Source organism: Emydura macquarii, unplaced genomic scaffold, assembly GCF_026122565.2.
Source record: "Emydura macquarii macquarii isolate MOO-44397 ecotype Brisbane River unplaced genomic scaffold, CSIRO-AGI_Emac_v2 contig_1876, whole genome shotgun sequence".
Classification (NCBI taxonomy): domain Eukaryota; kingdom Metazoa; phylum Chordata; order Testudines; family Chelidae; genus Emydura; species Emydura macquarii.
The window spans coordinates 5,803,928-5,948,106 of NW_027132013.1; the positions used below are offsets into that span (position 1 = coordinate 5,803,928).

The 144,179-nt window shown below is 41.7% G+C and overlaps 1 protein-coding gene and 1 long non-coding RNA gene across 4 annotated transcripts; one reads left to right on the forward strand and one right to left on the reverse strand.

The window, feature by feature from the left end:
• The first annotated feature begins 27,035 nt into the window (after nt 1–27,035).
• LOC137159619 (uncharacterized) lies at nt 27,036–28,119 on the forward strand. The gene is made up of 2 exons (XR_010921666.1): nt 27,036–27,116; nt 27,824–28,119. It is a non-coding gene; the product is annotated as an uncharacterized lncRNA (long non-coding RNA).
• Nucleotides 28,120–43,256: 15,137 nt separating this feature from the next.
• PAMR1 (peptidase domain containing associated with muscle regeneration 1) lies at nt 43,257–91,580 on the reverse strand. Of its 3 annotated transcripts, XM_067558102.1 has the most exons (11): nt 91,436–91,580; nt 90,524–90,652; nt 83,395–83,509; nt 79,826–80,043; nt 74,558–74,665; nt 54,039–54,209; nt 51,015–51,227; nt 49,018–49,084; nt 47,052–47,284; nt 45,664–45,956; nt 43,257–44,274 (listed from the first exon to the last, which is right to left on the reverse strand). In XM_067558102.1, exons 1-11 carry the CDS (start codon nt 91,563–91,565, stop codon nt 43,738–43,740), a joined length of 2,214 nt encoding a protein of 737 aa, XP_067414203.1. In that variant the 5' UTR covers nt 91,566–91,580; the 3' UTR covers nt 43,257–43,737. The 3 variants fall into 3 exon arrangements, with proteins under 3 accessions (XP_067414203.1, XP_067414205.1, XP_067414204.1); XM_067558104.1 differs by lacking the exon at nt 54,039–54,209; XM_067558103.1 differs by lacking the exons at nt 54,039–54,209; nt 79,826–80,043; nt 83,395–83,509.
• Between the last annotated feature and the right edge of the window lie 52,599 nt (nt 91,581–144,179).

Consider the following 144,179-nt stretch of genomic DNA (forward strand, 5'->3'; position numbering starts at 1 on the left):
AATGCCATATCATCTATCTGGCCTGAATTCCATTGTGAGGTTTATGGTTGGGAGCGAAAAAAGTCTTATCCTTAGGACCAGGCACTAAAAGCGTTCCTCCACTTATTTACTGGGGTTTACACTGTAGCCAGGAGTGAAACTTCTTTTCCAGCAATAAAGCTATACAAACCCTAGACTCCTTGTGGTTTGTATCCAGAAGCTGAGCCCAGGCAAGAGATGTTGTTGCCTGCACTGCAGAGTTAAGAGCTATTTCCTTGTGCTCTGTTGCATCTCGGTTGCATCTCTTTGAATTACTCCTATAATGTACCTCTCCTCTCACATTTGGCAGGCCATGGTTACAATAACTTTGAGAAGAGGAAAAGAAAATGAATAATGGGAGAATGGAGGCAGAACAGGGATTTCCATCCACACAATAGCTTTCTCCATGACCACAGAATGCAGACTATATTTCTGTTGATAAACTGGAATTGTTGAGAAATTTATGAGAAACCATAGAGCTCTCCTGATTTATTATGCATTTTCCTAGTGTCTTTTATCTGAAAGTTCTCAAGGCACCATTCACAGGCATGAATTAATTAAGGCTCAGTTCACCCCATATGAGATTCAGTAAATCTTGTTATTCCCATTTCACAGATGGGGAAAAATGAGGCACAGAGATGGTAAGCCCAATGTCAGACTGCACAGTACAAATGGGACTAGAACTCAACTCTCTTGTCTCCGAGTCCTGTGCTTCAACCACAAGACAATATAACAAAGTAAATGTTATTTTATTGTCTTGTGTGAAATGTTCCGTTTTCGTGACAGACTTAAGCTATGGTGCACAGACGTGGTAAGTTAAGTACCTCAGAAATAATTCTCAGACCTGTTAGAAGTGGAAAACAATCCCTGGAAGAAACAGGCTTCATCTTCCTGAATGTATTCAAATCAGATTTGAATGGGTCCAGGAGAATTACAAATTCCTTTGAAAATAAAGTATTAAAAATTAGAGAGAAGCCCAAATAAAAACCTTAGCTCCAAACATCCCTGAGCTCCTATAGAGTGCTGGAAATCTGAAGATTAGATTTTGTAAATGACCCTTGTCTCTTACAAAAGTCTGACTCAAAATCATAAATCCAAATGCTACTGAACTGAGGGATACTCAAAACTCACTGCAGCTTTTAGGCCAGCTCTGTAGAAAATGGAGTAACACAGTGGTGAATAAAATAACCTCTTATTCCATCTCAGAGAAAAAACTGAAGGAGAGAGGGAAAGCAATAAAATAAAAACCAAACCTTGCACTCCTGTTATCTCATTGCTCCAGAGGAAAAGCAGCAGAGTAAAGAAGATGGTTCACTCTCCTGCTGTATTTCATTGTCACTACACTGAAATGTTATAATCTCAGTTTGTGAAATTCTGCAGCTGTTCTATGCTATTTTATAGAACATGGATTTAACCCTCAGATGAACTTCAAAAACCATCCCGTGCAATTAGTAGGTTTAAAAACCAAACATGAAATTAAATATATATATTAATGACTTTACTAAGCTTTCCTCCAGCTTAAGTCCATGGAGCAATTTGACTATTTCTATTTAATACGAATTTCACATATGATTTCAATGGCACAAATCTATTTGTTTTACATTCAGTCATTTAAAGGCCATAGTTCAACTTCTATATTCTCTGTCTCTCTCTCACTCTCTCTCTCTCTCTCTCTCCATCTGTCTAATTAAGTACCTACATCATTGTTTCCAAACTATGACATGCCTTTCTCTGACTTTATTTAAAATTAATGTGAAGGAAAAAACTCTCAAAGAGGAATTCCATGCTCTGTTAACAATACAGGCTTGGACCACATGAACATTTATCATTTCAAGCATTTTTTTCTTCCTACCGATTGTTGTTATCCAGAGGTAGGGCCAAATTCTGTTCTTATTTGTACTGATTAAATTGACCTTAATGTGAAAATGGGAGCAGAATTTGGCCAAAGCGTCTGTCTGACTCAGAGTATGCTAGTCTCATTTGCGGGCTGCAGTGTTGTGAGTTCAAGAGCCATCACAGAATTGTGGGATGGTAGTTCAGTACTAGGAAGAGCAAGCACTTCACTGAGAGAGCTGTTGTCCCTTAGATAAGACACTGAAATGATGGTCCTACTACCCAACCCTGCCCCATTGGAAGTTAAAAGCAGCATGGTACTTTCTATGGAATACATACTGGGATAACCCTATGTCCTGGATATCATTCCCTCGCTCAGTAAAGTAGATTCTATATTCAAGATGATGAGATATGGCTGAGCACCTGATCACTGTTGTGCTGACCCACAGTTACTGTAATGGCAATATAAAGCAATGTGGGATATTTTGGGCCTGATTACATTGAAAACGTCACTACTTATTAGCAGTGCCTAACTTCCCAGGTCTCTGGCTTCCATCCTATGCTTGCAGTGATGATATTTCCACCAACCAATGGGACAAGGAGATGGTGATAGGTTTTTATCAGGTTCTTTTCTTTTGAAAATTTTCTTTGCAATTCTGATGTTTTAACCATGTCAGCACAAACTATGGCTAACACCCCTTCCATCTTTCCCAGAGCCTCGGTGATATAGGAATGACAATGCCCGTTATCAGGGTTAGTCCTGCCACTGGTGAACTTAACACCTGACAAATGGAGAGTCCCAAGTGTCTATTGGGCCTTCCAGCATGAGGACAATGCTGTATCGATATGTCAGCCAGCACTGACCCAAAACTGTGACCTGAATATTTGCCCCGAAGGACCAATACAAAAGGAATACCAAGCCCTCAGGTCCAACAGAGTGCTGCTATATTCAGCAGTAGAATCTGAGGAGAGTGCAACCGTATCTTAAAGCCACCTTTGTACTCGCCTGATCTGATGAACAGTCAGGGTTGATTCTCCCCAAAACACCAATTATACTTTGCTTAAAGTCTGTGGGCCATCTTCTATTCAGTTTCAGGTCTTCTCTAATTTATGCCAGTAGCTGCCTCTTCTGGGTCATTTTGTCAGCCCGGAAGTGCCAACAATTCTTACCTCACCCCTCTCTTGCCTTGTTGCACCCCCTACACTGAGGGCATGGGGGAGAAAGGGTAGGGAGGAGGTGCCATACAACCAGCTCTGCTAGCTCTGTGCCATCCAGGGATTCCCTGATACAAAGGGAATCGCCAGCTGCTCTGTTCAGGCAGCTTTCCATCCTCTTTGTGCCACGGGAGCAGCAGAAAACGGACAGAGCAGAGATAAAGCGTCTGCCCACACTGAATATCAAACCTGTGCAACTTACATCACTTCACCACTTCCGCTATTATTTGTAGCCGCTTCAATAACTCTCACTCAGAGGGCTGTGACTAAGGCCACAGGAAAATACCCCTTAATGTTTCATTAGGAAACTAGGGAAAAAAAATACTCAGTCAGGGGTTTCCTATCTGTTGCCCTTTTACTTGGCTGAAGTTCAGTCTTTCACCTGGCCTGACTTCTCCTGGGTGAGGTTTTGATGGGCAGCGAATGGCATCTTATCCCCAATCTCAGTCATTGGAAAGGGGCTAGGGGGGGACACAATAACATGAAAGAGTAGATAAGTAGTGATGGGCAAGGAAGAGCATGGACACTGTCACCTTGGAGAGAGGCTGTAGAGGCCCTCAAAGTACCTTTGTGCTCCATGCCTTCACAGGAGAATTCAGTGAGGTTGAGGCTCCTTGTAACACTCTTCTCTTCCACACCTCTACAGAGACAGAGCATAACAGAGAAAGAAATCCTCTCTTGAAATTAACTTACTATGACCCTGATTCTGCAGCTCTTACTGATGTTGAGCAGCACTTACTCTACATGAGTAGTCCTATTGTCTTCAATTGGATTAGTTCTTCCATTTAATAAAGCTTGCAGCATTGGCAAATGTCCTAAGGAATCAACAGAATGCACCAGACCCTGGATCCCATCTAATTCAGTACCACTTCTAAGCAGAAGGATTGTTGGCCCTTTAACACTTAATATTAGCTAGTGTAACTCATCATAAAAACTGTGTGTGGTCATTTCTTTAAACTATTTAATGTCCAGTAAACATGCCATGGCTCTGAAGCTGTCTGGGCCAAAAGGCAAGGAATACCAGATAGAGTGAAGACTCAAAATGAGGGGAGAGGTAGGGAAAATCAGAGCATAAGAAGGTAAATGGTGCTGGCAACTTAAATCAATGCCACATTCATTTATTTAGTTCATGCAAACACACACATGCAACTCTAACTTCAATTTCACAACAGCTTTCTGACGTAAAAGACACATACAAAAGAAAGGCAAGAAGTGCAGGTTCTGATGGGGTACATTTAGGTCTAAAGATTAGGACAGATTGTCAGAAAGACAGGAAGTTGAAAAGTTTGAAACTTGCATTAGTATGAAGGTAGAAGAATTGGAGCTAACAAAACACAATTTATTAGTCATATGGAGTGGTTTGGGTTTAGATCATATCCTATTGAAGATTCAAGAAGCTTTTCCATGACCTGAATGGAATGAATCTTGGCAGACAGCAAACAGCCAGCGATAACTACTATCATCGCTCTGCTAATTTGCTCTGCTTCCCACAACAGGTTTCACCTCCGATTGGTTACTTACAGGAAAACTGTGGCCAATCAGAATGAGAAATAGGTGGTGTGTGGCCCAGTGTTATGTCACATTCTGTATTAGCCGCCCATTTGTGTCCAAAACCAACCTAGGTTCACAGTTGAAAACAAAAAATCAATCCCAGTTTCAAAAGAATTGCTGGTAGCCAAGTGACCTCTAAGCTACTGCAAGTTAGGACAGATCTGGGTCAGTCCGAGTCCAGATTTTCTGATCTTTTGGACTGTAAGACTCACCTTATTTTTCCTGGCTTATGCGGGGGGAAGGAGGCTGGAGAGGATTGTTTGGGGGACAGAGAGAGGATGGGAGGCGATGGAGAGCTCTTTTTCTCTAAGGTCTATTTTTCCGTTCTTTAGTTGAAACCTGTGAGCCAAATTCTCAGCTGACTTCACTGGAGCTATGGTCATGTATACAAGCTGAGGATCTTGCCCTGTGGGTCAGATCTGCCCTACCAAGACCGGATACATATTGACGAGCTATGAGGATAGAAGTGTCCCCATTAGGAAGGCAGGTGGTGGTACCAGCTTTATTATCCCCTTTGGGTTTCACCAGGGGACAGCACATTTACATTGCACTCGTGCTCCATAGGAAACTCACTCATATCCTAGTGGGTGTGCCGTTGCCCATGCCCCTTCCCCTCTCAGTTTGTAGGTTATGTCCTGGGCTCCCCAAGGCAGCAGGGATATATATGTATATTGTCAGCTGTCATGCCACTCTTCACCCATCTTGTCAATCTTTCTGCTACTGAGGGCATGGAGTCTGAAGGTTGGGTTCCTGGGTGAACCAAAGCCCAAGTATTTAATTTTTATATTGCACCCAGGGAATTTGAGAGGCATCTTTGAAAACTAACTTGTTACCTGACAAGTCTGGATCCTCCTTATGCTGCATCATTCGCAGACTGAGCACAACAGGCTGAGGGGCCAGAGTTGGAGGAGCTGGGCAGCCTGTGCTGTACAATTTCTCTAGTGATAATGTGAGGACCCATGTTATTGTGATACTAAACCACAGCCTTGTCTGAAATGCGAACTATGAAGACATTAGGGCAGCTTGCTGCCACTCCACCTGCACAAAGTTGCCATAAAGCTGATTAAACTGGCTGTCAGAGGATCTCCCTGGCCTGCATAGCTGGCTCCTGGGGTGACCCTTTCTGCAGTCAGCCCAGGGACCATGGTCAGGGAAGTGGAGGTAGCTAAATGTGCCTTTAGGTTCCTTGAGAGTCAGCATAATTTAGAACTTCAGACTGATCCCAGAGGGGTAGCCATGTTAGTCTGCATACAGCAAAAACAACAAGAGTCCTGTAGCACTTTAAAGACTAACAAATTTAATTTCTGCAGACATAAGCTTTCGTGGGCTGCAACTTTGGCCCTTTAAATCTAGCTAGGAAAATTGATAATGCCAAGGCAGAAATGGCACCAGACAGGAGTTGAGTAGCAGACTTAATAGAAACCAATGAAAGACTGCTATGACATCTGGCAAACATTCCAAAGGTCTGATAGAAAAGAATCCCACCGCTCAGAAGCTGAGAGGAACACACAGATATTCAGTCTGGGCAAGGGAAATAATTAAATAATGGAGATATACAGAGGTCCTCTCTCTCTTGTGTGTGTGTGTATGTGTGTGTGTATGTGTATCTGTGTGTTTACTTTTATTTATTCATGCAGTTGGGCCAGGGAGGAGACTAGAAGGGTAATTAATAAGATGATTTCATATGTAGTTCTAAGGCCAAATTTTGACTGGAATATGCTGGCTCAGTGCCGTTGATTTTAATGGGGTTAAGTTTGCTTCTGCTAGTCATGAATTTGCCCACTAGCACTTATAACAGGGATTTGGAATCAGGACTCCTTAGTTCTGTTCTTGGTTCCGCCACTGGACCTACCGGGTTACTTTAGTCAAGTTGTTGAATTGCTGTGTGCCTCAGTTTAGCTGCTGTAAAATAGTATTAATACTACCTTCTATAGAGGTGTGCTGTGATGTTTAACTAAAGCATTTTTAGAAACTAGTTATAGCAGAAGTACAAAGTACTGTATTACTATCTTTAGTTTATTAGTTGTACTGCAAAAAAAAAAGATATTTTACATTAAAAAAGAAAAAGGAAATTCATCTACAGGCATGAGAAATCAGTGGAACACACTTAAATAAAGAACTCCAGAGGAGAATCATAAACACAATTACTCAGACTGTCTTATTGGCCACCTACCTGCCATGCACCTCTCATTGGGAAGCCTACAAGCTGCCTGTCATTTTCTATTCTTAGAAAGTCTGTCAGGTTGGGGAATCACACAGATATCTGTTGCAAAATAGAAATCTAGAAGAAGGCTTCAGGGACTACACAGCATTCTCTTTTATCTTGTAACAGGGACCGGGCTTGGCAGGCTGGGGTGCCTCTTCCGGTAATCCTCAGACAACCCCAGAGCTTTCCATGGACTAATTTAAAATGTAGGCAAATACTGAAAGTTTCACACATCCTGGCCTTACGTGAACTTTACATTTCTGCTCCTTTCTACCTTGATTATTATTCAAGATAACAGGAGTGTGCTATTGATGAAAAATACATAACCATATTCAGGACCTCCTTTGTCCTTTCAGGACATATTCAGAGTATCCTTTAACGTTTCCGATTTTATAGTGTCAGATCCTAATGCATTTTACATCTCCCGCCTCCCAGATTTCTCTAGGGGAGTCAATGAAATGATCTATATTTCATGTTCCTCATTACAAGCACAGTTGCAGACTTAGCAAAAAACAGACAAGTCATTTTAGTCCGTTTGTCTTTTGTCTTGAGAGTGAAAACAGGATTAAAAAATAGTATAGAAAATAGTAAGACTCTGACATACTGGAGAGCCTTTCTGAGATATTGTAAGCACAGTTGTACCCCATCATATGTCATTCTGTGTCTGATTTGTAACTATGTCATTGTTTCTGATATCTCTGTATCTTGTTTGTGTGAGTGAATCAAAAATAAATGCACTTAGACCATCATTATCCACACATTCCTACATTAGTTAAAGCTGTGTTCTCTCTATGGTAGAAAAGACAGAGGCCTGATTCTGATCTCAGTTACTCCAATGGCAATCAGTGAACTCAGTGACACAGTTGGTAAATGGGAGGCATGGGAATTGCTTTTGATTTTCCACTTATATAACTGAGATCCAAATCTATACATACATACAATTAGAAGAGTGGACAACAAGAGGAAATGTATGTGCATTTATACATTGGGTATATATATATATATATATATACACACACACATACCCTCATACACACTGACTCTAACACCAGTTTTACAGTAGTGTAATTCAAAGTCAAATTCTTATATTTACATAGTGCAGTTCCCATTGAAGTCAATGAAAGTTGCATGGCTATAACTGAAGAGAATTTGGCCTACTGATTTCAGCGTATATGCTCCTAGCAGATAGCAGTGCAAATTAGATAAGAATCAGGGCATAATTCTGCGGCACTCTTTGTACCTATTTCACCCCTGGTCTTATTCCTCTTGTTACTGTTACTTGTTACTCTATTAAATTCAATAGTTACAATAGCAAAAACCTAGGTTTTCCCTGGCAGATAAACATTTTGGTGTCTGCTCACTTAATTTATTTTCCCATGGATGGATAATTTTCTAAATATTTCACTTTCCAATTTTATGAGTGACTCAAATCTTTGAATTATTACTACCAAATTCCATGACAAATGTGTTTGAAAAGCAAGGAGTTTTAATGCAGATCATGTACTAAACTCTTCTTTTTTCTAATTACACGTCCCAAGTGACCTCTTTAGAAAGAGAAAACAAAGAGGAAGCTATTATCTCCTAATATAGTAAATCACTTTTGCATTACACAGAAGAACTACCATGAAATATTTCATTAGAGAAATATAAATAGTCTACCTAATTTTGCAAAGAGCTAATTTTGGTGCTACATTCTGATACCCTTACTCACAATGAGTAGCATCAGGTATTACTCTAATCTAAGTGTATCAGGATCTGGCCTTTTATATTTCAAGAGTGACATGTCATGTGGCAGGCTCATCTCAAAATGCAGCAAGTATTGTACACAGAAAACCCAATAAAATATGGTGCCAACTGAGTAAATCTAATACTGAGAAGCAAAGTACAAACCCCATTGGTCTGATTGCACTAAAGTAGTTTGAATCACCATTCATTCTAAATATGTGTATAATTTGATGTATGAGTAAGTGTATTTCATACTCACTGACCAGTGTGGTTGCTTTCATCTTGTAAAGCTATTAACTCCCAGTTTTCCAACACATGAATGGAAAGCCAGTGTGTTTTTGAGAGCACAGGATATTCTGCAGAAAGCAGACTAAGCCAGCTTTTCATCCATAGCCCACGTTTCAGTTTTTGCTTATTCCAAACTGCAGCTTGTGTAGTAACTATTTTTAAAATATACCCAACGGGTTGCTCCTTCTCCAGAGGTAAAGCTGTAGCAACTACAATGCTGCAGGAAGAGCTGTAGTAAGGCAAAATCTGCCACTCAGAATAATGGCAGCGTTTAATCAGTTCAAGTCCCCACTGCATCAGGCACTAGGATGCATTTTAGCAAAGCAACCCATCTGCTCACCACATCCCTAAAAGGTCACAGTCCAGGGCAAACAAATGGTAACGTATTAATGTCATTTATCCTCATTTTCCAAATGTTATGGAATGGGGTCTTTATCTTGCAAAAGGAACCATCTCCATGGACAGATCCCCATTATTAAAGTCAGGTTCAAGGCATGAGTGTACACTTCAGAGAGTGCTTTACTTTGTGTTAGTTGCTTTTCTTGCACCACCACCCCTCCATCTGCTTGGTGTGTACATCACACTCGTTTTACACACCCACTGAAAGCCGCATTGGTGCAAGTCATTTTCTGATCATCTCATACCAGACTGGGCCCCACTGTACCCTCATGCATTTTCACCCCTTGCTGCCACTAATACTTCACTTGCATCTTTGTTTACATCACCAATGAACTTGGCACAAGATGACAGATCCAAAAACAGCACAATAGACTGAAGTAAGCATGTGCACAATGATATCTTGCTGATATTCTTACATTTAAACAAACAAACAAACAAACCCTACAATGTGGGAGATTAGCAGAACTTTCTGAACTAATGAACAAAAAGCCACGGCTTTTTCCATAGAACTATATGCTCTAATGTATCTAATCCAATTTTTAGAAGATACACTCTGTCTTCATTTCATCTGTGGATGGCAATAACAGCAACTTTTGGCATATATAGACTATGGAATTCACTCATACTTAACAGTATAATCCACCATTCAAAACTAAATTTAGAATATCATCAGAAACAAAACAGCTAATGTTTTTCTGTGGCAGGTGCAAATGGAATATTCACTGTGCAAGTACTACTGTAGAAATATGGGTGTTCCAAATAACTAATGCATATGTTTTAAGGACTAGAAAATGTGTGTTTGTACAGTGCCTATCATAATGGGGTGTTGGCCCATGACTGGGGCTTCTAGGTGTTATAATGCAAATAATAATTTAGACTTAATGGATTGCTTGCTTTTTTTAACTGTCTCCACTGAAATGATCTAATTTCAAGTAAAACCTGTAATAAACTTTACTAAAAACAAACAGTAAAGGCCTTGATTACTTGATTGCCTTCAGTCTTGCTAATTATCATTCTGCAGATGGGCTATTTGAGCCTTGTTTTAAGGCAGTGCTTGTTTTCCCTCTTTGTGCTGACTTGAGGAGGAGTCAGATTGTTTACTTTTCAAACTCATCTGGCAGACTCATTCCCTCTCCTATCCATCCCTTTTCTTTCATTAAGGGGTCCCCTTAAATCACAAATAAATTTATGGATTTGTCAGATTTATGGATTTGTCAAATAGATTCATAGTTCCAAGGTCAGGAGGTCATCTAGCCCGAGCTCCTGTATAACACAGGCCATAGAACTTCTCCAACATAATTTCTGTTTGAAACCTGATTTAAAGAAAGCTATTGTGACACCCAATATATTTTAGTGTCTTGTCTTTTTAATTGAACAGTTCCATTATATGCTCGCTTGTTGGTTGGTTGCTTGGTTTGTTTCATGACAGAGCATCATTTAACTTTTGGAAATAGTCTTTAGAGCTTGTAATATGTCATTTGAATATCATGGGTACCAAGATTGCCCATATACAAAGCTATTACAGCACAGTACATGCATTCACATTAAGATTTCACTCATTTCAAAACAAATCAATTGTGCTCTTTCTTTGAATGTGAGTCTGTGGTGTCTTAAGCACTAACCTTCTTTTGTAGTCCTTGTACCTCTGCCTGGATAAAAGTGTGACAGTTTATTTTTAGTGAATGTTTTTAAAAGAGTTTTATTTTAAAGCCTGGCTAATCTTTGCTGCTCTATGGACAAGGCTGATCTCTTGATAAATCTTAGCTCAGATTTGTGGTGAGCTGCAAGAAGATACCAAATGCCTTTTAAATTAATCCTCCCTTATGTCTACCCCATTGAAACGAAGACCTGTTGTAAGTGAACTACAGAAAAGCAGCGAGAATGAATGTGAGGCTTCCCTGTTTCAGATTCTAGTGCAATCTGAACAGTGTCAGTGAGGGGGGCGGGGTGCACAGACACCTGCATTTTGCTTAGTTGGTTTCTCTTTCTTCTAGAGGTATTTTTAGAATCACTAGGGAGAAACAAATTCACACAGCTCTGCTATAATTACTCACTGTATTTTAAGGAGCCAGGACTCACACCTGTCTCTAGTTTTCTTGCATAAGGCAAGAGATTTTGTCACCATAATCTTAGCCTATATAGCTACCAAAGGTTTCTTTTCTCAGTTATTGAAGAGGAGATGGACTTGTGCATGGGCAGCCCTTGATATTATATTGTGTTATAATGTTATAATGTAAAGGCAAATTCTGGGCCCCTCTAGATTCTTTCATAAATTGGAAGAAGAATACTAAACTCATTCATATTTTTAAAGCGTCTCTATTTGACTCTATGATCCCTTGAATCAGCAATTCCACAGGCTGAGAATATGCTGTATTGGGACACAATTCCTTTTACTTTTCTGTTCTCAGGCTTCCTGACATTAATTCTGAGTGCTCCCAACTGAGTGCACAACAAGAAAGCCTGATTACTATTCACCACACGCACAAGGGAGCTGCTTCCTTGCCCCAATCCACTTCCTTTGTGATGATTGGATGGCGCAAAGGGAATGGATGCTAGCCACATCCCCCGAGCTAGCTGGGATTCTTCCATCATGAGGGAGACCCCAGCAGGCAGAGAGCCATCATAGGTACTCTCCCTGCAGTTCTCAGTGCAGTGGGCATGCTGGAAGCAGAGAAGGGCATGTTAAGGTCAGAGAGAGGTGAGGAAGATGAATAGCCAGAGTGGGCAGCGCTCTTCTAGCCTCAGCTGGCAGACAGCCCTCAGGGATTATTGCTAGTGCACCTTAGAGAAGCCTATGGGCTGCTCTAACCTGAACTGGGGCCAGGGATGGCAGAGACTCAGTCAAGGAGCTAGAACAGGCTCCCTCGCAGCCCCTCCCTGCTTCAGCATCAGCTCAGTAAAGCAGAGACCCTGGCCATACAACCTCAATTCTAAAGAGCTCAGTTCTGCAACTCTTATACAGGAAGTCTTTATTTATGCAGGAATGGGGCAGTTTATGAGTGTCAGAGATCAGGGCCTGCAGCAGAGCTAGTCTCCAGAAAGCCTCATCGGTACAGCTGTCCTGCAGCAGGCTGGCTGACCGGCCACGCCACCCGATTGGCGGTAGGAGCCAGCAGGCCGGCCCGTAAGCCAGCAGCAGCCGCTTGCCGGCATTTCAAAGCTCATGCCCACCTCTGTGCCTGGGTTATCTTGTTCCTCCTCCTTCTCTTGTCTTGCAACCGGCTTTGCCTCTGTTCTGCCCTTGCCTTGAACCCCTCCTTGCCTGCTACCCTGCTCGCTCCAGTTCCTGCCCTCCAGTTTGACCCTTGGCTCTGGCTCCTGACTATGGACTCCAGCTCAACTCTGAGCTCTGGTACCTAGTTTATGCCTTCTGGTTTTACCCTCTGCTTTGGCTCCTGCAGCCTGCTCTGGCCACTAGGCTAGACTGCCCTCATACCAGTCGGCTGACAGAGAGCAAGCTTTGCAAAATTGGGCTTTAAGTCTTCTCTTCTATGCTAAATAAGCCTAGCATTTTCCTCTCCATGTCAGAGACAGAAATACACATACCTACAAGAAAAGACTGGAGACTTTGCAATTTTTCCTAAAATGACACACCAATCTGCTGCTAAGCATGGGATGTTTGTTGAATCCCTGGGCAGCTGAGTGCCTTGTAAATCCATGCAAATACCTCAGGGAGACTTGCCTAGATCTCATAAATGAGACTGCAGCCTTAGTGTTTTGTCCTATTTTGGGCATGAATTTCAGGTCTTAGATCCCTGGCAGCTCTTCATACCATCTCTGAAGGGGAAGTCTGCTTGCTGATTGTGGTAGGGTTTAACTCCTGCCAGCCTGTGCAAAGAGCACCCTGAATACCGGCTGTTGGAATAACTGATGACTTGGCTGCCTCCAAACTGGAGGAAAAAGATCTGAACGTTATTAATAGGGATGGATGGAAAATACCAGCAAAAAGAGTCATTGTTTTTGCTAGAAAGAAAACCCCTAGAGCTTGCAATAATTCACTATTTTATCTTATTCATGAAGCAAAGAATGTGTGCACAAAAAATTGTATTAATCACATTAGCTGAGAGACCTGGTCTGTTCCCATTCACCTACATATTGTTGCATTAGAAGTATTTCTGGAGCATTATCTCTCCTTAAGAAGATCCATTACATCAGGCCCACAGGGCTTTGCATGGTAATAATGATAGAAGAGTTGAGAAAAAATTCCGTGCTCCAAAACCCCAGAGGCATTTCCTGAGTATTTTACTGCACTTCTTGCTATTTGATTGGTAATGTTTCCTTTTACAGTGATGAGGAAGAGGGAGTTGTCTGTTATTTCTGAATCATGTTCCTCTTTAAGAACAAATGTTCAGCATTTTCTTCAATAATCCAGAAATATGACTGTGTCAGGAAATATCAACGAAACAGTTCAGATGGTATAAGAAAAGACTCAGTGCCAAGACCAATTCACTAATCAGAGAAACCCATTGTCTACACCTCTGAGAACTCAGTAAAAGAAGGATCAGGCTTCCTAATGTTTCTATGTTGTTATATAGACACCTAAAATGTTCAGTCACTCACATCCTTTGAAAAGCTGAACATTCTGAAATTCAGTTTTGTAGGAATATTTTGAACCTTCCAGGATAGCTAGTGTGTCTGCGACAACTGAACAAACATACTGTGGATTTTAAAGGCAAGGATAAGGCCTGCCCTCATAACCATGCGGGTGGCTCTCTTTGATTCTATTCTGTGATGTGCATCAATCCGTATGACAATTTCAGTTTTAAGCCTCTTAAAAGAGTTTTGGGAAATTTTGCAAAACAAAATGTTAGGAGAATCTTTCTGGGGAGAATAAAGATGAGAAATGCATTAATGAACTGAAACTTTGAACCTGAACACTCTATTTGCCCTAACTTAGATAATCCAAACCTCACAGTTTATCCCTACCTATATACTGGCCTGGAATGAGCCCCTGGATCTGAGCATCAGTGAACATCTGGAATGTTTTAGTCCACAGCTAGATCCAAACTCAGAGGCTTTCAGGCCCATCTCTACAACCATCCCATCTCTGCCAGAAAGCTGTACAAAAAACCAGCAACATTATTTCTTGAATCGTGATTTCTAGAATTACTGCTTAGATTCTAATCTAAAACATTAATTTATTAAGGGGCAAAAAGTACTTTAGACATAAAAAATACCTTGATTTTTTTTAATGAAATTGGGGATTAGATTTTTGTAACTTGAGGGAAAAATATGAAAGAAATTATCCTTAAAACATAGCCACTCTGTATTAATTAGATGATATAATAAACTGCCGCAACTGCTTAAAGCCTCTGAAAAATGGATCATATAGTCTATGGATAAAATATATAAATAAAAGAAAAAGACTTATGGCTTACATAGTGCATTGTGACCTTCTGCTGCTACAAAAGTCTCCTAGCACTTTCACAATGAGGCACCCAACATCACAGTATGCAGCTACAATGAATGTAGTATTGAATTTTCTGTTGCTGAAAACCCATTAATAATTCATTCTTGAATAATCAACATCACAATGTTAGGTTGCCATAGTAAGAGCCCTATTCATAAAAATGTATTTGGGTCATTAGAGCATGAATGCTCCATACTTTTCAAAGTGTGTGTGTGTGTGTGTTTACAGAAGGTTGCAGGTGGGGTTGCCTCAAAATACACCATCTGCAACTCATTAAATACTGTATTGTACTTTTTTATACAAACACCTAAACAGGCTGGTGTAAATCAGCAGAACTCCATTGAAGTCAATGGAGCTGGGACAATTTACACCAATAGAAAATTTATCCCATAAACTGTAAAACAGCTCAATCACCAGTTTGAAGGGGGTGAAGTGAAGGATTGTATTTTGCATTTGTCTTCTATTTGTATTCATTTGAAGATATTTGTGGGTTTCATTTCATATTGTAATAGAGTCTAGACCAATGAGAGAAAGAGTGGGTGTGGTATACCACTGCCCTCTACTGTATAGAATCAGAAATGCTGAACTGTCATCGGGCCATGAATTTAATATATGCTAACATGTGCTGCTGTAAAAAAGTCCATGGCATATTTTTGTGTGAGCTGAAGATAATGTGACTGTTGCTCCTTCATGGGTTCTGAAACATGCAAGTCAGCCAGGAAAAGGGGTGGTGGATGTACTGGATGGTTTCTGGTGTTGTACATGATTTCGGAAGGAGGGGCATGGGAAAGCCTTGTAGCTCAAGCAGTTATTACTAACATGATGTAATTATTATTATTATTATTATTAACAAAAATGGAATTTTTGGAATTTACTGCTTCATTAGCTGTTCATATTTATTGTCTTGGTTTCCTCACAGGGCCACTCCTCTGTAATCACTGTGTTAATAAGAGTATGTAATGATATGGGGAACTTAATGTTGGGATAAAGGCTTTGAGAATGCTATATAGTTCTGTGTGTGTGTGTGTGTGTGTGTGTGTGTGTAAAATGTACGTTTTCTATCTCCCAAATGTGTGGGAATGGATGACTAAGGGATGGGAATAGAACACAGCCCAATTCAACTCTAGGCCTCTAGTTCTAGTGCAGCTCATTAGTGACCTAAACACATAACCACCTGATGGCAGTTTGATGACTTCCATGCAGTTAATCATTTCCATTTCCTGGGGAGCAGGTATCCAAGTAACCACAAATCACCATTCTAATCAATAAGCACATTGGCAGTCTCAGCAGAGAGAGACCAAGGGGCTGATTAAGCTATGGAGACTGAATTTCCCTCCTAAACAGGAAGAGGGGCGATTTTTCAAAAAGCATGCTTGGAATTAGGCACCCAGCTCCCATGTGTGCCTTTAAAAATCTTCACTGAAGCAGACACACTGCTGAATCAGCATTCAGACACTGGCATTGTTCCCTTTTTGTGGATAAATACAGAGTGAATTTCATTCTCCCGGGCCATCCATTCAGTAGCAGTCAAGAGCACCAAATTCACTTTAATGGTCAACAATCATTTTAACCTGAGCTCAATTACAGCTACTGCTGTAGCTGATGGAAGAAAATCTGGGAAAAGAAAAGAGTGTAGGGGAGAGAAGAGGGAAATAGGCAGCAACAAAAGAAGGTGATATGATATAGGTTGGGGGTCCTACATAAACATCATAGTTGAAAGCACTTGGGGCCAAATTCAGAAGCAATGATGGAAGCAAGGTGAAGCTAACAGGGGTGCTCAAACTGGGGGTCGTGACTCTTCAGGAGGTTGCGAGGTTATTATGGGGGGGTTGTGAGCTGTCATTCCCCTGTGCATGCCAGTAAGGATGGCATGGCATGAGTGGGGTTATCACTTTTGTGGGGGGGTTGTCACAGCCTGAAATATTTTAAAGGGGGGTCCCAGCAAAAAAAAATTTGAGAATCCCTGAGCTAATGGAATAGCCTCTTGTGCCATGCCTGATTGTCAACCTAAAATAATACCTTAAAGAGAAGTAGTTATCCACTTCAGTTCTAGTTTTTGAAAAAGGGAGTATGGGGGAGCAGCATTAACTATGAGATGTAGGATGTTCCAGTGATTAGGGCACTAGCCTAGGGAACATGTGAGACATGGGTTAAATTCCCTGTGTTGACACAAACTTTCTGCATGACCTTGGGCAAGTCACTTAGGCCTCATCTACACTTAAAGGTTAGGTTGACAGTTTCAGTGCTTAGAGGGAGTGAAAAATTCACACCCATTAGAGCCATAGCTATGCCAAACTACCCCCCAGCATAGAAACGGCGAGGTTGACAGAAAAATTATTCTAGTTACCACTGCTTGGAGAGGTGGATTACCTACAGCAATGGAAAAACCCCTTCCATCACTGTAGAGAAACATCTACCCTATGGCACTTCAGCCCCACAGCTGTACACCTGTAGTGTAGATATGGCCTTAGTCTCTCTCTGCTTCATCTGTACTTCCTTACCTCACAGGGGTGTTGTGTAGATTAATACATAAAAGATTGTGAGACACTGAGCTCTGTTGGTGATGAAAACTGTATAAGTACCTTAGACAGAACCAAATATAGAATAGAATAGAAGTATGTTTAATGCTTTCTATTTTCATTCGGAATTTTATTGGAAACAGATGTATTTAACTCTCCCCCGCAGTGCTCTGAGTTCATCACAGACATAACAGCACTGGGCTAATGCCCACTGAAGAGCAGAAAATGCATCTGACTAGGAACTAAAGAAAAACTGACCGATCAGGTTATATTGTCCAAACTGGGTGAAGGGCAAAAAGTGAAGAACCAGCATAACTGGTGACAGAAAATTAATTTTGAAAAAATGATTGATTAATTTCAATAATATAATGTATTCTTATTAATACAGAGAAAGCTACATTTTAAATACATTGGATCCAATTCTACCCTTTTATAAATCTGCAGGCAGAGTGAGCTCGGGATTTTATTTTGAGAGTGTCACTTTAAATACTGGGAAAGCAATACTCTATAATCATTACTTGGAAATGGTAGTGTCTTTATTATTTCCTTAATTGGGTTTTATTATCCTACTTTATGGCATTTTGTAAACAAAACGTCCACTTGCCATCTGTGAACAATCTCCTCACAACCTCATAAAGAAAGTTTCTACTTGGCTTGCTTTAATTTTCTCAATCCATCATTTTTAGCGTTAGTTACACCCTTTCATATAGCCCCCATACGTCATTGCAATTATATTCTATTCATATGGCTGTATTCATTTCTATCAGAGGTCCATGCAATGGCAGAACTGGGAATACTGTAGTTTTTAGCATCAATTCCTATACACAACAAATAGCCAAAAGCACCTGTGTGCTTCTGCTTTCTCATATTTTGATGTATCAATAAGGTGTTCCCATGAATGGGGAGGTTCAGTTCTGAGATCTCTTTTCTGTTCCCTATACACCCACTGTAAGGTGTGTCGTAACCACACCATAGACTGAACAAGCAAAGGCTTGTTGTTCTGACACAGAGTTGAATGACCGTTGTATGATAAGTAGGCATGAGTCAAATTCATTTTGGGTAGCGGAGGTTTCATTCACCAGGCTCAAACTTGCAGACTGTTGTGTGTGGCAGCTGATAGCCAGATGCTAGAGTGGATTTGAGCACTAGTGTAACCCCCCCTCTCCTAGCTGGATTCTAGAGATCAAGTTCAAAGCAAGTGCAGGTTGGTGAAAGTTCCACCAAGCTGGAAAAAGGTGTAAAAGTAACTTCTGCCAATTCCTTAGCTTGTAAGTTCCACCACCTTTGATTCCCTTAGACAGTGGCGGAATGTGCGTGAGTAGCTCTGAAAGAGTCTCACTGAGTGTATGGAAATCTAAGTAAATAAAAGAGGTCCCAACTTACACAGTACCTCAGAATTTGTGGTGTGGTGTGTTCATGTCTTGTGCGTTATAACAGCCAACACTCGAACGGGGACCAGCACAGTCCACTGAAAGCAACTTTTCCACATGAATCAAACAGGAGCCTCTCTCACTGAGCCAGAAAGAGCAGAAGTGCGAGTAAAAGTGCCCTCTGTGAACTTGACAGAGGTTTGTGGTTCAGATGTGCATTCTAGAGAGTCTATAATGACGAACCCAATTAAACAGTATGTAGCTGGTCGTTGAAACAGGGGTTAGACATGTACCACAGCCCTCACATTCCTTTCTGTCATTCTTGTGAGGAATAAATATAACAAAAAATGCAACATACTGGCAGAATACATAAACTACAGTGATAACAATAGTATATGGGATGCACTGTAGAAAATCCTATTATGCCTTAATTCAGTTTATGTTAAAATAAAACCCTGAATTATTAGCTATAACCCTGATATAGTTTTAGCACTAATCCACAGCTATGCGTGATTCAGATATATATATATTTTTTAACTACAATGCATGAACAGAGAAGATAAGAGAAAGAACCACTCTCTGAAGCACAAATATGATTAGCAAGTCTGAGATGATTATATACTGTACATTAGCAGAGGCTTGTGGTGTAAATTGTCTATGGGACTGGTAGCCAGGATTCCTGAGTTCTATTCCCAGCTTTGGAGATGACTCACTGCGTAACCTTGGTCAAATCAGTGAGGGATACAGTTTCAAAAGTAAGTGTGCTAAACTGCACATGGACTTTTGCACAGACAAATTTCCAGTGCATGTATGTGATCCTGATTTGTGTATGCATGTAAATATTTGTACCTACAAGCCCCTTTGTACATACGCACAAATACCAGCTTGCGTTTAATGACTCCACCATGGATCCTCAGTGAGAATTAAACCTAGGATCTTCAGCACTGAAAATACAAGCCACTTCCACACGAGCTATAAAGGTAATTACATTAAGCTGAAGCAGTAGGAGCCTCTAATCCTTTATGTGCACCAGCTATTGCAGTAAAACTCTTAGCCAATGAGCTATGTTTGCATGCTCACACATTGCAAACAACACTTATCTATTACACAAGGACCTTGTGAGTCTTAGACAAGATTTGTAAAATACTTTAAGATCCTCACATGAAATGCACAGTTGAGGCCCAATCCAAAGCCCATTGAAATTAACAGGAACCCTTCCGTTGACTTTTACAGGCTCTGGATAAGGCCCTAGAAGAGGAAAATATTGTTATTGTTGTTAATTCCCAAAAGTAAATCAGAGTGCTTCTCTTCCACCGTGGAGACTGTTTGATCAACAGTCCTTTGTTTGATTTTTTGGTTTTGTTTGTTTTGGGATTTTTTTTGAGGATGGTAGGGGTACTCAATACATTATTTCAGATCAAATATTTATGCATCAAAATAACTAGACTTGCTCATTGTGTTTGCTTTTACGATGGAGAATTATACTAACTTCCATAATTATATATCTAAATCCCTCATATAACATAAAGATCCTTCTTGCCTGCCTTATTACTGCTTTCTGACCTGTTTTCAGATAATCTTATTAAGCTCTCTTGTGCCTTGTGGCACTTAATAAAAACAAACACACGTCCATCTAGCGAAGTATAAGTGCTGGTAACTTGGAAACATCTATAATCATAGACAATGGAATAATTTGTCAAAGAATAACTTATGGCCACTGGCATTAAAAGGTTTTAAAAGCAGACTAGATTAAGGTCCAGATTTTCTGGCATGCTCCACTCCATTTTCATCACCTGAGCAATGCTAAGAGAATTGAGAGTGCCTTAAATTCCCCTGCTAAGAGAGCTCCCAGTGGGCATAGAGATGGCATAGACCCTGGGCTCTTTAATGCCCCTCTCTGCCTGTGCCAGCATTACTCTTCAAAGGAATATTTCTTCATCATGTACAGTAAGCAATGTCAGGTCTAGTCATGATCCCTTTAAAGTCAGTGGGAGTAACACGAATCCTTTCTTGCAAAGGTGTAGAGCTGGCCTAACTATAAATCTTTCCTCTAGGGTTCAGTAGAAATATGGGTGCCCTCTCCAAACAGGGAGTACTGTTTAATGCATAGAGCCAATAATTAATTCTTTCCTGTTTCACAGACACACACCATTAAATTCTCTCTTACTCACATTTTTCCACAAGAAATTGGACATCTCCTGAACTGCTGGTTGGCTTTCATAATTGATTATTCAACAGATTGGGTAACTTTTCTTTGCCTCTTGCTGTTCTGTTCTGCTGGACAGGATCTGATATAACATCATAGAGCATAAGTAATGAGAGAAAATCTACTTGTTGCAACATGACACGCTGAACCTTAGGTTTTAGGGTGGGTTTCGACTGCATTTCCTGAATATTTTTCTGTTAACCCACAAAGCAAACGCCAAACCAACTTTTTGTGGAATGCAATAAGCTAGCTATCTGCCAGTGTGGACATTTCCATTCTGCCTTTCTCCGTATGTTTCACAATGGTACATTTTCAGTCACAGGGAAATTTCCAATCTATCCTTCAAATACATATTTCTGGATGCCTTCAAGTTGGTTTCCTTTCTTCCACCACCTTTAATAAGCACTTCAATTGCAGCACAGTGTTAGAAACTGCAGTTCTGCGAAATGGAATCTGTCACTGCAAATAAAATGTTGTCAGGTTTTTCAGACATATTAAGCTGCAGGAAAAATGATCTGGAAAAAAGAGAACCTCATTATTCCATAGCAATTGAAATCTGATCTTTTCTTCTTGGAAAAGCAAGGAAAGAAAAGGAAGCCACTGCAGTTCTGCACATCAGAAAATGGCTTCATTTTCTCAGTTTTGTCTCCTTCACCTCTGGACAGGCAGCAGATAAGCAATCTACCTTTTGAGGGTTGAGATGAATGAAAGGAAGTGATGGTCTTGTGTTTAAGGTCCCTGTGGAATGAAGATAGTAGGGTTCAATTCCCAGCTACAGACTTGCTGTGTGACTTTGGGTAAATCACTTAATGTATCCTATGCTTCAGTTTCCAATCTGTAAAATGAGGATGATAGTCTTTAATTTCTCCCACCTTTTGTGAGATTTGTTTGTGTTGACCATGTAAACTGTTTGGGGAAAAGATTATCTTTTAGTGTGTGCAAAAGTAGCTAGGCTACAATCCCATTTGGGCTTCTAGGCACTATGGTAATAAAAATAATTACTAAGAATGGATAATATGAAAGGAACACCTTGCATTGCTCCACAATGGCCCATCTAGCTAAGATGCTGATGAGAAGAAAGGTTAAAAAAACACAGGTCCTTGAAGGGGGGAAGAGGAAGGAAAAGAAAAACTGGATGTGGTAATGGGATGCTGTATTCATTTCTCCTTTCTCCCTCCTCCCAACCCCATGAAAAAGACAAGAAAACCATATGTGGGGGTTTTTGTGTAAAATGACTACAGTTGCAGAAAAAAATTGTGTCATAGAAATTAGATCATTATCCACTCATACCTAATGTGGAGGGATCACCTCTAGGTATCAGAGGGGGGTTAATTTACCCTTCAGTCCTTGGCCTCTACATTGAGACAACCCACATGGGTGTCAGTTGTTGCCTTTGTTTGGTTTGATGTTATGAAGATGCCTATTTGATGGAGCATAGAGTGTTGAAGGTTACCAGGCTTATTCATAGGCCTCTGACCAGCCTTCAAATGATGGAGACTTTTAGTCACTACTATGTCACTACTGACATAGGATGAATTAGAAGGGCTGAACCCAAGGCGAAATGTTCTATATCTCATTACCAGTCACTTGGAGCCATCCATAAGAACAGCCATTCTGTGTCAGACCAATGGTCCATCTAGCCCAGTATCCCGTCTTCTGACAGTGGCCAATACCAGGTGCTTCAGAGGGAATGAACAGAACAGATAATCACCAAGTGATCTATCCCCTGTCGCCCATTCCTGGCTTCTGGCAAACAGAGACTAAGGACACTTCAGAGCATGGTGTTGCATCCCTGCCCATCCTAGCTAATAGCCATTGATTGACCTATCCTCCATGAATGTATCTAGTTCTATTTTGAACCTTGTTATAATCTTGGCCTTCACAGCATCCTCTGGCAAAGAATTGCACAGATTGACTGTGAATTGTGTGAAGAAATACTTCCTTTTGTTCGTTTTAAACCTGCTGCCTATTAATTTCATTTGGTGACCCCTAGTTCTTGTGTTATGAGGAGTAAATAACACTTCCTTATTTACTTTCTCCACACCAGTCATGATCTTATAGAACTCTATCATATCCCCACTTCATTTTCTCTTTTCCAAGATGAAAATTCCCAGTTTTATTAATCTCTCCTCATATGGAAGCTGTTCCATACCCCTAATCATTTTAGTTGCTCTTTTCTGTACCTTTTCCAATTCCAATACATCTTTTTTTAGATGGGGTGACCAGATCTGCATACTCAGTATTCAAGATGTGGGCATACCATGGGTTTATAAACAGAGAATACAATATTTTCTGTCTTATTATCTAACCCTTTCCTAATGATTCCCTACATTCTGTTAGCTTTTTTGACTACTGATACGCATTGAGTGGATGTTTTCAGAGAACTATCCATGATGACGCCAACATCTCTTTCTTGAGTGGTAACAGCTAATTTAGACCCCATCATTTTATATGTATAGTCGGGATTATGTTTTCCAACGAGCATTACTTTGCATTTATCAACATGGAATTTCATTTGCCATTTTGTTGTCTAGTCACCCAGTTTTGGGAGGTCCCTTTGTAACTCTTCACAGTCTGCTTTGGACTTAACTTCTTGAGTAGTTCTGTAGCATCTGCAAATTTTGTCACCTCACTGTTTACCCCTTTTTCCAGATCATTTATGAATATGTTGAACAGTACTGGCCACAGTACAGACTTCTGGAGGACACTACTATTTACCTCTCTCCATTCTGGAAACTACCATTTATTCCTACTCTTTCCTATTTCCTATCTTTTAACCAGTTACGGATCCAGGAGAGGACCTTTCCTCTTATCCCATGACCACTTACTTTGCTTAAGAGCCTTTGGTGAGGGATTTTGTCAAAGGTTTTCTGAAAATCTAAATACACTATATCCACTGGATTATCCTTGTACACATGCTTGTTGATCTCGCAAAGAACTCTAGTAGATTGGTGAGGCATGATTTCCCTTTACAAAAGCCATTTTTACTCTTCCCCAACAAATCATGTTCATCTATGTATTTGATAATTCTGTTCTTTATTATGGTTTCAACAAATTTGCATGGTACTGAAGTTAGGCTTTCCAGCCAGTAAATGCCAGGAGTGCCTCTGGAGCCCTCTTAAAAAATTGGCATCACATTAGCTATCATCCAGTCATCTGGTACAGAAGCTGATTTAAATGATAGATTACATACCACAGTTAGTAGTTCTGCATCCAGTATCCCATGTTCTTTGTTAGGAATATTTTGGCAACGTTTGATTTGTGATGGTTGGTGTAATCCCCTCAGATTTGCCCAAGGAAGAGTGATACAATGGTTGTTGTATTGATTCAGAAAGCACAGGGTTTTTCCACAGGCAATGTGAATCTTGAATAGAGCAGGCATATTATGAATTCTTACTACCAAGTAGGATTAAATTGTCAGTTAACACTTTTTAAAATCAATTACATCAAATTAAATATTGCATTTGTGTCAACTTTCCAAGATCTCTGTGTAATGAATCTGTTTCATATACAACACGTTGTGGTGAATGGGGTGCAATATTTGGTGCTGGACTTTCAAAAATCAATTTTATTTATTAGAGCAGAAAAAAAATCCATAGGAAATGATGGGGTGGGGGGGGAATAGGATAAAATATTATTGTTCAGTTCTATAGTGTCACGGAAATGCTGCACACACTGGCCTACTAAGATGCCTCAGTGGGATCTTGCAAGTCAAAAAGGCTAATAATAATAATTAATAATAACAATGCTGGAATTTGATCTTTTTCATTATTACACCTTAACTTGTTCTCCCATGATACAGAAATTTACCTTCTCTTATGCAGTCAATGTGCCTGGACCATTAAATATAACAAACAATGTAGCTATTTTGAAGGTGACTTGCTGTCCATTTTGTACACTACCAATTCAATTTGTCATAGCCCACCTGAGCCATGTTTGTACTGGGATATCAAAGCGTTATGATATCAACTACTGGCAATATTTTAATCTAGAAAAAGATTTTCAGAACAGGGACAACATCTGTTAATAGATGTTGGCATGTTGTCTCTTTATGGCTTTGATGGAATCTTGATATTCATAGAGATTGTAAATTGTTTGGGGGCAGGGTCTATCTCTTTATTATATGTGTGAATGGTTCCTAGCACACAATGAGGCCCTGGTCCCCAACCCGAGCCTCTAGGCACCGCCATAATAATAATATCATATTTTAAATGTATAGACCTTCTTCTATGATCCCAAAACATTTTACAAGATTAAATTGATATATAACTCACCAGTTTAATTCATCTACTGATGGGGCAAAATTCAGCAACTATTTAAAGGACATAGTAACACAATACCACAGTTTAGGACAGGAAGTGGAGGATACAATTTAAAATATGGGTACTATTCAGGTATGCAGAATGTTATTATCCATGTCTGAATTTGGCCAAGACATTGGAGTTAAAATTCTTCTTCTAACAAAATGTGTCATGAACTCCTTAACTGCACAGGACCTTTGTATTGTCTCTTTGAAAAATAGCCTTTTCAGAAGTATAGTGCCTCAAAAAAAATAGCATTGATCAACATATCAGTAGCATCTTATTCATATAGAGCTTTTTCTTTCTTTCTTTTTTAAAGGTAATTATCATATATGAGTATGAATCAACCTAGTTAAAGTTTATAACCCTCTTGTATTGTTTTACCTTTGATCATAACTTAATATTTACAAGCAACATAAATCAATAAACTTGCAAGGAAATGAATGCAAATTAACCATGAGTCTTAGCTTAAATTGATAAGAACACTGCCAAATTTTAGAAACATGCAGTAAAGACAATAGGTACTCATAACATATTGACAAGTATTCCATTAGAATTTGAGGGATTGTCCGAAACTGTTGTATAAATTGTCAAATCAGTAACCATAAGGAAATTCCCATATTTTAGCAGAGTTCCTACTAACATTCAGAAACTCAGAAAACAATATATGCTAATATGTGGTTTTAAACAGTTGCAGTTATAAATGTCATAAAGGCATCATGGATTTGATGAGCTAACTGATTAAGAAGAAAGTTTTTTTTTATTTCTAAGTACAAAGCCTGATAGCTTTTCATAGTGGAGAAAGTATTGACATTTACTGCCACCTGTTGGGAAATATATAAAATGTCTCTCTCCCATAAGTATGCAGCAGTGATATCAATACATAGTGATCCCAGCATGCATCCAATATATCTCTGTGTTATCACTTATTAGTGTGTGAGAGGATTGAAACATCCAGTTTTTCTATACAAAAGTCTAATTTACTTCCATTTGAGGGCAAATGAACAAAATGAAACCCCATGACTTAGCTTACAAATCAACAGTTAATTTCAGAGCACAATTCGGTTTTTTTAAATACTTCAAAAACATAAATGTTTGCATGTAATAATATACACATGAAACTTAGCTGTTTGCAGGAACCTTTCTGACATTACTGTATATGATTTTAAGTATAGTATATAAAGTATATTCAGAGGATCTTTGAGATTTCCCTTGGGAAAGCTTCTATTATCACCCCAACTCAATAGATCATCAAATAATTTATTCCTATGATCTTCAAAAAGAAAAACATATAGGTAGCAAATGTTAATACTGGGAACAGCATAGATGTGCTTTCATAATACAATAAGCAGGAATTTACAATGCTTCTAAGTGGTGTGCCTGCTAATTGCATTTTTTATAAGAACAAGGGCATTACCCCAGGACACATTGCTACATGGAACAATCTGCTCATTTTAAATTCCCTCTGCAATATCAGTTGGATGCTGTCTGCTTATTCACTTCCTATCCTAAATTGTTTTGTAGTTGTATGCTATAAACAGCTGCCACATTCCACATTGCAGTAGTGCATTAATTGATTCCTATATACAAAAGGCCAAATCTTTTCTAAGCCAACATAGCGGGGGTAGCCGTTCTTAGTCACATAAAGCGCCAGATGAATTCAGCAAATGATGCCATCACAAAGGAGGATGTCAGAATCAGGGCACGGCTATTTGCTGGGAAGATTGTATATTTAGTAGCCAGATTTTGCTTGCAACCACGCCCCTGTTGCATTTGTCCATGCCCTCTGCTGTGAGTTGTCTGGGTCTCATTCATTAGCAGCATGGGCCCATTAATGTACCATGGCAAGAGTCTCATCTTCACTCCCACCCCTGTTGCAATGCAGCTTGCATGCATACTTGGATCAAATGAGTCTAAATGAATCCAAGGGCTCAGCTGTGGAACCCTTATATAGGTGAGCATTTACCTGTGTAGCCCCAGGTGCTTGCATGGAGCTACTCTTGGGTGCGCTCGCCAGCATGAACAAGGGTTCCACAGCTGGGCCTTAAGTGAGACTAATTGGACTGTATGCTAAGGTGAGGTGTAAGTTAGATTCCCTAGCACCTTCTGGTTTTATACCGGTGGAACTCACTGAGCTACTTTTGATTTTTACACCAGCATACTGAAGAGGTGAATCAGTCCTATTTAAACTCACTTAGAAATACTTACTTTCAAATGTGTAATTTACACTCTCTCTCCATCTAAATTTGGCCCATTTAACCCAAGGGAATCTAAGGTGGCATAACTCACATGCTGAGGCCCCAAAAGAAAACAGAGTAGCAAGACATGCTATTAACAAGAGGGTATAAGAAGCTGCAAGTTAAACCAGGTGAGACTTATTCTAATTTACATGTTCTTCCTTCAGAACCTCATTGTGTAAGCTACCCCAACTTAAGTTCCCTACACATCACTGAGTGTAAATTAGTTTAAGGGACTCTATCTGTAGTTAGGGAACATGATAACCTCTGAATTTGGCCTCTAGTCTTCTCTGTGCACAGTGCATGGTGTACAGTCAGAAATTAGCTTTAAAGTACTTTGAGATCCTTTGGAATGAATATAAATGCATACATAAAAATAGAAATGCATATATGCAGCTTTTTAAACTAGATGTCCAGATTTTAATGATTGTATGCAGTGTTGTTGTAGCTGTGTGTTGGTCCCAGCATATTAGTGAGACAAGGTGAGTCTCTCAGATGTTAATGATTTAGATGTTATATTGACAAACAAGTGTTTTCATCAGCAGATGGCCAATCCAGAGATGCTAGAGTTGAAAGATTTGTCCAATATTTTGAAGCACTCGTGTAATTAATTCACTCCAGCCAGCCAACACTGCAGGACACCAGGGAAAAATGAAGAGATATTCAAGAAGGCTGGATCAAGAATTGAAGCATTCTTCTTAGCATAAGGCCTTCACTCCATCGGTTTACTAATAGGATGCCACATTGTGTGAAGAGGGTTCTGTGCAGCCATCAGCCTAAGGCCTGAAGTTTGGATTGCAATATGAATTCAACATTCTCTTGCATTTAAGGGTGTTTAGATTCAGTGTTCTGGTTTGGTCAGATACATAGAAATGGGACCAAGCTGTGAAGTACAGGTCTGGATTTGTATCCTGACCTCCCCAAAGTCTCTGTGGGTTCACATTCAAACCTCTGGTTTGGGCCCATCTCTAGGTCTGCACTATGTTACATTCATGTTACATTGTGTTAGTGCTCTCCAGAATGAACTGGAAGTAAACTTGGAAACCCTAAACTTGACCCTGAAATCTAGTTTTTGCTTGCCAGTGTCCCAGACAATTTCAAATTCCCTGAGAACACAACAAGAAAAAAATAAGGGAACTTAATTTAGATTTTTCTTTTTAAGCTTTATTTTTGGGCCAGAACTTCAGCCATGAAATGTCCTGTTTGCACTGCTATGGCTGTGCAAAACCATTAAGCCCCCTAAGATGACAGATAAGGATTCTCATACCATTGGAGTCAGCCCTACACCACTTTCTCCTGACTCAAGTGGCATGGCAAGGGTAGGAATGGGCTGGCACTCTTGCAGCCCCCCTCCAAATTAACAGCATCGAGCAGCCTAATGCAAACCAATGTAATTTAAAGCATCCTTGAGGCTTTATGTTACACTTGAGATCAGACTGGCCTCCAGCTAACCTGGGGATGAGGGAATGCCAGGCCACACTACCATCATCCACACCTGTAACCTACACCAGTGAAGCCTGGCTGAATTCAAGGATTGAGACCCCCATATAAATAGATATGGATACAGGGAGAGATTGATATATGTACACAGTGAGGGATGCTGGTTTGTTTCATTTGCACTTGTCTGGGATGGCCATGTGAGCCATTGAGTGCCAATGTCATGAGTGAATGTGTTCTGGAGGACATCTCAGACTCAAGCCAATCAAATCTTTGTGCCACACCAGACCATCATATATTTCGTCCGTGCCATCCTCTTACAGAAAAGCTCTTTATGAAATGTTTGAGAATTTAATTCTCGTTTCCTTCTGCTTCTAAAACTAGAGAGGCCCCATTTCATACCAAGAGTCCAAGCGCCTGCATGAAGGGAGAGACAGAGACAAAAATAGCCAACTATTTTTAAGGCCTCTAAAAATGCTGTAAATTATATATTCTATAAATCAGGGTGTATGCGGTAAAGTCTGATATTTTACAACTAACCAGGGCTTGCAAAGAATGCTGCATATTAGGACCAGTCCTGTAAATGGGAATTCTGTCAAAATATGGATTGCAGTACTAGGGTTATTACCGAGAACCTGGAATCTGTTCTTCAGGCATAATAAAGCCAGTATTTCTAACCAGGACATGTCATCAGACATTAGAAGTGATGCAGGTCAAGAAATGGATACAGGTCATCCCAGACTTCAAGCCAGTGATCTTCTGCCACATATACACCAGAACCCCAATTTTATGAACATTTAGCTTATGAACAATGAGTATTAGGAACCATTTTTATGCCATATAGTTTTATTTTTGCCACTGAGTGTAACTTCAATCCTTCACCCAAAATTTAAGTGGCTGTACAGGCTTGAACAGACAGAAATCTGGGAGCAAGTAGAAATGCACTTCTCCCAAACAAAGAAAAATCAGACACATTTGTTACTATTCATTACTGAACAATTAATAAATTAATTTGTTCACATCCTTTGTATAATTTTGAGATGTTAAATTTTATAATTTTTTTAATTTTTATGAACTCGATCCCCAATTAGTTCATTAAATGAGGGTTCTATTGTAATAAAATGTTGTTGTAGCAGTTTTTCTTGCTGAAAAACGATGACTGTTTGAAAGCTGCTCTGAGATTTGCAATGTTAAAAGCAGTCTTGGTGGAGGTGGATTAGTGGGTTAAAGCAGAGAGAGGAGGTGATAGTAGTTGCAGCTAATAGTAGATATATAGTAGATGAAGCTAATTCTATGGTTCTGCCATGGCTTGAAAAACAAAGTACTTTGCTCTATGGCTATCAGAACATATGTAGTGTATCGTTGTGTGTTTGTGCATATGTCCATGTGTGTTTGTATAGTATATCATATGTACTTTGGGGGGAGCAAAGTTACACCGACATCAAGTGCTTTTGAAAATCTCACACAATATATCTAGTTTGTAAGAAAAGTTTGCCTAACTTTGGGCTTTGAAGTTCATATTTAGGTGCCTAAATAAGTAACTTGACTTTCAAAACTGCCAAGAATTCAGAAGTTCCCACTGATTTCTCTAGGATCTGCAGGATATTCAGTGTACTTGAAAGTCATATTTAGGTGCCTAGATATAGATTTTAGCTACCTACGGCACCCAAGTTTGAAATTTTTGGCCTAAGAGTATATGATAGCCTCTCTTTGAAATTGTTACTCGAGGTTGCACTGAAACCTGGTGTCTCATGAGCTGTAGTGTCATGAGCAGTTAGTTTTAAGAAACATGTTTTATATTGCATAGGACCTAATCCTGCCCCATTGAATTTAGTAGGAGTTTTGCTAATGACATCAGTGAGATCAGGGCCATAGTCCATGTCTCTCATTTATGTCCTTCATCTGTACCATCTGCTCCCCAAATGTGGATACTGAACACAAATTAAATGGTCTGTTTGGTGTTGTGTCAATAATAAATAAAGTTAATAATGAAGCATATCTGGGGGGATTTTATAATCCAATGAATTTAATCATATTTGCCTACACATTTCAACTAATATCTGGGTATTCATGAGTAGAGTTGTATGAGTAAATTACTAAATGAAAAATCAAGTGAAGCAAAATGTGAACAGATTCTAGGATCCTGCGTGAGGATGAAGAGTTCCTCTGTGGAATCACTCCGGTGTTAGCTGCTTGAACCCTGCAGACAGATGCAGAGAGAGTTTTGCTGATCCGCTCCGAGGTTAAAATCAGATGTGTCCAATTAACTTCACTCTAGGAGTATAAAAAAGGCTGGCACATCTCAGAGATGGTGAAACTAGGGGCTTGAGGAGAAAGCTTAGGCTGCCATTCATGTTGTATGATTGTTAATTGAGCCAATCAAGCCAAACTCCAAGAATGCTATATAATACATTTACAACAGGGTGAGAATTCTGCTGGCATACAGTCTATACAATCTATGTATATAAAGTACCTGAGATGATTTTACTAATAAGCTCACAAGACTGGATAAATACCTTGATACATCTGTATTGTTGAATGTAATGAGAATTCTAGTGGGCTGATCCATTTTCACTGGTTTTTATTTTTCAGTTGAATTTATATATATATTTATAAATATATATATTAAAATCCTACTATTTCTTTTTTACGTATCTATATTACTGCTTCTCTGCCTGTGTCTTACTTATATGACAAAGTACTTTCTTTTACTACTTGCATCATCCCACTTCACATTCTTGTCTCTGGATCATTCATAAGAATGTTTTTTAATGCCAAGAAGAGAGTTTAATTGGGGAGCTTTAATGAGTTATGGAAATGATATGCGGACAGCTGTTCTGGTTTTGATTTGTTTGGATATTGATTGTTTAGCAAGTATTGTATATGACACTAGAAGTCTCACTATGGTTACGTTTTCATTATGGGTAAGCCCAAAACGAAACTCCAGATCTGAAATCCCCAAACTTCAGAGATACGGTGTTTAAAATTCAAGCCCAGACCCATTTGCTAATTTTGTAAATATCCCTATTGCAAGAATAGCCCAAAACAAAAACTCTTGAGCTTTGTGGGTCTTCAAAACTTAGATCCAAATTTAACAGCTTCAGCCCATCTCTAGGCTGCAAAAGTAAGAATTAAAGCAACACTTATGTAGTAGACCAGCTCTCTTCAAAAAGAGTAAAAGTACTAAGAGATATCGGGCTTGATCCTGCTCCCATTGAAGTCAATGGGAAAACAGACATTGACTTCAATGGGAATAAAATTAGCCCCATAAGTAGATACTATGGAGCTTGATCCAGCAATGTGCTGAGCACTCTGGCTCTGATCCAACAATCGCAAAGGCACATGCTTAACTTTAGTGGTCTGAACAATCCTCTGTAACTAAAGTAAAGCGCGTGCTCAAGCGCTTTGCTGGATCAGGATTGGAGTGCTCAGCACCTTGCAGGATCACACCTGTAGAAATTAAGTGCTACACTAGATACTACGGTGATGGGTTTTTTAGGAAAATGCAACAACGTGAATGACTCTGAATTATGACAGTACAACTGTGGATGTCAGTGGCAGGCTCTAAACTTTCCTCCTTGAATTACTTGTTAGCTGTTTCCAATTTGAGACAGCAGCCTAAAAGCTTGCTAATGCTATCAATGTCAGGGGACTCTGTGAAAGGAAGACTCAGCAATCAAGATACCAGTTAGTGTATGCAGTATTAAGAAAACCAGCAGTGGCTGGCATTAACAGAACATTGACTCTCAGCCTACACATGGTTTGATTTTATTATTTCCTGGGACATGTCAATCTACATTTTCAGTTTAGTTAAGTTTCTTTGCTGGCAACACACCCATTAGAACAGATTTTTCTGGACAGTAGATTGCCACAAGGTCAAAAGTCTGAAAAGGCGACTGATGAAGAAGCTGAAGAGAGAAAGCAATCACTATTGAGAAGGGGAGGCAAGGAAATCTCCCTCCCCTGTGAACCCTGGCTATAAATAGTCAATATCATCCTGGGAATGGAATGCATATTTGCCCTCTTCTATGTATATTTTCGGTGCTTTATTTGCTAAATAAATGGTGACTTTTTTGATTCATCCTCAACTTTGAGACTTTTGTGCAACTTCCCCTTTTGGGGATAAATTGTTAAATAACTCTTGATGAAAACAGTCCATCACAAATACATTAATTTTAAATACAGGCAGGGCACACACCTCTGTAGGTGTATTTATCTGAATATCAGCACTGCCACCAGATATCAAATTCAGGAGCAAAATTCCAATTTCTCCAATCTCTCTCTATCTTTTCACCATTTAGAAACACATACCAGAGACACGGTCTGACCCTATGTACTTCTATACCGTGGAGGTCATCAGTGGCCTTTCAACTAACAGCCCCTATTGTTACATGTTCAGGGATTGGTGGACAGCCATTAATTGAGGAGGTCCCATGACTCCAGAATTCACTTTTCCCTGCTGGTCCAAGAGAGCCTGAGTTTGTTGACCTTTGGACCATAGGTTTAACTCTGTCCTCAGATATTACCTTATTGGGTTGGGGGATGATTGGGGTTTTGTTATCATTTTAGAGAAAGTTGATTTGGGAGAAAACCTCTTTGACCCAAGCAGAAGAGATTGAATTCATGTTTATATTTGAAGGATCCTAAAACATGTTTATGCACCAAATAAATAGAGATGACTCATAAAGTCACTGATGCTCCAGTTTGAAGACAATGCTTAAACTTCCTCCTTCTTTTCCTCACAATGTGCTCCCAATTTAGATTATGTCCTCCAACAAGGAAAGAGAAAAAGTTCCGTTATTGAAACCCTCTTCTCTCTCTTTTGTCCATTGGTAGAATAATTTTATTTAAAAAAGCACTACTATATTTGCTTATATTTTTAAAATATATTTGCTTCATCTCAAATTGACAAATCTATCTATCAGCCTGTCTCTCTGTTTATAGTTGATCTCTCTGTTGTGTTATCTTTCCCGTATAAACAATTTCACAGTAGCTAATACATTAGTCTATCAGTCTCTGAAATAAACATAAACCTAGGGGATACTTCATAGTTTAAAATAAAAACATCGTCTGGCTGCATGGTGCACAGAGGTGAGTGGAAGCTGGGACATGATAACAACGTAATATGTGGACAACTACACTCACTTGGACATGCTCAGATACTATCAACAGATAAATGGAGTGGCAAAGGATCACTCAGAAGCTAAGAAAACAAAGTCATGTCATTGTTAAGTGGCAATGCTAAACTGCTGTGCAGTTTACTAGAACAGTGATGTGTATTTATCTGATCTATAAATTCTCTCCAGAGGTAGCATGGTACCCAAGGCTAAGCTATTACTGGCAGACAAGGAAGTTTCTGTTGCTCTACTGTGCCAGAGTTCTGCTGTGAATACACATGGAATTAATTTTTTCTAGAAGTATTAGAATGCCAAGGTAAAAGAGGGCCTGTAATTTCTACACAACTTCCCCAAGTCAGCTGGGCTAATGCCCATCTGCCTGGGAGAAGGCACAGTCCTTTGCCCAGGTAGAGTAACACTGAGGAGCAGCCCTTTGACAGTAATGTGCCCCGTTGCACCATGTTACTTAAATCAGCTCATCAAGTCTTTCATCCCAGGAGGAGACACAAAACCAATATATAAACAGAGCCTCCTTTTGCACTCTGTCCTCAGAGGGTCCTGTCTAGAGCAGATCATGCTGATCCAACCTGACAACGTCCAGGGATAAAGAGGGAGGCTCACACGAGACGCATTATAATGCTAGACAATATCACAGGAAGGTAACCAGCGAGCAAAGAAACCTTTTGCAAGCAGACTTTGCTTTTTAAAACACACACACACACACACACAGAGAAACCCTAGAAAAGCCAATAAATAAGTGTCTTGTGCTGGCAGATTTCACAGGAGCTGGAGATGGATTGCCTTAGGAGGGGGTATCATGAACACATTGTGTTTACTGTTCCATAATGCCTCTTGTGTAACAGGCAACAGGCTCCAGCATTTCTTGTCCTCTCTTGCAACATTTCACTCCATGTGGCACCCATCTTAAAGAGTTTTCCAATATATAATTTTTTGGGGCTGGTTCTTAGGTTCCCTTCGATAGTTAGAGCTGCATAATATAAACTGTATATGTCTATACATACAGAGAGAGAGAGAGAGAGAGAGATTATTTATTCATTTTAACCATTGATCGGGGACACCTTTCCAGCTCTGACGCAGGTGGTTTGATCACACTTGCGAATGGTCGGACCAGGAATTCATCCCAGCGGCTCGTTTTTGCAATTCCCTTCTCTCCCTCTCTCCTCGCTGGCTTGGGAGCGCTTGCCTCCTCGCGCCCTGGTGGCTTACTTCAGAGGGTGACACGGAAAACAGATGAAAAGAAACTGTTCCCCACAGCACAGCACAACACAACACACTCACACTCTCTCTCTCTCTTTCCCGTCCCACCCTCCAACACTGACAGTCCCCCTCACCCTTCTGTCGATGCCATGGTCCTGAAAGCCCCCCTGTCTTCTCCAGAATCCAAGGGATTATTGTCTAGAGTAGGATGCAAAGGAAGCTCTTTCTTTTGGAGAACCCCTTTTAGCGTCTAAGCAGCAGCGTAAAATTCCTCGGATAATCCTCCAGGCTCCAAAAGGCGAGGATCCAGAAGCCCTGCTCTTCAGATCCCCCCACCCTTCTCCACTACCACCACCACCACCTCCTGCTGCTTGAAGGAGATCCTCCACGGCTTTGGGCTTTAATGTCTGGGCGGAAAAGCCCTGCCACCCCGCGTGGAAACTGAGCAGTGGGCGGCAGGGGTGAGGCTGTGGGCACCTGGGCTTTGATCCCTGCCTGTCTCCTCTTGGCGCGGCGGGAGCGTGTGCGGCGCGGGGACTTCACATTGCCCCGGTGCTGGCTGAGGCTGGATTGGAAGGTGTTAGCCGTCTAGCTGTGGATTTGCAGTCTATCCTTCTCTATTTTAGGCCAGGGCTGACATCACTAGCCGCTGTTACCCCTATAAATCCCCCAGCCTCTTATTTAAAGCAGCCAACAAAAAACCCCCACCGAGGGAACGCCTGGCTTCCTAGGAATGCCCGCGAGCGCAGCTGCTGAGCGAGCGCGGAGACTCAGCCTCGCTCGCTTTGCAGTACCTGGCAGGGCCCCTCTTCGCCCGGGCGTTGGGCATGCACAGCGGCGAGGTTAGGCGCCGGGGGTTAGAGGAGAGACATAAAGGACGCGTCCGCCCAGTCCCCCACATGCACCCTCCTTCCCTTTGTGCTGCTCCTCCCGCCGGGCGATCTCCTCCGCCGGTCCCTGGCGAGGCAATCAATATGTCCTACCCACTCTCCGCGCTCGCTCCTGCTCTTTGTTCCCCTGGCTTTGCCGTTTGGGTGTCGCTGGGTTTGATTTTTCGGTGAGGGAGCGGGGGGAGGTTGGCTGCCGTGGACCCCCTCGGCAGCTTTTGAAGCATAGCTGGAAGTGTGGCTAATTAGTGCACGTGTCAGCCTTTTAGCTGCCGGGTGAGTGGGAGACACATTTCTGCAGCGCGTAATTCCCAGCGACTGATCAGGAGCGGGAGAGAGAGAGAGCTCATACTGGGGAACAGGAAGGAAAGGGCCGGGGGTAAAGGGTTAATTCCCCCCCTCGTAGACAGCCTGCTGTCACGTTCGTGTCCTTTCAACCTGATTAGCAATCCGATTGGGACTCCAAGGGAGGGGCGGGGACGGGTCACACTGAGTAGTCACGGTCGAGAGAGAGAAAAGGAGAGGAAAACACACACACACACACACACCAGAGAAATAGGAAGCGAATAAGAAGGCAAAGTTAATGCTGGAGAAGCCTTTTCTTGCATTTCGTCTTTTGATGCCGGAAATAATGACCTGACTGTAAATATTAATTTGCATTATTAGTCACGAAGGTGCTTGCAGAGTATAAACAAGAAGGCTAGGGGGGAAATTCCTCATGCGGGAGGGAGATCTACATGTGTAGATCTCTCCCTGAGCCTCCAGTAATAACGTGTCAGTTTCTTCTACCTCTCTTCAAAGTCTGTAATGGTCTGGTGAAGTAACGGGAATGAGGTCCTTGATTGTCTACTGATTCTGGACTTTATTTTGCAACTCTTTACTCCTTACTCGCAGTACTCTTTACTCGCAAGAGAAGATCCATAGAAATTAAGGGAAATATTCACTTGAGTAACGATAGCACAACCTACCTTTTTGTTCATTCACGATTTGCCTCTCAAGCTGCCAGAACTGGAACAAGGGAAAGGTGGAGCATGACAATAACGGGACAGGTCAGGTCAATATAGATAAGCATGGATCAAATCTTGCCTTCAGAATGTGAGGCGCGACAAAACTCATTAAAAAACTGCTTAGCTGGAGAGAGGGGGAGGAACATATTTCCAGAAACCAGTAATCAGAGGCGATTGTGTCCTTTGCTGGTGGCCTTTTTCTGTGATGTGCTCTCAGTTGCATAGGAACTGAAATCTTTGCAATAATAAAGAATATAGTAATTGAGTAAATCTCTCCTATGGAGCTCTGCTGACCCCTATTGGAGATGTGGGTAAATCAGTACTTCTGGAAGGAGACAGTGAAGCTAGCAGACAGGTGAATTGGTGGTTATTTGTCAGTTTCAAGTGGTTAGTTTCATTTAGTTAAATTAAAAATAAATAACTTTAAATATGCAGACACTTCTTGATTTATTCTGGAGCCTAATTCATGGGTTAGAACTCCTAGAAATAATTAGATAGGGAGAAATGGATACTCACCCAAGCAAGGACACAGATTGCAACTCTCCAGCGGCTAATTCTGCCAGTGACTATAAAGCCTCCTCTAACTCTACCTTCCTTGCTGGAATTAAAAAAAATAAATAAACAAACAAGCCCCTGATCATGATAAGTACTAACAAAAACCATAAGAATGGCCATACTGGGTCAGACCAATGGTCTGGGTCCATCTAGCCAGGTATCCCCTCTTCCAACAGAGGCAGATGTCAGATGCTTCAGAGGGAGTGAACAGAATAGGGCAATGCATATCTAAATATGTCTCCAGGAGGTTAGAAAGAAAGCTGTACACATATGAAAGAGTGCCATTGAATCAGAAGCTGGTGTTATTTGTTACTACAATACGACATCACTGGTAGCATAACTGCCAGTACAGCATAACCATAACTGTAACTGGTAGCAATGGTAGGCTGTTACCCTTTGTGTGGACCAGGCCTCACAGGGGGCTAGTGTGTTTTGCCATTATTTGCTGTCAGCAGATGAATGTAAAGGTTCTGGACTCCTACATTCAATTCCAGGTTCTGGAGGGGAGTATGCTCTAGTTGTTATAGACACTTCTGTCTTATCCTCCTCAAGCTTCTGTCTCCTCCTTTTCTCCTGTCTGCCTCCCATCCAGTTCCTGCCCCCGTCCCTTCTCTTCCTATCCACCTTCTCCACTCCTATTCTACCCCTTACCTCCTGGCTCCTGTCCCCTGTCCTCCTACCCATTCACTGGTTCTTTCCCCCCGCTCCTATCCACGCCATCACCCCCAGTTCCTGCACCCCTCCCCCTATCTACCCCCATCATGCCCCAACTCCTGTCCCTTTCCTCATCCCTCTTCTCTTCTACCCAGCCCCTACCCCATGGCTTCTGCCCCAGTCCAACCTTATCCAACCCCTGCCCTCCCCAAGCTCTTGGTCCCCTCCCCTTCTGCTTCTATCCACTACCCCCAGCTTAGTTTCTGCCCCCTTCGCCTTTGCTCCCATCCAACTCCTCCAACCCCTGGTTCCTGCCCTTCTCACCATTCTCCATATCAGTCAGTCATCTTACTCCTCCTCTTCCATGTTGCCCAGGCAGTAGGAGGGAGGAACACTGGAAACACAAGAGAGACGGTCTGCCTATTCTCAGTTCCTGTGCCCGGCATGGCAGCAGCAGCAGCTGTGAGCAGCGACTGCAAAGAAAGTCCTGCTCAGTCCTGGGCTGGCACATGCTCAATGCAGATGGAATCTCTGGTGTTTTTAGCAGGGAAGCTGTAGCAAGTCTCTACTGAGCTTGTGCAAACTGAGATTTTTTTCCAGAGATTTATAACTTGGCCAACTTAAAGCAAATTAGCATGGGGACAGCAAATGGCACATCCTTGACATGAGGGTGACCCCCTCCCTCCCGGCTAAATTTTAAATCCCTGATCCGAAGCATGGAGATGTTAGAGCTTCTCAACCAAACAGGTGAATGAATTTTAAAAAATAAGCAACATAATGTATTTTTCCCTACTCTCATTCTTGGAAATGGCTGACCGGTTTTGCTGAAACTTCCCCAAAACATTCAGCTTGAGGCAGACTCTTCTAAACGGTTATATTTTGGCAAAGCTGTAAGCAACTGAAAATAGGGTTTTATAATGGAAAGCGCTGGGCAACCTTAACTATAGACAGGGCTGCTAGCTCCTCCTAGTATATATTGTGGCAGATGCTAAACTGATGTAAATCAGAGTAGGTTCAGCTGAGGCTGCTGATCTTGGCCTTGGCGTCTTAATTCAGGTGTGTCTAATCTTTTTACCCTGAAGGCCCAACATAGTATTTCACTAAGGTTAAGGAGCCACAATTTCACACTATGGGTAGATTTTCTGGTTCATTTGCACTAATTAGGCAGTACAAAGGGGCAGAAGCCACCCACAGGTACTCTTCTGGGGGTTCCCCCCAAGTAGAGGAGCCCCCAGAAGTCACAGTCAGTGTAACTGGCTCTTGTGCCTCCCACTCCATAGTCCATGGTGCAGAGGTTAAGGCAATAGTGAGGGAGTGGCTGGAGTGTGCAGTGCTTCAGTTATCCCCAGCTGGTGTATGTTGCCATGGGGACCATTGGCAGCTGGCACAAGTTAGAGCAACCCCCAAGCCTGGTGGGGAATCAGGGAGGTGTATATGGCAATTGGTTCTCAGATTTTGCTTTTTTTCCACCTTTCCTGTGTGAAGGAGAGGCGCTATGCTTTGCTAGGTGTTTGCTATTTTTATCAGATTCCTGTCTTGCTCTTCCTCCCTAGATAGGACTGGTTTCCACACTTCTATATAAAAATTGAAGGGTGCATCTCAGAGGACACATTATCCATGCAGATTCATATGCAAATTTCCTTCTTACCACAGTCACCCTGGAATATCCTGATTTAGAGCCGTGAGTGCCACAAATGCAACACTGCCTCACATGGTATTCAAATATAAGCAAGTGACTAATCTGCCTGTACGTGTCTAAAGTGAACATTCGGGTGTCTAAGATGGATATAGCCACTAAATACAGATTTAAGGGCCCAAGGAGTCAACGAAGTTACATTAGGAATGAATTTGGCTCCTTTCCCTGAATCCTATAGTTAATGTTCACTATGCACAATACCATTTTCTACCATGAAAACCCACTCCTTTTATAGGAATTCTAAAATGCTAGGCATATGCCAAGCTTTAGATCACATTTTGCCCAACAGACTGAGGAATAGAAGACAGATCAATGAACCAGTCACTCCAGCGGAGTGAGAGAGAGAGATTTAGAGGGTAGGGATGGGTAGAGGCTAGCTTTTAATAAGGATCTCTTTATGTCCCTTCTAAAATGCATAGCTACTTTCTCCCTTGTGAAAATGTGTTCCTTCCATGTTGTGCTATTTCACAGCCATCCTTTAACAGATGGCATAGATTCTCACCTGCTTAAAGAGGGACGTTTGAGCCAGTTTGATATTTTAAAAATAGGTCCTGGTGAAAAAAAAAGGAGTTGTGATACTGACTTGTTCATCAGAATTTTCATCCCTTATTTTTGTTAATTATCTGAGCTCTGTGTTTAATTAACATTTTGCTCAGGCCACGCCCTCTGTTTTGAGTGTACATGAGGCCAGAATGCCGGAGCTGTGACAGCTTGATCATTTCAACTACTAACATCCTGTGACATCACAACCACAGGATCAAGTAGAAGTTGAAGTCTTGTTGGAAAAGTCTCTCACGGGAACTCACAGTAGCCCCCTCCCTCAAGATATTTAAAACTAGGCTCAGAAAACACTGGAAAATGCTGAAGGGAACAGCCCTTCACTGGCCTTCTAGAATAGCTGACCTAACAGGGTTTTTTTATATTGCTATGAATATAAATCAGGATGTGTATGTATATGTACACATATCTATGTGCGGGATTGTACATGCACACGCACACACACACACACACACAAACATGTGTTCGTATGAATAGGACTGTGTTGCTATGTGATGAATGTGTGTGTGTGTGCAGACCAAAATGGATCAAAACTCTAGACCTGGACTCTGACAAACTCTCAGCCTGGGTTGGAGTTTCATGTCCCTCTCTTCTCAGAATAGATTCGGGGTCTTTGCAAAATGAAGGGAAATTGAGTTTTGATGTATGTGAACAGGTGTAATTATTTTTACTGCAAGGAGCTATATAATTCAGCCTGACGTTCATTTCCTAAATTCCTTCAGCTGAATCTCTCTCTAACATCTCCTTGTATGATGGATTATGCTATTCCCCATCTGGCTCTTGGGAAGCAAGTGGGCAGCTGGGTTGGGGCCACTTATATAGCCAAAGCCCAACCTTTCTGTTTTTCCTATGAGGTCTGTGAGGGACTGGAACTAGACAGGGAGAATATAAGTGGCTAAGGAGCAGACATGGTTGGGGATCATTACGCTACTAGGCCCAGCTAAAAGGTATAAAAGGGAGGAGATGAGAAGTAGAGACCAGACTTAACTCATGAAGAGATTTTGCTGTCCTGCTTGGACTCCAGAGCACTGAGGACGTTTTATTTGGACATTGTTTATATCCAGAAAAAAGCAGAACTTGGGTTCTGATTCTCCTCTCACCCACACTGGTTGAAGTCAGCAGTAACTCTGCTGAAGGCAATGCAGTTACATTGGTGTCACAGTGGTATCAGTGAGAGGAAAAATCAGGCCTGGGACCTTCTTTGTTTCTGCTTTGGGAGTGAGCTACTTTTACTATTAAGGAGAGAGAGATTCATCTTCCCCTGTTTTTCAGCCATGAAAGAGCTCTCACTGGATAGAACATGCTCCAATATACAAGTATCTTCCTTTGTCATGCTCTTATTTCACTCTGTGTTACTAGCCTCACGAAGAAACTCACAATGATACTGTTGGCCTACTGCAAGACTGTCCTCTCCAGTAAACTGTAACACCTAATCACATCTAATCTCCACAGTAAGAGTAGGAAATCCCATATATTCACTGGCAAACAGTTCCTCCAAGAGAGAGAATGAAATAGACCTGATTTTTCAAATTTAATTAAGACTTTTTTTCTTGATATGCACCCTGTCAGCAAAACATAGTCTGCTGGCAGATGGCTGAATGGGAAGTGAACTGGAACAGAAAAATGCAACATGAGACGAGAAGTCAATCGGTGTGGCCATATCCCTTAAACTTTTGGACTTTGGCGACGCATTTGTCTAGGCATATTGCCAATCAAAATAACACTACTCAAAAGCATAACACATTGAGTCCCTCTGCCAATGAATGCACAATAAACTACACATTGCTATCTGCAGCACAAATTGCCTTCATTTTAATAACTTCAAATCCGTAAATGCAGAGAAACCATTAGTGCTAAACCTTTCTAAACAAGGTTTTCATGGAATCCTAGAAATCAGAGCTGGAAATAGACTAGTTAGTTTATCATGGCCACCCCATTGCCTCTGCAGCATTCAGTGAAGGGCTTCACTGATCGTAAATTAAATCAGAATGTGTTAGAGAGGTCCACTCCCTAGGACTTACTAGGTCTGGGATACACCCCAAACAGAGAGAGCTTCTTAAAAATATAGTTCAGATTTTTCATCTGTGAAGAGGACTTTACCAGTGTGTCTAGGCATAGTACTTCTGTATAGACCAATAACAAAGCTGGCTGGATTAAAAAAAGATGTCCATTTTTTACATCTTAAATCTAAGGTTTTGTGCCAATTTTGCCTTTCAGTGCACATGAACAACCCCCAGTGAGAGCAATGCCCATGCATCTGAGTGCAGAAGATATCCTCTTAGGTAGGAGTGGTGTGGTGGATAAACCCCCCACTGAAGAGTTATGGGTGCAGGAACAACTCTGGGCTTAGGAAGTCCCACTGCCCATGGACCTGCTGGGCACACTCCTGTTGGAGGAGGACCTGAAAGGGAGTTCTTCAGCACAGCAGGATGGTATGTGGTGCGAGGCAGACCTGCACTTGCTGCTGCAGAGGCATTATGCCAGGAGGGCTTTCCTGGGGGAGGTCTGCTGCATAGAGCTGAGATTCCCTACTCTGCTAAGAGCCACAGACCCGACCTTAAGGGACAGCAGCCAGGCACAACATGTTCCAAAGGGGGGGCAGAGCAGAAGGAAGAGGCCTGGGGGAGCAACGGGTGGACTACCATTAGGGGACACCTGCCTTATGATGCTCAAGATTACTTCTGGGTTGGACCCCAGTGGAGTGGAAAGGACCGGGTTCCCCTAACCCCGTAATCGCTAAGCCAGGAGGCCCATCATACTGACAGAAGGACATAAAAGAGGAGACAGGGACTCTGAACAAAAGTGATATCAGACACAGGTATATAGGTTAAAAACAAACCTTTGTTTGTTTAATGTATACAGTACTCAGAGGGGAAAAGAATACATTGTACTATGGCAATACAGAGAATACACCATAACAAGCTCATCCATAGTAATTACTTCAGGCTACGCTTTCCAACCTCCTAATTCTCTCAAACCTAAGCTCCTTTGTGAAATGCACACAGATCCATCTATCCAGCTGACTATAAACCACAGACTGAATTCAGCCATTACCGGTTGTCCTGATTTTGGGTGTCCGACTCGGGCCCTGAACACCATCTCCTGCCCAGGGAGACAGGAAGGCTGAGATATGTCAAACCCCCTTACACAGGGAGAGCCTGTATTGTAAGTACAGTGGCTTCACTGAACAGCGGAGCATCTGACAAACAGTCAGGGCATCAGCCTTAACTGTATCCAAATGTGGCTCATCGGTGGGAAGAGAAGCCTAAAGCAGTAGAGATTGTGAGAGAAACTATGAATCTTATACAAGACCATGTCCAGAAACACTTTTTATTTCATGTTCTTCTCAATCCAGTCTTTGAATGGAATTGCTTTTGTGTAGCCAGTGTAGAGTTCTAGGCTGCAAGTTTTATCATAGCCCCAGCTCACTAATCCCATCAGGTGCCATTTTAGCTCAGGAGATGCTTTTCCTGGCAAAGTTATGGCTGCAATCCCTCCAGTCTCAGCAGGGCAGATATTAGAAAAGGCAGTGGGGTGCTGCCTGGCGCAGAACATGCTGTCAGTGATGATGACCTGGATTCCATTATCCTCATACTGCTGCTCACACAACAGCGAGTCCACCATCTGAACAGCTCCCATGCGGATTGTATCATTCTTGTAGCTAGGATCCTTAATGTCAACCAGTATCTTCCAGCCAGTAATCACTATTTTTAAATCCTCTGTTGATGGGTCCAAATCCTGAGCAGATGCCAGGCAAATGGGTTGAACATGGCTGCTGATTTTGGCTTTGTCAAGGAGTTTTACAATGGCCATGTCAGAATCAAGCAATATGGGGTCATAATTTGGATGCACTAAGATGGCAGAAATCTAGGAAGGAACCAGAGAGGGGAAATTTACTGAATTAATAGTGATAGACAATTGAACAGTGAAATCAGTCACAATTTTTCCATGATATTTTCACATTTCATTTTAGATGATTTTACACCCTTCAAAGATTCCTTGTCCATGCAGATCAGTCAAATGGCTCTTTTCAAGTAAAAAAACCTGCGAACAACTCAAGTGCGGTGTTTCAAAGACAGCTTTTGCATGAGACCAAATCAATTTTTACTGACAGCAAAACAAGAAAAAATGAAAGGCAATCACTGTTTCAGCAAAATGGGCCCATTTTAAAATTGCAATGAGATTGGAGGGGGGAGGGGAAATGATATGTCAAATAGCTTCACCTTTTATTGAGAAAACTTTGCCGTCTTTTTAGTGGGCAATGACTTACTGCATGTCACCTTCAGTCTGCAGAAATATAACTGCGTCCTACAGCTAAACTAAAATATATCTTATTGAGTTTCTTCCAATAACTCACCCCAAAAGAAAGAGTTAATGCATTGTAAAATCATATATAACTTTAGAACCTAATCCTTTATCCCTTATTGGACTGATAAGATGCTGTCAGAAGAAAAGTCCAAGCAGCAGAAGATGAATAGGGAGAGACATTCTCATCAAGAGAAGTAAAATAGTCTGGAGGATCAGAGATGGGGGGGTTAGGTAACAAAATGAAGCAGAAAGTTGAATATAAAATAAGAAACAAAATAACTGTATCCTACTGAAGAGAACGTATTAATGAACTCAAAAATCAAAAAGAAAAGCACAGTCAAAACCGCTGAGTTTCTCCGGACCTTGATATGAAACCATTAGTCTGCCCAGATTAGCTTGGAAAATCAATTATCTCATCAAATTACTTTGATGAGAACTGGGCATGAACTATTATCTTTGGATCTGGAGTCAGATCCAAAGTTCTTCAAAGTTTGGAGTTGTTCGGAGCTGGTGCTGAAATGTAAAAGGAGTTCCTGATCACAGATCAAGCTCAGTGGACATGTGACTCCCTCACCAAAAGCACAATCACCAGTTGCCATTGGCTGGCATGCCTTTTTTTGGCAATCTCAATCAAGCCAATGATTTAATGGGCTAGAGAGGCTGAACTATTCTATTCATCCCCATATGTCAGGAGTGATGGACATTAGTGGGATGATGTGCGGGGAAGTTTGCAGTATTACCGTTGCCCCTACTCATATCATAACAGATCTATCAATGAACATGTGACTTCAAGTTCCAGGAATATCAAAACAAAAGTATGTAAAAATATATAATATATATATTCCTAAGAATGGGCTTTTTTCTCTTCATGTAAGATGGACCCCAGGGGATAGTCAGGGTCTGTATGTCTGTCAGCACATTCCACTCCCATCTGAGTACCTTACTCACCCGTAAGTTCTGAATGGTCTTTTCGTTTCGGTCGTCATCCCTGTAGAATTTCCCCAGGACCACTTTGAGTTCCGCTGCCTTGAGGACAGTGATCTTCCCCAAGTCAGTGACACAGTGAGCTGCCACCACCACAGTGCGTTCATTCACCAGGGCTCCGCTGCAGATCAGGATCCATGTCCCCTTCCGGAGGCTGACCTCCTTTACCCCATTGGCTTTCCGATAGATGGCTGCTTGCCAGGACCATCTGATAGATGAAGTCTTTTGAAGAGTGATGTTTTCCGTTTTTCCACAGACTGTGAAAATATGAACCTAGGATGAGGTGATTCTTTTTCCCCAAAAATCTGAATGTTTCCACTTCCTAATCCCCGACTATGGAGTGCCTTAGGGTACCAAACTTTATTGGTTGGCATCAGGAAAAAATTTTACCAGTTAAACCCTAGATCAGCCTTGCAAAAACTCCTTGAAAATTTTTATTTTAAAGGGTGAATAAAATATTCCGAGTTTTTTCATTCTTATTGGAATTTCTGGTAAAAGGTGGGAAGGCTAGTTTTGCATCTGGGCTAGGAATTTTCCATAACAATTTTTTAAGACTGCCTTATAACAATATAACTATATGAAATATGAAAGAATCAGGACTACACCACAGCTGTGCAAAAATTTCATTAAAGCCAACAATACCCTAAAGCCCATCTTAAGCAAACACACAAGAATTGACCAGAAGTGGGTCATCTCGTAGAAATGGGCTTTATGTAACTAAAGACTGAAAAATTGTTTTCTAGATATTCGAGATGAGCCCAAACCAAAAACCTAGATCCAAAGCCCTCTGAACTTTTGTTAGGGCCAACTGTAAAGTTCAGATCCAATGTCAATAGTGGGCTGTCCCAAATCCCTAGATCGGCATAGCCCCAAACTCTGGACTAAGAACTTTGCAAAATAGGCCCACCCGCAGCAGGATCAAGTAATGAGAGTAGCCTCTTAAAAGTTCACTACTTCCCGCTTTATTGCTTTTGGTCTGATGCATTTGTAAGTTATCTGCCAAAGCGTAGAGACAAGTGAAAAACTGCATTTGCTGTAAGTGGTGCAGGAAAATGTGAATAATAGGAAAATGTTTCCAAATCATAGGCAAAGTTGGATATGTCTATTGCTCAACTAGATGATTAAAAAGTCTGCTGGCAAATTACAAAACTGAAAGCTTGACTCCTCATTTGGTGCCATCTACAGAAGTTCGGCTGATGGGTAGAAAAAGTCATCTATCTTCCCAGTGTCATTGCTCCTCTCGCATTTGGGAGCACAGGCTGACAGCTTACACTGTTAGGAATCTCCAATTATCTAAGTTGAATACATGCCCCCCAAAGAGATGTGTATTTCTTTTCTCCTTAACAACTCACTTGGAACGCATGAGGGAGCCCGCCCACTCCATTTTCCTGTCTTCAGACAGGTCCTCCTGCTGCTTCCCAGGCGGCGATAGAAGGGAGAAATGCAGTCATATTGAAGCTGAGTGTGCAAATGCTGGTACCCTGGAGGCAGGTCTCCAAAGGGCAGCATTGGCTTCTTGGTTGGATATATTTCGAGCTTCTGTTTGCTGAATGCAGAAGAGTAGAGTTGATGCAAAGGCGTCTCCCTGTTTCACCACACAAAAAACATGGGGAAATAATAATATGACAAAAAACTATCATGATCATTGCTTTATCACCAGCTGTGTTAAGCACCATTTAAAAACATAAGGGCTTTGCTCATTTGCTGAAAGCATAAGGCAAAAAGCTCTCCAACATATTTTAGCAGTATTCCCATTTGCAGCTCAGCCTTTATATAGATGGGGGGTGGTTTTTATGTTTACTTTTTCTGGAGTGTCTCCAGTTACATAGGAATACTTCGGGAATGGACAATAGTGCATGTTATCATCATCATGATGCTGCATTTTTTAAATGGAAAAATTATACTAGAACTAGGTGTCACTATAATTAATTTTCACTGGAGAGGAGTTGTCTCATTCTTTTCTCCAGTGACCATTATAATATGCAGTATTGGGAACAGATTCAGACTAAACCATGTTGATAAAGTAGCTTGATTTAGCAATTAACAGACATAATTACCATGCCAGAGAGAATATATAATTGCACAATCACTAAAATTTAGTTTAGGAATTGCACTGATTTGATTAAATATGGGACCTATTTTTAAAAAGTTTAAATGTGCCCTAAAATGAAATTAACCATTCTGAATGTATACAATGAACTTCACAAGGCTAATATTTTAAATCCTTCATTCATGAGGACTACATGTTCTTTGTAAGAAAAGCATGTGTAAGTACATGAAGGTCTGGTTCCTTGTGGGGAAACCTATTGAAATCTGCAAAAATGGACAGGAAATGAGTTTCCAGTGAGATTTCTTCTACCTCTTGCAGCCAGTCAGACCAGAAATGCCTGGGGAATAGATTTTTCTCATGGTACTTTAGTATATATCCCTTATGGTCTCAGAGAGACAGATTGTCCTATGTATGTGGAAACTGTGAGACTACATGTGACACTTCTCAAGGCCAAGGTCCTAGAGCTGAGAGCAGTGGCAGTAAAGTCAATTTCTTTTCTTTAAGCAAGAAGCAGGCCAGATAAGAAGGATGGTCCAGTTGATAGGGCACTAGGTTAGGACTTTTGAGGCCTTTGTTGAGTTTCCTCTTCAGCTGCCAACTTTCTGTGTAACAGTGGATAAATCACTTTCTCTTCTCTCTGCCTCTTTCGTACTACACAATGATTGGGAGGAGGTCATGCTCAATTAATGAGTGTGAGATACCCAGATACTATGGTGATGAGGGCCAAATAGGTTTCTTAGTAGCGTGTGTGTTAAGCAATGTGAATCTTTCAGAGGTGGGAGGGAAGATTGAAGACACTGGTGATTTTTGCACTGCCTCTAAAAATATACCAGATTAGCATGCAGAGGGGCACAAAACCAAAAAGTAATAATTATTATAAAAACATTCATCTGAACATTGTAGAATCCCCTGACAGATTTGGGTTGGGTTCTTTCTGAGAAATGAGCAAAAGTCCAGGGCAGCCTCTGATTCTTTGCTGACTAAGCTTTCCCCATCCCTATTGCACCTATCTTCTTACACATCATGTCGCATCTCTTTGGGTGATGGAGCTTACTGCAACAACCACACTAGGATGCCTTCTCCCCTCGCCACCAGTTTCTTCAGTAAGACCCCACAGACCCAAGTTGTAGAACACTACACCATCACTAGCCCCAAGGAATCCCTGAGCAACTCTTGCTGTCTGTTACAGCTCACAACCCTGATTCTGACTGCATCCCAGAGGGGGGATAAACAACAATTTTCTTTAAATTGAGGCATTACAATCTCACCTTGACTGAACCTGCATTGGAAGCACTTTCTGTCTCACCAGGTCAGAGATCTTTGGCTCTCTGCAGGCTAGAAAAAATACAATGTTGCACAATCCTTTTCCATGTTCAGAGCTCAAATGTTATGGTTCAGAGACCTGTCCACCTTTCCTGTCACTAGCAACAATGGAGTGGATTAAGAGAAGAGGCAATAAGTAGACACAGTTATATTCATTAAGATATATTCAGTAACACCCCTGTTACTCCTGTTAGAGAGAGATCTGATGATTATATTACTGTATGTTTCTCTAAACGAATGCTCACTGTTGGAATGATTATTGTTTTGTCTCTGATATTTATATGACAAGGATTTGTAAACCTGTTAAAAATGTCTAAATAAATGAATAGTTTTAAATATTTAAATAGATAGATAGATAGATCTGCTATATCACATTCTTGGTAGACATTGAAAAGAGTTAGAGAGAGAGAGAAACTCTTTTCAATGTCTACCAAGAATGTGATATACCATAAAAGGCTAGCTGGGGATCCCAGCTCTTTTTCTGCCCCTAAAAAAACTTTTTTCTGTTACTCATCTATCTATCCCATTTGTAATGTACATGTCCTTGTAATATCTGGGTTCTTCTGTCTTAGGCAGGTGTACAGTTTTAACCATAGAGAGAGAAATGCTTTTGCAGAGCAATAATTAAAACACCACACCTTATTATCTGCAATCTGAGTGAACTTTTGCTAAAACTGAATTATACACCTAAACTTTCCAATCACCATCTGCCTAGGCACACATGGATAATCCAGATGATTGGACACATGGCATGAAAGCAACAGAATGTTACAGACAGCTGCCAACCTGTTAGCTTGTACACCCTTCTGAGAGGGGCTTAATTCAAATGAGCATAACAAATTGGCTCGAATTTGCCTAAAATAACAGAAGGGGGAATCCCAGGACTTTAAATTATGTATATCATAATTATTTTGGGGTAAAATAGATATTTGGTGGGGCCTTAATAATTCAGCTGGTTGTGCCAAGATCTCTTTCCCTTTAGTAAAGTGGATGGACTGAAGGATTCCTGTTGGATGTGGTTCATCTGTATGTTTGAGAAGTCATACACTGTGGCATTCTACAATACTTAGTTGCATTTGTGATTAATATCATATGTTAAACCTTGGGTAATTGTTAAAGTTAACATCAGTCAAAAGGGTTAGAGGGAAAAGGTACTTTTTACCAATGAAGTACTTGACACAATGTGTAGGGAGTGTGTTTAAACCTTAAAATACAGAACAAGCCCCCAAATGGATAAATAATTTCATTTTGGTTAACAAAAATCTGTTAATATGTATTACAAAATTCTCTCTCTTTGGGAAATCTTTAGACAGTTCCCAAAACAAGTTGCTTCCTCTTGTCATGGGTTCCCATCACACTTTTATTAGACCCTGATTCAATGGAGCACTTAAACACATGCTTTGCTGAATACAGATGGATTAAGAACATGCGTAAGTGCTTGCTGAACCAAGTCTTGAAAGGCTGCAAACTGCAAGCTTCATCTTGCAAACCCTTACTATTGGGATGAGTCCTGTTGACTTATCCTGATTGCAAAGTGGACCCTGTGACAGCAAGTCTAATAATTCCTTATACAGAATAATCCTTTCTTCATTTTCCAGTTCCTCGGGGGTCTTCTTTGAGTCACTGACCCTACCCAGCTCTGATTCCAATCTGAGAGTAGGGAGAACAAAGATGTCGGGGAAAATGAGATAATTTCCTATTGTTTTTTTAAGGAAGAAACATTTGCTGGAATCACTAGCATCTTCCCTGGCTGAGTTCAGCAGCCAGAGAGGTGGCAGACTATCAACTTCAGTATCAGGTGCCAAACTGATTGTGCCATTTCACAAACTTTTACTGAAGGTATTTAGAAAGTAGATAGTTTAGCCAGAAAATAATATATACAACAAACTCCAGGTAAAACCTATCAGTTTCTATGAGCTGTAGCAAAGAGACTGAAAACTACCTTTTATGCAGATTGGCTGTTTCCCTGACCACTGTCCATTGTCTTGGCAGGTCCTCCGCTCATTACCAGTAAGAACATAGGAGTTGTTACAAAAGAAAGCAATGACTGTGCCGATTTTTGCATAGAATCCATTCATTAGCCCAGTATCTTCCACCACTCTTCTGTAGCCATTGAATGGGCCACCAGGGTCTGAGCAGTTTTTTTCTTGTAGCACTAACAATGGCAAAAAATAGTAAACATTTTTCACAAAGCATTAACTTTGAGCAGCAGATCATTTGACATTTCATGCAGACAGTGCTACACAAACTATACCTAATTTAAACCTGCTTTTTAAAACTCAATGTGATGCCAGGATCAGTCAGAAACAAATATTAAAGAGACAATGTCGATGTAGAAGTCTTATACTAGAAATAATAACCATACTGCTACCAGCACCTTAGGTTTTTTAAAAGCTGAAAGCCTTTGAATCGAAAACTATTCTAAAAATCTAATTTAGGCCTCGGTTCTGTAAAACGTTAGGCGTAAGCTTAACTTTACATGCAGTGAGTTGTTCCATTGACTTCTACGGGACTGCTTACAGCGCATAAAATTAAATATTTACATAAATCTTTGCAGGATCAGGGTCTTTTGCATCATTTTTCCTGTTTTATTTACTTTCTGCATTTCACTGGGTTTGGATAATGAAACTAGATTACTTAGGTTCACTTTTGTTTATATTCAGTTTCTTTTCTTTTCTCTCTAACAGAGATTTTAACAATGCAGGGAAATACTGAAATGTAAAGAAAAGAGATATTCACTGAAATAAAGAACAAACATGAAAACATTCTTATTCACATTAGCTTCTGTCTGTATTTAAAAAACAAAACAAAACAAAAATTTATTTTCTTCTTCAATCCCTCTTTCCCCTCCCCATTTTTCTTTTCCCTTTATTTGTTTTCTCCCTGCCCCCTCCCCTTTACTACCATTTATTGTTTTTTTGTGGCTTAAAACTAGTTGAAAATATTCCTTAATGTGACACTGATAATTTTCCCTACCCTAAACTTTTTCAGCTCTCTGCTGTTTGTGTTACCTGTTTAGAAGCTCTAAAATAAAAGGAGTATTTCCCATCAATGTTATCCTTTTCCCATTGGCAATCATTGACTTTTTCCCCCTGCTTTTCTCATGAGACTAAAATTAACATGGTCTTTTTCATCACAGATGAGGACAATGCAACTTCCATCTGTTTTCCTGAACTGGGGCCTGAGTCTTCATTTTGCCAGACAGGTCGTGACTCAACAAAGCACTTCATCATGTGACTAACCTTAAACACATGCTTAAATCCATCCCTATTCTGCACAGCGCTTAAGTACATTCTTTTTACATTGATTTAAATGAGATTAAGGCATCTGATTAAAGTTAAGCATGTGCATGAGTGCTCTGCTGAATAGAGATGGACTTGAGCACTTGCTTAAAATTAGGCATGTGCATATGTGCTTTGCTGAATCAGAACCATATTGAAGAGGCAGGAGAAGGAGGAGCTGAGCTTCCTCAGGCCCAGGAGAGAGAGAAAGGAAGGAAGCTGTATGTCTGCTTTTAGTTTAGTTCCATGGTTCTCCCCCTTGCTTTACTTCTGTTCACATATCACAGATTAATTTCATTGCCTTCACAGGAGCTTGTGGCAAGCACATTGCAGATGGTCATGTCTTAAAATACCCCTCCCATCACCATGTGATCTCACAGAAAGTCACCAAAATGGAGATGGAGAATTAAGATAACTGAAGTGTCTGTCTGTAGTTACTCAATGATTACTTGACCTGCCTACAGGCACTCTGGGTCCCCAAGGCTGCCATCTGGTCTGTCATCCCTATAGGAAAGAAAGGTAGGGCTGGCAGAAACCGCATTACCTCAGTCTATCCTTGTTGAGCAATGCCAGGAAATCATTCCAAGGAGCCTTTTTTTGTATACTATTTTCCATTGTACCATCCAGTACGGTTGCATCGAGTGGTTAGTAGACCCCTCGTATTTTCAGAAGTACCTGAACTTCTCTGAACCAAGTAAGCTAACTGTCTCCACTTGGAAAAGGACCTCCTCCTCCTCCTCCTATCTGATCCTGCATAGCACTGACTTTGTGACAGCACTATAATTTCTATGGTGTCAGACAGTGGCATATGCTAAGTACAGGGCTATGATTTATCTGAAGGATCAAACAGAACGAGAAGCCACCTGGGAAGAACACACTTCTTACAACGTAGATAGATTCAATAATAGTCAAGGCTAGGGGCAGACCAAGTTATAGGCTAAAGAGCTGCAGCAAATATCATCATATTGTAAGGATACTGAAGTTACTCACAAACCCAACTCCAAAACATGTAGTTTAATTGGAGAATTTCTATCCATCCAAAAGGATGTCCTTAATTGTGCTCGCTGACCTCCAAGAGCTCTTATAAAGAAGTTCCCAAACATTCCCCCAGAATATTTTGCATTTTTTGCCTCGGCACCTTTTTAAAAGCCCTGCTGCAACCAGTGCAAAGGATTCTGGAACCTGGGAATAAAAGATGCCCGGTGGAAAACAAATGAAACAGAAGCATCCTTCTGGAAGAAGAAATATATATGAGACTGTTTGGCTAGGTGGGTGGAAAGGAAGGATTCGGATCTTCAATGGCAGATTGAAGATTTGCCCTCATTCTAGCAAGGCAACGTTAGCCAAGAGCGTTTCTGATTGTGCTCCAGCATGACTGTCCTGTCACCACATTACTCTGACCTCCACCCAATAAGGCACTTAATCACTGCCACAGAGCGCAACAAACCTCTTCAGAAGAAACATTAGATGCACAGTAGTGCTGGAAATGGCCATTCATTGATGCACAAATATGGGCCTCTTTTGCCATTCATTGATGCACAAGATGAAAGAACAGTGTGTTAAGTCACAGCTGTGCCAAATTCCAAGTGAGATTTGGACAGTCCAATTTTTAAATCCCAGTAGCTTGCTTAATGACAATATAATGGCTTAGGCATGATAAAAATCAAAACTTAAAGCAACCTTACCACATTCGGGATGACGTGTTGACCAACTCCCATCAAGCTGACAGTAGGTAACACGGCTGCCTTTTAAGCTGTAACCTGCGTTGCACTTGAAGTAAACCTGGGCCCCGTATTTAAAGTCATCTCCTTCCACAATACCATGAGCAGGAGCACCTGGAGTCCTACACATCACCACTGACAGTTCAGATATTTCAAAAAAATCCACTTTATTACAAAAACAGGACTGTGTTAGGATGATTCTTTATGTAGAACGTTAAAAAAAAAGATTAAAAATGGGCACAGGAGTCAAAATTACAAGACCAGCTACCTGCAGTTCTTCGAAAAATCAGTTAGGGCCTGATCCTACAAACACTTATGCACATTCTTAACTTTCATGGTGTGAGTGGTACCATTCAGTTCAATGTGATGACTTGTGTGCTAAATTAAGCACATACCTTAATGTTTGCAGGACTGAGGCCTTGTTAAAACTGTCCCTATTCAAAGCTCCCTCCATCTTAATAGGGGTCTTGAATGAAGTACCAGGTCTGGTCGACAGAGCAATGCTAAATATAATTTAAAGCCTTGAAACCCCTGTTTTTAAATTCTTTAAAATTATTGTTTCAATTCTCACATCCTCCTTCATATTTCTCACTCATGTACAAAAGCATGCTCAGCTGTGTTTTGCGAGGCCTATCAATGACCATTAAAAACGGATCGTGTCATTTACCATCATGTAATATTTACCATTTCCACAGTATTTTCTATATTGGGATATACTGAAAAATCCATGGTAAATGTAACTATTGCAGATAGTAAATATTCAGGACATGGCACCCTCTGTATGCTGGTTGGCTGGTAGCTTAATCACATTAAGGAAGAATGTCTCTAAGAGCATAATAGAGAACACAAAATTCTCTCTCTTTCATAGGCCCTATTCTACAATTCACTATGGTTCCTATTTGATGGCTTTATATATGTAAAGGGAAGAGAGAAGAGGGGAACTATATTCATCATACTGTTCAAACATTTTTTTCTAGCTATTTTAAAATCTCTAAACATATTTTGTTGGCCCAGGTATGGTCTCTTTATTCTCAGTTGCTCTTCATGTCTTTCTCTGAATGCTAATTTATTCCATCATGCTCCTAATTTTCCTCTCTAAATATAAAGTAACAGACTTGTCAACTGCCATATATTAAAAAAAGGGAAAAAGCACTATAAATATCTGTGAAACACTCTCAAAATCACTCTTACTCTCCTACATATGGCTTTCTGCATCTCTGGTAGTCCTAACCAATATCCCATATCAGCTTTGCAGTTTATTTCATCATCTTAAATTGTGCTTCCCAAACTTCAGGGTCCATTCTGAGAGAATCTTTGTCCAGCTGTTATACCTTTTTCTGGGAGAATATCCACAGACTCCATGTATCTTTCTTGCTTGATATTGTAAATGATGAAGATCTTTAGTTTCTAGACCTGTACATTGGTTTCCAGTCTGGTGATCGTCTTAGCTTTGTTCATCTCTTTAACAGTTCAGTTCCACTCTCTTGGTCCAACACCCAACATCATAATTATGAGCTAAATTCCACCTGTGCACTGGGTTAATTTAATAAAGACACTGTGGCCTAGAGGAATGAGCACAGGGTTGGAAGTCCTGAGTACTAATCTTAGTTTGACAGCTGACTCATGGTTGGCTCTTGGTAAATTACTTTGCTTTCTATATCTCTCAGATGAGAATAATAAAATTGCCTTCTGCACAGAAATAGCGTGAGGATTAGCTAATGTCTCTACAGGGCTCTCATCAGATAATGGCTGAGTATTATTAATAAAGATATGCCTTTTGTTACCTATACTTTTATCTGCTATGTGTCTGTTCCTTCCTGACACAACATTCTTTCAAACATTTATCTCACTGTCCTGTTCTTTGACCTATGCCACTGTAAGAACAGAATTAGTCAATCCTTTTGTTTTCTCCTTGGATCATTTTGGAAATTAATTTTTGTTCTCATCAAACTAATCAGATTTTGTTTCTCGGTGCATTCATCGGATTGCTCTATTGTAGTTGAGTCCTGCATTGTCTTCTATACTATCTGGACTGGCAGTTGTAATAAAGTTACCCTTATAACATCCTTTACCCTTTTGAGTTTCTGTGTTGTTTTGTTCCTTTCAGCTTGTCTTCCCTTTCATCCTTATTTCCTAGTGTATTTTAAACAGCTCCATTGCACCCTTATCCTTTTCACCTCTTGGCCACTTTTTGCAATGAAATCTCCATTGATGATCCTGAAAGAAATCGTATCACCTTGTGTGCTTCATATGTTTCTTTCCTTTCATTATCTGGATGGCTGCCTGTCAGGTTCATGAACCTGATTGATTCTCATCTCCCTCAGATTGTACAGTAAGTGCAGTTGAGTTTTAGGACAGTCTCCCTTGTCTGCGGTATTTTGTTAAAGCCTTTCAACATTCTCAGTTCCTTTCAGGATACATCCAGCCTCTCCAGTGGTCTGTGCAGCTATTTCTCAAAAGTTTTGAAAAAGAATAGTGGAATACTTTGTGAAAGGAGATGTCATTCATGCCTAACCCCATGCCATGCAATCCAGCAAAATGTCCAGCCATCTGCACCTCATTCTGTTTATAATTCTTCTTTGCTACCGATCTCTGTTGGAGAGCTGATTTTAAATCAGACTCTCACACTGAAGCAAGATGGGCCCGAACCTGCCAGCTGCTGAGGATCAGGTCCTCTCTCTGAAACAAGTGATTATAAATTGAACTGTGATTCCAGCTTCACAGCTTTGGGGATTTTTAAGTAGTTACGGCTTTCATGTAGTGCTCAGATGTAGCATTATATGGCTACAGGGGACCAGAAGAAGGAAAAAACTGTCTTGGAAAGCTATGGGTGTAGGACTTTCTCCCTGAGTCAAGCACAGGCATCAACAGTTCTTATCCTACTCCTAAGTCTAAGGGAGCAACTTGGGATCAATGCAATGTCCCCTATTCAGCCATATACCCTGGCAATCACTGCCAAGCTTTTCGGACTATAACATCTCCTTGCCTTTCCTCCCAAAGCACTTTTGCAAGCTATGTAGATGCAGCACCAGTTGGTGGCAACACTAGTGTAGGGGGTAGGAGAAACTTTTACCAGACACAAGCAGAATCTCTCTGTAAAGTACCCTGGGAGCTTTAATGCCCACCCAGACCCAATAGGACCTTGCTTTTTAAGGACTCAGTCAGAAGAATATCTATAAACCACTGCCGTTTATTTACCTCGAAAGGATGACAGATTGAGACAACTCTGCAAGCAACTGAAGCAATAGCCCTAAGGTGCCTAGGACTTTCAGACTCTTCTGAGTAGGCCAATGCCTTCTCCTCTGAGAATAGAGGAGAACACCCACCTGTAACCCAGCAGATGGACTAATTGAACCTTAGAGATTCTGGGAGGCAATTATTAATGCAAGATGGTAATGGGCAGCAAATTAAACACTAGTTTTCAATGCAACCATACCACAAAAGTCAATGCTATCTACAGCTATATAAACACTGAGGCATCATGTCTTGAAGCTGAAAATAATCCCTCTCCACGTGGCACTAGTGTGAACATGCCTTGGATAACTACATTTGTTCTGGGCACCTCATTGCTAGATAGAAATCAAGAAACTGGAGGGAGCTCAGAGACATAAATGGTGTGGGATTTGCTCGTGAGAAAGGTTAAGAGCTGAGCATATATACCTTGGCTTAGCAATGGCTAATAGCCTACAAGAATCTGAAGTCTGAAAAGACCAAGGATGGCTAGTAATTACTTAGGGCAAATGGACTAGACTAGCTAATAGATCTTTCCCATCTTTAATTTCTCTTTGTTTTGCAACATCTCTTCCTTGGACATTTCACAGCCAATCTATCCTAGATACTTGCATGATCCTCATTACTGCAGTATCCAAGGCAAGCATGGACCCAGTCTGACTTATATAGCTTATGAGAGTTGAAAAGGTAAAAGCAAAAGGTAGGAAGGCTGCAGGCCTCTCTAGCAGAAATGCGGACACAGTTGTTAAAGAGATGTTCTAACAAAAAAGCAGATGTCACAATTGTTTGTGTAACACATCCATGGACTGTGTAATAAAACTTAATATCACCCTCCTTTGTCTCCTACTGATACATCCTGGAAAAGGAAAAAGATTTCTTTCTCATGTGAAATATATTAAAACTGTTCCCTGTTGGACTGATTTTTTTTTCATTCAAAGGAAAACTAAAATAAATGAACAAATGTTTTTAAAGTCAGATGTTCCATCATAAATAATACAGTGCAGATTCCTCCTCCTTCTTCAATTGCTTTTGGGAGACATTCCTCAGTTCTGAATTACCTGTCATTTAGAAATGGTTTTCATGCTCATAAGCTGCAATGGGAGAAACTGGATCAGCTGCACTTTTTCTCCCTTCAGTATCTTTCAGCTATTGCTGGAGGTGTATAATATACATGCAATATGTTATATCTAAATAATGCATCTCCTATTCAATAATAGATTGCATGCCCAGATAATATCTGATTTATCATCACTGGTCCTAATGCAAGGCTCGCACTTCCAGTCCATCCTCCTAAAATCTGGCACATTAGGGCCTATACATATTTTTTGTTTATATGTTTTTAAATTGCTTGTGTTCGGCTTTTTAATGATGCTGCTGCTAAAGAAGTTGATCTGGCCACACAGTCCCAAGTCAGAGTTTGGTTTCTAGTCTGACTTCGTTCTAACATGGATAGCATATTGCATCTATCCAACTGCCTTCAGGGAAGGTTGTTCTATTAACTTGCAGTATTGCTTTTGCATAACGTGTGTCAGCAATGTCAGCTGGGAAGTCAAGAAATGAACTGAATGGGCCATGGAGACTGAGCTCTCTTCTCACCCCTGCTAGGTGCAGCCCCTGAGGTTAAGACTGAGATTTATTGGCAGTGGGCAGTATGGGGAGAAATTGCTGTTGCTCCTCTTGTACTTGTTCTGCATCTGAAGAGAGGCCTACAGACTCCACCTGGAACATCATTTGTTAGTGGCCCATTCAACGAAGTTCATATACAGGAGCTAGCAAAGATGTGCCCTTAGATTCAGCAGGAAACCAGAATTCCCATTCCGCAAGAAATTCCAAATTAAAAAAAAAAAAAAGTCATTCTGAAACGCAATGAAACATTAGGGGATTTTTTTAAATTTTCCACCAAATGGGAATTCTGACATTTCATTTGGATCCTTTCGAAATGTTGCTGAAGCTTCCTGAACTGCGCAGAGCCCCCAGCAGACCCTGGGGTGGAGAGGCAGGCTGGGGAACTAGAAAGGGCTGGGTCGGGGCAATCCACCTGACAGACTGCTCCAGGAGCCAGGGAGGCCAAGCTAACAAGTGGCCTTCCAGGCAGGCTACTGAGGAGTGAGGGAGCCATGGAGCTGGGAACCATTTTCCAACAGAAAATGAAACATTTTCTGCAAAATTGGGCAAATTTCATGTTTGCTGAAAGTGTATTTTCTGTCAGAAAATCACTCCAATTGAAAATTCCCGACCAGCTCTGCCTGCATGTACTTAATGTAGCTCAATGCCATTTACAGAGATAGAGCCCCTGCATATGTACAACTCCATTGAAATAAATAATGTGAAATCAAAATAGACTGGATTTGGCCCCTGAGGCTCTGAGTTGATCACCTTTTACTTTTTCTGTTTCAACTTTTGTTTTGAGGGCAAGATTATTAAACTACTGACTGAATAGAGTTAGTTAGAATAATAATATTTGGCATTAATCATCCATACATCTCAAAGATCTTTACAAAAATGGGTAGCTATCATCACCCCCATTTTGTTGTTGGGGAAACTCAGGCACGAAGTGATTAGATGACTTGCCCAAAAGTCAACCAGTGAGTCGGTGGCAGAGCAAGGAACCAAAATCAGGTTTCCTCGTACCTCTATCCACCAGACCACGCTGCTTCCTCTGACACTGCCTCTCTCAGAAAAATGAGGAACTTAATTCAATGTAAAATAAATGTACCTTCAGCTCAATGTATGAGCTAGTCCCAACTGCTACTGTAGCAGACTTGCTCTCCTGGGTGGATGGTGCATGGAGATGCAGACACATGGTTCAAGAGTGACTCCACTGAGCTGCTTAGCAGTTATCATAGAGCACTGAGATGCACTTCACAAAGCCCCATAATTATCTACCTTTTCATACCATTACAGTATTCATTGTCAATTGCATTTTTCATGGTATTTGTTCTCTGCTCTTGCTCCTTGAGTTCTGAAACTCCATGTGAAACAAAAAATGTATTCCTTCTCTCTCTAATCTGCATTCACAGGGATCAGAAAGTTTCTGGCTCCCGCAGAGGTGTGTTGGTGGGGAGGACTTAAGTGGCCTTCCTGAGTGATGATCATTGTGTGACTGGGGAAAACAGCCAGGAAAGGGTTGAGGGCTACTTGCTTGTCATATGATCCAGTAGGGGATTTAAGAAAGGGTGTGTGTGTGATCTTTCTGCAGCTGAGACAGGGAAGGGGAAAGGTTTCTGTGGACTGTAGCACACACTGATCAAGAGAATTGCTTTGTTTGGTTCTACTCATGAGGGTTTGTATTTGATCAATGCATTGTGTCTTGAAATAAGGGCTGAAATGGCCTGGGGCTGGTTGGAAATGACACCGGTTCCCTCCAAGGGTGAGAGAGAGCCCACCAACTTTCCATCTTTCCTGGCGCACTGTGGCTCTGCACTTTTCCCTACACATGGCAATGTCTATGTAACACTAACTGGCCCACAATCTGAGAGAATGTGTAAACTGTAGAAGGAGGGAAAACATCTGTCCACACATACACATGGATGACGCTGCTGACATAGGGCCTGATCTTGTAAGGACTGCAGCATAACAGGCTCCTTCTCCCCCCTGGTGCTCACTGCCTGGAGAATATACAACATCCTGCACTGCTGCTCTCAGAGGAAGCATATGTGGATAGATGATTAAAGTCACTGTCGAGTATGTCATTGTAAGGAAGCTAATCTCTCCTTCCCCCTCTCCCTGAATCGCACAACCATCATACATTAGCTACAGTGGCTGGTTAGAAAGTTTCATGCTGGCAACACAAGCCAGGATTTGTTCCCACAGTCTGACTCCCATCGATAGCAGGAGATGGATGTAAATGACTGATTGCAGTCAGGGCGGCAACTTTAATAACAACAACAGATAACAACTTTTAATATGTGGAATCGATTCTCCTACTGCAAGAATGGCCTGCTGAAAGCCAATTTGCTTTGGAGGATATAATCCCTCTTAATCAGAGAAGATTTGAAGGAAAAACCTCTATATGGGTGTTTGTGTGTGAGCATATGCTATATGTTTATGTGTTCGGTGCTGGACAAGGTCCCTGAGAATCATCTTTGATGCCCCTTGAATATTTAACCTATTGGATTTTGTTGGCTTTAGGTTTTGGATAGAGAAAAAAAGAGTTTTATTTTTAAATAAAGCAACTGGTCTTTGTGCTGCTAAGGAGAAGGTGATTTAGCAAGGAAGACATTTCTATACAGTGCATCAAGGGGGCTGCACATGGAAGGCTAGAAATGATTTCCCTAAAACAAGTGCCCCCAAATAGAAAAAAAATACAGACAAATAAATCATCTTGGAAAGATTAGCTTTTTATTGATAAATGTCTATTTCACCATAGAGACAAGGTGAGTGAGGTACTCTCTTCTATTGGAAAGTTGGTCCAATAAAAGATACCACCTCTCCCATATTGTCTCTCTAATATCCTGGGACCCACATGGCTACAATTACGCTGCATACAACAATGGAAGATTTCAGTGTATGCACACAAACCAATGAAAAAATATTTCCATCAATCTAAATTTACAGATAGGCAAAGTAAGAAAAATGATTTTTGAGAAATTATTAGCAATTGATGTAAGACTATTTACTTTGCATATTTTGACATAGGCTGTTGACAATTTTGTGTTTCATTGGTTATAAAAAGCTTTAGCTTTTTTAATTTCAAGTTCTACCATCATTAAATTATTGTTGTATGAAACACCACCACCCCCATAATAGCCCACAATTGTGAAAATTTCAATTGATAAAAATAAAAGAAATGTTTAAAAATAGACATCCATATTGTTCAGCAAAATTATAAAAAAAATAGAAACTGAATTCCACCAAACCTAAGTATAAATACTGCAGCAGACCTCCTGCCATTCTGTACAGAAGCTGCAGGGCAGGGAGGATCTATTCTTAGAAAAAATATTCATGTTAACTGTGGCACTTTTTATAATAAGCAGTATGACTGAATCTCCAAGAACTGGGCAACTCTCTTACTGAACTATTATTGCCGCATGAATATCAGCCTATATCTATATAATGCCTGTCACCATAGTACATTAGATTCCACTTATTAGTAACTCCTTGGTTGCCAGCAAAATGTTGCTGTTATCTGGCAGTTGCTAACAAACAGAAGGCAGGTTTGTGAGGCTCCAGGCAGAGAAGGAAGTGCTGGGATGTGCCTTCCTCGGCTGCAGCCTGGCAAACCAGCCTCTGACAAGGCAGCAGTGGGGAAAGATGCTGCAGCCTGGATGCTGGGGCTTTTTATGGGGAGCAGGGATGCTAGGGGCCTGTGGGATTGCACTGTATCTCTCTTATGCTCTGTGGGGTTGGGACTCAGCACATCTCATGGCTTCCGTTCCTGCCTGCAATCTGGGACTTTCCTTCAAAAAAATGTTGTAAATAAGTAGCATGCCATTGCCAGTATCCAGATCCCACTAACATTAGCATCAATGGGACAGGATTGATTCCCTGCTAAATGCTGCCAGTATCCGGGTCGCTATCAAGCGGAATCTACTGTATCTACATGTATGGTGAGAGAGGCCTGATCTAGTGGCTCAAGCACAAGACTGGAAGATGTTGATTCCTGAATTCTGATCTCGGCTCCAGCACAGTCACTTTCAGAGGCCTTGGCCAAGTAATTCAGGGTATGTCTACCCTGCAGCTGGAAATGTGCTTCCCAAAGTGAGTAGACAGACATGTGCTAGCGCACTAAAAATAGCAGCGTAGCTGGGGGTTGAATGGACAGTGGCTTGGGCTAGCCAGCTTATTACATACCCAAGGGGTCCTTGAGCTGGCATGTGTCTGTCTATCCACACTGGGAAGCGTATTCCTAGGTGCATAGTAGACATCCCCTACGTGGAAAATCCTGTCCTCCACTCCAAGACTGAGCACAGGGAAACTCCCCAGAAGACTTCTTTCCTACAAGGCTGCAGAGAACCTCTGCAGATGACCATGTGGTCACCAGGTTTCCATAGCTTCTGCTTTTGGTTGTGCTGGAGAAATGCCAATCAATAACGGTTATGGATCAACTGTCTCTACCCTCATTTCTCTTCTACCTCAGCCCCAGCGCCTCAGATCAGACAAAGGCCCAACAGAGGTAGGCTCTCAGCATCCATTGGTACACACCCACTTGCAACCTCCCAGTGTCCAACTCCACCCTGAGTGGCCAGCACTCCCATTATCTGTCAAAGTGGGGGAGGGAGGGCGCAGGGCACTAGATTAGCCCCTTAACCCTTTCAGTCTCAGTTTGCCCGTCTATAAAATGTCTTTGAAGCTAAAAAGCTCTGTATGAACGTTAAGAATGATCATTCCTCCTATTAATCCCAAAGGAACTCACCAAAGGAAAACAACAGTTGATCCAAATATTATAGCCAGTGGATTTCCACTACTGCTGTCTGTGCCTGTTCACAAATTAAATGATCTTTTCTACAACAATGCCACCATTTAGGAATAATTAGACATAACTATGATGTAATCCCTGCTGAAACCAAAATCTTTTCATTCCCTACCAGCCAACTGGAACTCACCCCTGATGTTTTCCATCTCCCTGCTTCTGTGAATGAGACAGTATCCATGTGAAAATATGCTTGGGTCACCCACTGTGATTTATTCATCTGAAGGCAATTTGGAGGCTGTTGCTTACAATTAGCCACTTGATCTTTATCAGCATTGTTCTTAGTCCTTAGAAAACTGTGTCTCTGGTTACAACCTTTCCGATATTTGGATGGTCTATTTAATTATACAAATGGACCTATTTATTCATAAGATGCTTGAGCTAGCTGTAATCCTAATGATGCCCATGATTTGCCTGCTCTATGCACGTTGCGAATTAATATTTAGAACAAATTCCAAAATATGTCCCTTCGTAAATGTTACATTGTCACACTGCAAAGAACACAGCCATCTGTTGAAAAGGAAAACTGCAAGGTAGTATAAAAGATTATATTCTTATCACTACATCCAATTATGAAGGAGAGTAAATGGCCCAAAGGCATTCTCCTTTGGGATATTATTGTGTCAGATCTTAAACTAAGAAGAGACAAGTCTGCCCAGTATTTGGATGGGTGACCTGTAAGGAAAAACCAAGTGCTTCAAGAAAATATTTGTATATGTGACTTAAACGTAACAAAAATAATGATCAAATAAGAAAACACCATCTTAATGATCTATTCTAGAGGCTAATTTGGGCTACAGAAAGGCCTGTTTAACCCTTGAATGCATGAGAGAAACAAGAGACTCTGTGCTGGATTTAAAGAAGAAAGGAAGAATTGGCATTGCCTTTTTAAGAAAATGAGATCAAAGCTACCAAGTGATGCTATAAGGGTACTGGAAGGAAAAGAACTGAGTGAAATAAAATACAGAGACAGCACCATGCGGGAGAATGCTCAGCAGCTAAGCAAGGTATAGTACTTTGATTTGCTGAAAAAAACAGTTGCTGAGCATGTCAACAAAACAAGGAAGAGAGCATGGGGGCAGCCAGAAAGAAACCAAAGAGTGAGTGTGAATCCCCACTGCCTTGTAGCTTATGCACACTTCTGCAAAGTGGGTATACAATGCTATCATTCTGATCTGGCATTGTTTTATATCCACGTTGCACAGGTGTAAGTGGTTCCATAAGGTGCCAGGCAGAGAAGGATTGGGCTCACAGTGTGTAGCAGAGAGGAGCACGTAGGACAGTCAGCTTCATAGATGGTTGAGTCCTAGAGTAGCAGAATCTATGAGAAGAACAAAACCTTTGAAGAAACTCTGGAAGAAAGGTAGAGGGAAACACTTAGTACTTGGGCCAACCAGGGAAGTGTTCAATCTGATTCTCAGACTATCACAAACTTCAGTTTGTGCATTTGTACCCAAAAAGCTATGAAATTGCATTAATCAGCAGCTATACTGGCAGTCTCCAAAGAGAGCAGGAGTAAATGGCTGTAGAGTCCCAAATTCCCAGCTACATTCTGGCCCTTTGCACTCTTCCTACGGCATAAAGGAGCCAAAAACAACCAGTACACCCTAGCTAGGTATTCTCCTAAGGGTTTCCCTATCACCGTGGAGCCATTGTAACAACTTTATGCCAACCCTCCTCCTAGGCACCAGCATAGGGACATGATAGTGGTAGGCCCAGCTGTATTGGAGATGAGAGTGTGTGTGGCCAGAGGTTTCTGTGCTTTAACTAGTCTATGCTGAAGACATGTGTGAAAAATTTCCATAAATTAGCTTTGTAATGGGGACTGTGTCGGCCCAGAATTCGGAAAGTGCAAAGATGGTGAAACTACCTTTACTCACCCTCCTTGAGCTGCAAAAATGCAGGAGAGAATCTGGGCCAGAGATTGAACTGCTCTCACACCAAGGACTTGTCTTCACTAGGAAAAAGGTGTGTGCTTACCATGTGTTAGCTAACACACAGTAACACAAGGTCAAATCCTAGTGAAGACAAGAAAGTTGTAGTTTTAACCTGGGTTAGCAGGTTGAAGTAAACCCTAGGCCCCCCCTACTGTTTTACCACAAGGTACATTAAAATCGGTTTAAAATATACATCTTTTCCTACCGAAGAAAACTAAGAGAACTGAGACCTCTAATTATCCACTGATGGTAGCACTGCTGGAGTCTATACTATAGACAGAGCTCAGACATTTTTACTTCCATGTTATCTAATCCTGCTGAGAGCAAAACTGGTTTTCAAACCCCATTTGACACCCAATCAGTGATGGGACCAGGAGAAACAATTAAAAAGTGATGCTGCTTCCTTCAGGCTTGCTCTAAACATAACCCATTTCCTAGTAACAATACTTAGTCCATTACAATTTCAAAGCACTGCAAACATACTAATTGATTAATCCTCCCAACAGTGCCACAAGGCACACAAAGGTTATCAACCTCTTTTCACAGATGGAAAAACTGTTGCATTGACTTGTCCTAGGCCATACCTGAGTCAGTGGCAGAGCTGGGACTCAAACTGTAGTTCTGTCCTCTGCCCCAGGCTGCCTCTCCAACCCCAAAACCAAATTTCTCTCCTCATGTCCATTACTACCAAGGAAAACAGGGTTTGCATAATAATAATTCCAGGCGCAGATTTCTGTAGTCTAAGCAACTCTATGCCTGCCTCTTAAACATATGTTTCACCTCGACAGTAGCAGAGTGTAGTAAGCAGTGGCCTTTATGGTAGAATACACAAGAATGTAGGGAAAAAATCAGAAAGTCTAAGGCACACAAAATGAGATATCTAACAAGGGGCCTAAAAGCCAATAAGAGGTTCGAGCAAGAGAAAGATGATGGAAAGAGTAGGTTCAATACTTGATGGAGAAAGAGAACTACCAATGAACACCACCAATTGTGTTTAATGCCTTTTTGCTTCAGTCTTCACTAAAAGTGTTAACTATGACCAGATGTTTAACATAATTGACACTAACAGCAAAGGAGAAGGCGCACAAGCCAGAATAGGGAAAGAACAAGTTTAAAAATATTTAGAGAAAAGTTAGGTGTATTCAAGTCAGCAAAGCCTGATGAAATTCACTGTTGAGTACTTAAGGAACTGGCTGAAGCAACCTCAGAACCATTAGCAATTATCTTCAAGAACGCGTGGAGCACAGGTGGGATCTGAGAAGACGAGAAGGGCAAACATAGTACCTATCTTTTAAAAAGGGGAACCAAAAAGACCTGGGTGATTATAGACCAGTCAGCCTAACTTGGATACTTAGGGAGATATTGGAACAAACTATTAAACAATCAAATTGTAAGTACCTAAAGAATAATAGGGTTATAAAGAATAGACTTGCTAAGAACAACGAATGCCAATCAATCTAGTTTCCTTCTTTGACAGGGTTACTGGTGTAGTGGATGGGGGGAAGCCACAGACATGCTATATCTTGATTTTAGTGAGACATTTGACATAGTCCCACATGACATTCACATAAACAAACTAGGAAAATAGGGTCTAGATGAAATTACTATCAGGTTTATTAACAGTTGGTTGAAAGACCATACTCAAAAAGCAGTTATCAATGGTTCGTTCTCAAACTGGGAGGGCATTTCTAGTGGGGTCCCACAGGGGTCAGTTCTGGGTTGGTACTATTCAATATTTTCCTTAATGTCATGAATAACACAGCGGTGAGTATGCTAATAAAATTTGCAGATGACACCAAGCTAGGAGGGGTTGCAAGTGCTTTGAAAGACAGGATTAGAATTCAAAATGACCTTGATAAGTTCAAGAACTGGTCTGAAATCAACAAAATGAAATTCAATGAAGACATGGGTCATGTACTAAACTTCAGAAGGAAAAATCAATGCACAACTACAAAATTGGAAATAATAGCTAGGCAGTAGTACTCTGGAAAAGGATCTAGACTCATAGATTGCAATGCCATAATGCCATTGTGATCATGTATTCTGACCTTCTGTATAACACAGCCCATACAACTTCCCCAAAATAATTCCTAGAGCATATTTTTAGAAATACATCCAATCTTGATTCAAAAAATTGCCAGTGAAGGAGAATCCATCATGATTCTCCATAAATTGTTCCAATGGTTAATTACTCTCACTGTTAAAAATTTACACCTTATTTCCAGTCTGAATTTGTCTAGCTTCAACTTGCAGTGACCATTGGTCATGTTACATCTTTCTCTGCTAGACTGAAGAGTCCATTATTAAATAGTTTTCCCCATATAGGTACTTATAGACCTTGATCAAGTCATCCCTTAACCTTCTCTTTGTTAAGATAAATAGACTGATCTCTTTGAGTCTGTCATTATAAGGAATGTTTTCCAATCCTTTGATCATTCTCTTGGATTTTCTCTGAACACTCTCCAATTTATCAACATCTTTCTAGAACTGTGGACACCAGACCTGGACACAGTATTCCAGCAGTGGTCACACAAGTGCCAAACACAGAGGTAAAATAATCTCTCTGCTTCTACTCAAGACTCCCCTGTGTGTGCATCACATTAGCCTTTTTGGCCACAGTATTGCACTGGGAGCTCATGTTCAGCTGATTATCCATCATAGTAGATGTAATGGATCACAAATTGAATATGAGTCAACCATGTGATGCAGTTGCAAAATAGGCAGATATCCATTCTGGGGTGTATTAACGGGAGTATTGTATGTAAGATATAGGAGGTAATTGTTTCACTCTACTTGGCACTGCTGAGGCCTCAGTTGGAGTACTGTGTCTAGTTCTGGATGCCACACTTTAAGAAAGTTATGGACAAACTTGAGAGAGTCCAGAGGAGAGCAACAAAAATGATAAAAGGTTTAGAAAATCTGACCTATGAGGAAAGGTTAAAAAAAAACCTGAGCATTTTTAGTTTTGAGAGAAGACTGTTATCGGGTCCATCTTCAGTCTTCAGATATGTTAATGGCTGTTAAAAAGTGGGCCATAATCAATAGTTCTTCATGTCTACAGAAGGCAGACATCTGACATTAATCTGCAACAAGGGATATTTAAGTTAGATATTAGGAAAAACTTTATAATTATAATGTTTGTTCAGTAGTTGACTAGGTTACCAAGGAAGGTTGTGGAACCTCCATCACTGAAGGTTTTAAAGAACAAGTTAGACAAACATCTGTCAGAGATGGTGTAGGTATACAGTGGTAGGCGAAGCGGAGGTGGTGAGGGGAGGAGGGTATGACTAGATAACTTCTTGAGGTCCCTTCCAGCCTTACATTTCTATGATTTTATGATTATGCAATGCCCAGCAGTCATTATATCATTCTGATTGGCTCAGAGGATGAGAGAGGGGCCTTATCCCATCATAACTGAATCCTGGTGATGGCCTTCTTCCAAAATACTAGCCAAATCACTAAGGCCTATGATATTATCATAGAATTGGATTTATACCCCATCCTAAATAGCTATGAAGAGAAGTACAGAGCAGTAAGACCTGCTGTGTAGTCACATTGGGTATGTCTTCATTGTAGAGTTAACTCGAGTTATCCACTCTTGTGTTACCCTTTTCGAGTTAGCCTAGCTCAAGTGAGACACCTCAGACTATGCAATAACACTTGAGTTCCTGTGTCCACACTGTCACTGCACTTGTGTGGCACAAAGACTTTTTGGAGCACATCCCCTGGTTCTTTGTGAGGCAGTAAACTGAGATGTTCTATGAAGTGTTTCCCAGTGAATTGTGGGAGAACTTATCTATCCTTCTGGGCACATGAGAAGGAACTGGAGGACTACTGGCTCTCCAGTGGACTAGCCTGTGTCCACACTACGGAGAGATCATATTAAAAGCCCACGGGTTGTGCTAATTCAAGTTAACTCTGCAGTGAAGACAAGCCCATTAGCACTCACTTCATTGCACCTCCACATCTGTCTGTGTGGGAGGGAGCAGGGCTTATATTCTTGCTAGTCCTCATCCCAAACAGGTGAGCAAGGAGAGAGGTTGGGCTGTGGGTGGAGTCTTAGTTTCACCTCCCCAACGCACCAGCCAGCAGAGTTAAACTGATGCAAGGGAAGAAAAAGCTGCACCCATTCAAAAGCTGCAGTAAATTATTTCCTACTTGGAGACATGGATGTGGGGAGCAGAGAAGTAATTGTGACTGAAGAATCACATTCTTTTTCAGGGCTCCTCCTTCTAGTGTGGCACTCCTGCGTACTTGCCCCTGGCTGCCACAGAGCTGAGCCTAAGAGTTTATAGCAGCCTCCCATGAATCAAAGGCATTTGATTATAACTGAGCTACCAAAATACAACACGAGGCATGTACCTGGCTCTGTGATGCACATACAGTAGGATAATGCACCTTCTAATTGAAAAAACAGCTGTGGCTCCCTTTGGAGGTACTGAGTCACAATGACGATTTGCATTGATCATACAAGGAGCCCAGTTTGCAAATGTGGACACTTACATTCTATCAGTAAAAAGCCCTCAATCCTGGATTTCTCTGGAGATTTGTCCCTTGAAACACAGGATTAAAATACTGACTTGTATAACCTCTGCTCAGAACCCAGCACAGACAGCTTGGCTCCACTTCTCCTACAGCAGGAGGCCGGAGGAGGGAGGATAAAGTTTCCTCCCCTTTTTATAGAAAAACGAGTCAGTTAATTACGAGGGAATCTCAATTCACCTTACTGACTCTCTCCAGATCTTCAAGCCAGCCCTGTGTTTGTATGATGACAGTGGAAGGGGGTCAATTAAATGTGCAGTGGGGAGAGGCCTGAAACAATTTGTCACGGGCCCACACAGAACTGCCAAGGACAGCTCTGGCAGTATCGGAGGCAGCAGTGAGCGGGACAGCGTGCTACAGCTGCTATGCCCTTCATTAGGATGCTGAACAAATCTTTTGCTCCTGGCAAATAGGAGTGAGAAACGGAAGAAAAATGGAAATCGGGTCAGAGCAATGAATTCCCCATTCAGTATAAGATCCCTGCATCTGCTCAAGAACTCAACTTTGTTTTGTTTTAAACAAAGGTAACAGGAAATTTCAGAGCAAAATGAGGTCAGAGTCCCTTGCTTTTGGGGACAGCAGGCCCTGGGAGTGTTTCTGAATCAGAACACTCAGTCCCGGGGGTGGGGGAGGGAAGGTCTGTGGGGGGAGTACTGCACTAGCTGCTCTCATATAGAGTTGCCATCTTTCTACAGTTTGTCCTCGGACAAACTCAACTTTGTGATGTTAGAAAAGACTCCGCCAACTCGTTCTGCAATTGCACAAAAAGCCAGCACCTTGTAAAGCATCATCAACAACAGGAGGACACTGAGTGGCAGTTCTGTGCATGAAGCAACAGAATCACACCCCTATCCAGTTTATTCCTGTCACTCCAATTTGTGTATCTCAAGGATTTATTCCTAGTCTGTCCCTGGTTATTGCAGGGAACAACCCAGTATTGACAAGAGCAATGAACAAGATGATCAGATCTCTGCTGTCTCTAATGTCTGTGACTGCATGATTACTGAGAGAGAAACACACACACACAAAAGTTTGATTCTGATCTCACCTACGCCAGTGTAAATCACAGCTAACTCAGCAGAGGGCAATGGAATTGCAATGTGGTAAACTCAGTGTGAAATCAAAATGAGGCTAAAAGTATTGTTAATGTAACGTTAGGCCTCTCTAGTTACTTGATATCACCACAACATTCTTAAAGGTAGGCCGACATTTGGTCTCTGGGAGTTGTGAGTATTGTATTTAAAGGAAGAAAGGAATGAAACCCTCATCTAAACTCCTCTGCTAGTTGGCCTTTTGTTGTTCAAGGTCATATGATAGGTGCCATTTAACAGGGTCATCACAGTGGAATCAGAGTTGTCCCAATTAAGCAACTGTCCCATACATGTTCTATGCAGTGATGTTGTAGCTGTGTTGGTCCCAGGATATTAGAGAGACCTGAAGATGAGCACTGTGTAAGCTCAAAAGCTTGTCTCTCTAACCAACAGAAGCAGTGCAATAAAAGACATTGCCTCACCCACCTTGTCCATTTAAACATGCTTGACTGAAACATGCATTGCCAGATGTTTTAACTACATGTGTCCTCAGCTCAGTTCCCTCAGCTGAAGCTTTTAAACCACTGTATTAACACCTTTAATTGTAAATGATAAGGCAATTTCCTGGCTGACACTGTATGAGACAGAAAAGCGCATGAGCTGTGGTCCTTAATAACTCAAATTGTAACTGACAGAATAATTATTGATTATTATCTGGTTAATTTTACTAGTATATGATATTTATGATTAATTATAGTTATTGATTAACTAATAATTCAATATTGTTCCAGTGAAGCAGCTTGAACAATGGTGACCATCCCATTGCAGTGACAGAATTTAAGTTACAGGAAAAAATTGGTTCAATGAAATTTGTCCTATTAAAGCAGCTCCTCTTATTGGAATGGCCTCATAGCTTAGCACATTTAAAACTAGACTTGACAATGGACAATAGGGAATAATTCTGCACTGGCATGGAGAGAGACTAGATGACTCAATATACACCTTTTCCAATTCTAACTTCTGGTGATTCTGTCTCAGTCCCATTTAAATGGCTTTGGCTGGGCCTCAGTAAGATGCTGCCTCCATCTCTATTTCACCCGAGCGTGCAGGTCCAGTTTCTCTAACTGTTCCTCATTAAAATCTTTGTATTGCTCTGGCTGTCTTCTCTTGCAAATTTTGCTACCTCAATTTAATATTAAAAGGCACTAATCTTCCTCTCACTTATACCCATTTTACACTGAGGTAAATGCACTGACTTCAGTGGGATTACTGCCTGTTTACTCCAATAAAACTGGGTGGAGAATCAGACCCAAGGTTTCCAGAGCTTCTCATTCAATACTGCACAGTGATCTCACTATAAATGCCTTATGCAGAACTAAAACTGTCCCACTCTTCCCCCCAGCTCATAGGAAATAGCTTCATATCCACAAGATCCGGTTGGTGAAAAGCTACATTACATGATTCGGTCTCCATGTAACTCATAGAATTACAACGCCATTAGGAAACTGCTTGACTCCATTTTTAAAGTATCACTGCCATGGATACTTTTTCAGTTTGTCCCTTTGCACTGAAAAATATAATCAAACTTAAATGTTCTGCTTTTTTCCTCTTTAGTTTCTTGGCAAATGTTTAGGATGCATTTTGGCACCAATAAAGGCAAGATCTTTTAAAATGTTCCTTTGAAGCCAGTTTGAACAGAGACTTTGTCATGATGCTTTCCCAGTAAGATGTTTGGAATCCATGCATGGGAAAAAATATCAAGCCTTCTGTATATGGAGGAAAGAGAGTGAGGTGTATGCTGTAAAAATGCTCATCCACAAAAGCGAAAGGACCACATCATAAAATCCCCAGTATTTGATCCAATGGCACTGTTTCCTCTTAAATCAAATTAAAGGAATCAAGTCACGTTAAAAATCATTCTGTAAAAGTATTTTAAATTACTTCTTCCCTTAAGTCTATTACTAAGCACCACTTGGATGGCTAAAACCAAAATAGATGTTTGAATCTCTGTTTAAGGCATCATTTTTTCTGTGTGCTTGCTCTGTGTATTGCCATGGTTCAGCTTGTACTGTGAAACTAGACAGCTTGATCCCATGTTTATGTATAGTCTGTTTCACTTTCTTGCCTCTGACTCTGTGAGAGGAAGCTAATCATATGAATGAAATAGTTATGGAACTGTAAAAACCTTGCTGTCCTTCATCTCCACATACAGTCTAGGACAGAGGGGGCCAATGTCATTGCAGTGATGCAATTCCACTCAAGTTGCTACACCAGGGCAGGAACTTGGTCCTGAGGAATTTTATGAAATCTACATCATGAGCAAAGATGTGAAATCATGTAAAGACAGGCTTGTAATGGCTTACGCAGACATAAAACGAAAAGCTTGATGGGCAAACATGGCATTGTGTGACTTTCATGCTGAGTAGTTCTCAGCATTGCCATTGTAAGCTGTTTCAGTCAAGAGCCAGATACCCCCAAAGATCAATCATGAGTCAAATACCTGGAGTTCCACCTGGCCCCGTGTCTTGAGATATTGCTGATGCAGTTGATACAGCAGTTATCTCAACATATATTGTACAATTCTATTCCTTCTCAGCCTTAAATTCTTCATTAGGCAGAATAATTTACTCAGGCATAAAAGATAAAAATGGCAAGAACAGATATTTGACTTGATCTCACCTGAAACCAGTTATTTTACGTCATGCTTGGCATGGAAGATTAACAAACGCTCCTCCATATGAATGAAGAGCTAGAACTGGGACCATCCATCTGTACAGGGTCAGGAGCTACCATTTGTTTGATCTCCCCTGGACCTAATCCCTGTTTCAGTGATGACTGCTATTGCTTCACCTGATTGTTGCCTGTAAGGGCAGGCAGACCTTCTCTGCCCAAAAGGTTGCCATTTTCTAAACCAATAGCATCAAACCTGGGGCACAACTGAAATAGGTGGTGGTAGAAGAGAGGAACCCTGCCCATAGGATGAAAAATGGCTGCTTGGGTACATGTCTCTTATAATAAGGATGCACCTTTCTTTCTAAGTCTCCCTGTGTACTGTTTTTTCCAACACAAAATAATTTCTAAATACTCTCTTTATATGATGCACATAAAATCCTTGCAATCTTCAATGGTAATCCTAATAGAAAGTAGGCACTATTCCTTTAAAGGAGCCCTGGGGAACTCACTGTATCCTCCATTACTACAATCAACCTACTCATACTAAATATATAAACAGTTACCAATTGGCTGAGTTCATAACAGCATAGGAGTTTTTGATCTGTCTCTGTCTCTCTCTCACACTCACTCACACACACACAAAATGCCTGTACTCACAGCTTTCACAGTGATTCCCGGTATATCCAGCCAGACAGGCACATTTGTAGGCACCACCTTTATCAAGTATACATGTTCCATCATGAAAACACGGAGATGAAGAACAAGCTGCAAAAAAAGAGGTAAGAATATTCAGTCTTTATAGGGTTCTTATCTAGCTAACTGTGATTTTCTATAGAACTCCTCATGGTAGTTTCTAAAGACCTCCCAGGTAAATTAGAAATGCAGGGTAAAGTCCTCAATGGATTCAAGGAGCCCTCCAATCTTCTTCCTTCCCAAGGAAGATGTTCTTGGGATGTGCAACTTTTTATGTATGGTTGTTTTTCCTTTTTCTTCTTCCTCCTTGGCCCCCATCCTCCTATCACTTCATTCTAGTTACAGTGGATTCACCGGCAGGGTCACTTTATCTTACATATTTCATCCTGGGCTTTGAGAGCTGTCCTAAACGAACATAGTGGTCTTCTTGGGTCATGGGTGCAAATGCAATGATTTATGTTCCTGCGTCCTCCTGACCCCTATAATGAGCTATCAGGCAAAGGACGCAGGCTAGGAACCAGAAGACTGGAATGCCCCCTTCGTTGTCCAACTACCCAGCTGCAATTACAGAAGAGGCATACACAGATCAGAAATTTTAAGCATAAATGAAAAAACAACGAGAGTTCTGTAGCACTTTAAAGACTAACAAATTTAATTTCAGCAAAAACAACAGGAGTTCTGTAGCACTTTAAAGACTAACAAATGAGCATAAATGAGTATCTCGGTGCATAGCTAATTATTTGCACATGCAACAGCCTTATTAACATGGGCAAATGCCACTGTGCTTCACACACTTTTGAGCACCACGCCTGCTCTCCCTTTTTTTTAAATGCACCCTTAAAGCTACAAATAAATACATTTTAAAACAAATTGCTTAAAGTCAGTTCCTTCTCCACTTATCTGCAGAGATCTGAGTTTAGGCCCTCAGGGCTCTGTATTTCCTCTGTTATAGTAGAAGAAAATCACTAGCTTCTAATGGGATGTAACACAAGCACTACTTCAAGTGTTAGTGATGTTTTTAACTGCTTAAGAAGAAAATCAACCTGAACTCAGGTCTTACCAGGCAGAAACTAGGGCCCAAATCATAAAATATAGATCTAGATTCAAATAGGAACACCTCCGAAGTCTGAGAAGTTTTGGATCTGATGTTCTGGTTCGGATCAATCATAACAAGTTAGGCCAGAGCTGTAAAGTTCACATCTGGATCCAAAATGAACAGTTGGCCCCAAATTGCCATAAAAATGTTCTTGCCACTTTTAGGGGACTTTCTAAGAATTTGTCATAACTTATTTGTTGAACTTCTAGTCCATCATCGTTACAAAAGTGTAAAAAGAGTACATTCTAATTCACTTACAGATCACAGTAGTCTATCAACAATACACAGACTATCACTTAACATAAGTACGAGCCCTACCATTAAACATCGCTGATGAAGCAAAGCAGGGGTGGTGGTGCTCTAGCTTCCCCCCCTTAGATCACAATCTCAACCAGAACAATCAGTTCCAGAGATGGCACTAATTTATTGAAACTCTCTCTTCCATGAAACTCAGAATGGCACACATCAAATCAGCTGATTCTTTTGCAAAGTTTTTACTGAAAAAGGTTTTTCAAGTCTCTTTGACCCAGCTGCTGAAAGAGAAACGGAACTCTACTCATAACATCAAAACCAGATTTCTGACAGAGATTTCATGTGGAGATGTAAAGCTATTCGTATTTAGGTTGGGCAGTGAAAGCCACAGCTAAAACCTTGCACAATCCCTTTGAAGACTTTGGATATCAGGATGGGGGTATTCAAAGTGACTGAAGAATATAACAAATTTCTGAAAAGCTTTAAAATGACAATTTTGTTGTTTCCTGCTGTTCTAAAATGACATTAAAGAGAGAGAGAGGATGCTGAAGAGTGAGGGAAGCACTGATATTTTGCAACCAATAGGCCAAATCCTCCTGTCAGTTGAAGTCAATGCAGTAGGACCAATGATATGTTTATTTATAGCTTCTGTCTTGATAGCACAAACCACAGTTTATTCTGTGGTGACAATGGTGTCTAATGAATGAGCATGGATGCTGATTATTATGATAAGGGTGTGACACACCAAAGAGCCGATAAAAATGAATCTTTATTGCTTGACTTCAGTCACATGACATGGAACAAGGTTACGAAAGCTTCCTCCCCGTGTCACGTGGCAGGGGTCACTATCCACTGACTCCATTGGCTAGGGTGACTGTTGTGGTTCTCATTAAGCCAGACCCAGCATGTTTCTAATCTCTCATAGTTCACTGGGCCTCTTAAAAATCTAAAACTCAGAACTCACCCAAGCACTCACACAGTGACTTAGACATCCAATCTTGCTCAAAATTGTCAACTTTTGTGTTCTGGTTTCACCTGAGGAATTGTAACTCCTTCATGACTTCATATGAAAGCCATTAAGGCAGCATGTACTAGTCCTGTAGTACAAACAGACCTATAGATCAAATTCACGTCTCACAGGAGTCAATGGGAGTTCTTCTATGGTGGACTAGAATTTGGCCCTATCTCTCCAATGTGATGGGTAACATGTAAGTATCTATAGCTAGCTAGGAGAGATGGTTGGAAAACATTTTTTTTCGCAATAATTTTTGCAAAAATGTCTTCCTCTTTTCAGCTACATTTTGTTTCAACAGAAATTATCCAACCAACTCACGTAACTAGGATAGTCCCAATACCTTTCTATTTCCAGGGACCCACATTCTATCAAGCCCACCCAGCTTGTCTCTACTATAAATATGAAGAGAAGCCAGTCCTCTCCCTACCTCTAAGATTTTGTATTTACATTCATAATGTTTCATGAGTAATAGTCACCAGCAAATCAGCTGGGAATTCCCTCACCTTCCACAAGGGGATTATTAAAGAAGGACAACCCCACACCGGAGGGGGGAAATTATCCCACTCATTTTATTTCAATATTCCTCTGTCCCTCTGTCTTTCACATCTGAAGTCAGCTTAGTCACTTTTGGCCACTGTCACCAAGGACTGGATTACCTTTTATCCCTGACACAGTGTCTGTTGCTGCACATGGGTGGTTAACACCTGCTTCCATTACAGGCAGTTCAGTTGGTTAAGGTGCTTCTTTTATTAACTAGCTGTCCACTGGTCTTTCCTGTAGGGACATACCTTTTGCAGATTATTTTGCGTTTACCTAAGTGCCTCTGACCATTTGGTCTGGATATTTGCCCATGTTCGATCAGTATCATCATTTCAACAAGAAAGTGACTTCTGAGCCAACTTCTGCAAAATCTATCCCATATAGGGTCCAATAAATAAAAGTGACCATGTACAAAGTGACACATGTAAATGGAAAAACTCGGCTCTCACAGCATGAAACACTTTTCCTATCTTCTTTACTCCATTGCTAAGATACGATGAACACCATAGCATCCCTTTGGGCCATTGTACAGTCTTGGAGTGTGTTTACCTGACCCAGTAATGCAGGTGATTGACCTAGTGAGCCCTGTTCGGCCTATTACACAGATCTCAGCTACCCCCTGGGGCTTTGCATTGAGAGAGATTTCAGAAGACTGAATGCTGAAGCTTGCTGTAATGTTGCCAGAGCTTTCAGTCCCTCAGCTCTCCTCATGTACATTGTATTCTTCCTCATAAACAGTGCTGCTGGCCAGGTTAACACCACATAAAGAGACACTGTGAGCACTTCAAAAGCTTTTCACTTCAGCTACCCATCAGGCCAGGACAGACTCACAATAACATTCACAGTGATGCCTCCTGACAAGCACTCACCCTTTGCATCATGCTCTGCATGGATTACCATGCTAGCGACAACACGGTCTCAAATAAATACCACTAAAAATGGGGTGGAAATAAAGTGCAGAACAGTGCTAGAATAGTAAGAGGGGCATGTTGAGCAGAGAAAATGGAATCAATTCGTCCTACTCCATATAACAATTGTTAGGCATAGAAGAGTAGGTAGCCTTATGCAACATACCCCACACGAGGTTTAATTTGGTGGAGACAACTTTTGTTTTCCATCAGCCCTTTCATTAGCGCAATGAGAGTGCTAGCTCTCATTGTCTCATTGTTCCTGCTGTGTTCATGATTGTATTATAAGGAACAGCAAGTGGACAAGTTGGTTCACTAAATGAAGGAGTGGAGCAGCAGATCAGCCCATATGGGTGCACATTTCAGATTGTTAGCTGCACTCCTGGTTATTAGTTTGGGGCTCAGGTGTGGTTTGGATGCAAAGCTTACATGAATTAACTGAACTTCTTGAACCAAATTTACAGGCCATGTGATCTCATTAAATCTGGGCCACTGATGTGTGTCTGGGGCCCCATATGTATTCATGTAAGGTTTGGGAAATCCTAATGTTAGCCGTTATAGATCCTATATAGGGTTTTCCTATAGCAAATCAGCACCTGCTAGTCGGCCTTCTCTGCTAAGAGCTCTGTGGACAAGTTGCCCCATATAAGAAAGGCACGCGGCATGTATCACACTTCAGATCAGAAGGCAAAACAGGTGTTACCAGAATTTGCAGGAGGCAGAAGGGACAGGGAGTAACGCAGAGGGGAAGTCACTACCCCTGTGTAAATGAGATCAGACTCAAGCCTAACACTTTTAATAAATAGACTGGAATTTTGGAACCCACCTTCTTTCATTCAAAACATTTTGCGCCTCATATTATTCACTGAAGGAGAAAGAAAAATGTTTTTGTTTGCTTTTTATAAGGGAAGAACCTTCTGTATCTGCCCTGTACAAACAATTAAAAAAAAAAAAAAGAGCCCTACTGATCTGAAATGTGAAGCAGAAGAAATAATTTATTGGACTATCAGAGCACTTTCACATGGGCAATGCATCTGGTTTCCACCATTTTAAACTGTGTACTCTGCTTACTTTACTGCTTCAAGCAACTCCATGACTACAAGAAGCTGGGCACAAAAATTCCATTTCATCACTCATCCCCAGTTCTGTGGTGCAAAAAGAAACATCACAACCCCATGAAACTGCAGCTCTAAACAGTTGCAATCATTTAGGTCTTAGCATAAATAATGGGACTGGGGTCTACTTCAGAAGAACTTCATTTTCGCAAACCATATGGTGACTTTGTACTTTCACAGCACCTACCTGTATAAGCTGCTGTTGGCAACACAGCATGAACATTTTTAATGAAGCAGAACAGGGAGAAAGATTAGTGAGACTGAATTAATGAGAAAAAATGCAGTGTGCTTTTTGGATTCCTTTACCTGTGATTTCTTCAAATACAGCATGAAACCCATCGAAGTTCTTGGATCCATCGGACTGGAAGAGAACATGGAGTGAGGTCCCAGTGCTTCGGATTGGAGGTGGCCTGCCATTGCCGCAGAAACGCTTAATTATCCTGCTATCTATATTGTCCCCATCACGGACCTCTACATAATCATACTGGCACATGTAGTCAAACTCCAGGCTCAACATGGAAAACCTTGGGCAGAAAGACATCAAAATCAGACTTCACATTCTCACCTGGCTGGATTGTATTTCTAATACAGTTCAGAGTCTGCTTCCCCTGGTTCCTTTAGTCAGCAAGTTCCTGCCTTCCTAAGACCCTGCTCCATTCATCTTGATTTTCACTTCACGGTCCTGGGAAACTAGCCCACAAGACTCTCAAATGTTCTCAACAACCTTCAAATCCAGCTCAGTTTCATCATGTCACTCCAAGGGTCAGTTCTGTAGTGTTGTGATGAAGTATGCATCACAAGGTGATGGAGTTTATATGAAAGTATTGTGACACATTATTATGTTAACATTTTTTGTCCCCGAGGGTTAAATTCTAAAGATAGCATCCCCACGTCCTTGGCCATATGGAAAAATGGTCTATTTTTCACTCAGGAAAGCCCTAAGCGTTGAAAGTAGCAGCATTAAGCTCTGAGGATAAAAGCTCTCTGAAAGCAACTAGAAGTGGACTCTTATGTTAGTTTTTCCAAGCATCCGTCTAAAGAAGAGGACAACAGCTGGATATACTAGAGGGGCAGGGGGCTAAACTCCATTTTGGACATTATTGTTGCTACTTAAATTGTGTTCCGCCTGTAGACACTATGGTGATGGTTCCCTTAGAAATAAGATAAAAAGAGACAGAATGGGAACAAAAAGAAAACACAATTCATTTCAGATCAGAATACAAAACAGGAACTGATTGTCAATAGCCAGCACTTATACCAGTTGTGGTTCGGGAGAAGGGTCAGAGGTTAAGGCAGAAAGGAGAAAGCACTAGGGACTATCTGGAGGCCTTCATGGTAAACACTAATTATCCTCTTGCATCAGCCATGGAGGAAGGTTCTCACAAGTTAACAGCATAATATACTGCTGCTGCTAGCAGAGCACAGAGCCAAAATATTCAACCTGAATATGAATGAAAAACAGACAGAGAGAGCTAACAAAAAAACCCCTTGAGAGAATAAGCAATTGCCTGCGGTGCTGTGTTCCACTCTGCTATCTAGGAAGGATTCAAAGCCCTGTGGCTGAGGGAGCAGCGTGCCACTAACCACGCAGCAGAACACTTTTGAAATCCTAAGGTCTAGTGTTGGCTAAATCACAGTTTCAGGCAATTTCCTCACCTGTAAAACTGGGGTTAAGTGTCCTGGATGGTATAACACTGAATTCACTGACGTTCCTGAAATGCTTGGAGATTCTCAGACAGAAAGGGGTGTGCAAAGTACTGTTACGATGTTAGTGAGTGCACTGAGACTATGCCTCTGTGGGGAGAGCGTCTCTCCAAAGAAGAAGAACAAGTCAAAGATTTCTCTCCGTTGGAGCATTAAAGAAAACGAGTGTGAGTTGCGTGTTACCTATCGTGCTGTATCTCATCCCCTGATGTGACGTGGGCTGAGGTAGCGTGATAAATCACAAATTAAAGAAAAATGAGGCTAGAAAACAGACACAGAAAACAAACTACTACAGCAACCTGGACCCCATTTATCAAAGCAGGCCGGTTCAGCCAAATCTCCTAGGACACTGTGGCACAGCTCAAGTCAGTAGATGATTTATTTGTATTTTGAACAGCTTCACTTTTTCTACCCTGTAAGATGAGGAGTTTATAAAACCAACATGGTGAACTGCCCTTTTAAACCCAGGCAGACAGGGAGCAGCTGACCCTACCCCAGACAGCAACCCAGCAGACAGGTGCTGGACATCAGCTGACACAGCTGATCAGCACTTGCTGATTGGCCCATACTCTCAGCTAGACTATACTTTCTGGTAAGGAAAGCAGGCAAAGTGGTCTACAGCTGCAAGTTTAATTCCCAGCGGGCTTCCCATGCAGCACACTTTACAATGCTCTTGCAGACGACACCTTAAAAACAAATGCCCTGTCTACTCTGCCTAAAGATCCCATTGCACTCTTGGCAAGTGTAGAGGTTTGCACTAATATCCTTCGTTACAATTTCTTCTCCTTCCTCTCTTGTACATTGCTGGTCTGTGCCAGTTAGCTGCCATCTCCCACCCCAGAGATGGCTGCATTCCACTGGTGCTGAAGTATATAGGACCCAATCCTGCCCCCACTGATATGACTGAAAGCAGGGTCAAGCCCACCATTCGTGAAGCAATTTGGCCTCCTTAGGAATGAAATACCCTTGTACATAAATGTAGACCAATATCATTTATAATCTTATTGCTTTTGCACAGACAGAGCTACAGCCCAATCCAACAATGCATTTGTAAAAGCAAAGGAAATGTGTCTGATCCCCATTAACAGTAACACAAAGCAGCCTCGGTAGTCTCCCTGTGTGTTATTCTGAACAGCAAACTCCCTGTACCACATTATAGGCACTGCTATATCTTGCCACCCCTGCAGGTAGCTACAGAATCCTGCACTTGCTCTCAGGAGGTTGCACCACTCTTAGAGTGTTTGTAACTATTATTGCCTATAACCACACAATAGTGAGCATGATAAAGAGCCTGGCGCTAACATCAGAGGAACCCCCAAGTTTCTTTTCTCTTTGAGTGATTTTCCTTCCTCTTATTCAATATTAAAGCTATCTTTAAATGTATAGTTAGAAATATGTTTGTGTACCTACATAGCTCCTTTGTCTGGTCTCCAAAGCTGATTAAATATTGATGTGAAGCCTTTAACTCATGTTCTTATTGTAGTCACTTGTGTGGGCTGAATCTGATCCCCTCCCAAAACTTCCTGCTGAATGTGTGAACTCTCTGCTATACGCATGCAAAAACAAGATGAATTATACCAGCACTGGAAAAGAAACCCTCACGATGGGCTGAGGAGACTGATCCATCAGGGAAAATTAAAAGGGCTAGTTACGTATAGATTGGCTGAGCATCTAACAATACAAACATTAAAAAAAAGCGAGAGTCCTGTAGCACTTTAAAGACTAACAAATTTCTGCAGGCATAAGCTTTCATGGGCTGCAACCCACTTCGTCAGATGCACGAAATAGAAATCAGATTAGGAGAGTTTTGTCTTCAGTGAATCCATTCTACACTGGTGCATCCCTGATGGACCATTCGATGCTCAGGGCATAATGGCACCTAAGGATATATATATTGCCCTGGATGTCACCAGAAACTCTCGCTGATATCACCTGGTGTTCTAAGCAGGAACTGAAGGCAGAATGTGGCCAGTAGTCCAGAATTCCCAGATCTCCTGCTAGGTCAGGTGCCAAATATGAAGTCTCTTCCTCAGATGGGGTCAGCACTTTCTTTGCCACAAAGCCACCAGAGTCTGACCCACGTTGAGATCAAAATATGATTCCCCTCTGTAACATGTGCCACCTTGTTTCATATAGAAAACAGAGTTTGCCAAAATTCACTTCCCACCTACCTTAATTCAATGATAAATCCAGGTTTAACATGAATGGTCCATTCACAATGTGCATTCAGTGGGTAGCTCTCCAGCAAAATCTGACCCTTGGAAGCCCGAAGAACCTGCCCACATCCTGAGGAGGAAAAGTAAAGACAGCAACTCCATTAGAGACCTTCAGGCAGCAGCTAAGGGAGAAGGGGCCAGAATAGATGAGCTTGACAAACTAAGGTCTGAGGCAACTTCTTGAATGACTAAAAGCTGCTACAATATCATTTCAGCATTATCTAGAAAGTCAGCTCCCTTCCTTTAAGCTTATACAGTATCACCTCTCCCCATCAGCACCAGATTAATGATAGCTAAGGTCTGGACTCACCAGTATGTGACCTCCCCAAGCCCTACCTCCAGATGTGGGGCACTCAAAATTCCAGCTCCTTCCCACCCCTCCTCAGAAAGACTCCTCCCCTTCATCCCCGTTTTTCACATGCCAACATGTGGATGTGGCTAAGAGGGTGAACTTGAACCTTCGCAGAGTCTCCCACTCAGCAGCTAGTCAGAGTGAAGCCAGCACTGCTGTTGGTTATGGGAAAGTTTTGAGAAGGACTGCTGCCTCTAGATCTCCACTGGAGCCCTTCCCAATCCTGGACCTAAATTCCAATAATCCATAATTGATCTGCTCCTCTTCCCCGCAGCCTAGAATTACAGGAACACTTTTAAAGCAGAGGACTGGGAGTCAGGAATCCTGCGTTCTATTTTCAGCTCTGCCACCAAACACCCTGAGCATGTCACTTAACTGCACCATGTCTCAGTTACCCCAGTTGTAGAATGGGAATAATAATATCGACCTCAATGAGGGAATGCTTGTCAAGGATCTCAAAGGACTTTATAAACCTTACTTAAGTGAAGGTGCAGAGTTATAGCATCACGTACCACATAGATCACATCTCTTGATGTCTCATTTCTTGGCTACACCATTCCTGATGGAGTCCTATAGCTTCTGAGGATTTTCATTCTGATAATGCACTGCTGGATGATTCTGACTGCATCTACTGTTCTAGGGATGTGGGTAATAACATGTCTGCACTGGGGGATTATGGGTAGGCTGCAGACCTGTGTAATAATAGAGCAATAACTGTTGGAAGAGGCCAATAGACGATAGTTAAGCTGTGGTGGAGGGGTCAATATAATTCCCAGAAGCTTTTCAGCCTCCTTAGTCCATTCACTAAGTCCTCCTTTCCCCATTCACTGCTCCTTGTCTGAGAATCAATAAGCTTGATCCATTCCCAAACAGAGAATCTGAGCTGTTCAGTGCACTCCCTTCTTGACTGACAGGACTGTAACTGTAAGTGGCATTTGCTGTAAGCCACTCTTCTCTTTGGAGGACAAGAGAGTGTGGAAGTGATCTGATTTTCACAAGTACTGAGCAGCCATAGCTTCCATTGAAGTCAGCCTCTGAAAATCAGGCCTTATATGTCTGAACTATGGTGAGAGCATGGGAAAATTGAGGGTCAGTTACTCCTATTTCCTGTTAAGAATTGTCTGTCCAATAAAACACCCTTTGTCGGTTTACCCTCAGTTACCCCCAATGAAGTGGAACCTAATGAAACAACAATCCAGCTCAGGGGAGATCATCACAAGTGTTTCAACCTACACTGGCGCTTGGTTGGTTTCTCATGGAAAAGGCGAAAATTAATTACTGTGCTCCCGTAGCACCATTAGGATGTAGCTGGGATGCCAGAATCTGCCACAGTGCACATGATAATGTGCCTTTGCACAGCAAAGAGAGGGACCTTGCATTGTTACTGGCTCCTGCCTCAAAAACAACTTGAGACAAAGCAGCGGGAAATCTTCAGATGGCTTGACAAGGTTCTTGGATCACCTCAAAGAAAGCTTCCCTTTTGTAACAAGGGGTTTTTGAGCTTCCTTTGCACTCCTGCCTTTAACAAAGGGAAGCAAAAGAACTGGTGCAAAAGAATGCGTGTGTGCGAGGCATACTAAATGCACTTTTCTGTTTGGAACAGTACAGTCTGAACTTCTGAACATCCATGCCAAGGAAGTAGGTTAGGCCAACAAAGCAGGTGGTCTGAAGGCTAAAGAGGAGCCATTCAGAGACTTCCTCCAAAAGAATATTCTCAGATTGCTTCTCTGCGTGAAGCACACCCGAGATCATATCAGATCTTCACCCTGGTTTCTCCAGCTCACCTAGCAAAAATTGCGCTGACTCCCCAAGACAAACAGCAGGCAAACAAAATCTCCATCACCTTCTGATCAAATGGGATCTTTTTTCTTCCCCTTCTAAAGCTGTGGGAGACCTGGAAAGTTCTCAAAAATAATTTGTACCCCAAACACTACTGCCGGCAAATCCGGCTTTTTTCAGAAAAAAATAATCCACTTTGGAAAAGTGTCAGCATCAGGGTTCCTTTTCCTGTTTGTAAAAAAAAGCTGCTTTCAGGGGCACATAAACATTCTTCTCTAAGGCCTGGAACTGAAAGAAAAAAACTATGCAAGAGAACTTTGAGTTCTATCCTATTCTGAGAGTTCATACTGCTGGAGGGGACATCTGGTCATAGTTCAACACCGATTGTTTGGGTCCCCAGAATCAGTGTGGAGTTTCATCAGGAGCCCAAAGAGGAGACAAAGCAACAATGATAGCAATGTGACACCCACCGGCATTCAGAGATTGGCTAGGAGATGGAGGGAGAAAGGGAGACAGAACCTGGGTGGCTCATGTGGGACTGTAATGGTAGAGTCAGTGGCCTTCATTTTTTGATCTCACCATTAAGTCTAGATAAAGAGTGACCCAAAAATGTTCTCTCCCCACTTTGGCACACTGCACAGGGTTGGGTTTAATTTAGCCCTATATATATAGCAATCCAACTTTTGATGTAAAAGCTGGGACGATCAGCCATCATTTTTACTGTAATGGGAGTAGGTGTGTGTATGTGTGTGTGTGTGCACACTTGCCTTCTCAAGACTATTTAAGGGTCAAGGTTCAGAGAGAAATTCATGTCACTGTCCTTTATTTTCACCGGATAAAGACTTTCTAAATCCTCATCAAAACAGCCTGGGGTTAAATGCAGACCCCAGAGGCTGAAGTGCAGCAGTGTACTCTTATGCACCATTTGCAGCGCATTTTGTCCTCATTTGTCTTATTCTTACTTAATATTGTGACTTCCCAGCAAACTATGACATTGGAAAGAGAAAAATTAGTTTGCCTCATTCAGCTCATAACCCATTGCAATGTCGCTTGTCTTTAGACATCAAAAGGAGCCATTTCAGAGCTTCAGGGCACCATCTGGTGAGTGGATTAAGGTACTGCAATGTATTTTACACCACAGAAAAGGGCAAAGGTAGCTCTCTCTCCCTTTAATCTCTCTTGTCCACATGTGTTCACATACACACACAAGTACCCTGAAGCCAAATGGGCCTCTACTCCATAGTGAAGAACTCTAGACCGTGTGACAGAGTTGCAGATGGGAAATGCTGTGGTAGCTGCCATTTAAAGATGGAGGGTTTTTACTGCATTAAATATGAAAAGGAATAATACACTCAGCACAGTCTCCCCTATGTTATTTATTTTGCTACTGAATTTGATTTGCTAGTGCCACCCCCATTGTCAGGCGTAATGTGCTCCAGATGTTTGTATTCACAATGCTGATCTGCATTGCAGAACTGGCCTGGGCAGAGCTGCATTGGAGACAGTTGGCTGGTGGTACCTGGGCAGGCATGGAAGGTAATTTAGACCGGTGAGATGGGCACTTCAGCTGAACATTTCTGCTAACGTGATCAGCAGTGAAACCGTTCCAACTGTTGCCATTTCTGCTTATCTGGGGCTTGTGTATTGACACCCACCACTGCAGTATCTGGTATGTTTAGCCAGTCAACAGCTCATTGAGATGAATGGGGCACTTCATGCCTCTCAAAGCTGTAGTGTCAAGATGGCTGCAGACTCAGCAGGACAACGCTGAGTCTGCTTTGGTTGTGCTTATTCCCTTCTCTTTATTAGTGTCTCTGAACAGTCAGATAGTTAAACGTCGTCTGGCTAGTCAGTTATACGGCCTCTGTATAGTATCTGAGCACTTCCCAAGTATTTAAAAGCAGACATAGCGATAACTCACACAAAGGTTTGTGCATACCGTGTGTTCAATTTGCACCTGAAACCTGATTACAAGAGTTACACTTATCTAGTCGGGAAGTCTCTATGTGACTTACATGACCAATCACAACTACCTAACAAAGCTCAGATTTCCAAACCTACGTGTCAAACAGCAAGGCAATTTGCAAAAAATATCAAAATAATGACTAATTTGAGATCAGCTCTCAGCCATTCTGGCACCAGAAAAAGAGGAGAAAGTCCATTAAACAAGTAAATGATTCTATAAGTGATTATTTGCTCAACTCTCATGGGAAATTACAGACTGCAAACTGAAGAGATGGACATTCTCCCTCCCCAAAAAGGACAAATGTAGCGTTAGAATTTTTTATTATTATTATTTTTTGCCAACTACAAGAAAGTTTTTCTTTTCACATAGCAATCCCCTCTCAATATTTTTCAGACAGTGATTCAGGACCTGATTCTGCTCAGGCCATCAGTAAGATTTGACCATGGTGCCTTTTGATCTAAAAGCAAGAAACTTACCAGTTCAACTAAGAGAAGCAGAAGCAGACTCACAAACTTCATATTTGGACCACCACTAGAGGGAGACAAAGGACCACACTCTCATAATGTAGGCTGCATTGCTTTTTGAAGACAATGCTTTTGTCCACTGACCAACAGAAATTGTTCTGGTTTTAAGTAACTACAGGGTCTTTTCTTGCCAGGATGCAAATTCTAAAGCATCATGTTTGAGGTGTGTATTTTTTTAGTACAGCATACAGTTTAGACACACCAGCTACCTGTGCATTTTAATTGTTCAATAATAGAATAAAATTAAGGTCATATGGAAAAAAAGTAAGAGGTGTCTTACAAACAGAGGGCCGGCTCTCCCAGCTGAAAGGAAAATTGAGATGTGAGTAGTGAATTTCAGCTGAGAAAACCTGGCAGCTCCTGCCAGTTCAGCCACAAAGGCCCCTCTTTTTTGGCTCACTTAGCAAGGCTATTCCCCACAGTGATGATCCTCGTTCAAGGCTAAGCCATGTAAATGTGCAGAACATGAATAAACAGCCAGGCATGGTGCTGGGAAAAGGAGTGTGCTCACTAGAGAAGTGCACTCCAGCGTTTAGACACGGCATGGGGCAGACAGGCCATTATTAGCAGATTATTTTTGTTGCTCTTCTTTGAATTGCCTCAGTTGATTGATATCCTTCTGCTAGTGAGGTGCCCAGAATGAATGTAATATTCCAGATGTGAACATACCAGGGCCTTAATGAGAGGAACTACTGCCACCCTGCTCCTGCATATACATAACCCAAAATCACATTGACTTCATTTGGCCATCACATCTGGACATGTAAGCTATAGCAAATCCACTGAGAAGAAACACACAAGAACAGATTGTTATGACCACACTTCCAGAGGCCCACACTGAAGGTCTCAAACAATGTGAGATGTGCTGGAAGCTGCTGGCGATGGAAGTATTAGCAGAGGAGAATGAGGAATTGGCATACAGGTATTTGCTGTGTTGTTGTTGTACAGTTAGCAATTCTTCACTAACAGATTGTCCATATCACCAGCATTGAGACATTCTTCACAAGACCATAGGGACTTTGAATGGAGAAGTTCCCCAGGCTGATGGCTATACTAACAGTTTAACAATTATATCCATTCTGCTGTTTAGGCAATGCTTGCCACCCATACTATGTTAATGTCCTGCTCAGTTCTAGACCAGTATCTCCACGGCTGAGACGACTGTTATAGTGCACCCTGATGTTTGTTTCTTACATTCTGAAACCTGCTTCCTGCTTCAGGCTACATGCTAGATCAGATTTATCTACAGAGATGACGTAGCTCTTTGTAAACTGGGGTCACTATTCAGGAGGCTATAAAACTGCTTACATTCTTATGGGCCTGCATTGTCATATGGTATGGTAAGGCTGGTGGATTGGGTGGCAGTGTATGTCTGCCTTGACCAGCCAAATTTTAGTCTAAGGAACCCATCCCCTACTCAGGATGGCTATCCCCTCCTGCCACTTGAGCCACAATGGCTACACTTTATTTTTAGCACAATGGCTTGATCAGAGCTAGCATGGGTATGTCTCCTCGAGCTGGGAATAACACCCCCAGCTCAAAGTGTAGCCATTCCTCTGTCTGCCAGTACAGGATAAGACTTGATGGACCCAGTGGTCCTTTCCTATCTATTCTCTTATGGAAAATGTGATGGGATCTTAAGTGTCACCACAGAACAGACTGGTCTTTAAAGTGTCATCAGAAAGCACCCACGCTGCAAACTGCGAGAAACTCAGTTTATCAGCCTCAGAGGAAAGGAGCAGATTTAAAACTGAGAAAAGGAAATACTTGTTTTACACCATTAGCCTTTGGAACTCCCTACCAGAAGATAACATTGAGGCCAAGAGCTTATCAGGACTCAAGAAAAAAGTCCATCATTTTATATACTCTGGAACAAGACCTGAAATAGCCCCAGTCTTTTGACCTTCAGAGTAGGTTACAAGACTGTGCATTTACGTGGTCTGCTGTGGAAGGGAGGGGTTTGTGCTTTGTTGGGGCCTGAGTTTTGCTGGCTGTGGGGATAAGTTGCTATTTAATAATATTGTTCCTGTAAATCTTTGTGCTTCCTCAAGAGCCTCTGTAAGGTTTGGTTACGTGCCCCTTTTATTTTTGTTTACATCCAAAGAAATAATGTGGATATAACTAGAACATCCAGAGTTACAATAGTTAGCGATTGAAGAACTAAATCAGGAGTTTGGAAGGCTTATAAACACTCATGCTCCAGGGCCAAAGCCCACCTCGAACTGATGAGGCCTAGCCGGTAGCTATCCCTCTTGAGCACTGCATTTTATTACATAGCTACTCACTGCATGATTGCATACACCGCCTCTGAAGCATCAAGTGCTGGCCATTATCAGAATCAGGATGCTGGACCACTGGTTTGATATAGCATGGCAATTCCTATGTTCTGATTAAGTCACCCCCTCCACTATATCTCCAGTGCCACCCTGCCCAGTTATAGGATATGTCACTGAGAGCACTTACTCATGCAGTCCCCTCCATACCAGCCTGCTCTGCAGTCCGCACAGTAGATCCCTTTGATGTAGAAGTCATCTAGCGTTCCACCCCAGGAGCCGTTGCGGCAGGACTTGCAGTTCTCAAAAATGGTGCAGCCTGAAAGCAGAGCCACTTTGTTGAATGCCATCTAAACAGCTGGTAATTGGGCGTGGGGGGAGAAAGGTGGGAGAGGGGGAAGAATCTCTTTGTTTGCGTTTCACAATGCAAAAGAAGCTTGTGATCTTCATGGGGCTAACTGGTCTCCTGTCCTGGATCTGATCCATCCTCCGCTTTGGCTAGTTCAAGTGCTGGAATCTGGATCTGATCTTTGTAGCTGACCTGTATGTCTACATCCCATCCCCCAACCCTTTAGGGAAGTGTGAGTTTGGATGTCAATTGGTTGTAAGTAAATCTAACTTGTTCTAAGCTGGTTCTCCCTCTTCCTATTTTTCACTTTGCTTTTCTGTTTCCTTCTGAAGAATCTGAACTCCCCAGCCTCTTTCCTCTCTCATTTAATAAGGCAATATACAAACAACTCTGGAGGCTGAGGACATAAAATCCCAGTCCAGAAATGACCTGTGTGAAGCTAGCTATGACTTTACCTTGTGGAGAACGTCCAGGCTTGCACAGAGAACCCTGGGAACTCTCAGCTCCTAGTGTGAAGTTTTGTTACCAGCAGTGGGGCTACCTGAGGCCATCTGCTGAATGCATTCGCTCACACTGGCACAGATGGATTCCTGATGAGACCAAAAGTAATCCCGGAAGTCAGGCAGCCAAAATGGGCTGCGGGCCCTTGTTTGGTTCCATGCACAGTGACCTGCTGCACTTGCTGACCCTTCACCACAAATCCCTGCATGACTTCACAAGGGACACAAGGGACAGTGTTACAAACCAACACACCTGGATGGATTAAACAGGAGTCACACTCATTTTCCTCATTCCTGCAGCAGGGAATGGTGTAGCCCACTTTTTCTTTCCCGCCTGGACAGACACACTGTATCTGGTCATATTCACAGCACTCCCGGCACATGATATTCCATTCAGCTCCAGGGCAGTTTTCATTGATCACCATGTATTCTGAAAACGAGTAAGGTGGGGGTGAAATAATGCATAAAATGCAGAGAATTACCCAATTCACTGATTGTTATTCAGTTAATAGTCAGATCATATATGGCGTGAGGTTGTCCCAGGCCTGCAACATGGCAAATGCCAGCCCACATCCGTAACGTGTCTGATCCTGCCAAAACATAAACTGAGTTTGGGTGGCTAAAGCACAAATGGGCAGATTTGCATTGCCAACCAAAGAGGCAACCAGCCCAGAATTAAGGGGATATGTTCGTTCCTTTCTCTGTCAGACTTCCCTGCTTCTGCATTCAGACAGGGGTGGGGGAGGAAACAATTTGAAGGGCCACTTTCACTTTAAAACTCTTTTTTTTAAATCCCACGCCTTGTTTACTACCTCAGCTACAATGTAGATGATTTATCCCAAAAGAATTTAAAATAGCTGCTGGAGTGTTTAATATTCCTGCCATTTTTTGTATTATTTTGCTTGGAGAATGGGGAGTCCAAATGGAGATGTCATTTTAACTTCTGGCTTCTAATCAAGTTTATTTCCTACTTTCACTTCAGTAGCACAATGCTACTTTCCTTGCAGGAGAAAACAAGTATTTCCATTGATGCATGTTTGTTTGTTTGTTTGAAGTGTCATTTCATGAAAACATTTCTAATCAGATAAGGATTTTAACATTTTTAATTACCTCCCCTCTTTTACATTTTGAAATTTAATCTATCCTGACAGTGCCCTTTTAAGAAACCACAGCTTGAAATACCTGGGCTAGCAACTACAGATTAATACAGTAACTCTACAGATCCCTTCTCCCTTCCACCCGCATGCTGTCTAAACTCCACAAATTGAAATCTAATGAGCTCATGATGCTGTCAGCGTGTCTCTTAACCAGTTGACAGACCTGATGGCTGTTTTCATGCAGCCTGATGATAAGAAGTGAGAGAGCAGACTGGAGAGATGAGATGTGAAAGAAACATAATGAGACCCTCTTTTTTTCTTTTTTGGCCACAGAATAGTCTTTCCCTTTTGTTTTATATTTTGAGTGATAGAGTTGCTTTGTTATTGCAACAACTCAGACATTGCTATTAAGGAGCAGAACTCCCACCCAGCTGTACCTAGCTTCCTTTTCACACAGTTCCTTTTTGATCCACCATGTCTCATAATTTAATTATCAGATCAGAATTAACTAGTTCAGTGGTAGCTCTGCCTCACTCAGTTCTCCATGGCCCCATGAAGCCTGATTCTCAGAAGCTTGCCTTTCTTCTTAATGATAGTTAGTTAGCCCAGCAAAAAGGGACCACCTACAGCTACTTACTTGTTGTATTTAGCTGGAGAGTGAAAGCACTGTAGTCTAAATTCATCCCTAGTATAATTCTATAGCCCTTTCTTTTTGCCTGACACACAAACAACTGGCAATTGCATCATATTTCAGACTTCATAGTTAAAGTTGAAACTCAGTTTGCATTCTAAGCCTGATTGTAGCCCACCTCTTTCCCATCTACCTCAAAAAAGCAACTTCCGGCATTTGGTGAGATTGTAAATTTGTTTGGTAATTTTCTAGTCCAATAGTATATTCTTGCATTAAATCATAATAATACTTAACTCTTATATAGCACATTTCATCTATAGATCTCGAAGAGCTTTACAAAGATGGGTATCATTACCCCCATTTTACGAGTGGGCAATTGAAGCACAGGGAGGTGAAATGACTTTGCCCATGGTCCCAGAGCAAGAATTAAACTCAAGTCTTCTAACTTCCTGAACAGCAGACTAGCAACCGGACCATATTGGGTCCACTTAACATATATCTATACCTCCTTCTTATGGGCTGTTTGTCTGTGAACTGTATTGTATGCAGATTCCTAAGCAAATTGATTACAAAGCTATAAACTGATTTCAGCTGTCCCACTCACCACTGTTCACCCTAACCCAAGACCTTCCTCATGAGGAAAACTGCCCAACTTTTGACATTTCAATTCAACACCTCTTGCCATCCATCATTTAAAAATAGCAATGTAATTAGCTGCCTTAGAAAGCAGCTCATTCCTAGTGAAAGCTGAACTCCAAAAAGTTTGGAGGCAGCAGATGGCCAAAACCGTGAAATTTGGAAGTTTTAACAGATTTTATCCAAACCTTTTTGTTTTCCAAAATCAAGCTGGAAATCTCATTTCCTTATGATTTCCAGTACTTGGTGATAAATCAGTTTAGATTGTGCTGATAAATTTACCAATGCAACTGATAAAAGCCAGGTTTAAATCAATGAGTATCCACATACAAAATTGGTAGTGTTTTTAACTAAACTGATATCAGATCACACCTTTAGTTATATTGATACACTTGGACCACGCCAACAGGCCAGATTCTTCCCCTTTTACACATGTTGAAATCAATGGGCCTATTTGCAGAGTAAAGTGTAGCATAGGTAAGAGCTAGCAGACTTGGCCCTCAAATAATTGTAAAAATCGGATTTCCTTTTCGCTGCGTCTAACGTTTGTTCGCTTCTTGCACTTTGCTGAGACAACAAAATGAGCTTTTCACTGATTTATAGTCAATTTAATTCACTTTCAGGTTCTGATGCGCTAACACAGTGCTGCAAAGTTTGCACATGGAAGGGAAATTTGTGTGTGTGGCATTTTTTTAAACCATTTCCTCTGGATTTTTTTTTCTTTTTTTTTAAATAATGGAATCTATTGTTCTTAGGTTTCACATGAGTTTTTTTTTTTTAATCTGCATAAAGACTTGACAGTGTGTCTTTAATAACTCTGGAATCCAGCTTGCTTTACACAGATGTCTCCTCACCCTGTGTAATAAAAGGCGAAAGGGATATTTTGCTTGGACACTTTGACATAAAAAGAGCAATTAAAGTATATTAAAGAACATTTTTGTCTTGATGAAGGCTAGATGGAGCATTTAGAACAGCACTTGGATACTTTGCCCCAGAAGGAGTTCCAGGAAGGAAGTGTGACTCAGAGAGGCATAATTGCTCCCCACTGCTATCCTCTTGCTTTTGGGGAAGAGTATGTCATTTCATCCCTTTTTGGGACACACTTTGCTCCTCCCCTCACCTTGACCATTACTTTAATAATTGAGGGGAGAGGATGGAAGAGGGAAGGTGAGATTTATTGGTGGAATTAAATGCAATAAATTAGAAACTGGACCATTCTGAATCATGGCTAAAATATTTGTGGGGCAGTGAGTGGCTTGACTTTGCTAATAGAAGCATCCTTGAAAGAAGCAAGTCTGACGTGTAGGCAGCAGCTGTATTTCCGGAGAGTGTGAAACATGTCCAGGCAGAGACTTGAAGTGACTCTAAAAGAGGCTGGGTTGCCTGACAACCAATGCAAAATATTTTTCTGAAACATGAAAACAAGGGTTAGAACAAGCAATAAACAATTGGCTCATTTAAAAAGTTTTAATGATGGAAGAAAAGGTCATTAGAGCCAGGCACAAACAGCACATAAGAAACCAGTGCCAGGTCATGGAAAACGTGAGCAAGAACTAGCGATGTTATTAAGGCGTGCAAATGGCAGCGGAAAAGGTGTTGGAGGGTTGGTGGGAGTAATGACTCAGGAGCATGTCAGCGTAGTGTAGAACTTTTCACCTCTCAGCCATTGGTTCGAGTCCAGTCCTATTTGGTAGTAGAGCTGGGACCTGATTTTTAAGAGATCTTCAACCTAACCTCTGATATTGTGGGTACATTTCCAGATCTAGCCACCGAATTTGCAGGTTTGATAAGGTACTTAGACCTATGCATGCTTTTTATTTGCACTCGCCATTATTAGGAAGCACATAATTGCATCTGTAATGTCAGGGGCCATGGTGGTTCATAAGGCCACTACCATCTGATGGTTGTTCAGAACCCAGCAGGAATGGATGGATCCAGTCCGGCATCCACAGCCCAATGGGTACTAATGACCCCTTTGTGAGCAGTCTCATCAGAGACCCCAAAGACTCACTTGATGGCCTCACCCCTTGGGCGGTTAGCCCAAACTTCCACTGGTGCCACAGCAGCCACACAGCTATTTTTAGCGCACCAACGCGAGCCCCACTAACACAAGTCTGACTAAACGGACTGGGGGGCTCGCTCCTGCTTACACTGTAGACGTACCTGCCAAGGCTATTGCAGGGTGGAGTTCAGTTTAGCTTGTCCTGGGAGCTGAATTGCTAAATAGGAGAGTCACCGGCACTGCACTGACCCTAGGACGGTCACTGTGGAAAATGAAGGCCTTTGTTCTTAACCTCTCTCTTTGCCTCCGTAAAAATGATGCTCATATTCCCACCTAGATACCATATATCACTCACAGGGCTGGCACAGGAATGAATCTGAGTGAGGCAGTACAGATACGCTGCCACTCTTTACACGGTAGCAGCTCCGTGGCTAACCACAGACTTTTAATCTCCAGGGCCTTTCATTAGCACCCCCAATGCCCTCTGCAAAAGGAATCCAAAGCAAGTCAAGTCCTGAGGAATGCCCCCTGGCCGTCAGCCTCCGACATCATTTCTCTTTCTTTCCTGCCTAGAATTCTTTCCTTACTTGTTGCAAATAGACTTATTTCATCTTCACCTTTCCAAAAAGGCAGCTGCCCCCTCCAGCTGAGTGACATGCTTGTGCTGCCCAGAATGGCGTGTGGCAGAGGAATTCAAACAGTTTGTAATTTATTAATCCCATCGCCAGGACAGAAGAGTGTCTGTTTTTCCCATCACCGGGATGGTCGGGGCATATGCATGACTCACCATCTGCCTCCTTGCCAAACCTCAAATGCAATCCTATCCCAAACTGCAGAACCTCAGAGAATGAGATGATAAAGTCCCACGCAAAATTCTTTTATTACTACTCGGGAAGGTTCACGTCAGAGGGGTTGACAGAACTCTTCTTTGCAGTTAAATGGAAACACGAGCACCCCAAAGTTTAGCTTTCACTGCACCCTTCTGAAGAGCAGGCATGCAGCCTCTCTTTACACTCTCCCTCCTCTCCCCCTGCCCCCCCCCCCTCCACCCCGAAGAGTTCCATGGTATTTCTTTAAATTTTTTTAAAAATAAGCTAAAAGGGGTGTGCACAGACAATGCGGACTTACCCAAATAAAGGAGAGGTGGATGGAGAGAGGCACTCTAAATCACCAGCTCTATTCAGTACTAGAGCTGGGAGAGTGTGTAGCTCATGGGGACTGGAATACGGGACCTGATTCCACTCTCTCTGACTTCAGTGACAACTTGAGTGGGCCAAAAAGCGTCAGCATTTCTCCTCTGGATCACTGGTTCCAACCTGGTCATAGGTCAGGGGCAACAAGACTAGATAACTCAGTTTCAGGTTGTAGGGGGATGCGTCTAGGGCATGGGGAGTGAAATACAAAACCTTCCACATAGACTTTTCAAAAGTGACTAAGTGACTTAGGCATTGAAAATCAATGGGATTTAGGCTCCTAAGGGTCCAAGGGCTTGTCTACGTGGAAAGTGATATGGGTATAAGCTAATGTAAGAATTTAAACCAATCTAGTTATACCAATACAACTCCTCACGTGGACACTCTTATTCCTATATAAGAGTGTGTTTTTTCGGTAATAGCACTACACTATATCTGCAAAACGCTCTTAGGTTGGCTGCATCTTATGCCAGCAAAGCTGTGATTTTGCTCGCATAGCTTATTTGACACACACACACATCCCCCTCCGAACAAAATAAACTATTCATTTGGAGGTATAATTGCATCTACGTCAGGGGATATTTCCAGCACACCTCTGACTGATATAGCCATGCCAATGGAAGACTGTAGGAAAGACCTAGCCATAAGCATTTTTTTAAATGTTACCCTTCACCTTTAAATTACTGGCTGCACCCAAATCCAGGTTATCATGGACTGGATGAAAAAAGAGAATGGAAAACTGGGATACTGAGACTTTCCCTTATAGGTAAATGGCTCCATACTAGCCATGGTTTGTCAGGGATTGGATGACTCAGGGGGATTAGGAATGAGATATATAGGTTTTCATTTCTATGTAATTTAGTTCATTTAATCCTGGTTTTCAAATACACATTCACACTTTTCTCCCAGCAATTAGAGAGAAAAGGGGACAGTGCCCTACTTCCCATACTCTTTATACAAGAAAAACAAAATAAAAAACCATTAATGAGATGCATTAATGCAGTTCAAAACCCACAAAAAGAGAGCAAATTTTCTAACACTGCTGGATCCAACAGCCAGATGGTCCCCAAGAGAAAGGAAGAGAATATAAAGACATTGTTATTATTGCTTGAATTACTAAGATTTCAAATCCTACAAGCTACTTATGCTCTCTTGTGCCTCAATTTCCACACCTGTAAAATGTGGATAATAATACTTACCCTCCTTGTCTATGATTTGAGATCTAGGGGTGAAATTTGCTAGATAACAGTTAATGTCTAGATCCTATAAATCAGTGGAGGTTAGGAGACAAAATATATTTGTGGATCCAGGTTTAAATTGTTAAAATAATAATAATAAAAAGAAATACTCCTGCAAATACCTTGATGTCAGCTTTTCAGGTAGATACATCCTCAAATATGCTGGACATAAGGCAAAGTTGTCAAGATAAAATAGTTAATTTATAAAAACCTAATCCCATGTTTTAAAAAAACTAAAACACATGTTACTAATCACAGTTTGGGCACTACCAGTCTTAATAATTAAGAATTAATTATTAATGCTTCCACAGAAATAACTTCTTTTGACTTTTTTTTTTTATGCTGCAACTTTTTGACCCGCCTTTATTTTTGCCAATGATCAAAGACTGGTCAAGATCATTTTTGCTTACATTCAGTTTTATTCGTGCACTGTTGCGATATTATGCTGCAAACACTCCATAAGACTATGGAAATCCATTTAAAAAAATTGTTCATTAATGTTAAAAAGAATCACAAGATATTTCTATTTTAATAATGGATTGCACTTAATCTGGAGGTCTAAATTACTTGACAGTTTTCCCTTAAGTGACCATGTCCATAATTCTGACCATTGTGCTGTGAAAAATAAAAGTGTTTTATAATTAAGAGTAAGCTTGAACAAATATATTTCCTTTACATGCCCTTTGGATGCTCATTTAACCAATTCATGTGAGACAGGAATATGACGCTTTTAATTTTATTTTCTTCTTACTCTATGATAATCATTAACAATCGTTCTCCTGTATAAAGAAAGTTAGTGTCAGAATTTCAAGGAGCAATTCTGAAAAGTTTTTCATATTAGGCAATGTTCCCTGGTATAATAGCTTTGAAATGAGTTTTTCTCATTAAAAATAATAGCACTGACAGAGATGAAACCCAACAAGTGATGATTCATTTTCTTTCCCTTTTAGGTCTGTGCTCATTGGTTTTGGCTTTGCTTTTTTTTTTTTTTTTTTAGTGCCATTGTACTAAAGTTTTGATAATGTGCAATCAGTCTCTGGGCCCCGTCCTGTAGGCACTGTGGACTGAACTGACAATAAAGTCTATGAGAGCTCCGAGCACACAGCGGCTGTATAATTTGTCAGCTGTAAACGAGAGAGAGTTCTGGCTCCACTGAAGTGAATAAAAAAACCTCTTCCACTGACTGTAACAGGCCCAGGATTTCAGTCATTGTCTAGCGGTCTGAACACAAGCCTGGGAGTCAGGAGCTACAGCATTCTAACCTCAGCCCTAATACCAATTCTTATTGATTTTGGGTAAATCACTATAGAAACTGTTCTGGGACCCTGGGTACGTACTCCAGTGCCTTGCCCATGCTGCTGTAGCTTCACTGTTATTGTTATTCAATATGCTAGATCAAAGCTTGATTGGGTATGTCTACGTGTATTGCAGTCACACTTCTGAATGGAATGTCAGCATAGTCAGTGATCACTAATTTTGGATGCCTTCGATTCTGGGCTCCCCATTTGAGACACCTGGGGACCTGATTTTAAAGGTGCTGCATACCAGCAGCTCTGGTGGATTGCAGCTGGAGTAGTGGTGCTCAGAAACTCAGGCCCCTTCAACGTATCTCAAGTTGAACAAAATCACAAATCACTGAAGAATATGAAGGCCTTTGTTTTAGCCTCTTTTTGCCTCAGTTTCCTCATTGTACAAATAATGCATATAATACCCATCTTCCCACAGATGTTGTGAGGATGAAGGCCATAATGTCATCTTAAAACTCACACTTCTCCATGAAATGTTTGTTACGATTCTTGCAAACAACGTAAGGCTGAAGGAGGAGAGGGAAAAATATTTCCCTGTTCTATTCAGTTTATTTACTTTGTGCGTTGGACAGCAACTTTGTGAGGAGTCAGAGTCATTGTTTCCACTGCATAGTCAATTAGTTAGTATGTTTTCCCTGCTATTTGTGTGAGATTTCACACAGTGATAAGGAAGGGGAAGAAAACAAAGGGGAAGTGCTTGTATATAAAGCACAAAAATTGGCAGGTAAATTCAGGGGGCAAAGGCTGACACTGACACTGCTTTTATTTTTTATTTTTTATTTATTTATTGACATTGCTTAGATTCCTGATTAACATTGTCCCCTTAATTAGTGAATATTTGTAGAGACAAAAAGCACTGTAAGTGTTATTAAACTATATCATTTTTTAAACCCTGAGGCTATTTCTAGTTCCAGATGCAAAGGTATATTTGAAGTAGACTAAACAACCTACAGAAATACTTTCCATTTAAGTACTGTTTGTTTTTTTAAACAAACTTCCCATCAGCTTTTCCTCTGTAGAAAGGAAAAGAAAGATTGTTAGTGGGGGAACAAATGACTTTTCAGGTCTTTGTCCAGTCATAAACAGGAATTTCAATATGTTTTTGAAGTTTGTATCTCTACATGAATTGCCTTGCCTGGCCCATCATAAAAAGCAACTCTGAAAATGCCTCCATGTAATTAAAAACAAGGCCAAGTAAATGTCTGGCAATAGTGATTGCTTTTTGAAAAAGTATAAGAGTAGCTTCCTATGTGGTGAGGCTGGAAACTGGCCATCTGGGTGGTATAATGGTAGGAACAGCACATAACAAGAATACCACTAGGGTTTTCTGGTGCTCAGTCTTCACTGCTGATGTAACACCACATGAGTGGTCAGCAGAACTTCCAGCACAGTATTCCTACACAAGAAAGCCAATGTTGTACCAGTTCTAATCCCAGCATGGCACCACCAGCCCTACAATTCCCCCTTGTATGATGAATACTGCAGTGTTCTATAGGCCACCTCATCCTGGCAGGTCTTTCTACTGCCCTGTTGGGGACTCTAATTTATAGACAGCCATGACAGGCATTAGGGGGCTGATATTTGCCCCTGCAGTAGCTCTCCGTTCCTTGTGCCCCATATTTCAACAGTACCTTTTCTCCCCCAAAGGCAATTTTTATCACACGCACCATTGCCCCATATCGGGAACCTTCTCCCTTCTTCATTTCCTTATCCTGAGCCCATCCAAATGATCTCTTCCCCTTCGGGTCACTGGCCAGAATGTTATGCTACAAGTACGGGCCGCAGCAAACATACCTTCATCCCAGTTCAGATCCTGACCCATCTCCTCTTCAATGCACATCCTCCCCTCGCCCTGGAAACCTCAAACCCCCACCTCCTCAGGGTGGGCTTTTGACCACTCAGGCCAAAATACAGGCCATAAACCTGAAATGAGCAGGATGTTTTCAGCATCTAAAGCACTCCGGGCCAGTCTGACCCAACTCTTGCTTCCTCTCAGCTTCTTCTGTGTAGTTTTGTATGGGATGGCATTATCATCTTGCTGTCGTCAGTTTACTATCATGTGTTTGTTTGCGATAGGCCTGTGACCGGGTAAAACAGCCAGGCAAGGGCTATGGGCTACCTGCCTCCCATGAGCTAACAAGGGATTTAAGGGAAAGGTGTGGCATCCTTCCACAGCTGAGAGACAAGATGAAAGGCCTCTGGGCACTACAGACTAACCCTGGGCAGGGGAATTGCTTTGTTTGGTGTTACAACTCCTGAGTTTTTGGGTTTGATCAGTGAACTGTGCTGTGAGGCAAGGGCCTGAGAATGGACTTGGGCAGGATACTGGTTCCTTCTTGGGCTGGAGGCAGAGCCTACCAGCACAGATAGCCTAGCCCACAAAGTTCAGATCCTTATTAGGATACTGAGCTGAACTTTCCCAAAGTGTGGAGGGCCTTGGTCCTTTCCATTCTACAGAGAAGGATGAGCTCCAGAGTTCAGATTCATCTTCAAATAGCCCCAGTATCTGTGGGTGTTTGGAGAAAGGGTTTTGTACTGAGCTTGTCTCTAGTTTTTATTATGAATTGGTGTCTGTCATCCTGACCACCTCGGCAGTATTGCTTACAAATAATATTCCTTGCATGGGAATTACACACACAGATACCAGGAAAATCCATGAAGCTCCCATCCCAGACTTTCCTCTGAATCGTTCCCACAGGGATGTGAGCTTTACCCCGTTCTACACAATGGACATGGGGGTTCTCTCCCTAAGCTAGAGCCTCTGCATTGCTTCTATGGCCCCTGACACCATCCTCCTCAAAGTAGCTATATATAGCGCCAATAGATCCATATGGCAAGACCTCCCCTAGTGGCCGCTGCCCCTGGAAACTCCTTCTTCATCCCCTTGGAGAGAATGTTGGGGTTCCACCTCACAGAGCCGACAGCAACCCCACTAATACTGACACTGAGAGTGCTAAGGTGGGGGTCCTCCTGGGTTTGGTGGATGGACAACGTCCAGAGCACTAAAAGGCTGGCAGGGGATCCTGCAAGGCCATTGCTACCTGGGCTGGCCTTTGGGTCCTATAAAAGATAATCCCAGTTTTCATTGCGAATGAAAGACTCTAGCCTTTTGTCCTTGTGAAGAGCCTAAAAAATGTAAACAGATGTAACCCAGTCGCTAAGCCCGAATGCATCTAGATGTAGCTTGAATGCATTTGGGATCCACTTCTGCAGCAGGAGGCTGGGGGACTCCAACATACACACACACTTTTTAGGAAATACAAATCAGCTGCGCTTCCGGTTTATTCCAAAAATCAACTCCCTAATTTCTCCCCACTCCTGCCCCCAAATTCCGAGGCAAGCACCGTGCGTCAGGGTGTGATAATCATGAATAGATATTGGTTACTTCTGTAAGGAGGTGGCAACACGTCGTTTCTGAGGCTGCCCCAAAATGCTAAGGCTGTCCTGCTCTTTAAAATGTTCCATTTTTTCTGAGTGACCCTGCTGCATGGGTAGCTCCATTCTTCCGTCCCCCACCTGTGCATCTAGGCATATGTGGGGAAGTACCACATAGTCCCTGCACTCCTCCCCACCAGCCACAACAGTGCAAAAGGAGGAGCCAGGAGAGGACATAGGGCAACGGTGCTGCTGTACTGAAAAGGAATCGTACAACCACTGTAGCCCACCTCTTGCCCGGCTGTTGTCTACCTTCTCAGAATCTGCAGAGCTAGTGGTGGGGGAGGGGGAGGACCTGGAGTCCCATTCCTCCAATCACCACTCAAAAAAAAATCCCCTTCCAACTCCATTAGCAGCCTGGGAAAGACTTGCTCCTCTCACCTCTGAGGCCTTCAGCAGTCAGGAGGGACCTGCCCACCTTCAGTTCCAAAAAGCACTCCTTCACCACTGACCACCCAGCCCAACACCGGAGAAGATTTACTCCCCATTAGAACAACCACCCCATAGCCAGAGACTGTAGGATTATTCTTTTGCTGCCAGCAGAGGTTGCAGGATGGAGGATCTACCCGCCACTGCTCCTGGGGTAAGACACAGCTGCCAGGTAGGATAGCCACTTAGAGGAGCCTGAGTCGGGCAGAGGGGAGAGTGAAGCATGATAGGTTGTGGGCTGAGAGTTAGAGACAAAGGGCTGGTGCATTTGGGAGGGAAAGCAATGGAAAGAATGAATGGGCTTTGTGGGATAGGAGGGAGAGTATTCTATGCAGGAAACGTTCACTGGTATCACTGAGGCAGAACATTTTGGAGGGAGCCCATTGTTAGCATTTTGGAAGCACATGACCTGCATAGAAAATGCCCATTCTCCACCCAGGGCCTACCTACAACAGGACCTGGAAGAGGAGAATAAAGCTGCCACACAGGGAAACCACTCTATTTGTGTCCCCTCTCCCCACCCAGATGGGGGAGGATGCTGAGTCATTATCATGAATACTGTGTTATTTATAGCTATTGAAAGCTGCATTGTCTGGGTCACTGTTGTGTTTACTTGACACTTCCCATTTACCATCATTATTTTGTAAAGAGATGTGTACCTTACTGGGAATTCCAATATCACTGGTCTCTCACAACTGAAATGTGAGTGATTTAGAGGCATCTGACCTCTGAGTCCTCTGCTGGTTTCTAAGGAGTAACACTCCTCACAGAGCAGCAGGAAGAGCTGACGTTAGGACCTAATGTTTATAACTAGCTAGAGCTACATTAAAGTGTAAACAATGCACATTCTTAGGAATTATCATAGTAAAACGTGTGCTGATATCGAAATGTTCATTGCTAACCTTATCAACAGGGAACTGTGTATGCTGGTTCAGCAGACAGTGGAATAAGAATTTACTATAAAAAGATCCCTCAGCTTTAACAAGGTTTCCCCTTTGAAATATTGGCAGAACTAAACCTCAGGTCGGAAACAATGTATGGCTTTTGTTTTCCTTCTTTCTCTCTTGTTTTTTGTTTGGTTTTTTGTTTTTGCTTTTCTTTTCTTGGTGTTGGAGCTGGAGAGGAAAGTCTCTCTGCTTCCAAGACAAACAAATTACACTTTACAAATCCTAGGCTTAAATGCCGCTTTTATCATTATTTTCTTAGCACAGGGGGGTTAAGAAAATAAAGCAATGAGTAGGTGAAATTACTGCAGACCCTTCTCTTGATGGCCAGTTGTTTCCCTATAAGTCTGTTAAATGTCTGTGGAAATTATCCTGGATGTTTCTCCCTGCTGCCAGCCAAAAATAAATAAATAAATAAATAAGCCCCTTCTATTATTAACATCCCTTCAGATCTTTAAGCCACTTCTCAGACACAGTAACAGATCAAAGCCCCCTCTCCACAGTAAAGGGAAGGGAAACATTCAGCCATGGATAGAATGCATTCGCTTACTTACAGTACCTCTTGGCAAGCAGGAGATGAAAAGGATCTGGAGGAGTGCAAGCCCTATGTGAGTCCAGGGGGCTAGCTCCATGCTGTCCAGGCCAATGCAACCGAGTGACTGCTCAGGGACGATAGCAGGCGAGCTGCTTTTACTGGGACTACACCAAGTCCAGGCTGCGAGGGATCTCGGATTTCAGACCTCTGCTCACTCCCATCATCACCAGAGGGGAACTACCTTCAAGAGATTTCTCAGGCGTCCAGAAGTGCGACGTCACCCCAAACCTCTCCACTGTTGCCTTAACCCTTTCTGGGTTCCAGTAGGCAATCCACTTAATGGAGGGTGTATTGAGGGGGGATCAATAAAGGGGAATAATGCTCAGCATTTAGACAGCACTTTTCACCTTCAAAGGGAAGAAATTATAAAGGGAAAAAAAATCCTTTGTATGTCTTACCAGCTAGTGTAAATGAGCTGAAGGTGCCTGTGGGTCCCTTTAGTTGTGCAGGAGGCTGTGTGCTGGTGGAATGATACACATTAGTGAAAGGCTGGGCATGCTCTGTGCATGGGGAGACCATTCCTACCACCCACACCAGTGGCCAGGAAACCTAGCTATGTGACGTGCTGCTCGAGGATGCATGTGTTATAACATTATCTGAAGAAGAGCTCTGTGTAAGCTTGAAAGTTTCTTTCTTTCATCAAAAGAACTTGGTCCAATTAAAGATATTGGACCCACGCACCTTGTCTCTCTAACTTCTTGGGACCAACATGGCTACCACAACGCTACTGTAACACACATTTGTATGCAGGGATCAAATAATGAACAAGGTTAATTAAAGGTTTGTTCCACTATGGCTGTAAAATGCAAAGTGCAAAAGGAATGGCTTGGAACACTTACATGAGGGATGGCTAAAAAACTTTTGACAGAACAGCTTGCCACTGGGAAATGTAGTTTTGTTGAAATCTGAATATTTCAAGAGAACACGTCAATTTCAACTCCATTTTCGATGGAAGAAAGTCAAAACAATTCATTTTGACGTTATTGGTTCATTTCATTTTGGGTCAACTTTTATATTTTAATATTAGATTATGTTTAATATGTGTAATACTTTGTATTATAATATAATGTTTCAGCATTATCAAATGAAACGGTCTGATGGTTCCAATCTGGAAATTTCAAAATGTCCACTTTTTGTTCCCATTTAGAACAAAAGCTAATTTAACGTTGGAATTTCCTGCTGCATGGACATTCTGTTTTCTGACCAGCTGTACCATGAACCTACATCTCTCTAGATAGGCGAGGCAACTTCAAGAACCTCAGAGCAGTAGCCAATGGACTGAACAACCTGCCTCCATGACCCACCCTTCCCAGCTATTTTCCTTACTATCACGGAATCCGCATCTATCGGTGTCTCCTCATCTCACCCCGGCCTCGGGCAGGAGGAAGAGTAGCTGCAGACTTGTGATAAAATCTTAGGAGTTGGCAGCACAGTTTTTTATTTCACTTTGCAAGAGCTCATGCAAATATTGTTTTCTCAGTTTCGATCCTTGTGGGTTTAGAACCCGCAACACCTTGGTTTCACTTTGAATCCAAAAAGCTCCAAGAGCAGTCTGGTTGAAAACACTAAGCTTTACCTGCTCTCACAACAAATGAGTAGGAAATCAGAAATCTGACACAGATTGGATGCAAAACTCTAAAAAGGCGCAGGTTCATGAGCCTGAGGGACCATGTCACGGACCAGACCGGATTCCTGACTGCCAGCCCTGCCACTTTAGCCAATAAACTAGTCATTCTTCTCTCTGTGTAAGAAAAAAGACAAAAGTCATTCAAAATAGCTGAAGGAGCTTGAAAATAATAGAAGCTAGGGGGGTTTATCGGTTTGCAAAATAAAACAAAACAGTTATAGTATCCGTGGAAACATGAATAGCTTCTTTTATGCTCCTAGTTTAGAGGGTACGTAATGAAAGAATGTAACATAGGCAGTCCTGGTAAGAGGGAAACTGCAAGTTAATTTACAGATACCTGAGGGGGTGAATAGAAACCTGCTCAGGCTACAGGGCAAGGGAATACTCCAGAGCATTAAAAGAGGCTGGATACTGGGAAGTGTAGAGTTAGATAATGGACAAGGACCAATAATAAATGGAAGAAATGTAGAGGGGGGGCCACTAGTGTATGTGTATTTGAGCCAGTTCCTGTGACCCAAGTAAGAGGCATGGAACTCCTTGAACACAGCAGACCAGGGTGACTCCATTTTAAGGGGCCTGGTATGTGGAGAGCAACTCTGCAGGGGCTCCTTGTGTCCTAGCATGGAGGGCAATTTTCTGGGTGAGGTGGGCCAGAGCAGAGCAAGGCCAGTGGATCTGACCCTGGGCTCCATCCAGCAAAGTGCTGAGTACTGACCTGAGGTGCTGAGAACCCTCTACTCCCACTGATTTTAGTGGGGGGTGAGGACGCTCAACACTACTCAAGAGTGCTTAGCACCTTGCAGGAGGGATCCTCCATGTGGATCCACCACCATAACAGCTCTCCCCAACCCCCAAAGTGTGGGTAGCTCAGCAGCTAAAGAGTCAAATGCAGTCAGGGACCCCCCAGAGAACTCCCAGCACATGACCCATTAACATGGGCCATATGTAAGATGAACCCTTGGCCCTGGCAATGGCTCTAGGCTGCTTACATAGAGTTCTTGAATACACTTCTTATGTCTCTATTGAGAGGCAGGGGAATGAACTGGCAGTTCACGCCAGCCAAATATTTCAGGCTCTACGTAACTCTTGATGACAGAAAGCAAATAGCTGAAAGCTCTGAGCCGCGCACGCTGTGCGGCTCAGGAATCTCACTGTAGCACTTGGCTGCAGACTTTATGTCTATCCTGGTGCTGAACATGCAGTGTACAGGTTTGAAAATTACATGCCACTCTGCAGCTGAATTGTAAAACAGAGAGAGTTCAGGCACAGCGATGTGAAAACTGCAGGTGATGTGTTACAAGAGGAATTAGAGAGTAGCTACCCATCATCAAGCCATTCATTTTGTTCTGTGTTTGTACAGCACCTAGCACAATGGTCCATGGCAAGGGTGCCTAGGTGCTTCAGTACTACGGATAATAATAATTAATAAGTGACTCTTTAATTAATGATTAATGGATAGTTAACAAATAATTTGCATTTCCATCGTGCTCTCCATCCAAAAGTGTTTTACAAACATTGTGTGTCCCAAGCTCTGAGGTGGGTAAGGATTATCACTGTTTTACAGATGGGGAAACAGAGTGGTGAAGTAACATCTTCAAAATAACACAGTGAGTGAGTGAGTGACAGAGCCAGGAAGAGAACCCAGGAATCCGGATTCTTCATCCTAGTCTAACTACTAGACACTCATTCTTAAGGGGGTTCAGAAGGGGACTAGTTGGGTATGGGTGAACTGTAGTGCTGAAATACCACAAGAGAGCCTGGTTTTTGTGACTTACACCCCAGTCTTGCAGTCCAAAGCAATTCAGATGATCAAGATTTGAATACTTGCCAAGTATGTCAGTCTGAGATATGCTCATCCCCAATACCATTGACCCAATGTCCTATCTCTTTCAGCAGAGTTTGATCCTGATTCTGCAGTTTTCTCACAGGCAAGATGCCCATCAAAATCACTGAGAGTGTTTTCTGCTAAAGAAAGCATCTGAAGACTTGCAGCCAGTAAAGTTTTGTTATGGCCTCCAGTGACAGCATGACTGAGCCCACCTTGCCCTGGTCAATGCTGAAGAAACCATTCAAGGAAGAATGTAAAAGGAAATGAACTAGTCGAGAGGCTGGAGCAGGTTTATATCTCAGAGGGGAAATCACATTCAAATGAAAATCAAACCTGAAGCTTTAGGAGTAGCAGAAGCAGCAGTTTAATGAAAGATTAGCATTAGTGTTTTATTCCTCCCCTCAACATTTTATTGCTGGATGAGGGAATCCTTTCAGTGGAGAGGTTACAAAGTTTGTGCCTTTAAAATACAGCCTTTAAAAGAAATCCCAGACCTTGCTGTAACATCTGAGGACCGTTTTATAAGTTACTCAGCGTATTAAACTAAGACCATGCTTTGCCCTTTGAGCTTCAGGTTCTACCACGTGTGCACATAATGCAATATCCAGCATTTATGAACCGCAATAGAATTTTATCAGCATTCCTCCAGAGGCAGCAAAAGGCGAGAGCTGTTTGCAGAGCTTTGTCTGGACTCAGCTGTACAGTTTATTCCCATCTCTGAGCAGCACCCTAATCCTCAGCAACAGAAATATTCCTCTTCACAAGCCAAGAGAGCCCATGGGCCAAAATGGAAGTAACCAAAAGAAGTGGAGACCATAAAATTGGCCTTAATTATTGACTTCAACCTGATGGGACTTATACCAATAATAATCGTGTTTTTATTTGTTAAAATATTTCATCGGACAATGGAGTCAGTTTAAAGTTTATGATTGTAATTATATTTCTGGGAAGATGACCAGCAAAACAGGGCCAGACAAATGTAAATGCTTCATGGAATATAACAAGCCATATGTTTCTTTCAATGTTATTTCATGCCTTGATTTGATTTTACTCTTAGTGATTCCTTCTGTGTTCTTCCTTTGTATACAGTATATGATGATCTTCACTATAGCAACATGCAGTGAGAGAAGCAGGTGGGAGAAGTGATAGGCAATTATAAGACTAACTAATATCCAAGCCCAACTATCAATCAGCCGGCCAATGACAGCACAAAGAGTTGAGCAGGCAAAGGCGAACTAGGCAGCTGCCTACAGCAACAGGTTTCTGGGCAGCTGCCTAAGCCAACAGATTTGGCCCGGCCACCCCTCTGTCCTGACTGGTGGTGTGACCCAGTACAGCAAGTTGCAACACCCAAATTTGGCCTGGCTGCCCCTCCATCATGATCGAAATTTCACCCCAGTCAATGGGAGTCTTTCAATTGGCTTCTATGGGCTATGGTTCAAATCCACAAATAAAATTATCCCCCTATATATTTACCCTATACTTATCACTGTGATATTTTAGACTTGAGCATGTGCTTATCTTTCAGCATGTGAATAGAACCACTGATTTCTTACAGTTAGTAGTAGGCATCCTTCGGTCTTCAGAGACCATGGGTATGCATGCCTGAGAGGTAAAAAATGTGTTCAGTTGGTTTTATGGCAGTCCTGTTGAGACCCAATCTCTGCTGCATTTGTCACATTTACACGTGGTGTTTTGACCCCTTGGGCTCTGCCTTCTGAGAGCTCTTTTCTCCTCTACTCAGCTGGACTGCTTCTTCTCATAGCTTTGGAGACCTTTACTGAGCTCTTTTTTCCAAAGGCTGCAGTCCTGAGCGTGATCTTCTGAGTTATCCATATCCATGTCCATTTCCTTGAGGTCCCACTTGCACACATCCTTGAAACGCAATTTTGGGCATCCTTTAGAACTTTTTCCAGATGCCAGTTCGCCATAGAGGATGTCCTTTGGGATGCACCCATCATTCATCTGGCACACATGCCCACACCAGCAGAGGCATCTCTGTTTAAGGAGTGTTTGCATGCTGGGTATTCTGGCCCACTTCTGCATCGCAGTGTTGGTGACTCTGTCCTTGCAGGAGACTCCAAAAATTCCACAAGGACAACACATATGAAAGCTGCTGAGTCTTTTTTCCTGATGAGAGCATGGGGTCCATGTCTCACTCCTGTACAAAAGTATATTAATAACAGATGCACGATACACACAGATCTTTAGGTGTTCTGTTTTACAGTTAGGCATGTGAGTAAGTCTTTGAAGATTTAGAGCCTTAGCACCTAACTAAAATTCAGACAAATAACAGAACTCATCTTGTGATCCAGTTGAAAGTTTCCTGCTTGTTACATGCTTTCATGGGCTGAACCACGTTTCTTGAGTTTCAGGTGGTAATGGTGATCATTAAGGTGCTTGTTATTTCCTGGGCAGTAGCACCCAGTGTCAGCAAACAGGGATCACGCTCCCATTTTGGAAGGTACTATAAACATCAAGTAAAAAAAAAAAAAGATATTTCATCAGACTGGACTTCCAGCTGGGAAATAGCAGTAAAATGGCAACAGCATCACTCACTGCTGTGCAGCATGACAGGAATTTCTAAACAAGACAGCTGTGAACAGTCACTGTAAATAGATATATGTATATCTTCTTTTTTAGTAAATATTTATGTAGCTGTCTAAAGGATCAGAAGTCATCACTGCAACTTCCCTTTAAAGGTCTGAAAACCCATGTGAATCAAAGTGAAAGACTTTGTCACTGAGGTGCAGCTCCCCCCAGCTAGTTCGCATCCAGTGGTGTGCAACTTAACAGAGGGATTATTGATTTTTATTATTTTCAAAATAGCTTTCCAGAAATAAGCATACAAAGAAAATCCGAGATCCCTGTTTTGTCCACTGGGACTTCAATTTAACAAGCAGAGGGAGTACAATGAAAGGGATAGTCTATTTCCTGCCATTCCATCTTGCCAAAGATCCCACTTCTTTAATGTCTTCTTTAAACCAGTTCCTCAGTGGTGGCACAGTGAGAAACTTCTGTTGTGCTATATTATCGCATTCCTTCATGCGATTCACAGTTAAGACTGAGACAGCACTTCCTTTTAAAACCTCTCCTTCCAAACTTTGATAAACCAGCTGTAAAAAGCAAGCAAAAAGAATTGGCTCTAGTTACTGGATTAGGCTCCAAATAAATTGGTGGAGGGTTCCCATTAGATGGGTGTAAAGCAAACAGGTTTATCAGTTTAAGATTCTTTTATAAGGTCACCAAGCTCAATATGCGTGAAAACATTAAATTTGGCAGGCAATAAGTTCATAACATGATCTAACCATGCTTGGTATTTGGGGGGGGGGGGGAGAGGAGGAGGAAGGGGGAAGGAAACTGGCTGAGAGATGATGGTTTCCAAATTGACGACCATGCAAGCACTCTAACTTTCTCTATGGAAATCTCATTAGAAGAACAATTTTTCAGAACCCTTCCAGATTTTCTCCTTTCAAAATATATTTGAATTAATGAGATTGAGTGACTGGTAATGCTGGCTAGATCTCCCAGTGCGCCTCAGTCCTGACCTGCTGTTCCAGCACTGGATTCCCACACAGTTCTGCCAATGAGGCTCACGCCTGACTTGTAATTTCCCCTTCTCTTCTGAACCTCGGGCTCATAGTTCTGATGATACACTTGGGAACACAAGAACAGTTGACTGGACCAGACTGCGGGTCCATCTACTCCAGTATCCTATCTCCGACAGTGGCCAGCACCAGATGCTTCAGAGGAAACACCCATGCCACCTCAGCCGCAGTGCTATTTTTAGTGAGCTAGCACGTGTCTGTCTGCTCGAACTGTGAAGCAGCCTCCCAGCTGCTGTGTAGCCATACCCTAACAGTTAAGAGATTGGTATAAGTCCTGAAGTGTGAGGGTTAATATCCCTTCCAAAATTGGTTAGCATTAACTGTTGTAACTATGGATATAAATGTCCAATCGCTTTTTGATACTTGCTGAATTCTAGACCTCAGTGACAGCACTGGCGAGGCTTCCTCCAACAATCAATCCCACAGTTTGATAACATATTGTGTGGAAAAGTATTTACTTTGATTAGGTTTGAATTTTACACCTTTATTAATGCCACCTTGTTCTTATGTTTCAAGAGAGGGAGAACAGAAGCTCCCGATCTACCTTCTCTAGACTGCTCATTATTTGATATTCTTGTATTATGTCCTCCGTAAGCCATCTCCTTTCTAAGGTATGTAATTTTAATCTTTTCAATCTATTTCATATGAGAGGGTTTGATGCTCTTAATCATTCTCGCTGCTCGTTTTTGAAACCCTTCTTGTTCTGCATTAGCCTTCTGAGATGGAATGTCTAGTACCGTACACAGTATTCCAAATGAGCAACTGACTTATATAAAGGCATTATAATATTTTCCATATTGTTCTCCATCTCATTCCTTATGCATCCTAACATCGTCTTTGCTTTTTTTGATCACAGCTGCACATTAAGCAGAGTTCTTCATTGACCTGTGCACGACACCCACATCCCTTTCCAGAGTTGATAGAATTAATTCAGAGTACTAGTAGTTTAATTTTTTCCCTCCAGTGTTAACATTGAATTTTATCTGCCTTGTAATGATCATTCACCTAGTTTGGTTAGGTCTCTCTGAAGTTCCTCCTGGTCCTTTCTGGACTCGACTAACCAAAATAACTTTGTGTCATCTGCATGTTTTGCTACCTCACAGCTCACTCCTCTTTCCAGATCATTAACAAATATATTAAACTACACTGGGCCTTGTATATGACTTTCAGGCGCCTTACTATGCCCAAGGCATCACCTGTGAGGAAAATTGGCATTTAGTCCTATTCTTTCTTTTCTGTCTCATAGCCAGTTTTTGATCCATGACAATACTTTGCCTTTTACCCTGTGGCTACTTAGATTCCTTAATAGCTTCTTTTGAGGAACTTTGTCAAAGGCCTTATCAAAGTCTAAACAAATCATATCAGCCAGCTCTCCTTAACCCACTGCTTTAATGATATGTTCACTTCAGTTCTGACCTGTGATAGCCACTACAATTCTAAACCTAGGACTTCTCACAACTTTCCTAATGTACTTCAATTCTGACCAGCAACAAGCCCTGCTATTCTAATTATGCATACTCCCCCAAACACCCACACATGCACGGCTCTGCCACTGTACCTCAGTCTTGACCTGTATTATTGCCTGCTATTCCAGTACTGGGCTCATTTATTCAGACTGTGAACCCTTCAGGGAGGAATCATCTTTTATCCTAAGTTTGTACAGTGCTACCACAATGGACCCCCATGTTTCCATAATACAAATAAGAATATAACACACAGCCCTATTAATGTACCTCAATCCTGACTCCTCTTAGTCCCTGCTATTCTAATCCTGGGTTCCCTTGCAGCTCTCCTAATGCACTTAAAACTCGACCTGCTGCACCTTCTATTCCACTTCTGATCCCACTGCAAAAATATATCCAAACAACTCTGCCAATGTGTGCTGTGACACACATGTCACTGCAAAGGCTTTCCAGCCACACTTTGCCTCACAACTCTTTTCTGATACATTCATGCAATCCTTTTGTAAATGTCCAAGCACCTGTGCATGGATCCCAATTCAAGATCATTATGAAATGGCAGCATTTTTATATAGAAAAATAATTCACATAACAAACACAAATTAGCAGTTTCACTGTCATTTGATAGTGACTCATCTTCTCAAAAAAGCTTTGGCAACCTGACAAAGGGCAAATGTTCAGGAAAAGGAATATTTTTCCAGTATGAGTAAAATGCTCAACAACATAAATATGAACTCCCTACAGGCCACTAATTTCATCCTCCAAGGAAATACATTGTTGTTTCTTTTATTACTCTGCAGCTCCTCGGGAGAAAGAATGTACTGTGGAAATTTAGTTTCTAGACAATGGATTTCTCTTGTATAGCACTCACCTCTCCTATATTTTCTCTTTAACCCTTATGCAACTTACTAATTCTTAGGTGTTCAAAGTTTTCTGGTTTGGGGCTGGGTCATGGGGCTGTATGAAATGGGCAGCTTTCCTTTGCTTTTATAAAGTAGCTTTCTTCTACCCCTCTTATCTGCAGTGAGACCTTGTAGGAGTTCCTTGTGATAGTAGAACTAAATAACTACAGATACCATGAGATAACTAGCCCCACAGAACATTCTGACAAATATTTCTTCTCTAGACTACCATCCAGTGAAGCATATTTAGAAAGCATATATACCTATGCTTCATTTCAATTGGACTTAAATACATGCTTTCCTGAATAGAGATGAGGCAATATCATTATCTCCATTTACAGATGGGGAGTTTAGGCACAGAGACATTAAGGGGGAAAGTGTCCACTAATTTTGGATACCCAACATGAGGCTTTGAGGGACTCATTTTTTTCCCCTAGAATATTTTGACATTGTATAGCACTTTGCACCCTTTATATGTTCAAAGTACAGCTCCCATTGACTTCAGTTGCAGTATTTCAGCAAATCAAGACCACAGGGTCTCAAATCAGGCACCCAGAAACTGAGGAACACAATTAATGATCACCTGTGAAGTTTGGTTTAATGACTTGCTTGGTGATACAGAGGAACTCTGTGGCAGAGGGAGGGATAGAACCCCATTCTTCAGGGCAGCATTCAATTGCCTTAATCACAAGACCGTCCTTACTCTTCCTGCAATCCTGTGTTTAATTCACTACATACTTCCTATCTTCTTCAAAAAATGAAGCCAGGAGCCTCCAGACAACAGCCTCCTTCACTACATAACCCTAACTCATCCCAAGAAAAGGTCCATTCCGTGCACTGAGTGAGGCACAGGGGGCCAGTAGAAAATATACAGAAAATAAGGGATCATGTAATTAAAGACCTTATCATGATACCTATGCACAAAGGGGGCAAATTAAGGTTGGACAGGCAACCTTAATTCTGGTATTCCGTAACTTTTGAGTGCTTGGCTTTGCAACCTTAACTTTCTTTTTACATAGCTTTTTGAGTGTGGCGTGTATATACATATGCACACACACACACTTCTGTGTAGACATCATTTGAGTCATTTGGTGCCCTGCATTGGCCTTCTTAATGAGCTACATCCAGTAAAAGCTTTTCCTTATTGGAAATGCAAAGCTTTTGATAGGAAATTGTTGTTTTAATGGGTTGTTTTGGTGTTGATTTAATTCTGATATGACCTTTCAGTCCTCCCTGAATCACGTCTACAAATCACTGCTTCTGCATAATTTGTTTATTTTGTTTTGTTACATTAAACAATGTATGATATGTTAAAAACTGCAATCATTAAAAAGGCAGCCACGAAGAGTCAAGGCTGAGAGGGAAAACACAGCTGGCCTGTGTGACCTGGTGAATCTCTAATGGTGTCTCACTTACCCCAGAACTGACTTTGGCCCAGCCTGTTCTCCAACAATGACTGAACTTAAAAGTGACCTGCAAAGGAAAAAGCAAAATAAATTTGTGTCTTTTTTGATACATAAAGGGTGACCTGAAATGTTGACATTTTGATTCCCCAAAATCTACTTTTTCTGCTTGATTCTTAACCTTTGAAGTATCAGGAATATCATAAGACTCTGTGGATGAGTGAAATGAGCTGAATTTTTAACACACTCATCTTTTCTTCCAAATGTTTACAAGGTTTCTGAGTTTTACAGTTGGAATAAAAATTATTTCCCTTTTAAATAAATCCAGTTATACCTTCATAGTTGTGATATTATAATCCTATTCATTTACTAGTTTTCCACAGAGTCTACGAGGAAAAACAGGGGAGATAAGATCTAAATTTCTAATATAAAAAGTATGCAGGGAAAAAACTTTTTAAAAAATCTATACAACGGAAGCTCTTTCAGACCTCCTTTATACATAGTGCAAAAGAAAAGAAAAGAAATGTTCCCCCTTTTCAGATCACCTCCAGAAGATGTGCTCAGCTAAGAGAAGCTCAGCACAACGCCTACCAGACTGTCTTGGAGAAGATTCCCTTTTGGCTCACCTTGCACAACTGCTGCCTGAAGTCCACAATAATCATAGTCCAGACATTATTGTCACAGTTCTGGGCTGCTGCACTTGTATTTCCCTTCCATGGTTCATTGAGGGCACCCACGCTGGACTCCTGACTCCTCAGCCATCATCTATCCTGTGAGGAAACTCATGTCTCTCTCCCTCCTGAATGGGTTTTTTCAGGCTTTACAGTTCCCTGCCTACACTGTGATATTTTCAGCAAGCCATACTGCCTAAACAGGCCAGCCTATGCAATTGGCTTTCTCTTCAAAGGCCACAAACAGTGTAGTTGCCCAGAGTTATAAGGCATCACAAAGCTCTTTCTGTGCAAGCACATTCATTCTTAAGGTAAAAGCATTGCAGATAATCCATATTAAAAACAATGGAAGAACCTATACACATGTTAATAAACTTACAAGCGATCACACCACAACGGCTCTGGTAGGAGTCAGTTCTTCAAACCTCACAAAGGGTTTTTTCTGTTGTCACAAATTCATAATGGCCTTCGCTCAGAACTAGCACATCCATGAATTGGTTGTCTTTCCTTTATACAACTTGGGCCTTTGATCCTGAGACTCTGGGAACAGGGAATCAGTAGACAACGGTGCCCTCCTCAGGGCTTAGCTTCAGCAGGTTGGGTTTTTACATAACAGGAGGTGGGGAATTTGCAGCATTCACATCCCCCTAGAGATTCCCCAGGCAAACCACTTGACACTGTCCCAAAAATCTATTTTTGTCTAGCCCGTTGTTCAGTAGAATCCTTTGAAATTCATAACATGTCCCAGGGTTCACATAACATCACTCCCCTGGAGAGGTCACTGTGACCCTAAGCACCCCTCAAGGCCAACTAGCAAAGGGGTCACTGTTCTGTAACAGCAACTCCTGACAGGCCTAACAAATTCACTACCCCCAACACATTACTTTCAAAATATTTAAGCTTATGTCTTACTGATCTTCATAATCATTGTGAGATGTATGTGTGTTGACGATATTTAAGGAGTTGTGTATATGTACTGAAAACATGTTTTTAAAAATCATAACAAGACAGAGTTGACAAACAGGTTTCCTGCCAGACCAAAGATGTTTATCCATCTGTCTGTCAAATGTAAATTTAGCATTGTAACCTGACACAATGGGTGCGCATCTACATATGAAGTCAACAGGAAAAGGGTACACAGGAAAAACAAGCAATGAGGGAGAAGAGTCTTATTTGGGGATGCATTTCAACGGTTTACTGGACTATAACTGGCAGCAAGTAAGGCACCCTGCTATCCATTCACTGAGGCAGGGTGTGGTGAGGTGCCTCACAAACCTGGGTACCCCTGAGGAGCACCACGATTGCATACAGTCTTGGCCCACAATAATACACACCCTTTGCATTTAATACCATGGATCCCAAAGATACTTAAACTTAATTTAGTAAGGTTCTTCAGGGATACTGCAGGAAATTGCTGTATCAGTCACAGCTATTATGTGAGTTTTTGCTGATTTCATCTGTTCTGTGTCTGGCTACTGATTGTCGGATACAACAGAGCCAAACAGTCATCACAATGAGAAAAAGGAAGCCTTTCAATCCTCAAAAGAAGAAATTTCTTTGAAGGACAAAGACTCCCGGCCCCGGCTCCTATCAAACGTAACATTTCCTAGTTCCAAGGCAATAGCCCTCTGCATTGTCAATGGGACAGTATGTTCAGTTCATGCTGTATTTCAGTATCAAGCTTTTCATCACTGTGATATAGAGATTGCATATATGCCCTTACTGAACAAGATTACAGCAGCGTGAGGTTTACTGTACTGGCTGTGGACATGTACCACTGCCCTCTAGTGGTTGGCATAGAAAAGACATAAGACCTACTACTAGTCCCAGCCAGAGCTGTGCAAAATGTTTTCAGTCAAATGATGAAACCTCATGAAACTTAAGTGCTCTGGTGGCCAAGATGGAGTCTGCTCTACTGGCAGCTCTGGCCAAGAAAAGGTACATGCAGAAAGGCAGCAGGGAAAGTCCCTTCCACCCCAGGAGCACCTGTTCCAAACCCCCTCTACCCTCCAGAGTGAACACACACACGAGAAGAATACAATTAATATAGGAAAGGGAAATATTTATTTACAGAGGAGAAAAACAACAGGGGGAAAGATGGGGGAGTGGTAAGAAATGGTTACATTCAACACCAGGCCCCACAGGCCCAGTGGTACCACAGTCTGAAAAGGCAGACACCGAGCAATGTTTCTACACTCAGATTTCAGGAATCCTGGGCAAAGTTCCAGTCCAGTGGTGAGTCTTGGATGCTCCTGGTCATCGTTGGCACCAGTGAACTTTCCCCAGCAAACCCCTCCAGTGCCCTCTTCTGCTGCTCTCTGCAAACCCACACAGAGTGACACTCTCCCAACTTAACTAGCTATATTCTCCCTCTTTATTCCCAGTGCAAAGTCACAAGCCCCAGCACTCATGGGCCCATACAGCTATGGGCAACAGTGATACTGGGTCCAGTTCCGGTTTGTCATTCCTCCCTGGCACAGTGCTCCTCCTGGCTCTTGTCCCGGGGCATCCCCGATCAGCCTAGGCTTCGGCAGGTAATCAGCTGCTTCACTCTGTGAGGGCCTGCTTGCTGTAGCTCTTCTGTCTGCAGCTCCAGACACACACAAACCCTGCAGCTCTCCCTCTCTCTGCTCTTCCCCCACACAACAGCACTTCCTCCTTCTGAAACAATCAGCACAACCCACCTTCCCCACAGGGCAAAGATTTAAAGGGGGCCTAAAGGGGCTACACACATAAAAACAATGTCATACATTTGAAGCTCAACCTAGGTTGGTCAGAAAGGATCCCCTGGTTTGGAGTCTGCTGGGCCTCGTTCTGAGGAAACCTGGGTGAATTTGTGAGAACCATAAACTCTCCATTTTTTGTTTTATTATTACTATTATTATTTATGTGTATTTTCATAGCATTCAGGAACCCTAGTTATGGACCAAGACCTCACTATACAAACACAGGACCATGAATTTCAGGGAGTGCTGATCTGCTGAGAATAAAGTGGAAGAAAAAAGTTGTCACTATATCTTTATTACTATGATTTATTATTATACCCATTTCTAAGGCAAGCACCCCTCCACAATATCAGGTTGCTAGGACACAAACATAGAAGTTAAGCAAATCCTTGAAGAAAGAGGAACAAAGCTCTCATTCCTTCTCTACAGATGAAAGCTAGATCAAAGGTAGGTGGTTTATTTCCTAGAGATAACAGGGTTATTCCTGAACTAAGCTCTGAGAAATCTTGCCTGACAAGACTAAGTAATAATTAATACTTAGCTGTTATGATGCTTTTTATCCTCAGATCTCAAAACACTTTTACAAAGAAAGATAAGTAGCAGCATCCCCATTTTACAGACATGGAAACTGAGGCCTATAGCCATGAGGTGATTGTCCAAGGTCATGTTGTAGGTCAGTGGCATAGTCAGCAATGAAAAATGACTTCTACTCCAGGGCTTGATCCACTGGATCGCACAGTAAAGTCAGGTTATGCTCCTCAGCCTGGTTTCCAATGGTAGTGAATTTTATGGCCTGAATTTCATCATATCACTCTATCTTATTATCTCAAGTGCTAGCACAATGGGGCCTTGGTGCGTGGATAGGGCTCCTAGGTGGTGGATTTTATCCAAGGACACCAGGAAAATGGAAGGAGAGGAGTTGTCAACATCCTTGTTTCTGCCTCCCCCTAAGGCTGCAGCTGATCATAGGGGATTTAGTGGGCCAATCCCAACCTGGAAGTTGGTGGGTAGATGGCAAGCCACTCCTATTCCGGGAAGTAAGGGAGAGCATCAGGCTGGGAGAAGAAGAGGTGTCTCACCAATGGCTGTCCCAGGGCAGGGATCAGGGCCCAGCTCTCTCCGTGCTCTGCTCCAACGCAGGCCATCACTGCGGCTTCCTGTCCAGTCAGCCAGAAAAGGAGGGCAGTGCTGACAATGTGACTGTTAGGAGCCATGGCCTGCCCTAAAGCAGCCCCCACGGGCCTGGGGAGACACCACAGCAAAGGCTGGTGAGGAGCTATGAAAAGTCAAGGGGGAAACTGCCCTCACCCTTGGCAAATGATATCCCTGATTTTATCTCTCAGAAACACGAGCAGTTGGACATAATGATAGCATCCTGAAGAGAGAAGGCAGATTTGCTGTGGCTTTTCTTGCCCCGTAGCTGCCCTGGTCAGTCCTCTGAGCAGTGTGTTGTGTGCACCTTTCTTTTTCCTTTTTCTTATAATTTTCTGAAGAAGATTTACAGTGTGTGCACTGAAATCTGAAGCGAAATCTGCGTATTCCGGTGGCCCATTAAGTCCCTGGAGCAGCAGACATTCCAATCCACATACCTCATGCGTGCTGCTCTTTCTAATTCCTCGCAGCCTGGGTAAAAAGTAAGGGCAACAGCACTGGAAAAATGTCCCCTTAAGATCAGACAGTCCCAGGAATGGTCTTTCAAAGGCTTAAGGAAGGCAGTAGAGAAAGAGACATGTAGTGCTATGTTGAAAAGAACTGTCTTAAATGCAAATGACCCAGATGTTAATCCTGGTGGGTTTCAAGGTGTAGAATCTTGTAGTGGAGTTTGAAAAAGAAGAAAAAAACAGGAAAACAACCATAGAAGCCTATTCCTTTTCTTTTTTCCTAAGGGAGCATGAGACCCACAAGATTACTGCACCTTCCTTTCTTTACACAACTCTCTAGCAGTTCAAGGTAGCTGTTCCAGATGCTCAGAAACACAGTGAGAGGCATAATATAAGAACCTGCATGTAATTTAGTAAGAAATCTGGGATCTCCTGTCAATCTATTCAGATGTGTATTAAAGTAGCACAGACCTTACAGACCTTAGCTGAGATTAACGTCCCATTGTGATTAGTGCTATATATACAAATAGTAAGAAAGAGTCCCTGCACCAAAAAGCTTATGATCTAAATTAGGTGGACAAAGAATGAGAGAAAGGAAGTATCAATATCCCCATTTTATAGATGGCGAACTGAGGTGCAGAGAGATTAAGTGACTTGCTCAAAATCACACAGGAGGCCTGTGGCAATAGCATAAATTGAGCCCAGATCTCCTGAGTTCCAGTTCAGTGCCTATAAGACCAACCTTCCTCAGCTGAACCCTATTCTAAGCTATGAGGCCTAAGATTTAGTGCTTGCCCATATATACCCCCACGCACACCTTTCCCAAACTCTTCTGCCATGCCCACTATGGGCAGTTCAGACCCCATAGGGAAACAGAGAAGCAGCAGAAATTATGTTCAAAATAGCATATGTGAAGGAAGTTAGATGACATGTATGGAACTCTCCTGTTACCCAGGCACCCTTGGGGTGAAAGGAAACCTGTGATATATCTCTGCTAGGACAAGGATAAATAAGTATGCATCCAGAATCTCCAAGGAACTTAGGTAATTATTACCAGAGGGTTGACAGTCAGTATATAGCCACCCCACATGGCACTGGAAAACAGCTCATTGAGACCTGACTTTGGGAAGGCGGTACCTGCCATGACTCCAGAGAACCCTGTAGCAGAGATTTGGCAGATGCATCACAACCAGCCCTACCACTGAGCCAACAAATTACAAAGCTATGCTCCCTGCTGGTGTATTTACAGTAAATGAAAGATGGGGAATCCACCATGATCCTTGGTAAACTGTTCCAATGGTTAATTCCTCTCACAGTTAAACATTTACGCCTTATTTCCAATTTGAATTTTATCTAGCTTTAACTTCCAGCCATTGGATCATGTTATGCTGTAACGTTCTCTGCTTGACTGAAGGGCCCTTTATTAAATATTTGTTCCCCATGTAGATACTTATTCCACAAGTCACCCCTTAACCTTCTCGTTTTTAAGACAAATAGATTAAGCTCTTTGAGTCTATTGCTAAAAGGAATCTTTCCTAATACTTTAATCATTCTCCTGGTTCTTCTCTGGACCCTCTCCAGTTTATCAACATCCCTTCTTGAATTGTGGACATTTTGATCAGAAGGGATAATGTGAGAAAAGAAGTTCAGTTTCCAAATGTCACATGTCAGTTTAATGGACTTCTGATAAAAGCCACCACACTAGGTGCTATCTATCTAGCTATCTTCATGTATACAGTTCATATCATTTTAATAGCTAAGTGCAAAGCTACCCCATCTCTTTAGCCCAGCAGAAATAAAATTCAAAAGTTCTGCTCTATGTATGTTTCCCTCCTGTAAGCTCCAAAAGTCTGAGCTTTGAGCCTGTCTCTTTAAGCCTTGTTTGTTATGTCTCTTGTTTCCATAGCACTTGTTTCCATATAGTAGGCTTCTTTTTTTTTTTTTTCCAGACATTACCCCACCAGTGCATGTTCCAGACCTGGGATTCCACCCTCTTTCAGCCAAGAGGAAACTAATTTTTTGTGGCTGTAAAAATACCAGGCCATGAAAAAATCCTGTGGCTGGGATCTAGGTCTCTGTATCTAGTAATAACAAAACAGCTAAGAGAGAGCACAGCATGAAGACAAGAGGCCTGGGGAAGAGCCAGACAAGCCTCTGTGCTTTTCTTCTCATTAATCTGAGCCAGCCTCTCCTGTCAAGAAGAGGATGAAAAGCAGGAACTGTAATTTCTTTGCCATAATAGCAAACCCCATCACTTTTCCATATACAAAGGCTTTATGCCTTCACCTCTGACCCCAGAGAGAGGTCCATCAGACATGGGCCATGCTGCAAAATCTGGATCCAGATACCAGCTCATCCCAAAGCTTCGGGGTTCAGATCCAAGGACTTGGTCTGAGCCTCTCACTAGCATTAATTGAAAGTTACTTAGGGGCTGATCCAAAGGGCTGGCAGGCCAGGGAGCAGTCAGTCGAAAGACTCCCAAGTGAGTTGAATGGGAGCTGGATCAAGCTCTTTGACTCAGTTGTGCCCAGTCATTAGGCAGATGGACAGCGAGAGTAGGGGCAGGGGAGACAAAAGGGGCCCCTCCCCCTACATCCCACTCCCATAGCCTGCATAAGAGCCAGGCACAATTGAAGCCCCTGGGCTCAGGGGAACATCTAGTGCTCCATAGAGGGTAGAAAGGAGGGAAGCAGAGGCGGGGTCTCCTTAAGCGAACAGGACTGGTTCAGTGTGGGAAGGGGGTAGGCTGTACCCTTTCAAGAGGCAGGTACAGTGCCCTGAATGCTGGGGAGGTCCGAGAGAAGTTCTGACTCCATAGTTCTGGCTCTGCGCTGCTGCTTATGCTGAGCTGTGCACAGACAAACCCCTAGAAACATCCTTATGGAAAATATGACAGCACTCTCCACAGCACTGGTCCCAGAAACTCAAGCTGCTTTGGCAGACAGCGCACTGCTCTGGGTCTCAGGTTCCCCATCTGGAAAATGGAGGTAGCGATAGTTATCTATGGATATAAGAGCTAAGCAGAAATAAATACAGGCATTTTTAAATTGGCTGCTTGCAAACTTTGTTTTCCAAGGCTTCTGAGTGACCCATTTAAGCCACTAAAATTCTTTGTTATAATTACCTCATCTAGTGTGCCATGCACGCTCTGCTCACCTTATGCATCTCTCATCAGAGCAACTGTCTTGTGAAATACACAGTGTGTCCTTTCACAGATGTCCTCAGAGAGAGGCGTCAATGACCCTGACCCTAAACCCCAGCCATTTGGGATCCACAGATTTCCCTTTAGATATGACTCTAGAGATAGCAGTACGTGGAGCTCTAAAAAATCCCAGCAAGGAGCAAACTTATTATCATTATGATCTAGCTAAGTGAATCTAGTGCCAGAGACTGAAGCCTTCTGCTCATTCCCAGAATAGATACGACAAAGGCAACAGAAATATATGCTGTGCCTGTATCACACTTCCAGTGTCTTTCAACCCTGAAGTATCAGAAGGAAGTTCAGTTACCATGGTCCATTCGATCCACGACCTCCCTGAGACTGCCAACGAAGATGGTAGACAGTGTCATTAACATGGACCATTGTCCAGTAGGAACTGGACTGAGGTTATTAGCTCATTTAATCTGAGCCACTAAACAGTTAGCTAACAGAAACAACTTTCCCTTACTATCAGCCTGACTAGATTGTAACTGGTGATGTAGAGATGGAAAACTCTATATCCAATTCCCCCAAACTACCAGTCCCCCAGTCAATGTATCACTCGTTTCTCTGAACAATGTGAGTGTATACATTTATTGAGAAGAACTCACTGAATGGACTGGGTGAATGAGTTTCAGACGGCTGATTGTTCATAAATGGCTGTTTTTGACTTTTCACTATTTATCTTGTGTGATTGGTCCCCCAATTATTTCTTCCCTCAGACTGAATGACTAGAGCTTGTTAAGAATGACTAAACAATGAATCATCTCTCGTCTACACATTTTCAGTCGATCTTAGGTACTTTTATGGCCACCTTTACTGTAATGTCTGAGCCCCTCACCATCTTTAATGAATCTATCCTCACAATACCCTTGTCCGATAGGGAAGTGCTATTATCACCATTGTACAGATGACAACTGAGGCACAGAGAGACTAAGGGTACATCTGCACAGCCTGCAGCAGCAAGTCTCAGAGCCCAAGTCAACAGACTTGAGCTCCCAAGGCTTGCACTACAGAGCTAAAAATAGCCATGTAGATGTTCAGGCTCAAACTGGAGGTCAGACTCTGAAGGCCATCCTCTCCCTACGCCTCAGAGCCCAAGCTCCAGCCCAAGCCAGAACACCTACACAGCTATTTTTAGTCCTATAGTGTGATCCTGAAGCTGTCAGTTCGGACTCTGAGACTCACTGCCATGAGCCGCCACTCGCTGTTATAAACATACCCAGAGTGACTTCCTCAAGGTCACACAGGCAGTTTGTGGCAGAGCAGGGAACTGGCCTCTCAAGTTTCTGGGTAGCACCCTAACCACACTAAACCATCCTTCTCATTTTTTCAGATGAATTTTCAAATGAATAATCATTCATGCTAATATCTATGCCACTCTCAGAATTCACCAGGGTTTTGAAGACTACCCAACAGTTGCCCGAACACTCATGAGATGAATGATTAGTAGGAACCTACAAATTAGAGTGAACCAAATTCAGCATTTTGATCCACCAAAATATTTACAAACAAGTTTTGATTGTTTAATATTCAAACAACTCAAGAAGTCAGAGCTAGAAACTTGTGAGCCTCACGAACTTTGAAATGAAACAAAACCAAATTCATTCACGGCATATGTCACAAGATTAGGGAAGCAGCCCTGATGTTATAGCTAAATTCAATTTTTTTTCTACATTCGGCCTATTTGGATTCTCCTTGTGGTTGCACATGGATATCTTCTTTACATTCTGTCTTAAGTTCTTGGGTAGTATTTCTGTACAGTATTAAACAAATTCTGCATTCACCCCAGAAGTAGAACATTTCAATAATGGATCTATCTGGCCCACCCAATGTAAAATACTATTATTTTATTATCTTGATCATTACAATAAAAAGAATTAATAACTCTAGCAAGGGGAAAAGATTCTGTATAGGGACATTGTGAACTATGCAGGCGCCTTCAACAGCTGGCAGTGAATGGCCAGTGCAATGGAAAAAGGGCTGTAGATCCTTTGGGTTCACTATGAACGCTATCAAATAGGAGCTCATAACTGCTAACGTAATGGAAGGCAGGGGTGCAGAAGAATGTGGGTTATGTGTACATTTGTAGAGAAACCAAGAATAGTGAAATCTCAGATATATAATACAGTTTTTGGTTGTAGTAGATAGGGGAGCGCAGACATCCTGATTGGGGCCTCTGAAACTGTACAGTCTATAGTATTATGTCTGTCTAACTTTCTGCCTTGTCAGTTTCACCAGGGTCTGTAATAGTCTGTTATCTAGGCTAACAAAAAGCAAGTCTTGGAGCTAATAGAGACTGAACCCCACAGCAAACATTCTGTGTCTGATCCTTCTCTTGCAGTAAAAACCAAGGGAATATAAAAGGGCTTGGAAAGGGAAGATATGCATTCAAGAAGCCATCACCTGCTCTGCACAGCCGAACTGCCAGTCTGAAAATCAAACTGAGACTCGTCAAAGAGAGACTTCAGACACAGCTGCTAAAGTGCCAAAAACTCAATATTGGGTATCTTCAACACAGAGAGGTTGCAGAGATTTCTTAAAGACATACAGCCCCAATACAGTACCTAAACTGCAGATCTGAGATCCCTGACATAAATGTTCTGTAAGACATTATTTGTGTAGAACCACACTCGTGCCTGACTTACACCCCATGTAAACATATTGTCAGAGTCAGGGCAGCATTTGACCTATCCTGAGCATGCATACCAATCATTGTGCTCTCTGATACACCTGCCATTTGTTCTAGGACTCATGTCATTTCCATCATGCTCCCCTATGCGCTCCCCCAAGCTGATTTTAACTCTCTTTTTTCCCCCAGCCATTAGAGCCATCTGCAATTTTCATAATAAAACTCCCCTCCTGCCAACCCTACATGAAGGAAAATGCCACAGGCAACCACCTTTCCTGAAGCAAAGGTTTGATTTCATTTGTTGTTGTTGTTGTTTTAAAGCTGGCATATGTAGAACCCAGCTCATGGCATATTCTCTCCAGTTACACTCCTGTCATGGCAGTCAGCTATATCCAAGAATACAGTGTCAAAGGAGCTGAGCTTCAAGAAATGTCTCTACTGGCTCTTTGCTTCTCTTGTCTTTTGTAGTCAATTTTCACACACAGAAGCCAGTCACTATCTCTTGTCAAGCTGACATCCAAATCTGCAGGGCTCTTATCCGAAGGATAGCTTTGTATTGCTTTGTATGTCTCTCTCACAGACAGAAACAAACCCATGTGCTGCATGTGCAGTTACAGTATAAATTGCACACAACAGAGCTGAGATCAGAACTCTGGTATCTTATAGCTAAACATACAGGTCTCTACCATTTGAACTAAATCAAAATGTGTGTAACTGGTGGGAGTGTAGGTCCCTTATCCCAGCATTAAGCCGGTCACTAGTGGACAATATCACTCACTCACTCTTATACTGCTCACTCACCCACTGCCAGTACATTACAGCTCTGCCCTTTGCTTGGCTCTCAATGTCTGCTTTTATTTTAGAATCTAAGTGTTGTAATGCTTTTTTTTTTTTTTTTTTTTTTGGTTCTGTCATTTGCTTCCCTGGTTCCATTTCAAGAAATTGTGGGAAAATTTAGGGAAAGAAGGTTTGCATAGACAAGGCGTTAGAGAAATGAGCTGCTTGTTTCAGTGCTGATATTCCTGCCTCAAGGCCTACCAGAAACACTAAATCTCAGAGCAAAAACCACACTTACATATAACTACTGGCTCTTAATAGCTCATTGGCAGCATTTTAAATACTCCTGGATATCACAAAGCATTTGACCGTAAGCAGAAACAGTTAGATTCAACCTTGACATTTTAACATAATAAAACAATTAAGGTGGGTGTTGCACACTAAATATTATTTGGTTTCCTGACCAGAATCCATAATGTATTCCCAGTTCAGCACACTGTAGTTCTTGACTCTAGGTCATCGATAAAAATGTTTAATAGCTTAGGGCCAACAATAGCTCCCTGTGGATCCCTACTAAAAACACACCCTCTTAAAGAAGATTCCCTATTTACCATTACATGTTGAAACCTGTCAATTAGCCAGCTCTTATTCCATTAACGTGTGCCATGTTAATTTTTTATCATGCTAGTTGTTAAACCAATAAGTTGTGTGGTTTGATGTCAAATGCCTTATAGAAGTCTAAGTATCAACACTATTACATTTATTATCAAAACTTGTAATCTCATCAAAAAAGATATCAAGTTAGTTTGGCAAGATCTATATTCCATAAACCCATGTTGACTGGCATTAATTATATTATTCTTCTTTATTGAGTGCTATATCAGCTGCTCCATTGTCTTGCCCAGAATCAATGTCACACTGACAGGCCTATAATTTCCTGGGTCATCCCATTTACCCTTTTTAAAAACTGGCACATTAGCTTTCTTCCAGTCTTCTGAAATGTCTTCAGTGTTTGAAGTATTATTGAAAAGCGACATTAATGGTGCAGTGATTTCCTCAGACAGCTATTTTAAAATTCTTGGATGCAAGTTGTTACCTAGCAGCTCTGTGTTCTGGGGGAACCAGGCTGCAAAACCCCAACTCTCTCTCTCTGGCACACCTGAATTACCCCCCCACCAGCCCATGCTTGAACCAGAAACCAAAGGCTGATTGAACCAGAAACCAAAGGCATTTCAATATGAAAAGGCAGGAGACACAACTGAAACCCTCCCATCAAGGGTGAGACAACTCCCCATGCCTCATAAGCATCTCAGTTAGCACATGAATGGAGAACAGAAGCCTCATCTACATCGAAGATGGAACACGCACTGAACTCTGGGATTGCTGAAGCAGGGAAGCACTGCATGTTGGGAAATCTCTGCTCTCAATGTAACTGAACTCACACCTGTACACACCCAGCTCCGCAGTTATCAGACCATTCTAGTTATTGGTATGCAAAACACTGAAACCTGGTTGCATTGTGAGCCCTCTCTCAAGAAAAGACACCCTTCCAGGAATGATCAGCTCCTTTTGTCCAGACATTGGTTATCCATAAACAAACCAAGCATCTACAAATCCCCTATCAAAGCACAAACCTCTGTTCTGATGCTTGGATCCAAACTCTGCATCAGTTCCACTGTAACCTGTCTTCTATTCCTGACTGATTGTGTTGGGGGCTCTGCCAGACTCAAAGCCCTCCAGACCCTGAACTGACAAGCCTGTTCCTGGGAACCTCTGAACTGCATGGAGTGGTGAGATCAAACCCTCCCCCCCCCACCTTCTTCCCCAACATAACTTGTCTCTCCCCCCCCCCCCCCCCTCTCAGTCCAGGTATAACTTTCTACTTTTGTAATCAAACCTAGGATAGCTTTCTCCAACACCCCCAATCGTAATTGTGTAGTACTGTAAGTGTTTGATTGTTTTTCTCTCCTGGTATGGTATTACTATTAGTATTGTAAGTTTTATATACCTAGCAATAAAATAACTGTTATAATCAAGCTGGTTGCCACTTTCTCTCTCTATCTCTCCAAACTTTATTTTATTCCTTTGTGTCCTTGGTCCCTATCTTGCTCTGTAGCAATGCTTCTCTTACCTAAGCCAAAGATCTCTGAAGTGCCCAAAAATCCTATTGGGTTTGCTCATCAAGGGGGTTACTGCTAGAACAATTGTGGTGTAAAGGGGCATATGAAGGGGACAGCCAGGAAGTGCTACTCTGCCTAGTCTATGGGGTCCAGGGGCAAATGAGGGTGCAGCTCAAGTGCTGTTTGACCCAGCCTGATTGAGTCCAAGGGGCAATTAAGGGGAGTAGCCAAAAAGGTGCTGTTTGGACCCAGCCTGCTCTATTCTGGTGCGTTGCACAGGGGCATATAAGGGTAGCCACTGAGAGTGTGGTGTCACCCAGCCTGCTGAGTTCAGGGACATATAAGGGGTCAGCTGAGCGTGCTGATAGCCCGGTCCGCTCAAACACACTAAGTTGAGCTGAACTGTGTATATGTGTGTGTATCTGTGGGGGGTTTATTTGAATCTGGTGCTGGAGGAACCCAGCCCTGAAAACCTTAGGTCCTGCAGGATAGCTCCATTGGGAGGGGGCTTGTAGCCCTATAAACACACAAGTAACACAAGCAGTACATTAGTAGAATCACATCCCTAGAATCACACCCCCCTTCCAGGAAGGTAACCCTAATAAATGAGCATACACCAAGGTGAAGGGCAAATCTGGTAACAAAGTTATCTGGTCCTGCTGATTTTAAAATATCTAGCATTAGTAGATGTTGTATATTCTCCTCCTAAGATACTAGTGGAATGGAAAGAGTTTTATCATAATCATATGATGAGACTACACCATCTGATTTTTCCCAAATACGGAACAGAACTATTTATTGAACACTTCTGCCTTTTCTGCATGATTATTGACAATGCTACCATTACCATCTAGTAGTGGACCAATACCATTTTCAGTATTCTTTTTGTTACCAATATACTTTTAAAAATTCCTTATTATGAGGTTCAACAAAGACAAGTGCAGAGTCCTGCACTTAGGACGGAAGAATCCCATGCACAGCTACAGACTGGAGATGGACAGGATAGGCAGCAGTTCTGCAGAGAAGGACCTGGGGGTAACAGTGGATAAAAAGCTGGATATGAGTCAGCAGTGTGCCCTGGTTGCCAAGAAGGCTAATAGCATATTGGGCTGCATTAGTAGGAGCATTGCCAGCAGATCGCAGGAAGTGATTATCCCCCTCTATTCGGCACTGATGAGGCCGCATTTGGAGTATTGTGTCCAGTTTTGGGCCCCCCACTACAAAAAGGATGTGGAGAAGTTGGAAAGAGTCCAGCGGAGGACAACAAAAATGATTAGGGGGCTGGAGCACAAGACGTATGAGGAGAGGCTGAAGGAACTAGGCTTGTTTAGCCTGCAGAAGAGAAGAATGAGGGGGGACTTGATAACAGCCTTTAACTACCTGAAAGGGAGTTCCAGGGAGGATGGAGCTAGGCTGTTCTCAGTGGTGGCAGATGACAGAACAAGGAGCAATGGTCTCAAATTGCAGTGCGGGGGGAGGTCTAGGTTGGACATTAGGAAAAAGTTTTTCACTAGGAGGGTGGTGAAGCACTGGAATGGGTTACCTAGGGAGGTGGTGGAATCTCCATCTTTAGAGGTTTTTAAGATGCGGCTTGACAAAACCCTCGCTGGGATTATTTAACTGAGGTTAGTCCTGCTTTGAGCAGGGGGTTGGACTAGATGACCTCCTGAGGTCCCTTCCAACTCTATGATTCTATGATTGTCTTTAACTCTGTTGGCCATAGATTTCTTCTATTCATTTGTTTCCTTTATCACTTTTCTACAATTCCTAGCTACTGATTTTTATTTATTACTATCAACTTCCCCTTTCTTCTGGTTTATTTTTTAAATTTATTATAGGTTCCTTCATTTCCCCTCTTAACCAGGTTGGTTTTTTAACAATACATTCTTCCTCAACTGAGACATTTTGAAAATCTAGCAAAGCATTCTTAAACAATTCCCACTTAGTCACATTTTTTTTGCTTAAATTCTTCCTCCCACCTGATTTGGCTCATAATTCGTTTCAGCTTTGTGAAGCTGACCCTTTTAAATCATCCAGTATATATATTACTGTTCTGGACTTTATTCTGTTTGCACATTATAAGTGTGATCAAGTTATGATCACTTGCACCTAAGCTACCATTAATTTTTAGTTCTCTGATCAGTTCCTCATTATCTGTCAAGAGCAGGTCTAACATGGAATTCCCCCGAGCTAATTGCAACACTTTTTGAGTTAGGAAATTGCCATCTATAATATTTAGAAATTCCAAGGATGTTTTAGTACTGATAGCATGAGACTTCCAACATATGTCACTCAAATTGAAGTCCACCATGATCATGTAGCTCTTTTTCCTACACATTAGAGATAGGTGTGTAAGGAGCCAGCCACTCTGTTCCCTAGTGTGATTTGGTGGTCTCTAGTGGATACCTACTAATGCCCCATCTTGTGCTTTGCCTGTTAAGAAATTGATCCATAAGCATTCAAGATCATTTGCTTCCAAGTTAAAAGTGATCAGGAAACAGATAATGTCAGTTTTGACATAGAATGCCACTTCCTTGCTCCTTTTGTCCACTTGATCCTTACTAAAGACATTATAACCATTGATTTTTAACATGCCAATAGTGCAAATCATCCCACCAGGTTTCAGTAATACCTGCTAGATCGAACTGATGCTCATAAATGAGTAATTTCAGTTCCTCTGATTTGTAATCCAGGCTCCTAGGATTGATGTATAAGCAACTAAGGGAGTCTCTTCTCTTCATGTCTCTTGGTTCCTTGATTAATGTTGTGCTCATTCTTTGCTAAATGAGTGCTCATATCTTCCCTCTTTTTACCTTTCCTTTTTGTTACCAGTTTAACACCCTCCTGACTACTCTAGCCTGTCCCCAAAGAGATTGGTTCCCCTTCTACTGATATAATAGAATAGGGACATCAAGGTCACCAAAAAGCAATACATCTACTCTGGTAGCTTCTTTTCTTTAACTCCCTTTTATATACAAAGGGAGGGACAGGGGCCTTCATGTTTTCTTCATCTGCATTATTGGACTAGTGGAAAGAACATGACTGGGCTGGTTATAAAGAAATGTAAACTGGTGATAATGAGGCTTGAACAGAAAAGGAGCCTAAGAGAGGAGTGTGGGCTAATGGTCTGTGTAAACTCTAGGCAAAGATGTGATGTGAGAAGAGGTCTGCTAGGTCAGGAAGGCCAGAGTTTGGATCCCAGCCCTGACACTGAATCCCTCTATGCCAGCGGTTCCTAAACTGTGGTATGCGTACCACCAGTGGTACGCAGGCCACCTCCCAATGGTATGTGTCCACCGACTAATTAAGACTGCAGAACGTGGGCCCGGCTCCACCAATATTTCTGTGGTGCTAGGGAGCCGGCCAGTGCCCAGGCCGTTCTGCCCCCTGGACACACTCACAGGGGCTGGTCAGGATCTGCTCCAGCACCAGCCCCGCCCTCAAACATGAATCATAGTACCACCTCCAATCCCTCTGGACAGTTACATATAATTTCCTGCACGGCTGACTATATTGAGTCACTTATTCTCTAATACTGTTCCATGTCTGAAGAAGTCCAATGTTTGCTGTGGCAATGACATGCTGGATTTTTCTTTAATACTGCAATGATGTCTCTTCTAATGCATGTCAAAGCTTAAAAAATAAACATCTCTATTTTCTGAGTTGCTCCATGATTCCATTGCTTGTTTATGTTGCCTTATGTTATCTCCATGGTCTGTTTTCTTGTGACTCAGAGGAAAATCAGCTTCTGTGATGGTTAACAAAGAGCAGGGAGAACAGAGAACTGGCTCCAGTAAGTCATGTGTGTGTTTGGTTATTTTTTCTTCTTTGGATGATTTATTTTATGGCTCTCACTACAGTGTTTACAGAAAGTTCAATGGCTCAGCACAATCACTTGTAAAGAAACTGAGATGAAATCAAAACAAATATGTTGGTTAATTTCCCAGAGGAAATTAGTCTCCCTATCGTCTTGACTCTCTACCCCTGGACTGTAGCAGTTTAAATAAAGCAAAAAGGGGGGAGAGGTCTTTTCCAGAGCAGGGATGGAGACTGAAATGAATCTGAATGAGGGGGAAAGGACTGAAGAAGGGACAGTTAGAATCAAAATTGTTTTTGCTTTGACAAATTCAGGGTTAATCATGAATAATAAAATATGTTGACCTTCTATAGCACCTTCCATCTGGGATTCTCAAAGCCCTTTACAAACATTAATAATGAATGTATCCTCACAGCATCTCATGTACCATTATCCCCATTTCAAAAATAGGGAAACTGAGGCATGGGCAAGCTAAGTGATTTGCTTGGGGGTCACACGGTAAATCTGTAGCAGATGCAGGAATAGCAACCAGGGCCCAGCTTATCTACTTTGGCCAAACTGCACTTGGTGCAGAATGGGGTGAATGAGCTAAAATGGCTTTATGCAACCTTTGTGCTCCCCAGTCCTGGGATTGGCTCGGAGCTGATAAGGCACCGATATAAATTAGTGCACTATGAGGGCTACCGTAAATGACCCCCAGCTGCCATCAGCCCCAAAGCAGTCAAAGATTGCTAGGCGAAGGGGATGAGGAGGCCCCAGTCATACTTCTTTTCCCCCAAATGTTGAGTAGGCCATATCCCAGAAGATCAGAGAACGGGGCCTGTATCTCCTGGCTTCAGGTCCTGAGCTTTAGCCACTAGACCCACCTCTGGTTTCTTCGTACTGCACTGAGTATCATCCAGGATGATACAGGCTTTGTAGGCCAAGGGACTAATAATTGTTCTGGACCAATTACACTGAACAATAACTAAGATGCTTTACTGCTCTCAAATGAACCGCCTGAATTTCATTTAGCTTTTAAATAGATTTTGACCCAATAAGACCATTATGGCATTTTTAATAAATGTCTAATGACTGTAAAAATGTTGATGGCATTTGTAGTAACAGTGCACACTGCACAGTGCTAAGCCTTTGATGTGTGATTTAATAAAGCCATTTCAGTCATCTGCAATAACTGCCTTTTGCATCTATTTACATTTATTAAAAGGATGCTAGGTAAATTCCAGGTAAATAAAAATGTAATCAGTGGGGCATTTGTTGAATATTAATGCCTTGGGATACTAAGGTTTAGAAATTGGAGAGGATCAAAGCAAAATGTACAGTGAGCATCAGGAAACATTCACAGTATTGCCAATCCCAAGCAATCAGAAATCATGAGTCAGGCCTTTTCAAATGATTATGTTTTTAAAAAATAACCAATTCTAGGTTATTTTGATTTGCCTTTATTTGGTGTTGGTGTTTCTAGGGTGCATGTTTTCAAGCGTATCTCTGGAACCAGAAGGGGTAGAAACTTACCTCATTTTTTTTACAACAGCTGAGATTCTCAGGCAATTTTCTGATTCCAAGGGTTAGTACTTTAGGAAAAACATCAAATATCACAAGAATCTTGATGAAATCATGAGAGCTGGCAACATTTTCAACATTAGTTTCTACTAGGCTAGAATGAAGAGGGCTAAGAAACCCCATTACTGGAGTCATTTAAGATTGGACAGACTGGGGAATGTAGTATAGGAACAATCCTGGACTGGGAGGGTGGGAGAATGACTGAGATGTGACCTAATAGGTCTTTTCATCTCTAATTTCTAAGGTGAGGGAACAGGAGTTTCTTTACAATTCATGCAGAGGAAATCCGCTACACATGGTTAGAAAGGACCGGAGTCAGATGCCACCACAGCACTGTCCTTCTTCATCCCCACTCTATATCATGATCTCATGGAGAGTCAAAGAATCTGCAAGTGGGAGGTGAAAAGCCATGGGTGTTCTTAGAGTCTGTATCAAGTATGAGTCACCAGCAGAGGTGAAAATACAGGTTTTCTATCAGACAAGAGATGCTTATTCACCTGTCTCTCTGTCCGGATGTAAATTATGCACTGTAAGCTAACATCATGGATGCCCATTTACATACAGAGTCAGACGTTAACGAAGAGATGTGAAGGAAAGTAGCACACAGGGAAGAACAAGCCACTGATGGCTATCCTATGTCTGGGGATAGACAATGAACTCTGTGGGTATATATAGGAGACAAAGAAGATACCCCCTCATCCTGCACCTAGGAAGTAAACAGGCAGTGTATTTACATTCATGAAAATGGGCTCTCAGCCAACCTTGGTTGAAATCACTGAAGAAAACCTTGGGGTGAGGTAAAACTTCTTTAGATGGGAGATTAACCTGATAGTTTAGTCTCTAGAAAGTGTGTTATGATTTTGTTTTATATGCATTTCCAATATCTTTACTCACTATCTCCTGAATCTTTGATAATACATTTATTGTTGTTATCACTATAAATGTATTTCAGTGCTGTGGTGTTAAGCAAAGTGCATGAGCTGAATGTTGTATGCTGTTCCATTGGGAATGGCAGACCCGGTATTTTCTGTGAGTAGCCAGTGTCAGGGGCTGGATACTACTGGAGAATGCTTCAAAGGCAAGGCAAAGTAAAAACCTGCAAGGCAAAGTAAGGGTTGGTATAGCCCCGAGGGGAATGTTTGCGTGACCACAAAGCTGGTGGTGCTAGTAAGCTGGAATCTAAGCACAAGCAAGACTCCCTCATACTGGAAACAGGGGTTAACAGGGTGACTCACTGTCCTGGGTACCCTGAGAGGTGTCACCGAATCCCATTGCTTCTCTAGGCTACGCAAAACAGAGCAGCAATCTGAATTGCTTGCAGATTATGTGTTGCTGTTTAAGCTGATCTTTTTCTGTTTCAGTTAGAAATGACCAAACAGCTGGTTTGTCACTAGCACAGCTGGTGTTTTTACCTTAAGATTAATAAGAAAATTTTACCAGGAATGCAGAAGCTGCACTTTTTTAGCATTTGCTGAAAAGTTTAAGATGTATCCTGAGTGTATTTTTGCATCTTAAGATAAAATTGTGACAGAATTTCCCTTTTTAAAACAAAAAAAAAAACAAAAAAGCTATTTTCAGTTTGGCCTCATTTTTCTAATCTAGTCTAGCTAGTTTATATAGGCTGTTACACTGGGCCCACCACAGTGCCTGAGTTTTTAGCGAGAACATCTAAATAAAGCATGTATTTTTCACAGTGAGAATAATTAACCATTGGAACACTTACCAGGGCATGTTGTAGACTCTCCAACATTTGCAGTCTTTAAATCAACAGGAAATGTATTTCTCAAAGATATATATACTACAGTCACAAATTATTGCACCTAATGCAGGAGCCAGTGGGTATAAAAGTCTTTGGTCTGTGTTATCCAGGAGATCAGACCAGAATATCATAATGGTCCCTTATAACATTAAAATCTATGAATCTTGAGATGTTTATAAATGAGTGAATCAAGATCAGCCGGAAAGATTTCGGTTGAGTTTTATCCCCAGCTCTGATTATGGGCATTGTGGTAGTTCCCTGTCCCCCCAGACACTGGACTTTTGAGAAGAGTAGTCTGCTTGACATGATAGGGTCAGAGTATCAGTACAGGCACCTGTGGATAATAGAGCTGAGATATTGGAATAAGGCAAGAATGCACTTCATTCAGGTGCTGAGATGGGTGGAAAAAGAGTCCCTATACGACAGGTTTATCATAGGCGATAAAACCCTGACTTTTGTTTTTATGAATGAAATGTAAAACCACAAACCTGAACTCTCAAATCTCTTAAGAGAGCCTACATCTCTCTTCTAAAAGATAAGAGGACTAGACCCTGTGGCCTGGCCACGCCCTAACTCTAGCAATTACCTTCTGCCTCCCTCAATTCTCAGCCATTTCAGTTGGGAAAGTTATTCTCCACTTCCTAACCTAAAAAATGATGTCAGGTTTAACTGACATAAATGGCTACCATGTTCCACCCTAGAAAAGGCTGCACTTCAGTGGTGAGTGAGAAACAAGTACACAGCACAGTCTTCATTATGCAGACCTCAAATATCGGAAACTCCACTGAACCACTAACTGCAATGGATCCAATAGCTGAGAATCTAGCCCTATGTTATCAAAAAAAGGGCCATGTCGCTGGCTGTCTGTTATTTACCATTAAAATCCTCTCCATTACCCAAAACATCAGTTACCTGAGCATATTCAACGGCATTTATATAACAGAAGTTGCAAGTGAATCATTCCAATATATTTCTGTACTGAATGCCCTGCCCAGTTTGCTCAGCGGAAGCCTATGGCATATCAATCTGGGCTCACCACAGATTTCATTTTAGCTTTCCAGTTCACCTTTAATAGGAGAAACGAATAAATCCCTCAAACAACTGCAGATTACCAAGATAACTGGCGAGTATTACAAATATTTCTAGAGCCAGGCCTCAAGGACTCTTATATCAAGTGGTTTAATACAAATAGTCTCTGGCTGTAGATAGATGGATCAACTGTCTTAGGTAAGTGTTTCATATGCAACAGCCACTGGGCTTCATTGCCCAGACATCTTGCTAGAGTTCAAAAAGACTTGTTAAAAGGTGGTGTGGTTTTTTGTAAAACAAAAACAAACACATTATCCAAGATGCAGAACTGGCTGAGCACAGCTCCTGAAGACTTACAAAAATGCTGGCCAAACCTGAAAGGAAGGGCCTCTAGAGGGCGCCACTACAGCAAAATCTATCTCACTATAAAAAAAAAAAAAAGAGAGTCCTGTAGCACTTTAAAGACTAACAAATTTAATTTCTGCAGCCATAAGCTTTCTTGGGCTGCAACCCATGAGGAGGGTAGGTGTTAGCAAAGTCCATTCCGTTAGAGTAGATGAGGCCTATTCACAACCATTGATTAGAAGGTGAGAATGTGTGAACAATGACAATTAGTTCTTGTAATGAGATAACCATTCCAAGTCCCTATTCAGACCCAGTTTGATTGTGTCTACTGGGGCTGAATAGGGACTTGGAATGGTTATCTCATTACAAGATGTAATTGTCACCTACCCTCCCCATTGCTGTTCCTTAACCTTGGATGTATATATATACCCCCTATCTGATTTCTATTTCTTGCATCTGACAAGTGGGTTGCAGCCCACGAAAGCTTATGCCTGCAGAAATTAAATTTGTTAGTCTTTAAAGTGCTACAGGTCTTTCGTTGTTTTTGCTGTATACAGACTAACACGGCTACCTCTCTGGAACTTATCTCACTATAGACGCATGATAAATGCTAAGCAACATTCTTTCTTAAAAAAAATAAATAAATAAGTTGAATGAAGAGCTTCTGCACATCACAGCCAAGTGACTCCTTATGAGACTAGCATTTCCTTCAGGAGGGTGTGAAATTCATACAGGAGCAGAGCGACTGTGTAAGGTACTCCATGCCAATTAAGCCACATAATAGGGAAGCTGTTTCAGGTAGCAGCCCTGCACTGCAGAAAGGGTCTCCATACACACTCTTGGTGTGGAGGGAAGGTTGGGAGTGGGCTGCAGAAAGGCTTCTGTAATCCATTCTGCCATAGACCAATGACCCAAAACACCTGGGGAGGAAGGTTGGAGTGACGGGTAGATGGGAACTGCAGCCACGGAGGGGCTGCACTGCAGCCCTGCAGCTTGTCTGCAGGTTGTGGGGTGAATTCCATAGACCCTTCACATCTCAGTCAACTCCCACACAAAACCTGATTACTCAGGCTTCAGGCAAGGAGGTGGGAATTTCACCCTATGTGAATCATGATCCTCATGTCTATTAACTTAAGTATCTAGCCAGCCTTGATTCTTTCTCTGTTTCAGTAATAGAATGAGGTGGTCATTTCAAGAGTGAGTCCAGACATTGCTTGGGGTGAGGTGGCCAAAAGGTAGGGCAGTGATCAACCAAGACCATACAGAAGAAGCCTGGGGGTTCATTATGAGGGAGGAGTTCTGGATAAAGACAAGGTCTCGGAAAGGCTTTCTACAGTATACAGCCTGGCAGGAAAGCCACTGAAGAGAGACTAGTCATAGAAATGTAGGGCTGGAAGGGACCTCAAGAAGTCATCAAATCCAGCCCCCTGCATTAAGGCAGGACCAAATAAACCAGACCATCCCTGATAGGTGTTTGTCCAATCTATTCTTAAAAACCTCCAAGGATGGGGATTCCGCAACCTCCCTTGGAAACCTATTCCAGAGCTTAACAAACCTTACAGTTAGAAAGTTTTTCCTAATATCTAACATAAATCTACCTTGCTGCAGATTAAGCCCATTACTTCTCCTATCTTCAGTGGACACAGAGACCAGTGAATCACAGTCTTCTTTATAACAGCACTTAGTATATTTGAAGACTATCAGGTCCCTCCTAAGTCTTTTTTTCTCAAGACTAAACATGGCCAGATTTTTTAACCTTTCCTCACAGGTCAAGTTTTCTAAACAGTTCTTTGGTTTTGTTGCCCTCCTCTGGACTCTCTCCAATTTGTCCACATCTTTCCTAAAGTGCAATGCCAGAATTGGACACAGTACTGACACAGGCTGAGGCTTCTGCAGTGCCAAGTACAGCATCATAATTACCTCCCGTGTCTTACATAAAACATTCCTGTTAACACACCCAAAATGAGATTAGCCTTTTTCACAACTGCATCATGTTGTTGACTCATATTTAATTTGTGATCCACTATAACTCATCAGATCCTTTTCAGCAGTACTGCTGCCTGGTCAGTTATTCCCCATTGTGTAGTTGTGCATTTGATTTTTCCATCCTAAGTGAAGTACTTGCACTTATCTTTATTGACTTTCATGTTGTTGATTTCAGACCAATTCTCCAATTTGTCAAGGTAATTTTGAATTCTAATCTTGTCCTCCAAAAGGCTTGCAACCGCTCCCAGCCTGGTGACATCTGCAAACATTATAAGCATACTCCACTCCATTATCCAAGTCATTAATGAAAATATTGAATAGTACTGGACCCAGGTACTAACACTATGGCTGTGTCTACACCACAAAGACTATAACTGCACAACAGTGGCTACAATGACAGGGACAGTCTTCCATCTATATAGCTGCATCTATACTGGGGGTTAATTCGACACAACTATTTTCAGTCGGGGCAGTGTTTTTCACACCTCTGACTAACGTAGCTATAGCGACCTAATTTTTAAGTGTAGACCAAGCCTGAGACCTGATGTGATGTGCTGGTTTTACCAACAGATCTGGGGAGGACAGGAAGGAACTGTGCAAAGAGCCTAGAGATAGGCCTAGACAGGAAGTGATCTAGGTAAACGAAGCAGGGTTGGTGTAAAGTGGTGCAATCACTACTCACAACAGCATTCCTGGATCAGAACCCAGAGGAAAGAAAGGACCTACCTTCTCCTATTGTGCCACTGGAAGGTGGAGGTAGAAAATCCTTGAGTACACAAGTAGTGGCATCAGTACAGGGTGAGCTGACAACCCTGCTTTGGAAGTGATGAGTTTTGTGACATAACTAGAGGACTAAGTTATCTCTATGTTGGCAAAGTTCAGAAGACTCCTTGATAAAAGCACCACAATAGCCGATACACCTGGGGAAGATAACTGGAGAGGAGAAACTGATGCAATGAAGCCAGCACCCACTGCACTCCCATATATACAGGTCTGTCCCTATGGCTCTGGAGCTTTAAAAGGGGCTGGATGAAGGCCTCAATCTTGACAGCAAATACCATCTTCTTCCAAGATGCTACTTCAGGCTGGAACTTGCCTGAGCCAAAGTGGGGACTAAGCACTTCAGCAGTTCTAGTGAGACCTGACCCCCTACAGAGAAGCTGCAGCTGGATGCCCATTATCAACTTCAGCTAATATAAAGTGGAGAATCTTTCCAGGAAGCATCAGAATTCAAAGATGCCGATAGAAATGGAGGTCACTGCCTTGATCCTGGAAAGGATCACAGTCTTCATTGCTAAACAAAGAGGTGGGAGAAAAGAGACCTCTCTTGAATCCACGGGCGCTTTGAACCTGTTGATTGGCATGAGACTTGCACATGACAAAGCCCCATTCTGTTCCTGTACTTTACCTGCCTTTGTTGCTCAGCAAGGGTTGTGAGTGGAAGGAGAAATTTTTTAAAAGAACGTAAGCAAGCTGCACAGGGAAAACAAAGCATCCATTCGCTTCCTCACTAGGAGCACAATCCTGATCCCCACTGAAGTCATTTAGAGTTTGGCCTTTGACTTCAGTAGCAACTGAACCAAGCCACATGGGTCAAATCCTGAAGTCTCTATTCTGTTCTTATTCTCAGCTAATGTCAATGGGCTGAATCAGTGCCATTTACAATGATTTCTCCCCAGTGTTAGTTTGAAGCCACAGTGTTCCACAACCCTCCCCCCGCCCCCTTCTCCTAGTAACAGTGCTGCATACCATGGGCTAGGGCAGTGCTTCAGCAGTCCCAGAATGCATGCCCATAGCTAGAAGACTTTCTGAGCCTAATTCTCCCATCCAGCTGAGAAGCATTCAATGCAGGAAGCCAGGGAGGGAGGCCAAAAGTTGCTTCAATTTACCTTTGTGTACCTCCTGGGATTCTGTGCCCAGACAGTAGCCAACTCCACTCCCCAGTATAAGTTTAGAGCAGCCCAGAGAAAAACAGATGCTCCTGCTGCTCACAGCAATGTCTGCAAAGTAATAATAAGACCCTTACATTGCAGTGGTCACAGTTTCAGAATATTAAACATGTTGCAAATCAAGCAGCAATTCAACTTGGTTGGTGGCTGTCCAACCTGCTAGCAAGAGTCTGGTTTTTAAATAGTCCAGCTTGTGGTGTCTGTAAATTGGCCAACAGGATAACTCACCAAAACCCTAGATTGTTGTTTTTGTCAGCTGGTGTAGGACAATAGCTGAGTATATTTTCAGGTGCTATCATACCATATCCCAGCTATTGCTTTAAGGGGATGCAGTCAAGTTATGGCCCTTTGACTAATTGCAAGAGGTATGCTGCAAACAAAATGAGTGTCTTGAATACCTTCATGTTTATGTTCCCTCTAACAACAGGAAATAAACCATCCCTATCAATGGCAAAGGTCCTTTCCCACTGGGATTTCCCAGCACAGGAGGTACCAACTGATTGCTCATTATTATAAGCATAATTTATCCTGCCAGAAGCACAGATCTTCATTTAAAAGAGATCCAAGTAAAAATCCACTGTCTATAGGGGATAAAATTTAATTTACAGCCTGTAATCCCTTTCCAATGGGTTTTTTTCAAAGCTGGTTCAGGCTGGAAAGTTACAGGAAATAGACAGGCTATTCTGTGACATTACTCAGGTAACATAGTCTACCACTGACTAAGAGATTGCTATTCAATGTAATGGTACTGTGCTTATAGGAAACTGTGCATGGTAGCAGTCAACCATAAATTATACACCTGGAGTTCATTGTTCAGTGCATATGGATTCAAAAGATAAAAGAGCAGATTTTAGTGTAAAGCAGCATCCAGTGATAAGGGTTCAGTGTTGGAGAAGAATGATTCCTCAATTCATGACTAGCAAGGAGAGTAACTATACTGTGCGTTTCACTAGATGGGAATTGTTATTGTTAGCAACCTGCATAGTAACTACTTCTCGTTATTCCAGTAAGTCCAGGTGGCATATGATGAAGCCGTTGTACGAATACTCTGACTTCTAATGGCTACAACTGGATGTGACATATTGCTGTTAGAACAGGTCAATATCATGACACTACATGCTATTCTTAATACATTCTGGCACCTTCTACTGTGTCTTGTACTTCTATAGTGCCTTTCATCCAAGGACCTTCCACATGAGAATTAAGTAATTAATCTTTGCAACACCCCTGTGAGACACAACAGGTCTGATCAAATCTGCTGTCCCTGTGGATACGCTGCTTCACAGTGACATTAATGGGCAAATCCAGCCTCCTCTTCCAGTAGAAGGCCCCCCGTAGCTGAACCAGGAAGTTGACTGTGGAGTGTGCAGCACAGACCCTTCTCTGCAGAGTAACACGGGGAGGGAGGAGGTGAGATATGGGCTAGCTAACGACGACTACTTCTGTCACTCCACGCTGGGAGAAGGAAGGAAAAGAGGGTGTTACGTGCTACTAGCAGCTTCAGTCTTTTGGATGAAGTAGATATTACAGAGCAATGCTATGACCTGTGGGGGGAGCTAGCACAGCACGTGTTGGATTTTCAGAACTGCAGAGAGATTTTTAGTTGTTAGAAAACCAATATTGTTTTAATCCAGATTAACAAAAAGTGGAATTAAAACATTTCTATTCATATTACATAATATTATCATGTACATTTGGGTTCTCAAACGAGCTGACTGTCTCCTTTGAAGATGACCCCACACTATATAAACTGAAAACGTTGCTTTCTGCAGACACTATAGCATCAAGATCTGGTAAAATGAAGCATTAGGTCTTCAATGTAAAAATATTGAGCTTCCCTAAGGAGTTGTGAGGTTTGAATGTAAAGATTAAATGCAAAAGGGAAAAAATAAACTGGGGTTTTGCTTATCTTATGATGCATAAAGGAGGTCCAAACATTGTGTTTGTTTTTTCTTTGGGTTGGTTTTTGTTTTTCCCCCTCTCCCAACACAAAGCAGGGGAGGATGGAGAGTTGTCTTCTTCTTTCCATAAGAAATCCAGATTTTTTTTTAATCTGGAACACAATAGTGTTTGGACAACTAGTGACAATGTGACATCCCAAGAGTCCAGGAAAAGCTGAGCAGCAAGGGACTTTTGATTTTGTTTTTGATTTGCTTTGTTACATTGATTTAAAACCAATGACCAAAACTAAGATTAGAAATCAAAACAGAAACAGAAAAAATACTTAAAAAAAAATAAATGCCCTTTCCCGATCTTCTTTGTGCATCATAAGAAAAGCTAGAAGGGAAAAACTGCAATATAAAGAAAAAATCATTACAGATTATCTTTCATTCTTTCAACTACAGGAAATTCCACTTTGTTCCACAAGGTGGAAGCCTCCATTACAGTTTGCCCAAATAAAATAACATCCGAGTCCACTGACTTGTAAAACTTTGTTGTAGTTTAAATTAAAATACCAAAAGAACTGACTAGCCAAAGTAAATAATGT

What these genes read in the sequence shown, in the direction of transcription:
- PAMR1 (XM_067558102.1), bottom strand. Translation starts at nt 91,565, where the DNA reads ATGTGCCGGGAGTGCTGTGAATATGACCAGATACAGTGTGTCTGTCCA. An exon ending in CTCCTGTTTAATCCATCCAG is followed by an intron (nt 90,653 to 91,435) that starts GTGTGTTGGTTT and finishes CTCTGCTTTCAG; the next exon opens with GCTGCACCATTTTTGAGAAC. An exon ending in AACACGTCATCCCGAATGTG is followed by an intron (nt 51,228 to 54,038) that starts GTAAGGTTGCTT and finishes TGCCATTGTTAG; the next exon opens with TGCTACAAGAAAAAAACTGC.